This window comes from Falco punctatus (genome assembly GCF_963210335.1).
Source record: "Falco punctatus genome assembly, chromosome: 4".
NCBI classification, from domain to species: domain Eukaryota; kingdom Metazoa; phylum Chordata; class Aves; order Falconiformes; family Falconidae; genus Falco; species Falco punctatus.
In genome coordinates, this window is record NC_137583.1 from 53,384,118 (window position 1) to 53,498,580 (window position 114,463).

General features: G+C 47.6%; 1 protein-coding gene across 1 annotated transcript; it reads right to left on the reverse strand.

Moving 5' to 3' along the window:
- Positions 1–37,950: 37,950 nt before the first annotated feature.
- Positions 37,951–98,628, reverse strand: WNT9A (Wnt family member 9A). The gene is made up of 4 exons (XM_080383764.1): positions 98,354–98,628; positions 61,526–61,785; positions 57,244–57,506; positions 37,951–44,939 (listed from the first exon to the last, which is right to left on the reverse strand). Exons 1-4 carry the CDS (start codon positions 98,446–98,448, stop codon positions 44,466–44,468), a joined length of 1,092 nt encoding a protein of 363 aa, XP_080239890.1. The 5' UTR covers positions 98,449–98,628; the 3' UTR covers positions 37,951–44,465.
- Positions 98,629–114,463: the final 15,835 nt, after the last annotated feature.

Sequence of the window (114,463 nt, forward strand, 5' to 3'; positions counted from 1 at the left end):
CTCACCTCGTGATTCCTGTAGGTCTTCAGCTGAAGCCCCAAACCATGAATATTAGCTAAGCTAACTGCGTAACCAAGCACACAAGCCAGGCTTGTCAAGTTGCTCTGAAATTCCTCTCATCAGGTTTTGTATCCTTGATTTCTTGCAGCCGGGCTCTCCAGTATCAGCAGTGTTCTTGGGAAAGGCAGCAACAGGACAAACGAGACAAAACCAAACAGAATTTTTTTGACTTCTCAAGGAAGTTTTGAAATTTATTTTTTTTTTAATCTTAATTCTCTCCACCCACCCCACTCCCCAATTTCATTTATATTTCTTTCTTTTCTTTCAAACCAAGGTCAAAACTGACAAGCTGAAATTCAGAATTAAAAAAAAAAAAAAAAAAAAAAAGTAGGAAATTTGAGGATTTTCCCACCCCACCCCACTTTCAACAGTTTCCAAACCTTTTTACTACGATGGCCTGAGAGGGCTCTTTATTTTTACAGCTGCTGCATACCTAGTTCTCCTCGCTGGAAGACGCACACACAGCTCCAGTGATTCTAATCTTTTCATTCCAGGAAAGGAACCAGCTGTAAATCCACTGAAGCAAGATCAGGATACAGCACCAGGGCTGTTGTTCTGGCCTCCCGCTGGTTAAGACTTCCCTTGAACTGCTCTCACACTCGGTCCTGTCGTGAGTCCAGGAGACTGTTTTCAGAATCCCTTCCCATCTCCCAGTGCAGACCTCGATAAGCCTCTAAAGGCAGTGGTATTATGATTTTCATGATCTGGTGAGACACCCCTGCAAAGCAACAGTTGAGCCAGATTTGGAGAAGGGGGTTCCTTCCATCCTGAAAGCGCACGAGAGAGGTACTATGTTTGCATCCACTCCCGATTTCTAAACAAACGGTAGAGATAAAGTTACTCCATGCACACTTCGTGTCCCTGAGAGATGCTGTAAATGAATTTGTGTAATCATGTTGTAGCAGTTGATAGCACAGCTCTTTCCCTCTTTTACTCCAAGCAGGGCTGCCACTATCCCTGCTGATGTCACATCAGCTTTCCACTACAAGAACAACAAAAATTTTGGCACTGTTTAAAACAAGTCAGATCAATGTTTGCAAAGAGCCACAATGTCCCCGCACCCATGGAAAACTGCTCAGGGAGTCACCTCGTGGTGGTGAAAACATCACCTCCAGGGTGGGTCTTTCCCAAGTTTTCACAGTAACCTGGTGCTGAGTGTATACAAACACTCACAATGACTGCTTAGCAACACCTCCTGCCAACCCAGGCAGTGGCAGCGCGAAGAAAAATGTGCACCGTGCTCTCCAGCTATTCCTGAAATGAAAATATATCATCCAGGAACAGTAAAACCTGTGTTGGGCTGATGAGGATGAGGTGGAGCAGGACCCTCCACACCTCTTTCTACACCACTAACACAAGTTTGACATTGTCTTCTTTGACTCGGCAAGTCTCATTTGGGCTCCAGCAACCCTCACGTCCCCGGTAAAAGCTGGCACATGTGAAAGATATATATATACACACATATATATATATATACACACACACAGACATACACACAGACATATATATATATATGTTGTGGAGGGGATGGGGAGGAGGAGGAAATTCTGCAGCAGAAGCCAGCAGCAATTCCTACAGACCAAAGTTCAAGAGATGTGCAGGATTTTTTTGCAGATCTGTGTTGTCATTTTTTATCCCGTCTAGATCAAGGGTGGCCTGGCAAGGGGGAATGTGGACATTTGGTATGGAAAGAGACTGTTGCTCTCAGGGGCAGGGAATTAACAGATCCTGAGACCAAAGGCCACAATACACTCCCCACAGCAGCCCTGCAGCCTTCTGCAGGGTGTCCTTTGGTATTGTTCAGCATATAGCAGGACAGGTCCCCGCTGAAGGCTGGCCATGGCTTAGCTCAGGCTTTCCACCTTTGGGGCATTCATTATGGTTGATCTGGTGGCAGTTTTGGAGGTGGGGGTGCCTATACCAACCAGGAAAGAACATTCCAGAGAGGCCTGAGCTACCACGGGGGTGAACTAATGCATCCACGCAATACAGCCCTTCGCCATGCAAAGGTATCGACTCCAGTCTAACAGCCTGCTGGCCACTGCATGGGTAGGAGGGGTGCTACTTATCAACCACACTGAAAGGGAATAAAGTGCCTTGTTCCAAACCCTGTTGACATTGTCACATCATTGCTAGCTTGGGGACAACTCTATGCTTTGCTGAACCTTTCATCCTCACAGCATACCTCACCATAAAAAGCTGTTTCTTTGGTTTTCTGAGGCCAGGCAGAAAGCTTGCCCCACTGGAGGACTGGGACAGTGTCCATTTGCCACCAGCTTGACTGACAGCAGGCTGCAGGTCTGTTCTTCCCTAGACTCTCCTGAATATATTAAACTGGCTTAAGATCCAGGGCTCGGTATGCGAAACCCTACTGAGTGGGTGTTAATGTTTCTGAGTCAAAACTCAAAGACAAGGCACTGTGCAGTTTCTTAACAAGCATTTAATAAGCATAGGAAACCTTGTAAATCATGTTTGGAAAAAAATCTCTTAAATATTTGGGACTTGCAATAAATTTTAAATTACTACTATTGGGTAGCTCCTCCTACAGACATCCTTCTTCCTATTGCTGTTAAATATATACCGCTGGTGTTCCTTCACAGTAGCCTCTCCGAGTTCAGAGTGTGACTGTAGGACACACTCAGAGATGGAGAAGAATGGCAGGATCTCAGATGTTTACCTGTTGAAAGGCGGACACCTCTGGCAGAGCCTGTAATAGTGTCCTTTTGAAGAATAGTTTAGCTGAAGACATATAAATTTACTCCCACCCCCAGCAGCATTTCAGCCTTGGGATTAATACCTTAGATAATATGACATAAATCTATAAAAGAGCAACCTGGACCACATAACGCATATTTCCTGGTCCTGCATCCACCAAACCTTTGTCCATAATTTGTATTTCCTACTCCTCCCTGTGCTGTATGTGTTTCAGTTGCATGAATGCCAGCTGAAAGTGACACCAGCTGCTCCACAAGCTTCAGCGGTGATTTCTAAGCACAGCTCATAAATACCATTTCTTACATTTGGCTATGTCTGAGCCTTTCTAGCCATATTACGCTGCCCTGCTCTCCACGTCTGCAAGAATTAAAGCTCCCCCAAATGCCTGCCCCTCCCTGTGTCTTTGATCCTTTTGTCTGGACTAAAGAAATTCAAGCTGATACATAAAGCATGTGTGATACATCAGCCTAGTAAAAAGCTCCTTCGTGTATTAGCCCTCTTCTGGAGGAGTGAGATTTTTGTGGTATGATGCATAGAGCCAAACCTGCCAGCATTCCCTGGAAAGCAAGAATAAGGGGGAAAAAATTTGAGCTCATTATTTGAGATCTGATCATATTATTATAAATCTACATTTTCATTATTAAACAAAACATCCACCCAGTTAATTCCCCTATCGCCACCCTGGCAAAGGGGCCCTGGGAACTGAATATTGGAGTTGGAGAATATTGATCCATTTTGGAGGGTAAGGGTTGCATTTGTGCCGGGGAGCAGGAACATCTGGAGGGAAAAGAGGGTGCGTTCCCGAGCAGAGCAACAGCTGGCTGCCCTGTGTGTCCAGCCCAGCCCCAGCTGGCACAGAAGCACCGCCACAGACCTCAGCCCCCCTCCACCGGCACCACTCCCACAGGCTCTTGCCCTTGCATCAGATCCTTAGCCACTCTGTGCACTGCTTGTCACTTAGGCCGTCCCCACATGGCATGGGCACAGCACAGCCCTGGCCTCTGGCCCTGTGCAGCGTAAGGATACAGGGCGAAGGGGGAGCCAGGAGCTGTATCATTTGCATCCCGGAGACATGAGTAAGACTGTTTCCAAATACAGCAGCAGCTTGCTGTCAAGGGTTGCAGGACCATTCATACCAGAAGCAGATGATTTGTGTATACTGTCATACGGCATTACTAACGCCGTTGGGTTCCCTCCCAAGCGGAATACCTCCCCCTTTGAGGCAAAGCCCGGCTGGTATTTAACCACACAAAGGATCCCTATCAACTATCCCTTCCACTAAAGCTCTGACAAACCACTTTCCCCATGCAAGTCACAACAGGCTTGTCAACCTCCCCCTGCTGACACCATCCTAGAAACCCTTCTCCCCCCAGTCAACCGCTGGTGGTCAGAGCCAGCCCATAAAACCAGCTCCCCCGGGATGTGCCAATGACTTCTCTCTGAAAGAATCCTCATCCCACCACCATGCCACAGAGGAGGGGGTCAGGTCTCCAACCCTTGAATCAAGAGCCTCCTGTACTTTCTACAAAGCCACAAGGCTGTTTGATGATCCAAAGATTTCCTTAATTAAAACTAGAAATCAAATTCTCAAAATAGATATGATTCTATTTTGGATTGAGTCCCAGCTTTGATTTTGATCTTCCTAGTCAAACTGTCTCCTTCCCTTCCTCTGGAAGGGAAGCCTTTGGCACCCAGTGGACCAGCTTTATTATAAAAACGCTGAACAGCAGACCAGTAGTTCCTGAAATCTGAAATGCTGGGACAGAAGTCAGCTAAATTGCTGGCATTTTAGTGGTCTTGCCCAGCTTGCTCGATGTGTTTGTCATCATGAAGCGTGGAGTGCTGAGGTGCTAAAGCACTTAGTGCCCTCTGCCACACCTTGCAAGCTGCTGAGGACCATAAAGCAAAGACCTTTAAAGTCACAGACAATATTACAAAACAAGGATGACAGCACGTGCCTTTTTTTTTTTTTTTTGGGGGGGGGGCAGGTTGTGTCGGGGAAACTGAGTCAAGACAACTGACTTGTCAGAAGGATGTGGTGCCAGTTTGAGAAGCTAAAAATCTCTTGAGTGCACTAAATCCTTCATTATAAATCAAATGATAAATGGATGAGCAGAACTATTACTAACATTTACTTCTAACTTAACCAGTGGAAAAGCCCCTGGGAAAATCTGGGCCAAGAAAAAATGTTTCCAGCCTTTGCCTTTACAAAGCAGTAGGTTGAGGAGCACAAAGCCTTCCAAGGTGAATGCAGTGCAGACAAGTCATCTACATCTTGTGGTTGCCACAATAACCAACCATAATCTGGGAGTGACCTGATCATATCAGCTGTTAACTGTGTGACCCACGCAGAGGCTAAAATCTAATCTCAGCTATTTTGGGGGTAAATCTAGGGAAAATCTTGCCCATGACAAAAGACTCACACCAGGCTGGGCTAAGAACCAAAATCGGACTTGAACTGCTATGTTCCACTTCTACCCAGCCACCCCATTTTTGGGGTGGAAGGCCAGAGGAGCAGTCAAGGAAGGAATCTGCCACCTTTCAGCATGACATCCAGGCTGGTAGGTCCCCGCTCCATCCTCCCAATACCAGTGTTTCATTCAGCCCATGACTCTTACACCTGCTCCACGTCAGCCTTCAGCTCCTGGGTGACCTGAGTATTTTGGAGCATTCTTTTCCAAAGCAGATGTTGGTACCTCTTGCTCTTGTTAATGCTCAAAGGTGTAACAAAACTGCCACATCTGGGTTGATCTGTAAGTGGGAATGGGAGAAGGGGAAAGGAAAGGCACTGATGTAGGTATAAAAAAGACAGCACGACAATAAATATCTTTTTCCATTCTTTGCGTTGATTCCCAAGTCCCCTTAGAGCCTCATGGAGCACACCCCAAAGAAGCTATTCTTGCCTGGGTGTCCTAAGGCATAGATGGCTTTCTGCCTTCGTAGCCTTTAACGTATCTGGAGAACTGCTCATTGACTTCACCAAGCTTCAAACAGGAGTTGAAGTACATATCCACGGGCATCAGTGGATGTAACACACAGGTTGAGCTGAGGGCAGATGGACAAGCAGAATTCAGTTTCTGCTAGTTCTGGGTTAGTAATCACCTTACCTTGAAAAGTGTTTTCAGACTCTGATGGTAAATTCTGCTAACTTTTCTTACAGAGATTCTTTTCTTTTTTAAAGTTATGACTTTCCCCATGGTTTCCCGCAGCATTCTCCTGGAGAAACTGGCTGTTCGTGGCTCGATTGGGTATGCTCTTTGATAAAAGAATGGCTGGATAGCTGAGCCCAAAGCATGCTAGTGAATGGAGTCACATCCAGCTGGTGGCTGGTGACACATGGTGTTCCCCAGGGCTCAGTGCTGGGGCCGGTGCTGTTTAATGTCTTATATATGATCTGGATGAGGGGATCAAGGGCACCCTCAGTACGTTGCAGATGACACCACAGTAGAGGGGACTGTTGACCTGCCGGGGGGCAGGGGGCTCTGCAGGGGGTCTGGGCGGGCAGGCCTGCCGAGGGGCCGGGCCCTGCCCGGGGGTCACACCAGCCCCAGGAGCTGCGGGCTGGGAGCAGGGGGCCGGGCACTGCCCGGCGGGGAAGGGGCTGGGGGGCAGCAGCTGGGCACGAGCCCCCCCATGCCCAGGTGGCCAAGGGGGCCAGCAGCGCCCTGGCTGGTGTCAGACACGGCGTGGCCAGCAGGGCCGGGGCAGTGCCCGTCCCCCTGCGCTGGGCACTGGGGGGGCCGCCCCTCGGATGCTGGGCTCAGTTTGGGCCCCTCAGCACCAGCCAGACCCTGAGGGGCTGGAGCGTGTCCAGAGCCGGGCAGGGGGCTGGGGAAGGGGCTGGGGCACCAGCCTGGGGGGGGCTCAGGGGGGAGCTGGGGGTTCAGCCTGGAGAGAAGGGGGCTCAGGGGGGACCTTCTCGCTCCCTGCAGCTGCCTGACAGGGGGGTGCAGCGAGGGGGGGTCGGTCTCTGCTCCCAGGAACAAGTGACAGGACAAGGGGAAATGGCCTCACCTTGCCCCAGGGCAGGTTTAGATTGGGGGCTGGGGAACATCTTCCCTGAAAGGCTGGTCAGGCACTGGGACAGGCTGCCCACGGAGGTGGTGGGGTCACCGTCCCTGGGGGGATTTAAGATACATGTACACATGGCACTTAGGGACATGGTTTAGTGCTGGGCTTGGCTGCACTGGGTTAACAGTTGGACTCTATGATCTTAAGGGTCTTTTCCAAGCTTCTGCGACTGTCTTTGCCTTGTTTTATTTTGTTTTCTTTGGTTTTCCTAGAGGTTCAGAAATGGAGACTGCTTAATCCACAAATCCACACTTAATCAGGGTCAGAGCATAGTACTTCTTCCCGCTTCCTAACCACTGCATCTTGTTTTGCAAAGACCGTTAATTAACCCCCTACAAAAAGCAAGGTTTGGCTTCTCTGCTGAATACCCTGACAATTAGTGCCAACTGTTAAGGATGACACAGCCCCTGAGTGTACTGCAAAATAGACTGAGACCACAAATTCATTTCACATCCATCTCTGTTAGCACACTAGAGCCTTTGACCACTGCAGCCAAAGTACCCTACTCTCAAACTAGCCATCCAGAAGAAATAGGAGAAGAGTATTTTACATTACATTTTCCACAAGACAAGTGGATCCAACTTTTTAGGTGGTGTGGATTGGATGTCAATACTGGGAGTCTTTCTCAGAAGCTCTACAGATGGGGTAACAGCAAATGCTGACATTTATTTTCTGGCCAGTTATAATCTAGACAAATGACAGGACGTATTTAGTTGCTGGACTCCATGAGTTGCCTTCACAGCCATCTCTCTAAGTCAAATGCATTAGGTTAGAGGGAATTGACCTGGTGGACAGATCCAGCCCTCAAATCCCAGCTGATTCCCCAGCTCACCAACACCACATGTGTGATCAAGCCAATTTATCCAAGGTCTAATCCACTGGAGCTGTGCAAAAAAACTCAAAGTTCATCATTTCTGGTTGTCTAGTGGGCTGGCACAAAAATATAGCAAAGGAGAAAAACAAGAAATCCAAAAGAAAGGCTAAGACTAGATTTAAGGCTGGTTCTTGAGAGTTGGTTCTTAAATTCCACGTTTGATGTGGAACATGGGACCAGTTGGGATGAAAGCAAGGGTTTCCCCTCATTCTTTCCATTACCCACAATGGGCTTGTGGTAAGTTCCACATGAAGTGATCAGAAAGTGCCGTAAATTACTTAATTCCTTTGTGCTCTCTGTGCTGATGTACTCAGCTGTGCTTGGGAATTGCAGTAATAGTAGAGATATATGGAGCTTGAAGCTGGTCTGGGGAATGTAGAAGCAGAAGAGGCCCTTGATGGAAACTGTGCTTGATGAGCCATTTCTGCTCACATTCTTGGACACTTCATTTTGACCCTCCTTTCCATCTCCATTTGGGATCTTTCTATATCTTTTCTCTTCAAACAGAAACATTTGATCCCTAAAGTCATCAGACAAAGCCTATCCATCATCACCAGGGTGTGCTGCACAAAGTCATAATTTCCTGAGATCTCCTGGTGCAGCTAACACCCTAACACATTAACTATACCCTCTCATCTTCTTTACCCTCTTACAATTCCTACATACTGCAGTTTTCCAAGAATCAGTTCCAAATTCACAAATGTCCCCTTAAAATACATGAGCTGTGTCCAGAAAAAAAACACTGCAAAACTTGCTGCAAAGACAAAACATGGTGTATTCTGTTTTCTTCCTTCTCAGGACCATCACAGCTGAAACTATTTGATCGTGTCTTCAGTCACCCCTGTCAAATGAGCTAGTAAATTCCCAAGGAGAAAACCAGTCAATAACCCATATCAGGTCTTGCGTCAAATCCAGGACCTAGATAGACGAAGTGTATGGGGGAAACTTTTGCTCTCTGTAGGGAGGTAGTAACCTCTTAGTTATGAGTAGCCAGTTAGTAGCACTGGCAGGATTTGGCTAGTGCCCTGGCCAGGGAATCTAAGTAGACAAGCAACAGTAGAAGAAACTAAGAAAAACAACATGGCTTTTTTGCCTGCAGTTTAGGTTCCCCTGCAGCAGGACTGAACCAGCCACAGTGGGGGAGGATGGAGGAGAGCTCCTTCTGTGTTGGTATGGGCTATTAGCCCTGTGGCTAATCAGAAGGTTTAAGGTCTCCAAGCCATCAGTACAGGGCTATAATCTCACATTATGAATAGCATCAAACTCACAGATGTGCACTGTACACAACATTCATGGAAACAAGTAATTCTCCCAGACTAATAACCATTCCATCATTCCTTCGGGTCTTGACATGCCATGGCCTCAGGCTCAGGTTATTTCATGTTCATTTGGCTTCTTTGTGGCCCTGTGTGAGGTCTTCCTGGAGTTTAAGCTGGAGGACAGCCAAGGTGTCAAAGGGACACCTTTCCTCTGAGCTGTTGAGTGGAATGTCCTAAGTTTACGAATGCTGGAGTAATTCTAGGTATATGGCCCTCGTGAGCACCATCAATCATGGATTTTCATTTCAAACTCTCCCTACTTTTTACAGCACTTCCCATGGCTGGGTAGGAGAAACGCTGTCACTCCCACCAGATCACTGCAGCTTACTGAAGTTGCTGAGCTGGGTGCTAACTTATTTTTAATACCCAGAGTGGAGCCTCCAGCAGATTCTTGATGAGGATTGTGGAAATCCGAGAATGAAAAAATCCCTCTTAAATATTCCAAGTCCATCCAACTTTATTGTGAAACTAAGTGTCCCAGTGCCTGCTGGGACAGGACTCGTGTAACTAAGTGTGACTGTGGACTGTTTCTCATGGAGAAATGTATGTACCTATTCTGCCAAAAAAAAAAAAAAAAAACACAAACAAAAAAAAACAACAACAAACAGGGCAGTGACAGACAGGAGTCTGTGGGACATGGTGCTGACACCTCAGGCATTTTTAAGTATATTGGTTTATCTATCTACTGATTTATCAGTCACACAGCTCTAGAAATCAGTTCTGAAGTTACTGATAATAATCTCAAGGAATATTCTCCATGTTAAAACACTGTAACCAAGAAAAGAAGCAAAAAGCTTTGAAATATCACTTTACAGTTATTCTAAACACCTAAAATTACTCATTTTCATACTTAACTGGACATATTTGGATAGTTGTGGATCATTTAGACCTATCTTCCTGAGAATATTATAGGAATTCAAGTACCCCAACAGGCACAAGGGCTGTCTTGTCCACAGCAGGAGTAAGGACTGTTCTTATTTTATGAAATTACTCATAAAATAACCAGAGCAAACTGAACTATTATTATGCTTTGGACATATCATAATTTATTGGAGATTTTCTCCTTTAAAAATTCCTGACCTGGCAGAATCAAAACTTCTTAGTAGAGCATAACAATTCTGCTCAACTAACCTGCAAATGTTTTCTCCTGTCTGCCACTCAGATAGGGCTGTTTCGGAATTTCCTGGTGGGGCACCACTTGGTTCCAAAGGGCTGATTGATTATTTGTTTCTAATGGGAAAATGACATTTGAGGGAGACAAACCCTCTGGATTCCAGGCAGATACTACCTAAAAGCCTGTCAGGTTCAGTATAAAATTTCCCATCAGAGCCTGAAAAAGCTGCCCAAGAAGTTAGCTGTAGGTTGGTGCTTGGGAAAACAGATCAGATGAGGAAACCAGAGTCAGTGAGCAATTTCTGAGATTTATCATGAAGCAGAGGGTTTTATTCTATAGGAATCTCTCCTTCCTACCTTCTGGCCTCTGCAACTCCTCGGCTTCCTGCAAGGTTCAGCTGACCAGCTTTATTTCTCAGTTTTCTGAGTAGGAAGAAAAAGCACACCGAAAGCATCTATTTGACAGCTATGGACTTAAGGACAAAGCTGAACTCAGACCTGTATTTCCTATGGGATCAGGCCAGCATGCTGACTCCAAATTCAATCTGCTTCACTTTAGCACATGGCTCAGACAGGATACAAGGCATGCTGCTTTCCAAAGGGCACATGCAACTGTAGTCCTCTGTAGTTCTGAGAGGGCTCCTTTACAGAGGTGAGGATGAGCAAGCAGAGCAGGGCTAAAGAACCATTCCACCCTTGGCTGCCATAAACTGGAAACCACACATCCCTCCTGGGTGCTCTGGAGAGCCTCAGCCTTCCCAGGACCCCCAGGGAACTGGAAAATAAACCTCACCAGCTTAAATTCATGTCCCCATGCCAACACCTATCCCTGCTGTTCCAGAGCCTTCCAGAATCAAGTCCCTGAGTTACAGTGCAAGGTGGCTTCAACAGTGTGCCCATCTCACGCTTTCCCACCATCCTCTTTTAACACATGATCTCCTTCCTCCCCCCAGCCTTCTGCTTAAGCCTGCCTTGAACTGTGGCCAATGACAGATGAAATCACAGGGGATTAGTTTCCTGTGACAGGGAGGGGGCCAATGCAGCGCCAAGGTGCAGGCAGGCATGTTCCCCAAAAAACACCGCTGCTCCTTCAGCCTTCCCAGACATCCAGAGGCTCAGCAGCCTCCATCTCCTGAGGCTACAGCCCAAAGAGCCAGCAGCTTTGTCTAGCTACTCTGCTGCCTTGAAGGAAACAAGGAGGGTATTTTCTTTGCTTGTTCCTTAATTCAGTCAGCAAACATACCCCGCACAAAAAAAAAACTGGGCTGGGAAGAATTGATTATGCACCATCTTGCATTTGCCAAATGGATTAGCTAGTAATTGCTGGGTGTCTCAAATGCAAAAGGGCTCCTGAATCCTATGTATGGCAGGACAGGGCTTGGTCTTTATTTATCTATCATTATTATTTCCCTCCCCCTTTCTCACCCTTGACAAGACAAGACCCTGACCTAAATCCTTTTTTTGGGGGGGAGCAGGGGAGGGGTATGATGTTCTTTCATTAGCAAAGCCTATGAGCCTAAGAGTGACTTTGGAAGGCAGGATATTAACCTTTATGGCTCCTAATACTGCATTACAACATCTAATCCTGCATTCCACGGCAGGCTGAAAAATGAGGAAAGGATGGGTGGAAGAGAAAATATCACTCATTGTGCAAAATCCATTCACTCTAAAGGAAACAGAGGTCATTTCAAGGGAGACAAAGACAGGACAAAAAGGAACCATAACAGATTTGAGTGGGTTTTTCCAGGGAAATTTCCAAAGAGCAGGGGGGCTCTGGAGCGATTTATTAAAATGGTAATTCCATCTCCTCTCCTTGGCTTCACACCACTCCCTGTGCCCTCCCAAAAGTTATCTGCTCATGATTCTTATCAAGAATTTATCACTCAGGCGGTGGGGTCAGGACAGTAGCTGTCCCCATCAGAGCCAGGGAGGAGCTGAAATGAGGTGGGCAACAGTGTGGGGGTGGGATGGGAAAGTCCCACAGCATAAAGGGAGCAAGGAGGCTTCATAACGGCTCTCAACAGCCCTCCTCTGTGGATGAGCTGGGTGGTGACCAAAAATAATGTTCCCTGTGGGATGACTGATAATGCTGTAAGACAAGTAAAGCTCTCCCTCTGTCCATGTTACCAGCAGGCTCAACCCATCGGTCCATCTCCATGGGTGACAGTGCCTAGGACAAGCCAGTTCTGTCCCCATAATCTCCCTGCTGAAATAGTTCACTCTTTTTCCACTGTATGGATGTTAGTCCGATTTCATGAGACCATACGTATCTGAGTCATCAGACAACATGAAGTCTTACATCAAGGTGCTGCTGTGGATGCACACAATGAAGTGGGAACAAGAGGGATTATTGGCAGAGGAAGGAGAAACAGACAACCCAGAGTAAACAGTAAAAAAAAAAAAAAGCCACAAAAGGAAAAAGAGAAAAAAGGAGGGTCAGCACTCAAAAATACCTGGGTTTGAAAGTCAACATTGATAGCTGTGACCTGAAGAACACCTCAAGGTTCTGAGGTGTACCAAAAGGGAACCTGAGTCAGTGATGGCTTCAGCACAGCCTTTCCCCGTGGTGCAGAGTGAGGCACTACAACACTGCCTGACCACGGTCTGGCTGCTTTTAGTAGGGTTTTTCAACCAGCAGCAGTGACAAAGCAAGGAACAGCGCCAAAAATTTGTTAAGGATCCAGATAGCTGTTGAGCTTCTGGGAGGTTTTATTCTGGAATACACTTTTTCAGGAAAAGAGATGGAAATATCACATGGGAATAAATTTGATAACTTTTTTTTATTTTTATTAAGATAAAATTTCCTTCTCTGACATGTACAGGGTGGAATGATTAAAGTTATTCAAGCAATCTGGAGGAGAGAGGGTAAGGAAGGGGGACTAGCTTCTTGGTGAAGGTTACAGTGTTTTTTAAATTACAGAATGCTCTTCCAAGTCAGATTGCACACAGTCAGTCTTCCTCTCTGTAGATGAATACACTGATACTTTCCCAACTATAAACTCAGACATCTAACTAATAATTTGATTTCATTACTGTGGTATTGGGAAAGCTCCTTGCATCTTGCTTAGAGTCCTGACTCCCCACCAAGTCTGATGGCAAGGGAGAAAACAGAGGTCCGAGCTGGAGATCTGAGCACTGGGTACAAGCATGTACTGAAGAATCACCACTAGCTGCCATAAAATTACTCTCTGTTCATGTTCCTTGATCACATTCTTGCTTCTCTGCTCAGATACCCCATTTTAAGCCATTTTGTTCTTGGTTTTCATTCATGTAAATTAAACAAAATAAACTAAAGCAAATCAGCCCTGACTATCTTTGGGTTTGCTTCCTTTCTGCAAGACACACACGAGGGCTTTGCTTACAGCACAGCCAAAAACAAAGGACAATTACACTCCACGTTCCCTTCTAAGCTCAACTATTCCCATGCAGGTCATGGATCCTGCTCCACACCAGGCAGCAAATCCACAAAAGGGTAGGTAAAAGAGTTCAGCGTCATGGCACTCAGTTGCACAGCTCCTTGCAAATCGCCATCAGGGTACGGACTTCAGGGCTGCTAATCTGATACACCTCTGGTTCAGGATCTGAACATCCTATTTTTTCATTTAGGTCTGCAGACAGGGGAAGCTTGTTTGTTATTCTTGAGGACAGATCTTTTTCTTTTTTCCCCCCCTTTTTTTTTTCCTGGATTCACAACAGCTAGTGAGGAGCAAAGAGGGCTGGAGAAGCTCATTGCCTTGCTAATGTGTGGTTTGCAACAAGAGCTGCAGAAAGGCTTCTTGAAGGAAAACCAAACTGGCTTTGAGAATGAGCCAAACCCAAGTGTTTGGGAGGGATCCGGGGGAGAGGATGAAGACAGGGGAGGGGGAGAGGTAAAGGAGGGTAATAAGAGCTGTGTGTGGTACTTCTACATTAAAGAAAAAAAAGGTATTAAGAAACGGATTTGGGATTCCTCCCTTTGGAAACAGTTGAAAAAAAGAGAGCAGAAGCCTGAATTTAAGAAGAGGTTAGAAATGTTTAAAAAACAAATAGACTAAAAAAAAACCCAAACCATCTCTTTGAGGATTTGTCTCCCATCAGCACTCCCATTCCAGGAGAACACACTGGGAAAGGCTACGTGACCAATGAATGCATCCTGACCCCAAACGCACCACAAGAATAATAGACCTTATATCGCACTTTCCTTTGGTAGAGTTCAGAATGCTTTATGGGAAAAGTTGTGTTTTTTACCAAAAAAAAAGTTTTCCAACAGGAACTGGAACCGGAAAAATAAAAACCAACAACCCCCCCAACTTTTAGAAATTTTCCATCTAAAATGTCAAATCTAGAGGGAAAACAAGTTTTGCTTAAAACAAAAACATTTCACTCCTGAGAAGAAAGCCAAGGCATGGGCAGGTTAAAGTGGCTTGTCCAGAAACCCACCTGGGACTTGCACCTAGAGCTCCTAAGCCACAAACCAGTCTGTCTTCAGTTAAACTGTAATGTCAACAGAAATTTCAGGCAAGCACCAAAAAAAAAAAAAAAAAAAAAAAAGTGCAGTATTACTGGTAAGGTCGCCGGGCTATAAACCAGCCTCTTTAAGAGATCTCCATGCCCACACACGTACTATTCATCACTGGCGTAGAACAGAAAAGCAAGGCAGGCTCGTCCCAGAGAGACCATTTACCCCTCTTATCCCCCTGTAATAACCAACCCACTAAAAGTGCCTACAGCATTCCTTGCACAATCTGCTCATCTGCTGTGTATAATATCACACATGCTATGTACATAAGGTCAAGCTGAACATGCACAAGCCATTCCCAAGGCTCTGAAATTCCTGCGCACTCCACTCAGGCAACTTCTGTGAGTGAATTCCCCTGAATGACACTGAGTTTCAGCCTCTCCAAGACCTCAAGGTTTTCTCCTAAGCAAACAGCACGTTAATCCTGCATGGAGTTTTTACAGAGCACACGGATCATGTCACGTATGGAGACTCTCAAGATGTCATCTGCCACTTAAGAGGTACTAAGAGAGCCAAGAATAGCAGAAACCCAGAGCAGTGCATACCCTTGGGTGCTCTACAGCTGTGCTTGAGCCTGGAAGACATGTAATTTTCACACCATTTCTCACCAACATACATTCAGTCAACTCCATTTTCCTAGCTCTGTGGTCTAAACACACAGACCTCCAATTTTCACTTTGTCTTCTCATTCAAAAGAGCTGGCAGTGCCTGTAGGCAAAATGCTTTTGGTCCACTGCGTTTCTGTGCTCTAATTTACATTAGCTTCTGGAATTGGCTCCTTTATTTAATAACTATTTCATTAAGCAGAGAGTGGTAAAAAAAAAAAAAAAAAAAAAAAAAACCAAAACACAACCAAACCTACCTGTATGGATTGATCAACATCAGTTGGTGGCTGTACTGCACAACATCTGGGAGTAAGAATGAGGTGGGATGCAGAGAACTGGAGAAGAAAGTAACCACAGCATGGTGAAGCACAAAACGTGCTACTCTACCTCCTTCCCACCTCCTCCTTTTGTGGGTGAAGAAGTCAGCAACTTTCAGTCCTAGCCTTACCCACCTCTTCAAGCCAACCACACACACTCTTCTAGCTAATAGAGGTAGAGAGGCTCTACCAAGGAGGTCCTCCATGTCATCAATTCATTATTTGGCAGGTAAATTTGTAAATTGGCTATTGTCAGTCATTAGTCACCATATGCATGGTGACAAGTGTAACAGGCTCCTCTCTCAGCTAGAGCTACTCACACAACATCAATGCCCTCTCCACAAATGAAACAAATCTGTTCCAAACAAGTGGAGAGATTCTCATGAATTTTACACCAAAAATCAGCATTAGGTGTAACCCATCTAAACTATCATCAAATCTGACAGTAAATGATACAGAAAAACACCTTGTAAGGTGGATTGATATCCTGACTTTGTGGGAATTGGAACGGAAATGTTGGATCTGAAATAAGACCTAGACACAAACGCAAGACTGGGTCTCTGCAGAAGCATATTCTTGCATTGGGCTGAGGGCACGTTATAGAGCCATACCACCACTGGGTGATCTTGCCAGTAGGTCCAGTTTCCAAGGCTTTCAAGCCAAACTGGGCCTAGATAATTAAGTTTGACTTTCTTTCATTGAACAGTCCTAAGTGAGTTAGACACTGAGTTTTCACTAAATGCCCTTTCTATACCTCTTGTAGACCTCTGGAAGCCCTAGGTTTCTACTGCTGCTGTTCTTTCCAAATAGCTAGCATCCAGCTCCACAGACAGTGCTGAAATACAGCCTGACAACAAAAGGGTTAACACAATACCTAAGCCATGCTTTCAACATACAAAGAGATTAAAAGTTAAACTTCCAAGTGATTTACTGGCAGATGCAGTACTCAGAGAAATATCCTTTACCAGTCCCAATGGCCAATAACTCATTACACTCAAATCCTCTCAGGTTCAAGAATTTCATAGATCAGATTCCTGGTGTATTTATCTGTTTTTTTTAAAGGACGGGCCTACCATACAAGCCTTAAAACAAATTCCACATGAGGAAGAAAGCTGTGAGCAACTGATAGCAAAGAGATAAACTGAAGATTAGTCCCTACCAGTCACTACATCTGTCAGACATGCCTTCTCCAAACACCAGGTCAAGAGAATCTGTCTCCCATGATAAACCTGACTCACAACAGAGGGGCCCATCCAAATCCATCCTCCAGCTAATAGCCCCTGTGAGGCATGAGGGATGAAGGGCAAGTCCAAGGACCCCTGCATCAGAGGAGGAACATGCTGTTGATGCCACTCTGGCAGCCCAAATTCTTGCTGCTGCTGTAGCTCTCTGTGCAGACATGGGGCAGGGATCTGCTGTGGAACCTTTGTCTCCTGCTTTTGGAGTAGAAGAGCGGGCCAAGGGGGACTGCACATCCAGCCTTGTCTGTCTCAGCAAGGCGCTTCACAAAAAGGCTCTTGCTTGCCAGCTTAAAGATGCGCGCTGAAGTCAGTGCAAGAGCACCTGTTGAGCCAATAAGTATTGGGTCAAGATCTAAAACAAATGAACTTCCCTCCTCAGGATTCTGTATCTATCCATAAAGCACTGTGATATGTGCCAGCTACCAACCGAATACATGGGGGAGATGTGAAGAATAATGTCTCATCAGAGAGGGTCCCAGTGATTGGAATAAAAAAAAAATAAATTGCACTAACTTGAATTAGGATTAGACTTTCTCAGAAAAATTAAAGAAACAACAAAATCACTCTGTCCACATATGTATTTTTCTCTAAACCTTAACCCAGTTTGGCTTGGATTGAACCAAGTTGACTATGAAGACCAAAACCAGTCAGTAATTAATGGTGTCTGGTTTTTCTGGTATTTACGCACCATAAAAATTAATAAGGGACTTCTCTGGGAAAATAAATGGTTAGCGGGAAAGCCAGCTTTGGCCTTTGTTTTTTTCTGTTAGTCATAGCCCCTCTGTGAGATTCCTTGAAACTTTGAGCTGGTTACTTCCCAGGAACTTTTAGTGATTTCCCAAAGCCAACATTTCAAACAAGGACTTGATGCAGCCCCCCTGATATCAGCATACAGAAACCGTGTGTAAAATTGAACTTTTCAGGCTGATTTCCAGACCTCATATTCTGATACATGATATATTCTCATACAGTCATATGCAGAAAGACATGCACAAAAATTTAAAAAGCTGCAAGTATTTTTAGATGCATCTATATACATCATTTCCTTTATATCAAGATTTATGCACCAAAGCCATTATTTGTAACAGTGGTAATCACCTGTAGTGGTTATATAGAGGTAAGCAGGTATTTTCCTTTCTACATAAGAAGTTCCAAAACTAGGGAACATTTTGCCCAAGCAGTGGAGTGTGGTGCAGAATCTTGCACTGATTCTTAGTTCCAGCCAGTTTTCTCATATATTCCAGTCTGACACCACGCAGAGATACCAGTTTAGTCCTTTAAACAACATAGTGCATGACTATGGTATCACATATTGTACATGAGCTGAGGATTTCTGCTTTCCAGTAGGTTTAGCTGGTGCAGAGCCATCGAAGCGATAGGAGAAAGCTACTCAGACAGCAAACAGCAGATTTATAGCACAAGCACAGATATCTTGGATATCTGATATTACCCACCTTCCTGGTGGAGTTCCCATAGTCCTTATCAGCCTCTCAAGAGGCAAACTCATTGCACCACCACCATCACCCACAACATACAGCAGCCTGGGTGGGCTGGCAGAGGAGAGAGCAAGCACATTGCTTTCTACTGAGCAGACCCTGGTGCTAACCAGCAGAGCTCAGTAGCCATGGAGAAAATGAACCCAGGAACCCATATTTAAGTCCTCATGAGAAACAGCAGCATTGATACCACGCCCTTGCATAGCAAGCAGGAGCCTCAGATTGAAGGTCCCAGGTCAAACCCTCAGCTGGAATAAATCAGAATGGCTTTTGACACAGACATAGCCCTCCCAACTGACATCAGCTGAGGATCTGGCCCTCCTCTTGATTTTTATTGTGGGCTTTCTTTTCCTCTCTGCAGTTCTCCTGGAATCTGTGACTTGAGCTTTTCCCCTTAATGAATCCACTTCTTGCAACAGCACAGCATTGGAGAAGGAGTTCTGCCTGGGCATTTCTAGATGGCGAGGTCTTCTCCGAGGCCTGTGGAGAGCTGCAGGTGTTTGGCTTTGGATGAGAGGGGGAATGAACAACCCTGGTTTATTCCTGACATTAGTCCCAATATTTTGCTGAAGTATTTCAGTGATGTCCGAGCCAAACTTTAGGAAAAAAATATATATGTAGTACACAGGGTTGGGACCAGTGGATGCATTAAAAGAACATGATTACCTTGATTTAAACTGCCGGCAGTGCTGAATCATGTTCAGCCAAAGAAATATCACAGAGACAAAATTTACTTCTCTGCAGAAAAGCAGAAGAGGAAGAAGGCAGGGAGGAAAGAAAAATTACTCCGAATCAAAAGATGAAAATATACAACAGTTCAACATTTTCTTCTTGTAATGACTTTCTCTCTTAAGAAGGTGACCACAAAACAGAGTTGTTTAATCCATTAAAAGTGTAGTTTTCTGGACAGAATTATTTGAGTTTAGTCAACCCACCAGCCTGCTGCTCGCTGGGTGGGCTCTGGCTGGGGAGGGGATAGGCTTTCATTTGATTCCCTCAGAGCAGGTCAATGTGCCACAGGCTTTGTGGATGGCGTCTAATAACCTTTGTTGGCAGATTGTCAGCATGAGCACTATGGGAAAATGGATTTTCATCAGAGTAACACAGATCTGAATGTCATCTGGTACCATAGTGGCAAGGGGGAGGATGACTTTTGGTGAGAACATGTACCTTGGGGAAGAAAGAAATTCTGGTTCTCTTTTGATGGTTTCCTTCACTCATCATTCAGCTCTTCCCATTTTCCTCAAAGGTTGGAAAGGCAGAAATAACCCCTGCTTTTTGTAATGCATGGATGCTTGGAGGGAGGTCTGAAAGCCTGGCTTGAGCCAGAGCAATGTAAAGCATCTCTGGAGAAAGAGTGATGTTTCTTGAGTATTAGCACAGGCAAGGGCAATGGAGCAATGTAGATCTCTCCTGTCCCTTGCTCCTCTCCTCTGGACAGGGAGGACAACACCAGGACCATTATGTTTCAGCATTTACATACAAAGACTGAGTGCCTGTTTGGAAGATAACTTGGGAAGATGAAGCAAAAGCTTAGCTGTTATGGTATAACCACCATCAAACTGTCACCCTCCCTCCAGCAGCAATCACATGTGGGCTGCACCTTGTCTTGGACATGGGAGGTCTAAATTCAAATTTCAATATATCCTTGGTCACTCTTAAATGTACCTGGTCTTCGGCTGGTCTGCCATGGGCCTATATATCGCTGTCATTTCATGACAAGTGCTCAGGAAGCTCAGCTTTGTCTTGGTGTAAGAAAAATACATGAAGCTCATAAAAAAGTAGCACATCTATGGTATTTGGAGGGGGGGAGGTTTCCTGCTCATATTATTTGTACTCACTCCCTGCTTTCATTTGCACACAGGCTCACACAAACATGCAGGCCAGGTCTTGGTGGCACAGAGCTCAAACAAAGGTTGTCTGTGCTCTTGTTTCTGCTGAGTTTTCCATGCACCAAGCAGAGTTCAGTCCATACAGGTTATTTTTACATCAGAAAACTGAGCTACTGTAGTTTCATTGACAAAGCATAAGCAATCTAGCTGTGAGAAAATGACAAATCTAAGTACCTTCTTTCTTAAACTGTTATTTGCTTGCTTGTCTGAAAGAAAAGAATGGGCTATAGTCACAGGACAAATACACACATACCCTTTTTTTAATTTGTTAAGTTAAAGAAACGTCGGGACTAGGTCTTTACAATAGCAAAGAGGTTTTGCCCCTCCCTCCAGCAAAAAGCAGGAAATGCACTTTTTATCTTTTCAGTTGAAGATGATTTCCCCATTAAAAATGATTTTGTTCTCATCATAAAGATCATTTGTATTCAAACAAACAGCAAAAGCAACCCTTATATCCAACAAGCCCTAGACACAGCAGATGGGTGAGGAACGTGGGCTAATATAGAAATGGTACATCTATAGGTGCCAAGAGGTCTCCACGCTGAATCCAGTTCTGACACCCCCACATCTCTGAGGTGAGCAGACATGCAGCAAAGCCCCTGCGCTGCTGCATCCCACTCTGGCAAGGGGAATGCGTTATGGGGGAAAGTAGAAAGGATCAGCTTTCAGAGGCTGAAGGCTGGGATTCCCTGGAGGGAAACTCAAGGAAAATCCCTTGCAAGAAGCTTACCCTTGTCCCAGGCAACTGTTTGCAGGTCCTTCCTCACCAAAGTCACCCTAACACTCTGCCCTGCATTTCTACCTGGCATGGAAGGGACAAGGCTCATCCCACCCTGGAGCAAGCACAGAGAAGCAGCCAGTTCCTCCTTCTTTTAAGGGTTTGAGGTTCAACACTGCCCCTCATCTTATCTGCAACAATGCTCTGCATCAACAGCCACCTTACTGGACTTAATAAGCCATTACCGATGGGTAAAATACACGGAGGCTTAGGACCACCATGTACAGGCACAAACTTTGTGAGGTGGTCCCAAAACCACACCTGAACATGGGGCTTTTCAGAGATGGAGCGTATCTTGCAATGTCCATTTGGTACCATGGGAAGGAGGACTTCTTCATTGAGGATTTTTCCAGAAAGGCTACAACGGCCCCACAAGCCCAGTGCATTACCCAGGCACTAAACCACACACAAATTGAGCCCCAGAGGACATGGAGTTAACTGCACATTTCCCAGAACCCTCAGGCACTTTGTCACAGGCTAATAAAAAGAATAATGGATCATGGGGGAAAATCATAATTAGGCTTACAAAATGTACCCTAGGCTTCTGGTTTTGTTTCAAATATCAGTCCCACCAAAGAAGGAGTATTTTGTGTTTCTATGATTTCCTGAATAAAACTGGGAGGAAATCATAAAATGCAAAAAAACACCCACAAATGAGAAGTCCTTATCTTGACATAAAAATATTATTCAGAATCTCTATGGATTGTTTTGCTAATTTCCAAAATGGATGATCAAATACTGAGTGATCCTTCTTTGACTGCCAATATTTTTAATAGGCATCTTAGTCAATGTTAGTACAGCTGTCCTTTCAAATCAACTCTTCTGATGACTCACACTTGGATTCAGAGATTTCCCGAGGTTTATCTGCTCTCCTAATGCTCTTGGTGGACCCGTCCTTGAATCTCATCACATGAGAGAGCAGAAGTTGTCTCCTTATCCAAAACACACAAACCACTGGGCAGTGAAAAGGACACACACAATTAAAAAAGGCAGAAAAGGAAAGGAAGGGGAAAACAGGAGGGGGGAAAAAAAAGACAGACCAGCATGGTCATTTCATGCTCCAGCAGATCGGCATTTATACATAAAGCTCTTGGAACGCCATACTTCTGCAGTCACCCTCCAGCCTTACTCATGGCAAGTTCACATCACCTGTTTCCCCTTTGAGTCGACATTTCCAAGGACTTTGGCTTCCTGATGTGCAGTTGGAAAACTGAAAGGCAAGAAAGTCTTCACATTCTGAAGAAAACACAGCTCCTTGCAAAGCCCCAGGGAAATGTCAACAGCCAATGGAAACGAAGAAAAGGAAGCCATGAGACACTATCCCTACTGTAGAAAACAACTGATGATTTAATATTCATTTGAGGAATTTTATTTCTCTCTGATTGAACTTTTCCCATGTCAATTTGACTGAAGGTTGAAGGAGATTCAATAGTGCGGTCGTGGAGGGGAGAAAACGTTCCCCTCTAAAAGTTCATTCTTCAGGTGGAAAAGTGCTTTGTGGCCCAAAGGGTAACATGAGAATGGTTTTGTGTAGATAACTGGAGCTTTGTTACTGCTCAGATTGCTCTATTGCTCTTGGTCCTCCTGGAAAAAAAAAAAAAAAAAATATGGAGAAGTCATCTGGGCTGAATACTTTAATTTTGAAGCCTCCAGTAGCTTGAAATATCTCCAAACCTATTAAACCCTGAAACCAAAATAAACATTTTGTCCTCCCTTCATGGAAGCATAAAGAATGTCTTAAGTCAACCCATCCACTTGCCTGCCAATATAAAATTGCCCTCAAGAACATATTCTCCAGGGCTTTGTCAAATCAGCTTTAGCATTCCTTAAGCAACAGGGGGTTCTACCATGTTCCTGGAAAGTCTATTCCACAATCTGTTCCCGTATCCTTTTTAAAAAGCACCATAAAGCGCCTGTTACCTACAAGCACCGTAGCTGGAGACGAATCGAATTTTCCATTCTGTGGTAAATCCCATGCTTTCAAATATCTTTCCAGTCTGGATCCAAAGGAAAGCAAAATATTTTCAAAATTTCCTACTGAATTCTGAGAGAAAAGGCCACTTGCAGTTGATAAAAATTTTCATGTCAATAAAGACAAATTTTTGGACTCAGTTCAAGGTTTATTGCTTCTATATAACCAGTACACTACAGCCTCTAAAATAAAAAATAGAAATGAAAACACATTCTGAAACTGAAAACCAAAGCTTTCCTTTTTTTTAATGAAAGTTTTTCAGAATTGACATTTGCAAACCATTTCAGTTTTATCAAATTGGCTTTTTCCAACAGGAAAACATTCCTTCAGAAGATTTCCCATTGGCTCTCAGACAGATCTTTGCAATATCACGGTCAGAAAGAGCGCTTTTTGTTTCTGTTCTCCAAGAATTTAAACTGCCCAACTATTCCTTTCCCAGAAGATGCATTTCACAGAAAATTATTATAGTGCAGTTGAAGGATTCCTTTCAAATTGAAGGAATTTTTTGATCAGTGCATTCAGGAGCAGTACAGGACCTATAGCTAAAGTCAAAGCACTTAAATAGAGCCAAATCTTTCTATTTTTTTCAGAATTTTAGGTTTTGTACCCTTTGTTTTCTAAATATGTTTATCCAGTTAAGGACCTAAATCTTCCTTAAAAGAAAGTGTTAATACACAACTTGAGCTACTCCAGAACTTAACATTAAGTCTGGGCTTGATGTGGGTTGTTACGTATTGGTAAAGGGGGGTGGGGAGTGGGAAGGTGGGGAAGAAGAAAACAACTAAAAGAAAAAAAAAACTAAATCAAACCAACAGGCAAAAAACCACACCAAAAAAATCTCCCCAGAACAGGAGGAATCTTTCCTACTCAGCACTGGCACAAGCAGTATCAGGTCCCGGGTACCAACATGGGGCGTCAGCATTCATCCCTCTGCTCTCCACATCGCGTGAGCATATACCTGCCATAAACACACACCTCTGCCAAAAGCTAATTCCTGCAGCCCCCCATTCACTCCCATCTTAGAGGCTTATTGCATACCCTCCACAACCAAAGCCCCCCAACATTGATTAATCACTGTTTGTAGAGGGAAGCCGCTTGCACTGTCAGCCGTTTAGTATTGATTAAGAAGCACTCTGCGAGGCAAGACTGGGTGGCTCCAGCTCTGGGAAGTGCCAACAAAAATAAAGCTGGTATTAGTGATCCTCAGCTTCTTTGCTAGGGCTGAGAAAAAGGCAGTATTGTGGGCTGGGAGGCTGCTCCCCAAGATGTCGATCTTTGCCAGTTACCTAACAACAATAATCATTGGATAAATAGGTGGGATATTCACAAGGGGAACCAACAGAGGGAATTAAAAATGAGTAAAAGAAGAAAAAGGAGAGGGGAAAAAAAAAGGAAGGCGTTAGACTTTCCAGCATTCTGAGAGAGCAAGGTTTTACCCTCAGCTGGGGGAAAAACAGATTTACTAAACATGGTGACCTCACTTGTTTGCACAGCATTCGGTAACGTACATTTTATTACCTATGATACCTCCATGCTAGCTTGCAAAGCCTTTCCAACGGCCCTGTGAAGGATGTCAAGCATATGGAAAAGAAATAAACCAGCTTGAGGAAGGAATGGCACAGCTGGGTGAAACAAAAAAAGAAAAAAAAATACAGGCTAGAAACACATTGGTTGGGTGTAAATATAACTGAACACCTTGGGAGAAAATGTTTCTCTCCTCTGCCCCATGTCAGCTAACCAGTGAGGGTCATTTGAACTGGTGATGTGGAGGTGCAGACAGTGGTCTCACTTCTCCCCTACAATGCTGCACCACGTACTTGGGCATTGGCAGATGGAGGAGATGTGATAATGGGCAAGGGCTGGGGACCAGGCTGCAGGGAGAGAAGGTCCCATCTAGAGAGGATCCTCTGAGGGGTCAGCCTCTGCCTGTGGCAGGAGCAACCATGGCAGGCACTGCCAGCACTCAGGGTACGGGTGGAGATGATCAGCCCTGCTTGATGTGTGAGCACCAAAAAATTGTGGGTCAGGCCATTGCACTGCACTGCAAACATGAAGCAGAGCCTGTCTGCCAGCTCCCGTGGAATTCACTGGTCATCGTTGGTGAAGGAGGTGCCACCCTCACACACAGTCAGAGGAGAGAGTCCCCCAAATGTGATTCAGCTGAAATGAAGGTTGAGAGTGTTTTTTACTGCAAGATTTGGATCCTTGGCTGTGGCCATAAGATATGCCCACATGTGTGACACAGGAAAACTGGTGGTCTGCAGCCCAGAAACAAAGCCCAGGGAAGCTCCAACAACTGTCCCCTAGAGCCCAGCTCCACCTTAGACATCTCCTTTTCCATCTCTTTGCACTAAGAGCGTCTGTGAGCTGGAAGGAAGCAAAGGAGAGCCTGTGAACTGAGTGCTGAAATTCAACAGCACTAAAAAATATAACAAAAGGAAAGCAAATCCCACTGGAATAAAAATAATAATAATAAAAAACAGGGAGGGGAACGGACTAGTATGAGGTGAAGTCAAGAGATCTTAGGGTCAGTCCAGTTTAAAAAAATAAAAACAAGCCACCAAATTACTTGTCTCATTCCATGCTTTGCAACAGCAGAGGCTCTGCCTGCTCCTGGAGCCAAGATCACACAGGAATCGGTTCAGGCAAGAAACCACCTACACCGTTAATTCATAGTGAGCCCAAAGTAAAACCAGAAGGTACAGATGAGAAGCATTTGGTCAAGGTGGGGTCTCCCCTGACTGAGAACAGGGCACCAAATTATCTAGGACCTGTGCAGACCAGACCCATGCACCTGTCTGTGCCTCACCTCTCCATCAGCTGATGAACCTGCCACTGCTTCACCCAGCCAGGAATGGAAGTTTGCCTGGGCACAACATGGGTAAGAGAAAAAAGGCTCTTTGAATGACCTCCCATACCCGACCTTGTCTCAGCCACGCTTGCTCCATTTCCTGGTCCTGACCTTCTATAAGGTATTTTCTGACCTTTATTCTGTCCCAGGACTAGCGCTTTTTCTTTACCTTCTCCTTTATTATCTCCTTCCCTTATTTCCTGGTGCATAATTTAACATGAAAGCCTGCTTGAGGAGGCTTCAGGAGGACCCTGTCCTGAACCTTAGTTTGATTTCACCAGCTCCTGACCATGTAGTACCACAGTACCACAATCCTGGCTCCAGACAGTAATCCAACTGGCTGAGCTGCTTGCCCTCATCCATCCAACAAAACCCTAACAGCACATACAAGCAATGGACCCATGCTCTGACCTTCTGCAGGTGAATTGGGTCCTTTCTGGGCCCCCAAATACTCATGTTACAGCAGATGTGACTCTCATGGGATAAGCCCTGTTCAGAGGCAGTAGATATTAGCACAGGTACAGCATTATGTTCACCTGCTCAAATGGCTTTCAGCTTATAGCCCATCACCATCTGACCTAAAGTTGCTCAGGGGGGACCTTATTGTGCTCTACCACTACCTGAAAGGAGGTTGTAGGCAGGTGGGGGTCAGCTCTTTTCCCAGATACCTAGCAACAGGACAAGAGGAAACACTCTTAAGTCACACCAGGAAAGGTTTAGATTGGATATTAGGAAAAAAAATCTTCACTGAAGGGGTGGTCAAGCATTGTAACAGGCTGCCCAGGGAGGTGGTGGGGTCACCATCCCTGGAAGAGTTAAAAAACCACACAGATGTGGTCTTAAGGACGTGGTGGACCTGGCAGTTCTGGGTTAACAGTTGGACTTGATGATCTTAAAACTATTTTCCAACCTAAACTATTCCATGACCTCCCCAGCATGTTTCTGGGGCAGACAGAAATGAGCTGACTTCATCTGTGGAGACCTGGCAAACCTCATGCAATATCTCTCCACTGCTGATAATGGAGTATCTTTATGATAATATTAAGTATCTTTAAGGTTCCTCAGCACCAGGGCAAATGTAACAAAGCAGCAGCTCACGAGGCCAACAAAGAATGGCCGCATCTGATTTTATTCATGCAAGTTGGGCCTGTGTTAACTACTGGACTGGACACAAGCACTGTGGTATAGGTGGTGGTGGAGGGCAAAAAATACATCCTAGAGAGAGGCATGGCAGGCACTGTAAGTGGCTCCTCCAAGCTGTTAAGCAGGAGAAGCTGCCTCAGAGTCTACTGTGGTTAAGAGCCTCTTACAGATGGGAGAAATGTGTCAGCAAAGCATTTTCACGCACCTTGGCTCAGGGCTGAAATAACAGAAGTGGTCGGCAACGCTGCAGCTGACACCCAAGGAGCTACCAAGGGATGATGGCAGAAGCTCCATGAGACTAGCTCGAGCCCAGCCTTGCTCCCAGCAAGCCTGGCAAGGTAGTGCCAAGCTGCAAGGTGACCGTAGGCAGGAGCGAGGAGCCGACGGAGCAGTCGTGCATGAGATGCACAGCAACAGCAGCGTTGCATTAGCTGTTCCTCCTGGACAACAATCAGCCAGGCCAAGGAATGGTTGCAATGGCCAGATTTACACCTTGGTGGAAGTTCATTTTTGAAATTGAAACCACACGTAATTCCCCCTCCTTTGATTTTGGGGAGTGAATTTCTCAGTAAGATAGACATGAAGTAAGTTCCTGGGCTGGGAGGGAGGGAAGGAAACAACTAAACAACCAAACAAAAATTCCTCTCTGGGTTAGCCACAGGGGTTGTGCAATCATCCCAGGGTGCTGTCAGCTGGCCCATTCCAAGGAGCTCTCTCCCAGCTCCACCTGGTGGCAAAAGGGACATTCGGGCTATGGCTGTGGCCATGGGATGGGACTCCAGGGGAATAGGGATTCAGTTTCTGCTGCTGCCATCTTGCATGGGTGCCCCTCACTCTGAGTAGCACTGGCTTACCTGCTCTCCTGAGGTAGGAACAGCCCTTCACCACGTAGGTTAGAAACTCTGGCTCCTGCACGCGTGCGTGGTGGGGGCAGCCTGGTGGGGACATGGCAGCTGGGAGGGGGCACTCGGCAAGAAAGCAAAGGGAGCCTTGGGCTGGCAGCCAGGCAGGGCTGACAGCTGCCCACAGAATCACAGTCATTTAGGTTGGGAAAGACCTTTAAGATCATCAGGTCCAACCGTTAAGCCAGCACTGCCAAGTCCATCACTAGACCACATCCCTAAGCACTGCATCTACGTGCCTTTCTAAACACTTCCAGGGATGGTGACTCCACCACCTCCCTGGGCAGCCTGTTCCAGTGCTTGACCACCCTTTCAGGGAAGAAATGCTTCCTAATACCCGATCTACACCTCCCCTAGCACAACTGATGGCCATATTTGCCTTGAGGCTGAATCCCCCGGCTGTCAAAGATCACAAAAGACTATCAAGAGTCTTCTCTGAGTGTGGTTAAAGCAGTGATATCTTCTATCTGGGTATTTAGGAGGTCGAAGGTGGAACTTGGTTGCCCAGACGCAGGCATCTCATGTCCTTTGAGATGACCTGAAGCATCTCCCCTGTCCTGCTCTCCTTCTCACACGAAGGAGTGGAAGTTGTACCACTGCCTCACGCTGCTGAAGGTACCTTCAGCTCCATCAGTATGTTTGACATGACCGTAATGCCAAGGAGTTTTAAAAAGATGACCTACAGAGAGCCATCCCCAGACAGCACCCTTCAAAGCCTTGACCCTTTGAATGAATCAGATAACAAACCATGGTCAAGATAGCTCCAGGACTTGTTCACCTCCCAGTCCAAAATAGAGCTCAGGCCAAGCCTTACCACAAATTTCTCCAGCTACAACAATTAGAACAGCAACAGCATCATCATTGTCTGGCTTGGTTTTCTCTATGTTACCTTCTGAGAGAAGGAAAGAAAAAGAGAACAAAAAAAGAGAAATAAAGAAAACAAGAATAAAGAAAAAAGCAAAGAAAATCCCAGTAGTTCTAGACCAAATGCAGAGCATCCTTCCCCTAAAAGCAGGAATTGCAGCTTTTTCAAATGCTAGAAATTTGATATTTTAAAACATATTAGAGAATATATTTGCTGAGTAAACAGAGAGAAAAAAGAATCATCAAAAATCCTCCATTATCCCCCTAAATACTAAATATCTGATTTCTAAACATCAAAAATTATAAATAATCACGGACTGGCAAAAGTTCCTGGGACTAGCTTATAGCTAATTAAGATATAACAGACCCAAACATGTAATACTATGACTTCTAACATAAGGCTGATTACAAATACTGTTATTTACGATTGCTGAAAATACTCTCAGGAAGGCTGTGTGTATCCTTTGGGATCTTCCCCTCGCTTACAAGGAACAGGCCTGGTGAATACATGCCAGGATCTGAGGTCACTGGTATGAGAAAAATCAGGGCATGAGAAGTGAAGCCTTTGTAAGAAGTTATAGGAGCTGTAGAGGGCTAACGCCAGGTTCAGGAACGGTGATGAAGCTGCATAGAGACAATATAGCATAAGAAAGGGGGAGGTGGGAAAAGGGGAGGGAAAGCCATGCTGCCAATGCTTCCAAAAAGGCTGCATCCCACTGAAATCCTGTAAGCACCCAAGTATACATTATGCTAAAGCCATACAGAGACCAGCAAAGCAGATGTCCCAGTCTAACCTCCGCCCATCAGGATCTACGGGACAGCTCACTGCAGCTCCGTGTCCTCCACCCACTTGGGCAGATCCCTTTGGGAAGGGAGAGGTGCCGATGTGTGCAGCAGGGAGGCACCAAGGATGTAACACAAAATTTGCACTTGGCGCTTTCCTGGGGCAGAAGGCATTTCCAGCTCCCAAAAAAGTATGAGAGCTACACTGTCTCCCCTAACTGCAGGATCAGACAAGATGCTTGGAAATAACCGAGATGAAGTCAGTAATTGCTCATTAATGATGCCAAAGCATCTTTGGCAGTTGTCTTAATAATTCCCATAAGCTGTAGCTAAACTGCAGCTCAGGTGGGAGGCAGCCTTGAGAGCACATTGGGCGGGGGTGGGCATTTTGCAAAAAACCCTCTTTTTGTTACTTACTCAGATTTTATGCTTTTCACAAGGGCAGATCTTTTTTCCCTCAAAGTGATTAGGACTAACTGTATATCACAGCTTCTGTTTCCTTCCGTTAGTGATTCCTACAAATGTACCAGACAGATACTTTTAAAGAGCAAACTGAGAGACCTCTGTAAATCAAGAATGTTCCAACACACTTATTTGGGGAGGTAAAAACAGGAGGGGGGAAACTATATCTGATTTAAAAATATGTAATTCCTAAAATATGGAACATATCTTCAGCTCTGTAACTCGTGAATAATTAAATTATAAGTCCTTCCACACAGCTGTTGGTTTTGCATTTTAAGTGAGTATAACCTGATAGAACAGGCTCTGGATTTCCACCAGGATTCAACAATAACTCCAAAAACAAACTGAAATATGGGTTCACATGTAAACTAAGTTCACCCTCTGAGAGTGCTCTGGCACATCCCATGTGTCAAGCAATATCATGTGAGTGAGATATAAAACCGAGGTGGTGTGGGTAAGGCTGGCCTTGGGTTGATCTCGGCCACAGGAGCCAAGAGATGGAATCAGAAGACTTCAGTCTCATACTGATGATCTTCTCTGAGGATCCTCTTATCTGCAGATAACCATGGGTGAAATACTCTTGTAAATACTTCCTTTCAGTGGAGAACTTTGATTTCAATTCAGTTAACTTTTTCACAAAATATGCTCTGATTTCCACGGAAAATATGGCTTTTTTCATCGAATTTCCTCCCTGACATCCCTTCCTTTGTACTTCCACGCATTGAAAATACTTTCCCCCCCGACACACATTAGTTATAGCTCAAACGCCTCCTGTCCCTGCTCTGAGATGCAGCCCAAGCTCCCTGGCCAACCCACCTCCCACAGCGCCTGCAGAGGGTCCCGGTGTGACCAGGAGGACAGTCTGTAGAGAGTGGGAATAAAAGCAATTGAACTTTGCTTTTCACAAGGCATTGCAGCTGCATTTTCTGATTTGAAAAAATGATCCTTTTTTCAGTTTTCCAACAAAAAATTGCTTTTTGCACAGAAAAAAATAAACAAAACAAAATACTATTGAATCAGCTGTAGCCACAAGCACCAGTGGCCTGTTTACGCTGTTGAAATAACCCATTCCAGCCCATTTTCTGTCACCAAACCTTGCTGAAGCTTCAGAAAAATTTGTGTGTGCCTTTTTCACCCCACCTTTGTAGCTTCAAGTCATGACTGAAAGTGGAAAACTTCCCTCCATCAGGAAAGGCAAAGCTTGCTTGGCACCACCAGCTTCTGCACAGCAAAGCCCTCACACTGCACATCACCCCAGTGCAGCACTTTCACTGCCACAATAAAACAACACACTCCAATGCAGCACTTTCACTGCCACAATAAAACAACAGCCAACTTCCCCGCGTGGAACCAACCAGATCCACTCAAAGCAGACATTTTCCATCTTTCCTTTCACTTATCCAGTATTTACAATCATTTCCATTTCGCCCAGAGGCACCACTAAATATCCCTGAGGGAATCAACAGCATGAGACACCCACTGGAGTACACAGGATTGCTTGATTGAAGATTTCCACCACCACTAATGTGGTGGCCCATGAAGGAAAAGCAATTTAGGACAAGCACTTCCATGCCAGGTCCATCACGTGCTCTGTTACGTGTTGCATGCAGCCTCCATTCACACTTTGCTGTGATCTGGGAAATTAGGAAACAAATGAGTTGACTGTAGAGTAATTTCTCTAGCTGGTAAATGACTAATGACATTTCAGTGCCGTTACAGCTGTGATAACTGAGGAGAGCCAGCCCATCAGGGAGAGGGAATCATGGAAGACTCAACCAAGCATGGTTTGGACAAGATCACAGTCTGATGGCTTTGAGATGAGCTGCCCAGAGCATCCAAAAAAAGCTAAGAATCGCTTCTTCATGGTTGGTTGGTTGTTTCTTTTCCCCCAAGTGTCAGCTGTTTTTCTTTTTTTTCCAAATGTGCAAATTCAAAGTTAATAGCCGATGCAATCCAGAAGTAAAACTCCGTTATAAATATAACCCCTCCTCCCTATGCCCTCGTACAGCCACCCTGTGCTTTTGAGCTGGGTACATGTCCCAGTGACCTGTCACAAGGAATGAAGAAAGGCTAACAGGCACCAGTGAGGTCATTCACACCTGGGGAAGGAAAAACTTTGGTTTTGTTGAGGTTTCCTTGCCTCAGAAGACAATAAACAGAAAAACAAGAGAGAGGTAGCTCACACAATAGCGGACCAACCTTGATGCTTGGGACATTTTGCCAGTCTATAACAAAGACACAAGGTCAGGTAAAGAACACCAAGTAGTGCCTCAAATGCCTTCTTTATGCTTTGGTTTGTTTACTTTTTAGGCTGTGTCCAATACTTCAGTTTAAGTACTACCTTGTTAGAAGTAACTAATGCCATTTGTTTCATTTTTCATCCTTAAAAAAGCAGTGAAGTCTCAGACATGCAAAGTCTTCTGCCCTGATCACCAAGCAAGGTTAGCTGGTAGTTTCCCAGCAGATGTTGGGGGATTCCCTAGGCCTGGAGGGAATCCAGTTTACACCTCAGTGCCCAGCCACGTTTGTTTTCTTTTTATTCCCTCAGCCCTCCCAGCAGGCTGCCCAGTTCCCCTGGGACACTGCTCACCCAGAGCATAGACCTGCTGTAACAAGCATAATCCCTTGAGGGATTCTTCTGTACAAGTGAGAGGGAGAAACGAGTGATAATTTATGATAAGTGCCCTTGCAATTAGCACCTTGGAAAATAACGCTGCCTGGGGAAGCTGAGAAGGCCATAAATGAAAGCTTAGCCAGGACAGGAGCATTATTCTGATGCTAAGTCTACATTCTTATTAAGGTCAGCGGGAGCTGGAGGTGGTGGGAGACAGGGATAGCATACCTTAGAGATGGGAGCACAGCCCCAGCAATCAGAGCCTTGAAATTCTTCCCCCTTTGTCTTACCTGATACAATATCATGCTCTTTAAGGCAGCAGCTATCGGCCAGAGAGCACTTAGCAAACCAGGGCGGAGTCTCAGTAGTTCCATCATCAAAGGAGAGGAGGAAAATGCGCTGAAACACAGGCTCTGGACTTGAGTTCTAATATATATAACTGATATTCTAATATTAGTTACGTGGATGTGGGACTTCACACTCCAATCAGAGCCTTTAGGGTCTTTCTATTGACTCCTGAAGGATTTTTATCAATCCCTGAGTTTGACATTCTTGCAGCGAATACTACCAGCCATTAAATTTATGGGATACGTGAATGTAAATATATGAGCATGAGCACAGACACATATATGCAATCATACAGAAAACCCAAGGCACGAACAATCGATGGATAAAGAGGGATATGAGAGGCACCACTTAACCTCTCTGTCGTTCTCTAGGTTTGATTACCTCTCATTAGCTCCAGGTGGAGGTTACACTGCCTGCAGTCCTTATAGAGGTGCCTCAGTTAAGTAATTAAAGGAAGCTGTGGCTATTCAGTCCTTGAGCGTGCTGCATGAAGCAGTGGAAGGCTATGCAGGGCCTACAAACAGTGATAAGCACACAAATGGATTACCCTTGCTTTGGTTGTCCTGCTGTGAGGTCTTTCTCAAGGTCTGGCCATGTCTCTTCCAGAAAGTGATGAGTATTGTGAGGTCTCTTTATAGTTACTCATCATTACAGAAATCACTTCAGGGGTACCTGGAGCATCTGGATGTGATGGACTTGTTTCTTGCTTTAGTCCTGGCCAGGCAGAAAGGCCAGCCTCCCCTGAGATGTGGTTTCCCCACCAGCAGAATGAAAGAACTGGCCAACAACTTAGTGTGTGAGGATTCTTTGTAGAGCACTTGAATTTCTGCATCTATTTTAGCAGATTTAAAGAGTGGCAAGGAACATTCCTGGGTTCTAGAACTTGGTCGAATATATTGTTAAAATATTAGAAAATCCCCTGCATGCTTTTGGCTCAGGTAAAAGCATGCTCCTAAGCAATTCCTGGGCATGGTTCAAACATTAGCAGGGGCCGAGGGACCTTCCCAGGAGACAGTTTGCATAGAGCCACCTTGTTCTGGAAGGCAAAACTATACAACAGGCTGGATGTGGCCTGTTTTATGCAAGGTCACGTCAGGATGAGACCTATATTTAATTAACTAGTGAAGATGTAGCCAGAAATTCTAATCCACTCCCTACACTGACACTGTGACTCTTGGACGTAGGAGCAGAGATGACCTGGGAGAGGATGTAGAAAGTGAAATTACTCCTCCTCTTTTCCAAGCAACTGGTAGCATCTCCTGTCACTATCTCTATATCCCAGGTCCCAAGGGAAATGACAGCAGCTATAGACCCTTTATTAGCCTGGCTACAGCCCACCAGTACTGTAGCCAACAGTGCACGAGCGAGTCATACATTGTGTCACCTCCAGCCAGCTTTGATTCCCACTGCAAGACTGATCAGTGGCAGAAGTGGAGGAGACAGCTTCTAGCATAAGCCTGCAGAGCCAGGCTTGAAGCAAATCCATAGGGAAACACACAAGTCATGGTGCTAACCCATCTGCTTCCCATGGCAGAAAGGCAGGATGTGAACTCTGGAGTGCAGCACGATTTGTGTCTCTCTCCTCACCACATGTGGTACTCCCTGCATCTCAGAGGGTGCTGAGGGCACTTACCCCCTGCCTGGTTCTAGGCCCAGTTCTCAAAGTGACCAAGGTATGAGTTTGGGCAAGTCACATCTTTCTACCCCTCTTTCATTTATCTGTCTCTCTGTCCGTAATTCTATTTAGACTGAAGGAGAATAAGCATCGCATCTGCCTCGTCAGTAACTCAGGACCTCTACAAGGAGATGTTCAAAAGCACCTACGCACTTGACCTATGTTAATGATGATGATGAATTAATATCTGGGACCTGACTCTCCCATCTCATCTCTTGGTGATTAATCTTACTTTTAATCAAGTAACAGTCAAATTTTCATCTTTCATGCCTATTTAAGAGGAAGCTCTGTATAAAGTTTGTCCCCTCATTATTTTTCTCTCTCTTTCTCCTTACTCTGTTTTTTGGCTCACAAATGCACATGCTCTTCTAAATCTGTCTGTGCTCAGTCATTAGTTTCCTAGCTGGATTACACACACAGTTCCACACAAAACACCTTCCTTGAATGTGTAGCTAAAAGCTTGTAAGAGGTTCAGGTGAGTCCTTGCTTCTTTCTAAGCTATGGGCACCTGTTATTGGGTTTCACTTCATTCTCATGCTTCCCTGCTGCTCAGCACATCCACAGATGCAGGCTGAAACCACCTTCTTGCAAAGACATAGCAGTGGCCCTAAGGAAAGCAATGGGAGAAAAGGGGGAAGGAAACCTATTTTATTTTCCTGGAGGTGAAGTCTCTCATTTGATACCTTTTTAAAAAAAAAATAAATAAATCCCAAATTCTTACAATACGCATTCTAGCTTCACCCACTTCCTCTGTGGGAACAGCTGTCAAAACGCTGCTACATCCTAGGCTGCTGCGGCTTTACGACTCACATTAGCAGCTCTTTAAGGGTCTGGCGGAGGCTGGCTGTGAGGTTTCAAGCCTGCGATTTCTCTATTACCCAACTGCCAGGAAGTCTAATGCAAGGTCCGTTGGGAAGCTGAAGAAGGCAGGGAGGTACGCTGCAGGGTTTGACGGGTCATAGACCAGAGGTAGCTCCATAGATCCCCATCTCCAGTCCCATCATCTCCAATCACCCACTCTTCCTGCACAAAACTACCCAGACCAGACATCAGCCAAAGTACCTGCCTGGCTCCTCAGAGCTCGGAGTTGATCTTTCTTATCACAAGAAGGGGCAAAGCAAAACCAAAGCAGAGGTGCACTGGTTTTGCAGGGTTCTTGCTGATTTAGTAAACATTTCCTTGGGTGGGTGCTGCAGACAATACGCTGTGAGGAGTGCAACTGTGTGATACGATACCAACATCAGTATGACACTGGATGAAGATACTATCACCTCTGACTGAGGATGGACAGTGCTAATGCTGTGTGAGGTACTGAGGAGCTATCTCTTAAGGGGTTGGTTAAAGGCCTGGATGCGATTGCTGTACCACGGTGGAAAATGAGATTGGAAGGTAAAACAAATGCAAGAATTTTGCATGCATGGGAAGAAGAGACTTGGAGAACAAACTCTGACTTTGGAGACACAAGCCAGAGTTGTCAAAGTCCTGCAGCATGCAATCAAGGACACAGTAGCCCTTGTTTAACAGCCTAACCTGGGATGTACAGCAGTCTATCAAGGGTAAACTGAAAGGACAGCTGCAGCTCAAGCTCTTTCCGAGCTGTTTTTCTCTTATGTGCCCAGCCAGTCTGCCAAGCACCTTGGCTTGGCACTCTGCTTGTTTGAATCATCTGGACCACACTTAGCTGCCTCCACGGGGTGCCAGACTGTTGAGAAGCCGCACCTGGGCACTGTGAGAACCGGGAAGTTACTGCAGGGTGGGAAGTTATGCCCCGCCAGCTGAACTACCAGTGCTGGTTACATGCTTTTTCTTACCCCACCCCATAAAGATGCTTTATGTTAACTTGAGTACTTGACCATTGAGGGAGATGACAAGGGTGCCTGTTCCTGGTTGCCTGTCTCAACAGACAGTAGCCCAGGAATCTAAATAGCCTCTTACTTAATAGTTCACCACTTGCTATCTCAAGGTCTTTTCTGCCACAAGTTTTGTCTAATCTAGGGCCGGGTTTTGGGGTGGCATGTTTCTTCATTTCTTTTAAACACGTTGACCAGTTGGACCTCAGGCAGCTGCTGGTTGATGTCTAAGCTTTCTCCTCATCCACATGAAAAAGAGGTATCCGTGAACCAGCCCACAGCTGTGGTCCAGAGAAGCAGCATCTCATTGCATGTGCTCACGTATGGGGGCACCGTGTCATTTCTCAGAGGCTTTGCAAACCCAGATCACCCATGTTTGAGTCATTAGTAGGTTGTAAGATGAACAGCAACAGGCTCTGGTTATTTAAAGCTCAGCTGAAATGCATTTTAGGTACCAAATAGCTCCAGGGGCCATTGTGGAGAAAAAGACATTTGATCAGGCAAGACAGTATGTAGCCTGGGATAATGACAATTTTTTAAACTGTTGTCATTCAGCCAGACTAAATTTGGCCATGTCCTACCTATTCTGAGCTCCAGCCAGTTACTTGATCAAAGTAACTTTGCAATCACATCATGACAGTGACATTCTGCCAAGGTATCATGACTTCTCCAGCAAAGTATGATGACTAATGCAACCCCACAGAAAGCTGATGATGTCCATCAACCTCCTGAGTTTGTTTAACACTGTATTGCTCAAAACACCTGCACAGTGACCAGCCCAAACACGAGCACTCTAACAGTCCCAAATCTGATTGTACTTTGTGAGCTATTTGACTGGGAGAGCAGAAGATATGAGGGGGTGGGGGGGAAGAGCAGGAATCTGGGCGTTCTGGCCTTGCAAAATCAGTGTAGAGGCATTTCTCCGGCTCACGGTACTGCTACAAGGGCAACTACATTTTAAATTCTGAGGCACTACCTGGGCTGCGATCGGAGGGCCAGCTCAAGGGCCTGAGATGGACAGATCTCAGAGTTCACTGGGCAAGAGTTAATTGTTGCCAGGGCTGGGCTTGTTGAGGACCTGTTTCCTGAGCTATCGACCCTGCTTTCTGCAGGCATAACTACTGCAGAGAGAAAAGAACACTTTCCCCTATGAAGGCTGCGAGCATCCCTTCCCCTGAAAGCCTGGGGGCTTTCAAAGCAGGGGGGAGACTGCAATGAGATCAAAGAGCTGAGGATCTCCACCACTCAACCAATTACTAGGGATCGTTTCACCTCTCCCAAAGCATACTGTGACCGCATGTTGGAAATACACCATCCCGCTCATCTAGGCAACACACTTGCCGCTCTGCTAGGCTTTATGGTCTTTTGAGGCTTACATTAGCCACAAGGGCAGGCTGGCTCCAGGACCAGAGGGCAGAGCTCATGCTGAGGGAGGCACAGGGGCTACCACAACCACTGGACACAGACCTTTTCCAACAGATGCAAAGAAAGAGGAACATGCTTCAAGTATAATTTAAAATACATTTATTGTTTCATTTGTTCTGGCTTTTTTTGTTATACAAAGATGTTAAATAACTTAAATACATTCTCAACAGTCACTCAGAATCAGATTTATACCTACAAGCTGTACATATGAGGTAGAGAAAAATAACTTAGGCTCCCATAAGACATTGGAAAAAAAAACAAAAACAAACAAACAAAAAAAAAAACGAAAAAACAAAACGAAAAACAAAAGAAAAATACTAATCCTTCATGTTAGTATTCCCACCTCCCTTTAAAAGGAAATGCCATCCCAGGTGTGCAAAACAAATCCTAGACTTTACATTCAGGCCTCAAAGGGCATCGTTAAGAGACTGCGGCAGGGTGGAACAAGGGAAAATTCCTGCGCTGGTTTGGTAATGCTGTTTCGAATGGGTCCATACCCAACAGGAGCTGGCAGGGTTATCCACACATAACTTGATTAGTCTTAAACTCATCCCCACTTCTATTAACTTCTACTAACCTAGGTTTCTGTGTCTTTATCCCCTTCTATTCTCAACAGGGGAAAAGTGGCACCTCCCATGGGCCACAACGCTTGCAGGAGGTGGCCACACTGACTACAGACCATGGGCTCAGCATCCAGCGAGGGATGATTCCAGGCTCACTGCAAATGCCCCGCTACCCCAAGCATGTCAGCATCTCCCCCCACTTTCCTGAGCAACCCTGTGACAAAAAGGAGGACTGGGTGAGGGAGGAATCTCCTGCCCCTTTGGGTCACCTTGCCCAATGCTGTTGAGAAGGGGTTTGCCCATTTCTGCAAACATGCAGCAACAACTGTGGCAAATGAGTTATTCAGATGTGTCCCCTGATAAGCCTGCTGAACTTTCTGTGTCTGAATCGCTTATGGCCTCAACCCTACTGACTCCCTGCACCTGAATAAATGCAGTTACAGGAAGCCCACCACGATACCAGAGCTAAACTGTGCTTGCAAAATCCATCTGCTCTTCCTCCCCACCCACAGGTACTACAGAGTCCTATGTTGTTCAGAAAGACTCTGTTTCCTGGAACGCGTAAATTGCTCAGTCCAATCCAATGTTCATCACCAAAAAACAGATCTAAAAGCTATTCAACGGCAATATCCCTGGCCCTAAGTTTGACTGCTTTAGCAATGACCACTTTTCTACAGGCCTGATCCTGTGCGGTACTGAGCCCCCTTTGAGTTACACGAGCAGCAATGGTCCTAAAAGGCACCATTTCTCCTGCAGGAAAATGTTGCTCTCCAAAATTCATCACCTAGTTAGCATCCCGAAAACTGAAAGGCAGGACGAGCTGCTCATGGAAGCCAAATTCAACCCAACAGATGTGCAGGCAGAGCCCAGCAAACCAGGAACGAAGAGCTTTGCTGCACCTGTTTGAGTACAGAACAGACCTAATTTTACTGCAACATCAACTGAGGAATTTTTCACAGGCACCATAATCCACCAGAAAATTACCTTAAGCAGCATCTACTCCATGAAAGTACTCTCAAGAAATCTGTCCCTTCATCTGGGTTCTTGTCCAACCCTACCACAGCCAAACCAACCTAATGCATGTTCACTAACACAGGGCAGCTGAAAAACAATTAACAAAGAAATTCAAGACCTGGGCTGACGGAAGGCAGATGTGTACGAGCTGGCTGGCCGCAAAAAAAAAAAAAAAGAAAAAAAACCCCAAACAAACACCAACTTCAGAAATTATTTTGCCCCTGCTCAGGTCTCCAAACCAGCAATCCCAAAAGCTCTTTTGGAAACAGATGGTCCATAACTCATCCTTGCTTCCAAAGGTGAACGACAGGCTTCCTGAACCACAGCCGACCAAGGTCCCAACTCCCCAGTTCTACACTGCCTCATTCAAATAGATAAAAACTGCTTGTGTTAGATCAAGTCTGGAATTTGGTCCTCTTCATTTAACCTTCCCATGTACTCAGATTATTTTTTTTTTCCCCAACAGTTTTAAGAGTCATTCTTCCCAGGCCAGTGGAGATCAATGGCAAACATCTAGTTATTGATCCAGTTACTGTAAATCGGTTTCAACTTTCCTCCATCCAGAGCCATCTCAAGACCAGGACGCACAACTAAAAAAGGGTAAGCTTCAAGTTTCGGGTTAGGTTTTTGTATTTTAATTACAAGCTACTTATTCTTCATAACTAATTTTTAGTGTCAAGAATCCAAAAAACAAACAAACAAAAAAAAGCAAGCCCCTTTGACTAAACACTGTTTGTTTCACCAACTGGAGTCTTTTCAGAGCTGGAGGACAGTGAGAACGTAATGTTTAGGACTTGTTTTGCATGTCTCCACATCCGGCATATATGTCAGTCACACAGAATAGAAGCTTGTTAAAATCAGATGATGGGTGCAACAATTTTTTGTGGGGGGGTTTATTTCTTTTAATAGAAAATTCTAATATAAAACAGCAAACATTTTCAGTTTGCCTTGTTTACAAAAATATTATATATTTTTTTTTATATTTCTGACATAACTAAATGCACTATTCAATAAAAATATTCTTCCATCAGCTAACTTCTCTTTTAAAAAAATTAATTAAAAAGTTATATAAATAATGGTTGCACCCCCCCACCCCAAAACTGATCTCGCAAGTCTTGCTGGATCAGCTTGGGAGAACCAACACATTGACGCTTTTGGGGGGACAGGGAGTTAAAGGGGATCAGAAACCTCCCCTACACCCGTCCAGTTACATCTGCTGCAAAAGCCTGTTTTTCTGGGGGTAAGAAAAAGGGGGAAAGTTGCTTTGCACTTTTTTTTTTTTATATATATATATATATGAAACGACACCATGAAAAAGTCAGGGACCCAAACCCACTCTTGTAGTAGTTTTACAAAACCGAGCAATTTCATTGAATTGCACTGGAGATCCAATGGTGTGGTGGCAGAATTAGCCTTTCTGGAAAAATCCAGTTTCCTAGAGCTGGAACACAAATGGGTTTTACTGGAGACTACGCAATGTTTTATAGAGGGCTTTGGAGTCTCTCATCTAGGGCTCTCTGAGCTCGTGTACGGAGCGGCGCAAGCAGAAGCTCTTGCTCCCTGGGTTAATGCAATCCCAACACACATCTATCACCAGCAGAAAACCCAAGTCAATTCTGCCAGCCGCTACTTGTTCCATCCTACTCAAGCTCCACTGGATTTTTCCAAAACAAGGTTTCCGCTCCCTGCCCCCCACCCCCCCACCCCCCAAGTCTTTCTTCAAAGATAAGGCAAACATTGGAAAACGCTGGGACTAAACACTCCCCCACCCAAAGCACACACAACGCGGTGGGGGGGGAAAGAAAAATAACCCACGTATGTTTTACCACCCTAGGTCAAAAGGCCAAGAAGACAAGTTCTCCTGATTTCAGAGTGTTAGTATATTTTATACACTGCCTATACATTTAACACATGTGCCTCGCTACTATTTAGTTATTTATATTTTTTTTTTAACCACAGGAGAATAAACCTTGCTATTTACAATATATAACAGGCAAGTAATATATCCACATTAACATAAATACAATTCGTTTTTTGTGGTGGTTTTTTTTTGATTTTTTTTTTTTGATTTTTTTAAAATACTTACAGAAAGCATCCAGGCTTCAGTGCGTGAATTATAATACACAGAAGAGCTCTTTCACTCAGTAGTTCATTCACTCTTTGCCGCTTTCTTCTAGTCAAGCTTTGACAGCCTGCCTTATTGCCCACCCACCTCTCTCTCCCCCCGCTGCCAAACACACCAAGCGCCCCTATCCCCAGCCGACCCAGGCATTTCTCTGCAATGATATCTATGCCAACACCGCCCTCTCTTCTGCATCTAGGGACTCATTCTCCTCTCACACCAGTGCAATGCAGAGTTACTCCAGCGAGGTCAACGGAGACAGAGACACCAGTGAAAAGAAGGAAAATGAGGCCCATGGTTTAAATATAACAATAATAAAAATAATAATTAATAATAATAAAAATAATAATGCACATATATTGCAGCCCATTCTTTAATTAAGAACAAGTATTTTTTAAAAAAAAGAATGGAGCCAGAAATAGTAACTCAGACCCAAAAATCCTCCTGTTCTGAGCAGGTTTGGATCTGGCCTTACTTTGGAGGGGAAGAGCTATTCTAGCACACACACAGAAATGTAACAGTGAGTTTGCACATACGTGTGAGAGAGAGAGACGGAGACAGAGGGAGAAAGAAAATTTAACATAATACCACATTGAAACCATAAGAAGGTCCTTCTGAAGGGCTTTACAATAAATAAATGTTCGTTCAATATTTATATATATGTGTGTCAGCGTGTGTGTATATATACACACACATGGACACACTGAACAATAGGTTTCTAGTCCGTTTATTTTTCAAACCATTAGATAAACTGCTCGTGGGTGACTTTCAAAGCGGTGCATCTCCCAGGAGCTCCGAGACCTTCCTGCAAACTTTCTGCGTCAAATGCACCAACGTGCATTTGCTGTGGTGGAAGGGACAAACGCCGCGTGTGGATTCCTCCTGCTCCAGCACTACCCCAACCTCCCGAATTGTACAGCAAATAAGCAAACATCAAAAAAGAAACAGTATGCTTCACTTTGCAAGACCATAGTGCTACTAACAGTAACATCCCATCCTGCCCCATGCCTCCACCTCAAGACTTGATGCCAACGAGCCAGGTTGTACTGCAAGTATTTGTTACTAAGAAAAAAAAAAAATTTCTCCTCCCAGTAGATGCACATGAACAGCTTAAACATTAGTGGCTACTATTTGGGGGGGGGGGGGGGTGGGGTGGGGTGGGGAGCGGAAATTAAAAAGAAAGAAAGAAAAGAAAAAAAACCTGAAAAATAATGGTCCATCTTGGGAAACTGCTCTCTTTTTGCTTGGCTAACATCTACTACTGCTTGAAAAACTCCAGGCAGATTTCTTCTTTTGAGTACCAGATTAATGGCTTCTATCAAATTGGTGGAAATTGCTACTACTGGACAATAAAAAATTGCTACCAAAAGTAAAATAAAATGCCCTCCGCTCTCCAGTGTTTCCTTAGAAAGCTTCGTTGAGGCATTCACCAGCTGCTTCCAATCCACTTCTATATGACTGAAGAATATCGCCGCATCAAATCCTGGATTGTAAGTATCCTCTTCAAAGGAAAAAAGAAATGCTAAAGGTTGTCATCTATTTCACAGTGTCAGAGTGATCTACCACTGCAGTCCATTTCTGGCTTCTCTGGCCACTTGATAGTTTGTCTCTGCATCAATTGGTTGTTCCGAATCCAAGAGTTGGTTAAAATTTAGCAGTTGTATTTTTAAAATACAGTTCATAATCTAGTGGTTAAAAAAAAATATTTTAAGGTCATAGGGTTTACATACAGCTTGTGTCATGTACCACTGCCATAGTTTAGAGTAAATGGAATGATGACCTAATAAAATCAGTCAACTCCTCCAGAAGTCTTCTCCACTCCAAAACGGCTGCTATACAATGCGAGACAGCACCACATTCCAAGATGCACTCCAGTTTCTCTTGTCCTACTCAGAAATGCACGTCCAAATTCAGCTGGCATAAGACTAAAAAGTTCCAGTTCAGATTTCTGAAGCAGTTACCACAGGGTGAATCCGATCAACAAGAGGTGGGAAGAGGAGAGAAAAACAAATCATGCACAAAACGAAAATAAAACAAAAGTATCTAGTGGTTTAAAAAAAAAATAATAATTAAGACGGTGATAGTGCTAAAGAAACCGCATTTGATGAAATTTTTTTAAAAAAAACCATGTGATCGGACTGAAGGGGACAGGCACATCTGGTTTTCTACTGGCTTCCCAACCTCTTTCTTGGATATATTTCTGTCTGCAATGCGGTAGACCCAATGTTTTTTGAGCTGTATTTGGTGATCAATGGATGTGGATACGGAGCGGTGGTTAAAGAGCTCGCCCTGCCAGGGGGCTCTGTCAGAGCCTGGTGGGCTCGACGTGCAGAAGCCCCAGCAGAGGAACGAACCATCAGGGCTGTTCCTGCTTTCCCTGCATGCCTCTCTCCAGTTGTAGAAAGGGACATAAATGACTGCTTCCCACACCGTCACATTGAAAGCAGAAAGATCTTCCTTTTGCATCTGCTTATCTCTCTAAGCAGCTGGGTAAGCTTCAGGAACAAAGGAGCACAGGTTATTTATGCCAAAGAGAATATATCAGGCCAGGAGTTCATGGAGGATTGGCGAAACGATCAAGGTGTTCCAAGGAAACGATCCGTCAAACTGCGTAGACGACTAAGGTGAAGGTCAACTGGTGTCTAACCCCAGTGTGACAGGCACTTATTTCCACATGGTTGGACCTCATTAAAATCCAGTCTACAGGAAAAAAAAAAAAAAAAAAAAAACAAAAACAAAACAGCAACACAGCTGGGTCACCTGTACCCTACAAAGTGCTTATGTCTCAACATAGCTTTCAGATCCCAGAAGGTCAATCAAACCCTGTTTGTCTCCATATGCAGTTCTCATAGATCGCCACTGCCCGTCACCGAGGGTTGCCATCAAGCAGAAGACGCGTCAGTCTTTGCAGGTGTAAACCTCTTCTCTCTGGGTGCACTGCTTGCATTCCACATAGCAGCACCAGCGGACCTGGCACTGGCACGGACGGGTGACCACCCGGCTCTGCGTGTTGTGCCCTCGCCCGCAGCAGATGCTGTCACAGTTCTTGTCTTTGTAACATTTCCTTCCCGAAGTCCCAGGTGAGTATCTACTCATCATACAGAAGCTTGGGGAATCGTCAATGTAGACAAGATCCGTAGTCCTTGGGATTTGATCACTGTGACCAGGGTTGGACTTCTTGGGTGGGGAGATGTCTCCTTCCCCCGTGGCCTCATTGGTAGTGCTGCCCACCTTGAGCGATGTCTCATACTTCTGCTTCAGCTGCTTCCCTATTTCATGGAATGGAGAGAGCTGCCTCCAGCACGTTCGGACAGTACAGGATCCAGATACGCCGTGGCATTTACAGGTTGTCTCCACTCCAGCTTTGATGACCTGCAGACACACACAGCCCCAAAAGAAAATCAGTTACGGGGAAAAAAATCAAGACACAGAGGAAAAAAAAAAAAACCAACAACCACCAACATTTGCTGTAAGACACTTCTGGAACACAAAGTTGATGACAATAGAACAACCCTCTGTTGGAAGAGGACAGAAAACCTGTACTACAGGAAATGCTTGTTTTAGAAAAGTCCCATTTCGCAGGAATATGACATTTACCTGCCAGAATATTGCTTTATTGGCTAGTTAATGATACTAGTAAGGTATACAACAGCTGTCCAGTACTGGCACTTATCTACGTAGATAGAGGTATGATGCAACTAAAAGATTAATACGTATTTTAAGACCTATTTATCTATTTTAACAAGGAGATACGTAACAAAAGTGGAAGAAGTTGGTTTAGGGGAGAGAAGAGGGAAAATGCTGCTGTGGCACACACAGGTGGGGTGTCCACGAGTGTGGACAGTAGGAACCTTCCCCATACCACAACTCACGCTGCTCCCCATTAGCAGTGCAGGCTCAGTGGAAACACAGTTAAGCTGTGCTGTTCCACCAGTAGTGACCAGGCATAGCATCCCACCCGGTCCACTTTGTGACTGAGGAAAAACCTTCATGGAGCTGAAATAAATATCTAAGCCCTCAAGAACAGCAGCCTGAATCACCATCACCAAAACCAGCAGCTCAAAACAACCTCCAGGTAGCTTCCATCTCTCCAACCTCTGTTCAAGATCCTACTCCAGAGTGTGGCAGCATGTTCAGAAAGACCTGCCAATTTTTTCTGCTAGCAGTGAAGAAGCCAGCATGTGCTTTTAAAAACAGAGTGCCATTGCTTGCTGGCCAAACATACATTTAACGAACCATGTTTTCATGCAGGGTGAAGCCCAAGGCTCCCTCCACCTCCTCTGCCCTCCCTTTCTCTGAAAAATTAAGATGTGAAGAAACAGGAAACAGACCCTTGTGTGAAGGGCTCAGTCATTCCAGGTGCTTTCATGCAGCCTCCAGGATTTACTCTGCCCATGGCACCAGCTGTAGGCAGCCTGGAAGGCTGGTTTCTCACACAGAAGGTGTCGGGGGAAAAAAACATGAAATGTGGGTCAATGCTGCAGTGAGAAGAGTCCATCCCAGTGGGTTCGGCACCCAGCCCATCAGGCAGTGACCCCTGGGGACTGCAGCAGGGCTGGTGGCTGCAGGGAGGACTAGGGGAGCAGTCTCCCATTTTTAACCAGAGAGATGATGTGGGGCAGTCGCTCTGCAGGGAGATAGAGCGACCTGAAATTATCAGTTCTGGCCATAGGAACAGACACCCTGCACTAAAGGCTGAACTATCTGCCCCATCTGGAACAAAGAGGAGCTACACCATGTCAGGCTGAGGAACCTCAACTGCTGCCTTGATGCTTCAGCAGCACCTCAGGGTGAGGAGGGTCTGAGATTTGACCAGGCAAGAGTGTGGAGCAACGCCACAATCACACAGGCATTCAGGGGCTGCGGTGCCCAAACATTGCCTACACAAGCCACCGTCCAGGGAAGAACAGGCTGCAAGGTTCAAGTCCCAGGCTTGCATAACTTCCATAATGTACTGGTAGAACCTTCTATAATGTGTTTTCAACTGGGATGGAAATGTGTATTTTGTTCTATGTATAAAAAAAAAGCAGAGCACTTATGACCAAGGTCTTCAAACTCCATGTGGAAAACAAAGGGAAGGCATTTAAACCCTTGGAAACTAAAGTGGATTCTGTTCCCTCCACATCAGGACTCTTATGTTAAACTTCTTGCCTGCTTATGCCTCTGGACTACAATTATTGAGGGCAAGGCTTGGTTTCAAATCCTTTCTGAATTACTTAATATTGGTTTTTATTTTAATATTCAAACACTTGCAGTGGGTGCTGTAATGAGAAATACGATTCATCACACATGTCTGTAAAGGAGGGAAATAACTTCCTTCCAGATATCAGAAAGTAAATGTGCATGTTTAATTTATTCCCAAAGCAAAAGAAAGTCAGTCTCCATATAGCAAAATGTCCAGGTTTTGCCTGGGAATAGTGTGCATGGGAATAGCTCTCTTCAGACCACCACAAAGTGTAAATACAGGAGGAAAATCAGAGCCGGTGGAATGAGAGTGTTCCCATACGAGACGGAGGGAATGGAAAGGCAAGGTTATTTTCAACAGAAAAAGCAGGATGGGAAGGAGCAGCAGGATCAGAAAGGGAAGAGAAGAAAGCAAAGAGAGAGCCAAGGGTTATTCATCCTGGGGAGAGACAAAGGTGGTAACAGCCACCCTGGGTGCTGTAAAGGACCCCATACACATAAACTGGCTGATGCTAAACAAAGGATCCCATCCTTTTCAATCAGGCTGCAATAAAGATGCTTCATGGCACAAAAGCGTATCCATCATCTCCTTATAAATGTCATCTGAATGTTCTCTCCCACCTTCTCCAGAGACAGATTTACACCTGGGACTCCTCCAGGGGCAACATGAGAGCAGATATGTTATTTGGACAGTCACAGATAACCTACATTTTGTCCACGGATTATAAACATATTTTTATATTTCTAATTCTCTCTCCCCACCCCTTTCCCAAAAATAGGTTACATTTTGATTTCACATGGGTAAAGTATAACCACTCCCTAAAATAGCAAGTTAGAACAGAGTTTGGTTTATAGAGCTGCCTCCTGTCAAGGTACTACTGAAAGCGCCCTTCCTTTGGGCATCTATGGGATCTAAAAAAGAAAAAAAAATATCTCCCCCCTCCGCCCATTATGGCATCTGCCTACACTATGGCCTCCTGACAGCAGCAGACTGGCTCCAGTCCATGTCCTGACCATCCGGTTCTTAATTATTTGGCTGCATGAGTCCTGCTGAGCACCATGTGCAAATGTGCAATAGGTCATGGACTCAGAATTGGGGTCTGGCCCAATCCTGATATTACAGAGACATTTTTAGAAAGACCCTATGCATAATACGGCCTTCAGCAAAGCCTGGCCAATGGTCACACTTCATTCCTGCGACAGCCAAGACCTTTTCAAATGCAATCCAATAATACACAGTAGCATTCAAACAAGTGACGGGTTACAGAGAGAGATGTGTTACTGCTTATAGTACTCAGCTGGGCTGGCTTGGTTAGGGGCTGTCACGCTTTGCATGCCAAAGTGTCTAGCCAACTCTGCAAGAAATCCCACAATGTTAGACAAGAGCATACAGAACACGTTTCAACACCAAGAAAAAAAAAAAAGGAAGGAAAAAACCAACCCTCACCCATACTGTCCCTTACGTAAATTCACATTTCACTGGCTGTCCAGAAGTGAGAGATGAGTTCATGTGAAACAAAGCTCCTACACCTGATTTCACGCCCAGACCATCAGCAAACTGGATGAAATTGCTGAGATACTTGCAGAAGGGCTGCACACTGCAGTCATTCATCGGTTCAGGCTTTTCTCAAGCCTTCCACCTCCCCCAGCCCATTTGCGTCTGCTCCACCTGGAAAAAGGAGACAACCACCATTGTACAAGAGATGGGAAAGCAAGTAACCAACAGGAACTGGCTCAGCTGGTGGGCACACTGCGGGAAAGGAACCTGGAGATGGAGCTGCTGCTGTTAGGAGCCACCTCTACCGAGCTCAGCGGCAGAGCAGACGTTGCAAGTGCAATATATCCAAGGCATCCACATGGGGCTGGTAGATATGGCACAAAACGCGTTGGAAATCCAGATCCTGACAGAGCAGCAGCTAGCAGATGGCAGCAGATCTTCAGTCAGGAATAGGCATGAGGGTTTAGGCACTTGAATCACACCAGCCGGCCAGCGCTGCCCTCACCGAAGCAGGCATTTGAGTTTGAATGCCTGTGTTTGAGAAACAACTCCAAATTCCCATCTGAGTGGAACCAAAGTAGGCAGAGGATCCTGCAGTGAAGCAGACACCTGCATGTGCCCCACTGAACAGCTGTCCAGGCTCCACCAGCTGTGCTGACCACATCTCTACCAACAGGAGCCTGGGGACCGAGCTCAGATGGAGGCACCACAGTTTAGGTATCCGAACCTGTGAGCAGAATCCCACACCCTGGGATGAATTTAGGTGTCTAAATATCAGCATCCAGCATTATCTGAGCTACGATGAAACCTTGCTCTTCATCACCAGCTGCTCCTCCAGGAGCATAAAGGTCTCTTAAAGGGTACTAATGCATATATTTAGGCCAATTAACCCTGTTCTCCTTGTCTGAGCTTTAATGGTAATGAACAAAGCCCCTAATGAATGCCAGTCTGTTGCTTTTTTTTTCCTCACCCACTTCTAGCTACTCGTTAAGCAGTAGGTAGGACAGCTTAGATGTCGTGTGCTGGTGAACCAAAGCATAAAAGGTTTCCATTGTATCCATTCTCATGAATGCACCAGTTCTTGAAATCCAGCACACGGATTTTCATACGGCCACCGTGCAAGCGTGGTGCATCCCAACCGCCTCATAAACCTTCTCCTTGAAGGACCGAGAAGGGCTTGAGAATGTTATGAGGCAGTTATAGTGAAAATCCTAGGAAACTTTCTTCGCCAGCCAGCCTCCCCTGCTGCTGTCAGTCACGATGCAGCTACTCAAGGCGATGCATGATGGAGAACTGCTGCCTACAGGCCCCCTAACCACCCACGGGCTAAAATGAATCTTGGCAAAGCCCTTCTGTTTCCCCTCTTGTTCCCCTGCTTCCACAAAGACCTTCCTCCTCTTGTTGCAGGCTCCTGTCAGAGACACTTAAATCCACCCATTCCTGCAGGAAGCACTGCAAGCCTTCGCCAAGTCAGCAGGTTGCTCAGAGCAGTGTTGGCAAAACCGTTCCTGGCTGGGATCTAGGACAAAGGGGTAAATGTCTAGATCATGCTTCCAAATCTGGAGGGATTTCCAGGGTAGAGTAACTTCACTGTTATTACCAAAAAGTCTAGGGTACACAAGGCAGAATAAGATTTTTAATACAAGTTTATCATTTCCAGAGCCACAGGTAGCACCTGCTTTCTTTCCAAGGCACATCAGTTCAAAGCCTGATCCACCTCCATCCTGCAGAGACATGCACCTCTTTTGAGCACATGTGGCATCACCACTTACTCATCTACACCAAGGTAAGTGGCCACATGCATGCTTCTATACATCACAGGTGGGAAACAAACTGTACCAGCTTAAATCCAAAGCACGAAACATGTCATGCTCCCTATGGCCTAAGTGCTGTAGATACCACACCTTGGCAGAGTTGTAGTAACTCAGGAGAAGACACCACAAGTGTGCATTTCAGTCCTTACTATATGCTGTGGAGAGCATCTACCGTGAAAGCAAAGTTGAGCAAAGACAGCTAGTGCTTCAGGGACAGCATCACACATCGAAATTGCATCCTCCCACTCTCCTTTGGACAAGCCCCGGGTCTGGCAGTCTCAAAAAGGAGAGCAGTCTGGGAGGAAAACAAAGCTCTTTGAGCAAATTAGTTTAACTTAGGAACACTAACTCCCATCGTTCTCGTCGTGAGAATACCAAATACTGACAAAGGCACAACGGGGAAAACAATTATGATAGAGCAAGACTGAATAGTCTTTATTGGTGTTTGCTGTTAAGAAGAAATTAGATAGCACTGCAAGACCGCCTGCCCAAATGGCTTTACAAGAGCCATAGGGAAAAGGGATCACAGCAGAGCATTGCTATGCAACATGTAATCCTCCCTCACAACAATGGTTTGCTACGAAGCTCAGACTAAGTGCCCCCGTAATGATCAGTCTCAGACATGCTGCAACACACAATTTCTCAGTGTTTTAGCTGAAACACTGAGGACAGATTCCCATTCATTCCCAGCTGGGTCACGGGGCTCCGGCGGTGGTTTTCAGACAACTCTTGTCTGGGCAGCAGCAGTGCGAAGCGGACACGCAGCCGTGGGAATTCCTCGGTTATAGCTCTGCTGTCGTCATGGCTGGTCTGCGGCTCCCAGGCTTCAAACCATTCCCTATGGTTTGCGGGAGAGGAGGGAGCAAACGACCCTCCTTAGGCTCAGCTCATCCAGGAAAAAGCCTGCCTGCATTCTGCCTTACTTCAGAAGGGGCTTTGGGATGCTGCTTTACAAATTGCATCTCCTCCATCCTCAAGATATGCTTCCTCCTTCAATTTAAATAGGCTTAGTTATTCTCTCAGCTCAAATATTAATGTTAGTTTGGACAGCAGCCACAGTGTCCATTCCTTCAGAGTACCCAAACAACTAGAAGACCAGACTTGTCCCTTAACACTGGCCATTGGTCAAATTATAAGTTTCACAGGTTATTAGAAGTTTTCTTTTCCTTTTCTTCCCTTTTTCCTTCATCTTGTTAAAAAAAAAAATCCTTTCTTTTGAGCCTGTTCTGAAACTTTTTTCAGAGCAGTTTTAGCCTTTCCACTAGTCTTCCTTCTTTAAAAATATGAACACTCACATTTTAATGAAATGTTAAAATGTTAAAATACAAATGCTTAAACATAGAATAACACAACCCAACGTTAGACTGAGAACTTTAAAAGTATTTTTCCCTTTCAGTATTCCTAGTATGCTTCACGTGCTAAGAAAGCTCCACATAAACAATGAACTGCAGTTACTTATGGGACACAGCAAGCAGGTTTTTTCCGAGGGCATTGATTTCCAGCCCTTAGAAAGACTTTGGCTGAGCCCACCTCAGCCTGAAAGGAGCAGAAAATCCAGAGAGCATGCCTGTGCATTCCTACCTGTCACAACCTGGAGCAATCATTACTAGTGGTGGTCCTGCAAACTGATCTGTACGTACAAAGTCAAGAGCTAGTCTCGGAGAGGCTGCTCTTTTCTAGGTTTCAGTTGTACCTCAGTAGAAGTGTGATGCTAGTTTTCTTGCTGCCAACACCCCCCTAAAGGATGCATTATGTCTCCTTTTGGGTTTTCCACGCACCAGCTCATATGGATTTGTCTCATAGAAAAGAACAATTACTACACTTTGAGGGTGCAGAAAAACAGAGGGATTAGCATTTAAACTCGCCTGTTTGACTATAGAGTTTGACCGGAATCATGTTTGCTAGTAGGAACCATATGAGACTGGATGGGCAGTGCTTGTAAACACTGTCTCTGCAACAGGAGACCAGGGTGCAAGTCTCTGCTTCGCTACGCCTGTGTGTGACCTTTAGTAAGTCACTTAATCTTTCTGGGTCTCAATTTCCCCTCTATAAAATGGAGATACAGAAATGAGGAGGGTGGTATGCTCTGATAACATGTTATGTGATAGCTCATGAAGTTCCTCAGACAGATGATAGCTGGGCAAACATCTACCTGATATGGAGAGTCTGTCTCCAGCGCAGGAGGCACGCTCAGCCCTCGAGACAGATCCCTGCCAGCACTGCCTAAGGGAAAAAGCCATTCCTTGCATGGACTTCCAAAACAAGCAAGTCATCAGCAAGGAAAAGTCCATGCACCTCCCACTATCCTCTCCAGAGCATCCCACACGGTTTCAGAGATGCAGGCATAACATTTCTCAGGATGGGTCTGGACTTGAACCAGACAGCAACAAGGGTGACAAGGCTCCTTCAGAAACAAGCACGTAGTCTGTGCAGACCAAAACGTATGGATTGGTAACGTGCAAAAACAATTTAGGAAGCTTCACAAAGGGAACCAGTTTCCAAGGGGGTATTGTCTAAAGACAGACCTTTGGGGTCGGGGGGAGAAATTTTCTTCTTCTCCATTTCTGCTTTCCCATAGTTTTGCATGAAGCACTCTTGGCTCTCAAGGGCCCTGACTTCAGGGTCCTGAAGGCAAAGGCTTGCTTGTGTCCCTCCTTCTGGAAGGATAAAGGGAAAAAGAAATGGGAATGTGACAGATTTTTTTTTTTTTCCTTGGGTAACAGCAGCCCCCTTTAATAGTGCCTCTTGGATCTGTAAGACATGCTTGACCAGACATACCTCTGGAAGAGGTCAGCACTCCTGGGATTAAGAAACTTAGCAACGCTCCAGAGAGGGAGTTGGAAAGTCATGTTTAATGATACTTTGCTGAGAAACTGGGCAAATTTAATTAAAACATCACTTACTCAAGCCCAGTGGAACTAATTGAGTGCTCTAATATTCCGACTTTTCATTAATGGGTTACAAAAGAGGGCTGCACTTGTGTGTACAAGGGGGGGAAAAAGGGGGGAGGATATAGAGAAGAGAGCTTTAGCAGGGCTGTCTGTGCTTCATTTAATATAACCAGGAAACTTCATTGCTGGCAACAGAGCTTTAATACAGTTGACTTCTATCACCACCACCGCCCCCCATCCCCTTGACGCATACACACATCTCCCCACCACCACACACCCTCTCCACCCAAGACCCCTCTGAAAGAATAGCCGAATGAGCTGGAGTAGATTTGGCAAAGGAAGGGAAATTACTTTTTTAATAAGTGGTCTATTCAGAGCTCCTACTTTTCAATAAAGAGAAGGCTAGAGAAGTCCTGGTCTAATTACCTCATCCTCACACTAGACAAGCTCGCCCTTTCATTAGCGATTGAGGTCATATCATATAACTTTGCGAGCCATCACAGGCACAACATGTTCAGTGATTATTTCATTGGTGGCAGCAAAATTACAGTCGGCCCATCAAGGTTGTAAAAACCAGAAGTAAAATAATAATTAAATGAGAACGTCTACCAAGAGACACTAAAACTAGGTGGGATAGGATAATGTCACCCTCACAGAAATACACAGATTGTTTGCTAGTGTGACACCATGGAGAAACTGCCGTGTTGACCAGAAGGGTGTAGGGTTGGTTGCCAAATTGGTCAATTAAGCACAGGTCCTTTTTTTTTTTTGCTGGGTCTCAGGGGGCTATTAATACATTTTGTCATGGTTGGTAGTAATTAGACGGGAAGGATTCTATCTTAAGAATCACAAGGAGACCACCAAGCTTGTGCTCTATCTTTAACAGGTATTCCTCCACTCCCTCAGCGAACACACACGTACATCCATACGCACGCTGTAAGTACACCCACACTGCAGCAAGCTCCCGTAGCAAAACAAAGTCTTTGTCCATCCTCAGCCCAGTCCAGAGCAGTCTGGAGTGCAGCAAAGGTTTCAGTTTGTATGGCTTCACAAAGACATAAAATCTGCGGTTTGTTGGAGGAAAAAAGCAGTGGGTGCTGAGCAGGAATTTAGGCTTCAGCCTCCTGCTCCATCGCTGGTTTGCTGCACAGCCTTGGGAAAGGCATTCAAATTTGCATCTCAGCTCCTGCTTGAAATGGCCATAATCATCTTTTTGGAAACTCACAATGACATTTAATACATTAGAGGCTATAAGAGCATCCTAGTTATATAATGAGCACTCCAGCTCAAAATTGTTCAGTTCCAAAATGGCATAGATCAATGCCATCCGCACTCCTATGCTGCCTGTGAGTCACACCACATATATAGAGAGTTATTGTTCAAATAACCAAACTAGGTTAGTTCAAAGTGGTTTCAGACTGTCATAGCCACTAGGTTAGCATCTCCTGCTACTCAATGGTTGGAAATTCTATATGGCAGCAGTTAGCTGACGGGCAGCTTCTTTGGAGCAACTGAGTAGAGGAAATGTGCCGAGTATTGTATTCAACTCACTGTCTTCATGAAGGAAGATACCAGTAAATTCAGCGAGGGAACCTACCACTGCCTGCTGAGCAGCTCTCATCCTCCACCAATGCTGCACTTGCAGTGGGGTCAGGAGGAAGCAAGCATGAACCTGGTATTAATCTACACCCAAGTGTAAGCAATGCCAGGGACAATCCATCAACCACACCAAGAAGGTCAGTGCTCAGGCTCCCCCCAATCAGCTTCAAGATACTGAAATCTGAAGCAAGCACTGCAAGTTTTGACCTTGCAACTACGAAGCCAGCCTGGGTCCTCATCTCTGACTTGAACACCTCTGATCATCACCTTAACACCACCATATTGCACCAGTGGTTTAGGTCCACATATCCTGTCTATAAAGACATATATCCTCGTGATCTTGAGCCATCATCCTCCAAAAACGCTTCCTTCCGAATGCGTAGTTTGCTTGTTCTCTGCCCAACTTTATGGTGGTGGTGTGAACCTGGCGGACTGCTTGGCTTGCCTTTCAACCACACTATGATACAATATTCTAGGAGCATGAACAGAAATAATTCCAACCACTGCTGCAAATAGGCAAGGAAAACCATCAGACAGCATTATCAACTCGACAGACACAGCGTGGGTGGACAAAAATAGGAACACCAGATCACTGACCTGCAGCAGAGGTCTCCGACTTGGATGGCCATGAGGGCTCTGTGTCTGGACAACTGTCACAACTGTTACTCAGCTGTTCAGCTGCAGATACTACAATAGTGCTTAGAAACCACTGCCAATGACTAGAGCCTGATGGTGCCAAGTGAAGTGGAGGCAGAGGACTCAAGAGAGTCCCCGACATCTCCCCTTCCCCTAGGAACTAACTCACAGTGGCATCAGGACAAGAAAGGACTGGAAGAAAGGTGAGATTCACTTTCTCCAGCTCATCCTTGGAGTTAGTTTAGCTCAAAGTCACATAGTATAGAGCAGAGATGACAAATAAGGACACCTAACCTAAATCCAAGACTGGGTCTCAGCCATATGGGCATCCTGACCGCAGCTATTGGGGTAGAGAGCACTGGGAGTTAAGTCAAATCCCTTGGGCAAGGTTTTTTTCAGCCCCACCACTGTTGGAAGGGAGATATTCATGGAGTTACAAGAACACATCAACATCACCTAAAGCCACAACCTTGTAGGTTTTGATGAGACAGTATTATCTGGGTCTGGAAAGGGAGGAGAACTGTGACATCTCACAGAAATCTCCAGCATGAAATCACAGCCTCCATGGACCACCTTCTCCATTCTAAGTCCCATCTGCTACACAGCCAACTCCAAAGAGTCGGGACAGGCCCTTGGGAACAACAAACCACAAGGATTAAAACAAATTTCATCACCCTGCAAAGCCCGTTTCACACGTCAAAGAGCTGCCACAGGAGTTCAGAGGTACTGAGCCTTTTAATCCAGAGGCAGAAAAGCTGTCAGCCAAAGCCAGACACCAGCTAAATCCAGGATATTTCTAATCCTGATCTCAGCGCTGTCTAGGAGCATCTGGTGGTGGTGAGTGGGGGGAGACTTTTTGCTGGCCAGCACTCACTGGTGGCATTCTCCGATGCCCCAACTCCATCGTGAGGAATGACATTTTATGCATACACACAGGAACAACTGAGCTGGGGTGGCGATTCCTAGAATGCACAACTGGCTGGGCTGCATTTGCCTGGGAAACTGGAGACCCAGGTCTCCCATCCCAGCCCCAACCCTCCCATCCAATCACATGGACAATAACAAGGCTCAAAGGCTATTTATAGCTTTACAGTATGTCCCCCTTCGAGGTTGGTGCAATGGAACACTGATCCTAGGCACCTGTGCTGGCCAATCTGAGGGATTTTCATATTTGAGCAACTCTAGGCTAGGTACAGCCAAGCAGGTTACAAGAGAAGGTGGCAAGCCTCTTTCTTCCCCCTCTCTCGCTGGGATGACCTGGCAATCGCAGACGCTTTGTCCTTCACATCAGTCCTGCAGGGAGGCTCCCAGGAACGCAGGTAAAGGCTGGTGGGAAGAACATGGTGTAGGCGCAGAAAGACACCCAGCAGAGAGGATAAGAATGGATAAAGAAAGAAAAAAAGAAAAATAAAAAGGGACTCTACACCCAAGCACTGTCAGCTGCCAACCCAGCAGCTCAAGGTGACATGGAAAGCTTCTGCCAGAAAACAAGGCTGAAGGGACTTTTAGGACTGAGGTCAGTCAGAGTAGTATCTCCATCCTGGTTCCCTGCCAGGTGTTTGTCCAGCCAGTTTTAAAGAAACCTGGCTATGGAAAAGCTAGACCGTCCATGCTCCACAAGCTACTGCAAGAAAAGGATCCCTCAATCTCTGCTAAGGGAGCGTAAATCCTTCCTCCTTTTCCTTGTCCTACCTACCTCACGGAAGCCTGAAGAACCTGTCTTTCCATCCCTTTGTAGTGTAAGGCACTCTCCTCCCTGCAGAAGCAATCTTTGTCCCCACCTCATGTCTTCTAGACCTGGACCTTTCCTCCCTTCCATGTTTTCTAGACCTTGTCCTGTTTCTTTCCCATGGATCTCCCTCCAACAGTTTTGCACAACTCTTGAAGCACAGTGACAAAACCAGGGCACAAACCCATAACTGAGACTTCACCCCCCCAGCAGAAGGATCACTTCAGGCATTTTGCATCCAACACACTTGTTTCCACACCCAAGCGCAGCACCTTACTGCCCCCACAGCAGCGTGAACCCCCACCCCGAGCAGTCTGCAACGCACCTTCATGCCCACGAGGTTGTTGTGGAAGTCCACCCTGGCTCGCAGGTCCTTGTTGGGCTTCCTCCCCAGGAACTCTTTGACAAACTTGTTGCTGTATTTCAGGTTGTCACCGCAGCCGCCCCACTGCCAAGCCTCCCGGTTCTCCAGGTCAGGGGCCTCGTCGCAGGTGCAACGCTCCATCCGCCCCGCGCTGCATGCCTTGGCCATGGCATGTGTCAGCCCCGCGGAGGAGATGGCGTACAAGAAGGCTGTCTCCTTAAAACCTGCCAGAGAGAGGAGGAGGTGGCTTTAACTGCAGATAAAGCAAGGGTTAAAGAAAGGAAAAAAACTGAGGAAATTGAGGTAAACCCCAATCTGAGAAAAGTTTGAGTGATGTCAAGCATGCCGAGCTCTACACACATCACTGGTAGTGGAGAGGACACAATGGAGGGCAAGGAATGATGGAAGAAGGTGGCACAAAGCAGGATTAAAGAAAGGAAATCAAATCTGGCCAGCTTGGTGGCCATCACTCTGCAAGCAGACTCTGCCTGAAAATAGAAAGAGAGCAGGAGTTGGACAGGCCACGGAGGTACCATCACCATGGTACAGCAGTACTGCTACCAAGGGGACACCAAACAGCAGGAACCCACCACAGACTCCCAGTCCGATGGTTGAGGTAGAAACCATGAGCACGCCTTGTTCTTCCTTCTCTTCCTGAAAAGGAAACCACTGGGTCCTACTCCAGTCCAACAACACTGTGAACGGAAGGCACCCAAGGGCCATGAGCGCAGTAGCCACCCTGTCACCCCACTCAAACGCCCCAAAAAGTGGTTTGTGCCTCAAACCTGTCACCCACAACCCTTTCTTACACCTCTGCGCTCACCTGCACGGATGCAACAGCATCTGCTCCCCCCACAGTAGGTAAACTAAGGCCCAGAAAGAGCCAAGATTTTGATCCAAATGATAAAAGGTAGAAATAAAAACCAAACATGCCAGTATTTATAGCTCCTCATTCTCCAGCTATGGAAGCCATAAACGACTGCATATTTGAGATGCAATTCCAGAACAGCTTTGGATCTGACTCAAGAAATCCCCCGCTCAAAAATAACACAAGTGGACGGTGACAGTAGTGGATATATCTGTAAGCTGGTGTGTCAACCAAGGACATGCAGAGACACTGCCAGGTCATTTTTGGAACTGTTCCTTGGGAGGTTCATGGTAGTCCAAGCAAGCTCATGGGGCACTATCCTGGCCCATCCCCAGAGCCTGCCTTCCCAAAGCACTCCCAGGTCCATGATGCTGAATTTCAGAAGTTGACTGACGAAAATCCAGTCCAAGAGACTGAGGTTTAGTCCTCCCCAAGGGAGCTGGCTCAAGCCAGATTGTGGTAGGAATTGCCCGACCATTCTGCTGCTCACCTGGAAAACAGTAGGAACCTCTCCCCTCACTAGAAGGAAAGTTAAAATAAAAGAAGGCTCAACTCTACGCTCGCTGAGGACACTATAAAGAGTGGTCTGGGCTGAGAAACCAAATTTGGTGGGTTTCCCCTCTTTGTTTTCGCCCTGAAGTTAGACCATGTCCTCTAGCACCCCTGAAACATCTTCAGCTTTGCAAACTCTCATTGGGAGCGGTGGGAGAATTCTTAATTCACACAACAAACCCTCATGAGCATGCAGACCACCAAACTCCTCTAGGCAGAGGGTGCCTTCTGAGCAGCTTTCATCTTTTGTAGGCTAGCTCAGCTTTTCCTAGGTTACACCCTAGGTCAGACTGCTCCCACGCCTGCCCGAGGGATGCCACTGCTGGAGACAGATGCTCCCAAGCCTCTGTGCTCCCAGGCTGTAGAACTGGCCTGTTTCCACCGCTACTACTCATGCTACGAAATGGAGAGGTACCAGCATGCTAACAAAGTCTTTGATGGAACAGGGCGTGTAAACCCTCCTCAGAGTCTGAGGCACCACGATTAGTGGCAAACAGCCTAGATGTGGTCAGGTGTAGTAGATAGCCCAGATCTCCCACCTCCTTGAAGGCCTCCTGGTTTAAAGCACTGAATCCAGAGTGGTTGTGAAATCCCAGCAGAAAGTCAGTGCCGTGCAACCACAATGCACACCAGGTTTGACAGAACGCCAGGAGGAATTGTTCACTTGCCAGGTTCTCCCTCTCCATCAATCTCCCCATCAGCTTCAGTTCTACTCCTCCCGTTTTCCACCACTGTAAGCTTCACAAATTCCTGGTGCCCAGCAGCACGGGTATCATCTCGCCCACAGGCAGCTTCCAAGCAAGTCCATGTGACATTTGGCTCTGGCCAGAGTTAAAGCCATCTCCGCCATGTACTATTTGATTGCACCAAGATATTTTGTAACAAGATAATGAGCTTTAAATCAATGCAGGCATTCTAACCCCCAGTGCATTGACAGCCTGCCGTCCGCAGCTATCCAGTTTCAGCCATTTCCAAAATTGTTCGCGAGTATCCAAAGAGGATAACAAGTCCCTCAAACAATCCCCCGTTATTTTAGGAAACGGGCTGTATCAGCCCAAGTTGCAAACCAGCAGCCAGGCTGTTCTGGTGACCAAGTGTAAAAACCGAGAGAGAAATTTTTTCTGAAGTGAAATGTGGAGGGTTTTGCCACCCACCCCCCTTTTTTTCTTTCCTTTCTCCATAACTGCAGTGGTCCTGGAGGAGAGGAAGAAAGCCCACACTGACATATGTGAATAGCTGTGTCTTGGTGGGTGATACATGTGTCCCCCTGCCCTGGGGTATCACTTGCCGCAATGCTGAACCAGGAACCAGCAGCTCTCAGAGAGGAGGAGAAAGATTTACAGGGCAGTGTGTTATGCTGCAGGAACAACCTCTGAAGGATTTACAGCATTGGTGGAGGGTAGAGATGTTGCAGGGGCATAAAACATGGAAGAATGAGACAGCAGGCAGAGCCTTGCAACCCTCAGAGCTGCCATTTATTACACGGGGTCCTGACAAGGCGGAGGCGGGGGCTGGGAGAGGGGATGTTCTCAATGGTGTTTTAAGGCAGCTCAGCTTCGAGCTGCTTCAAAATACCCCTTGCTAAGGGGGCAAGGAACATCTGAAGGAACAAGCTGTGGCCTCCAGGTGTCAGCATGAGAAAGTGCTTGGCTCTCCCAAGGCACCACTAACCCAGGGACTCCTCTGGCATGCGGGGATATTTTTAAATGTCTTGCAGCTCTGGCTGGGACCTCTTGGGTTTCATAAGGACTTTCCTTGTTTCCACCGCAGTCAGTGACAGTGCATTAGTTAAGCCCTAGCGCTTCTGAATTACACCTCTGCTAATTAGCGAGGGAGAGTGCCTTGCAAACCTCTGCTCTTGTCTTTGAGCACATCAGACCCTGGGTTTCTAGGTCCAGCTCCATCGCTGAGTGTGGGACTTTCTGGAAGTCAGTAAAGCCCTCAGGACCCATGCAAGCGATCTGTAAAATAGTCCTGGCTGCACTGTTAGCTGCAGTGCAGAAATCAGAACTGGATTTTACTGGAAGGGTGCAGGAAACTGGATTATATGAGGTAACACAAAGGAAGGAGAAAAAAATACCACCTGCTCCTCCAACACTTTCTCAGCTTCTGGTCATCTCCACTTGAGCTGCTGGGAAGGGGTGTGGGAATTGCCCACCACTGGCAGCCAGGGAGCTTTGCCCTGACTACAGCAGTAATGACACACACGTTCACATTTTGCCCTGCACGACAACAGGGGTCCGCTTGCCCCCACTGACAGGGCAGCACAGAACAGTCCATTTTGCCTTAGTTCCCTAAACAAGGAGTTTTCTCAACCTCCTTCCTTAATAATTTTCTGGTCCAATTTATTATTCTATAATAAATAAGACCAGAAAAAAAAAAAAAAAAAAGAAAAAAAAAAGAGGGGAGAGCTTTGGGAACTAACAGCTTTGGGAACTTCAGCACCTTCCCCTCCAGCTAGAGCTCATCTTCCAGCAGAAGTGAGGCACAAATGTAGCTGCTGGCTGCAGACACGCACAAACACCTCCAGCCTCCACAGAGATGAGCCGCGGCCAGCAGTGGGAAGCAGACAGGGGTTGCTTCGCTAGTTACAAGCACCGAAGCTGCCACCATATAGCACGCCCTTTGCCTGCTGCGCACCATCACGGGTGAGCCGAGCCTAGCTTCGCGTTTAACTTCTGCAAGCTCTTTGTGGACCTCTGGGGAGGAGGTGACCCACTGCTGACAAGGGTTGTGCCAGGATGACCACCCTGCAAGATGCCAGGGAAGCCGATGGCTGACGGGGATGCCAGCACCCCCAACCAGGACCCCCACCCTGCTCACCTCTCTTTAGCAAGCTGGCCCGGTAGCGACCCTCCAGGGTGCAGTTCCAGCGCTCGAAGCGAAACTGGTACTGGCATTCCAGCGCGCTCATGCTGATCGCCTCCATCAGGGTCTCGGCCACGCCGGGGTCCCGCCGGCACATCCTGCGCTGCTTCTTCTCCAGCTTCAGGCGGTCACAGACTTTGTAGTGGGCTTTGACGGCAGCTTCCTCCATTTCTGAGGTCAGAGGGAGGATGGTCAGGGGTTCGTTCCCTGTCAGCCTGCAGAGGAACAGAGGGGCACAGCATGAGGAGAGAGTGACACAGCAGTAGACGTGGGGCCGTGGTGGGACCAGGCTCTCCCCGGCTGAGCACCCACGGGGACTTGCTGATGTCTGGGCAAGGAGCGGTTTTGTAGTGCAGCTCTCTGCAGCGTGTGTGCAAGAGAAGAAGGGTAAGAAGCAATATTTGGATAGTTCTTCATAGTTCCCATAGAGCTTGTTTGTACCTAAGATCTTGGCAATTTCCACCACAGGACTCCGCTGAAAATTGAAATTGGAAAGGAATAATGGAAGGTACCTAACGGCGTGAGCTTGGGAAACTAGTAAAAATAGAAAAGCCCTACAGTCACTCTCCTGTGCACAAACCAAAAAAAGTCCTTTTAGCATATCAAGCAGAGCCAGAACTGGCTTGGGAAGGGATGGAGAATTATCTGTCCCACCAGACCCCAAGAGACGCACCAAGACAGCACACACACAGCCACCCTGCCCTCAGCAGAAGAGATCCTGACATAAAACCTAGCAAGCCGCTGCCTGAGGCTCAAGAGCAGGATACACTTTCCAGGAGACATGCCAACAGCTTTTACAAGGCAGAATGAGCTCAAAACCTAAAAAAAATGACCTGAAGACATTTGTGTCCCACTCACTGCCTTCTCCCCTCCCTGCCTTCTCCAGGCACAAGTCCTTGACTTGTACAATGCAACAAAGAAGCCAGCGTACTGTTCCTGGTGTCAAGTGACGAACTGCTGGAAGAGGACCAGGCTGGCATCAGCCCCAGGGAGCAGAGAGGCTGCAGGAACATCTGCAGGGCTCATGAGCGGTTTGTTGGCCAGGCTGCCCGCACCCCACTGTCCTGGCTCTGCCCTTTTCCGGCTAGGTGCCAGTCCACGCAGTCAATGGGAATCACTATGCAGGGCTTCGAAGGACCTGAAGACGAGTTTCCCCAGCCAAAAAGGAAGAATTGCATAAAGCCAGAATTGAAAAACACGCTGGAATGCTGCAGTCCTGCAGAGGCGAGCGCAGGGATGGGTCACAGGCTCAGGCGTCTTCATTGCTGAAGGACCAGTGGGGGGAACAAGGTGACAGGCATAGGAGGGGAGCACACACCTTTGCTGAATGCAGATTCACCCTGGAAACCCTTTAAACCCCTACCTGTCCTGCAGAGACAGTGATTTGTTTTTTTTTAATGAAGATTTCTCTCTAATGAGCGGGGTGCATCCTGCCAGGAGCCCAGTCCCCAAGGTCAAGCAGCTGGGATGCTTTAACTCCCAAACCTCCCTGCACAATGGGTATAGAAGCCTGACCTGAGCCACAGCCAATGACAACCAGCACAGATCCAATCATTACTGATAACTTGGCAAGGTGATTTCACGTTTAGATGTCTAAAGAAGGGAGGAAAAAAAACCCACCCAGCTGGGTTTGGAGCCTGGATTTTTTAGAAGAGATGGGCAAAGAAATGTTCTCCTTCAGTTACCTTCAAAAGTATTAGCATTTCCAGGAAAAAAAAAAAAAAAAAAAAACAACACTCAATGGTAAGCATGAAGAGACAGTGATTTGTGGGAAACATGGAAAACTGGTGTAAACCAGTGTAAATTTCCAAACATTTTGGGTTTTCCTCAAATTCTGCTCCCCAAAAGTGATAAAAACACCCAAAAGGCCAAACAGCAAGCTCCATCTGAAGCACTGACAAATGTTAACCCTTATGGGTTTGCTCTGTCTCGCCCGGGACAGGGTATGGACTTGGTTTTGACTGTTCCCCAAGGAGACAGGACATCCTCCAGCCCTGGTGCCTCATTAACTGAAGCTCTGAGAAGGCTTGTTCATCAGAAAGGTGGCTTGGTCTAAGCCTTGCCGTAGTAGAGACCTGTAACAGTCTCCAGGACATTCACTCCTGCCCTTCCTCAATATTTCTGCTCCAAAAGTTCACTCCTGCAAGCTTTCACAGCTGGTGTAAGAAGTCCTCAGCTGGCAAAGGTGACTGACTCATAAAAGCATTTTCTACAGCTCCCCCTCCCCAGTTTACCTTCCCAGCTGAGCAGGTACTGTTCAGCTAAACGTCCTGGAAAACAAACTCCGAGTATCATGTAGCAGATGACCATCACAGCAAGGAGGGACACCAGAACTGATCCTACAGACAAGATTTCTGCAGAGCAATTGGTGACTTTGAACCCCTTCCCCACCCTCCCCCTTAGCTGCTTGGCTTTGAGATATGTTGAAGTATGGCTTCCCATGGGACAGCCTTGCAGAACTTGCTGATAGCACAGCCCAATGGCATCTCTCTCCAATAAAGTCACCTAAATAAAAATAAAAACAAAACAGAGCTGGGGATAGGAAGAAGGTAGAAAATAGGGTCTGTGGTGCTGCACAGTGCCAGAGGAGAAGCCTCCAGCAGCCACTTACAACTAGTGGATGGAGAGTCCTGGGAAACAATAGAAAACTGAAGCATTAAACGAACTATGTCCGCAATGTCCATTTTCACTGCTCCGTGCAAAAGCCTTAGGTAGGAGCTCACCAGCTCTGGTATGTGGGACACATGGGTAACAGCCACAGTGAGCCGAGAAAGCTGGGCAGCATGCAGCCACCCACTTCACCCCTTCCCGAGAAAACAACCCAGAGACAAGACACCAACAAGATGTCCCACAGAGACAGTAGAACACCACTTTTTTCCACCTCCCACTTCCTGACCCAGCTCTGACCAGTCCTCCTTCATTAAAGAAAAGGGGCCATGAACATCCAAACTGGTGAAAAACAAGCAACGCAACACGCACGCTGAACAGAGACCCATCCATCACCACCTGGCTTGTTGCTCGGACTGATTTCACGGGTGTTCAAGCTGGTCTGAATCAGAGCAAAGCAAATGGATTGGGGAAAGCATCTCCAGAAAAAAACAAGGAGTAATTTTAGGGGAAAGGGGCTTTTCCTAGCCAACAAGTAATGCAGCTCTTCCAGGTGAAGACTTCCACGAGCAAAACCAGCACACGTTCACACACACACATTTCCAACCCCCCCAGCGCTGGACGTGTGCCCATTTCAGCAGGGGAGCAGACCAAAGCAGCAGCCCCAGCTCTGCACACGTGTTCCAGCAGCCCTGGGAAGACGGGCGAGATGGCACTTCTCAGAGCGTGGCATCAATAATAAACAAGTGCAGGCAGAGCCGGGGGGAGCCAGTGCCCCACCTGACACACTGCCTGGGAGCTGCCGCTGCATGGAACCTTTATAATCCTATAAAGCTCTTTTATGCAACCTAGGCTGAGTGAGGTCCCGTAAGGCAACGGTGTCAGTCGGATGCTTTCTCAGCTCCTCACAAAGGCCAAGCTGTTCCTTCCAAGGAAATTTTTCAGGAAGGGGGGGGTGGGGGGGTGTTGTGTTGGTTGTTTTTTTTTATTATTTTTATACACACCCAATCCACAACTGTTACAATTAAACTGCCAGCCAGCCCTCTGCAATTGTGTTCTAGTGGATCAAGGGGGCCAAGTGTGAGATGAAGGTGTGTTTGTCAACTAGGAACCTGGAGAGAGACCAAACAGCTCATTGCACACAACCCAGGAAGCTTTAACTCTGGCTCCTACGACAGCAGTATGTATCTACAAAGTCAAAAGACCGTTTCTGTTTCAGACTGTGACCTAATCTTCTGTGCACCTTGCCTGACTTGTGCTCCGAGTGGCACACTTGCACTGTCCAGACCTCAGGAAGGACCTGCTTGTCCAGTGCCATACCCACTTAGCTGAGAGGAACCTTTGCAACATCGCTTGCACTATTCTCCTTCCAGTTTTGCCACTAGTTTGATGCCAGGAAAGGTTTATTATCACCAGATATAAGACCTGTCCAATTTGCGCATGCACCACTGGTGCCATTCGGCTGCCTCGGTTGTGAACTTCATGTCAAACATGGCTTATTGCTTTGCTGTCCTGGAGCTCAGGCTCCAATCACCAAGGCTTGGGAGAGGTCCCAGGCACAGCCCCTGCCACTGCACAACCCACAGACAGCCGCACAGCCAGGTTTTATCTGTAGCACCACGGAATCACTGACCTTCCAGAGAGGCAATCCAAGGTGGGTCCTGCTTCCAGCTCAGCTCTAAAGTCAAGAGCTTTTATTGTCTCGTCAGCTCACACTTGCATCAGTGTCCCTGTGTTTTCCCTTGTTTAACCGGGGATTTTCCTGATGAGAATTTGAAGGGGTCAAGACAGAAGTAAGGTGCCTGCATAGACCTGTCAGTGCACTCTCGCTTGACATGCTGAAGAGTTTTCTTTGCAAGTGCCACCAGAGATGTCAGCCAAGGTGAGCTGCTTCCCTGCAAGGAAACGCCTCTGCATACCCGTCTGGAATGACAGGCCTGCTGAAATATTGCATTCCTACCCTAGTGCTTCCTTCTCTGTTGGGAGATTTCTTTGGTACATCTGTACAATGGCCCAATTGATTTTATTTTCACTTTTTACATAACCGTTTTTTCCTGCAGTATTCTACTCTTCCAATCTTTCTTCTTCTCTTTCCTTTCTTTAATAATAATAATTTTTGTGAAAAGCTGACAACTTGAACACTAATCTCTACTGCAACATCTAAATGAATGACTTCACAACTCAAAGAGACTGAGTTATGCTGGACACCAGCCCTGTACTATTATTTTTTACACCCAACAACCTTCAGTTGCCCTCTCTCCCACACCACCACACTCCCACACCGTGAAGAAGCTCTCCTAAATTGATTTACCGTGGTCCCCCCCATCCCACAAAGGCTAATTGCTATTCGAAGTATAAAGAAGCCAAAAGTCCAAGAAAACACTGAATTCCATGGTGAGTGATTAAAAGTTGATATTTGGAGCAAAAGATGGCCATCAAAGAATCAACTCTCCCCTTCTGCACTGTGCTGTTTAGTTTTTTTTAAGTGTTCACAAGCACAAGTGTCACCATTGTGCTCACACTAAGCGCCCTTTGGAGGGAATCATCTGAAGAGTGCTCATCAACCTCAATTCTGCTCTTCCCAAGGCTGTCAGAAGAACTGGTGGATGCCCACATCATTTGGGATCAGAGAAGGCTTTCTCCTCTTTGCTACTAAATAGTTGGCTCTCTGTTTTATTTCTACCCCTCAAAGTCAGGATGAAATATTTTTGCCTCAAGATGCATTGCTCACCCCAGCGTTCAGGCATTCATTCTATTGCTGCCTTGCTTAGACCACAAAATCAAAAGCCTATGCTAGTTTCAAAGTTCTCTGCCATTCTGCGAGCTAAAAAGCCAAAGGTTTCTTCTTTTGGCTAATATATAGCCATGCAAAAAAAAAAAAAAAAAAAAAAAATCCCATATTCCTTTAAGCCCTTGCAAAAAAGTAATGTATTCTCCAAACCTCAGCAAGGATTTTTTGGCTTCCACAGTAACACTTGCTGAGATTGCAGGATAAGTCCGTTCATGGAGATTGCTCTGTTAGGGTTATCCACTTCTGGCTCAACCCTTCCTCAGTGTAATTTTTCCACCGATCTCTGGCACAGTACTGTGACATTGTGAAGGTCAGAGAAGGTGACAGGAGGAAAAGTGTTTCTCCCAGCCCGAGAAAATGTAGACTCATCTAGGGCTTTACAGGACAGAGCCAAACAGCTTAAACTCCACCTAGAAATCAGAAACAGCTTTGCTAAGATTCCATCTATCCTGGCACTTTACAAGGGTTCCTCTATTTGCCACCCACAGACCACTGCCCCTTACAGACAGGCTAGGGTTCGTTTCCTTCATTCCTAACCAACTCTCCACTTTGTACTCACCCCTCCTTTTTGCCCTCCATGTCATTCTCCATAAATAAAGGTGTCTTGCTGCTGAAGAACATTAAACAAAGCAAAAAAAAAATATCTGGAAGCATAAGTAACGAATACAGCTATTTTCATCACAGTTATGCCCCAACTGCTACTTTGATCCTTATCTTCTCAATAGCATGGTACAAACGTACACAGAGCTTTTCTTCAGGTGGCAACCCCCTAAACATGGGCTTCCTCATTAGTCAATAGTGCCCAGATCTCAACTGTAGCTTCTAGTTGCAAAGAAACAAGTAACAGCCCCCACCACAGAGACCACTACAACATTACACTTCCACCAAGACACGGTAGGAGCCCTGCAACCTCACTGCATGCAGGTGGACAGCAGCCATACCCTACACATGCTCCAGAGAGCATGTGTTTGACAGAGGAAAATGCCTACAAGTCCTTGGATCTGCTTCTGAGCAGCAGGAATTAGAGAGAGGAAAGCTACACCATGGGGGCATTTTCAACCCAGTAGATCCCACTTACCAGGGACGGGAGCATCAGGCTCCTGATGAAGTATGCTCAAACGGGTATTATTTTTTGAAGGAGACAAAGGTGCAGATTCTTGTAGGCTTCAGTCATTCAAACTTCAATCACTCCTTTTTTCCCAGATAGATCTATGCAGTAGGTTTCCCCTGGTCCTCTTCTCTGAGCATCTTAGGCAAAGGGATGGAGTGATGGGCATGTAAGGATCCTGCTACACATACCTGCCAGGCTCTTGGGTCTTATCAAGAGTTATTTCTGACATCCAGCAAAAAGCGAAGTGACAGCTGCCTCTGGAAGAAAGAATTTTCTGGTGCAAACCTCCAGCTCTTCCCTTTCCAAGACCTCTTTCCTGACTGCTTCTACCACTCATAGCAGCCACTCTGATCCTGAGTAGTTAAGCTCTTTTCAGGCCCAGGTGTTACCACAGAGATCATTTATGCCTGAGTTTCCCATTTTAGCCTTAGCTGAAGTTCACACAGAAGTCAGAGGACTTCTCCCAGGCTGCTGCATGCAGCTGCCCAAGCAAGTGAAATCCCCCCCAGGCCAGCCACCCTGCATGGAGAAGAGACCTGGATCTCACACCCTTACAAAGGGGTCAGCACATCAGTTCAGAAGGGATTTTTCTGTGAATGGGATAAGATGCAGATGGTTGCCTCCCAGATACAGGATGGCTGCTGCGTGTGTAAATAAGCTTCCATGCAATCCCCAGCCAAAACACGCCCTCAGCTTCTCCTGTACAAGTTACCAAAAAAAGTTTGGCACACGGTATATGAGGGCAAAATTTAGCAACCGAAGGAGAAATCCTTCAGTGAACGAGCAGGGAATATGTAACTCCGTTCAGATGTGGCAGGCTGGAGATGTTCTCATTATGGTGCATTCCTGAGTGGGACCTACAGACCAAGGTGCCATGAGGAACAGCTATTTTTGCGCTGCGGCAATCAGAAGCACCACAAGTAAATACTTGGAGCTGCTGCAGCAATTCCCACTCGTGCAAGGCACAGGACCCGCGCGGGTTATGAGTGACAGCTAATAGCACTCTGCTGAAGTAAGGAAGCATTGTCTTCCCTCCTGCCTCCCTTCCCCTGCACAGAGGGCACCAGCAATCAGCGAAACCCCACAGCAGAGGAAGGGATCCAACTTGGGTCTTGCAGCCCTTGGTGATGTGCCTGAACCACAACGCTGAACTACCTCTCCTCCTTTCCCCTGCTCTCCTTACAACAAACCTTATTCAGGATGTTTCCAGTCCATCAGAGCAAAAGACATTTTTATTTTAGGTAAATCTCAGTTGCAGCATTAAGATTCACCAGCATGGAAATGACACAAGAGGGTAAGTGCTAAGAGCAGCTCTACCCACATTTGCAATACTCCCTTGCAATTCCCAAGGTTTCTGCTAAACAGTTTCCCAGTTTTCAAAAAAAAAAAAAAAAAAATACTGCTGGGTTTTTGAGGAGGGGGTGTCCAGTTTTCCCAACTCAATGCTTAGCCACCCTTGGCTGGGAGGTCCCAGGTAGCTTGGCCCCCAGAGCTGCCCGCAACCCAATTCCCCTGGAACAACCCATTTTGTCCGTAAGAGAGCTGAGGCAGAGAACGGAGGTGGGGAGGGGAAGGTTGTTTCCTCTCCCCTTCATCCTCTCAAGAATGAAACAGCAATCAGCGAGATTTATGAAGGATTTTCAACCCAACTTAAAACCAGCCGGTGAGCCGTGGTGCCAGTGGAATGCACGGGCCAGGCAGCAACAGGGGCTTTCACTCCTGATTTAAGACGGCATTAGCTTTACCCTTGGCAGCCTGTGCCAGGAAGCACCCCCCTGCCAGAGCCCCCTCCGCAGCTGGACAGCTCACGGACCCCCTCCAGACCTCTGCCCCACAACCCACTGCTGCTCCTTATCCCAGCCACTGCTTATATTTTTTTTTTTTTTCAGCTTAACATTTCTTTTGGCATGAGTCCCACTAGACTGTAGGCAACATGAAGCTGTGAGTTCTGGTGCAGGGAAGCAGTTAAGTGGGGAGCAATGCAACAGAAGATGAAGAAATAAGCCCAGAGAAGAAAACAAAAGGCTTGGTTTAACCCATTTAGCTCCACACAGTGTTGAGGGAGGAAAGAGGTTTGCAGAGTATTTCTCATGATAGGATGGATTGGCAAAGAGACACACACATACACAACATGAGGTAACATCTCCCTGCAGCAGCAACACAAAGCTGCTATAAGGTAGAGGGATTTGCTCGGTTGCTGTGGAGTTTTTATGGGGTAGGTTTTTATTTTGGGGTTTTTTAGTGTTGTTTGTTGTTGTGGTGGTGGTGGTTTTGGTTGGTTTGCACTTTTGTTCGTTTGTTTGTTTTGGATTTGGGGCTCTTTTTTTGTTAGGCTTTGTTTGGTTTAGGGTTTTTTTGTTTTTTTGGGGGGTTGGGTTTTTTTTGGTTTGTTTTTTTTTTGTTTTGGTTTGGGGTTTTTGTTTATTTTGGTTTTGTTTTACACACACTGCTGAAAATCCAGGCTCTCAGATCACCAATGCAATAAAAACAGCTCAGCTCCATCCCTGACGTGGCGTTACAGTAATCCATTTAATCTAGAATTGGACCTAACAGCTCTCCATGACGTAAAAAACAAGGGACATTTCTCGATCACACTTACAGAAAATACAGAGGCATCCCTCACCCTGCCTTGCTTTGGAATAGTTTTTTTAGTGGGATCGAGGACCAGGAGAAGACCACAGATGTAATGAATCACACAAAGGAACACAACAAAAGAATTTTTATCAGATTTTAAAGACAGCAAACCAGTGTAAACAGGTCAGGTGCTCAACGGCACGATTTTTGTGCAACAAAGTGTTGAGCCACATGCAAACTCTGTTACATCTGCTCCTACCACGAAACCCGAATTCCCAAAAGCCAGAAAGTCATCTGTGGTATAAACCTGCAACGAGTTTTGTTTTGTTGTTCCAAGGAAAGAAAATTCAAGTTCATGGTCTTTCTCAGTAGCTTCCTTTGTCTGGGGAGAGTTGCACAAAGGATATTTAGCATCTGAAATCTAAGTGACAAGAACCAGAAACCCCTTAGATGCACTTGTGCTTTGTGCTTTTTGTACTGCTGCTGGTTTTATATTTATTTCAGCAGGTTTACAAAAGCAGCATCAGACAGCATCACTCATGGGGTAAGGGTTCTCCTTCACAAAGGCAGTTCCAGTTCCCAAAACACCTCCCATCCATCCTTCAGGCTCTCTACAGCTCAGGCTACTGACCAGGAGCCTAACCAAGTCCTGCAGATCTGCCCAAGGGTGGGGGCTCCACAGGGAGCACTGTGCTCAGGGCAATGCAGGGATCAGACTTTTTGACTCAGGCCAGCCATAGCACTTAAAAATATAATAAATGCTGGACACTCTGAGAATGGAGCCTTTTTTCCAAACAGCACATCATTAAACTGCAAGGCTGGTTGTCACTGGATGTTGTGAAGCCTGAAACTATGAATAGATTCCAAAAGAGACTGGAGAAATTCAGGCAAGGGAGATTCACCCAGGTGCGTGACGAAACACAAGGGACTGAAGGCAGCTGCTGGCTCAGGAAGCCTCTAAACCACCAACTGCCAGGAGCGAGCAGGACACCCCAGGAGACACGTCACCTGTCCCGCTTCTCCTTGGCTCTCCCCGATGTCCATGCCCAGCTGAAGAAACCTTTGGTTCGACCCCCATAGGGCAGTTGCTACATCCTCAGCACCGAGCCAGGTACCTATAAGATGCCCTGCAGCACCTTGCTTTGGCTGCAGCATTTAACCCACCTACACACTCCAACCTTTTGGGTGACTGCAAGAAACCACCCAGCGGTGCCAGCCACACGCTAACACTTTGCAACACCCGGCTGATGGATCCATAGAGCCAGAGCACCCTGCTCTTTCCTCGGAGGGGCTATTGCTGCTGCACTCCCTTTCGGCAACCCCACCTCCGTGGTCCCAGCAGCAAGCCTCCCATGTCCCCAGCAAGCCTCCCACCCACAACAGCCCTCAGCATGCCAGGACATGGGCATGCCTCGCACTGCTCCAGCAACAGCGCAGCCAGCCATGTGTTAGTGTCACTCTCTCCCACCCACCCCTGCCAGGGAACGCATCTGACTTTGCAATGAATCGCCTGTTTGTCTCCCTAACACCTCAGCCAGCCCTTTTGTTAAATTTGGGAGATAAAGGCTTAACAGCCCCACAGCACGCATCGTACAGCGGGACTTGGCCTGCTCCTTTCCCCCTCCCTGTCCCGTCTGTCGGATAAATCGTGCTGTCCCTCCCAAACAGTGCCCGGTCTGTTCTCAGCAGATGCTGCAGTTACATAGCTGCCCTTGCCCAGACCACAGAGATTGGCAGCCAGGGAAGAAACTCCTTGTAGCCAATGCAGCAGCTTCCCTCGCTGCCTGGAGATATCCCTGTGCACACACACACACAAGTAGCACAGCAGCTCAAGGGAAAATAAAATAAAAGGTTACCCTCCAGACAACAAATCTTAGAAGCTGCGGGTTTGAAACTGAACCTTTAAGGGAAGCACCGTGAATGCGAAGAGCTCCCCGAGTTGGTTGGGACAGAAAAACAACAGGAGAATGAGCTGCTGCTTCCTTCCCCAGCCCCAGCTCATACATTCAGGACCTGGACGTCCCAGCTGGAAGCAGAGGCTGGCTCCTAATCAACTTCTGGACAAATGACAACTTCTAGAAACAAGCATGCAGATTCAGGCAGAAGGGGGTTTTCACCTCCCCCTCCCCTCAAAACATTTTACCCAGCCCCGATTATATATCGCACGGAGGTCAGCGCGTGGAGTATTTAGATGGCTGGGCAGTTTGACACATCATCTGATCTATTTTGGGAGCAGTTTACAGCTCTGCAATTCCTCCCCTGCACAGCAGCGATAGCTTTTCCACTCTAATGTCATATTATCCTCATGGCAGGTTTAAGAACTAAACAGGTGAAAAAACAAACTTTCTGGGCACTGGAGAGAGCAGGATGCACTAGAGGCACTATGGTGATGGGATGGGCGAAGTTTATCCTCGTTCTGAGCCCCAACAGAGACCATAGGAAAGGGCTGTGAACATAGAGGGCTGGCTCCTTACAAAACTCAACAGAAGCATAGTCAAAGGCTCTTGCATAAAGGTCATCCCATGACAAAAGGGGTCTCTCCAGTGTCTTTTTGAAGGAGCTTTGCGGTCCTGAGGTTTTACAAGCCTCAAATGAAACTTCAATGGTCAGGTCTCCAGCTAAGCAAACTACCTCTGACCAAGGTTTCAGACTCCTCAGATAAGGGTAAAACATCAGTGCAGGAGACTACCTTCTTGCTGATGTGCCATAGAAGATGTTCCCACAAAGCCAGACAACATCACAAGACTTAATGTCTTCTGCTCCAGACACAAGGGCACTGCATGCTCCTTCCCTCGCTGCCACCTGCCAAACAGCACTACTCTCCTCCCCTTGAGCCCCCCAGCACCCCAACAGACCACTCCTCCACACCACAATTTCTCTCAGCAAAAAGAAGAAGGAAGGAACAAACAGTGTGAACACCTGGCATCAACCTCCCCACATCCATTCACCACCACAAAGGCAGGGCCAGGTCCCACACCGTTACAGGAATGGTGCGGCCCTTCCTCAGAGGGTTTAATCCTTGCACAGCTGCGTGGAAGGGAAGGAGATGCTGTAACAGTGGCTAATCACTGGTGATGGACACATTTCTATTGATAGCCAAGATGTCTCTTACAGACCTGTGCTGCTGGCAGGACCCTCAGGCACCATCTGAAGGTGACTGGACTACAGAATATCAACAAGGAGCTCAGCCAGACCTACCTTTGCCAACCCTTCAGGTGAATACCCTCAGCATACTTGGCAATTTCAGTTTATACATGTTTTTTATGACACTATGTAGAGTCTATACGACAAAAAACTATAGCCTAGGGAGAGCCAAAGCTTTAATCTACGAGTGCTAAGTAGACGCATATCATCCATCTTCAAAGCAATGCATTTGTGCTCAGTAACTAAAAGGAAAATCCTTTATGTGCTGTACTGAAGAGGCACGTGGGCACACTCAACCAACCAGTACTAGGGAAAGCATTTCCTTCCTGTATTGATCATCTATCCATCCAACTAAGTTGCATTAAAAAGGCAGGGGGGAGGACAACAAGCCAAGTGTTATACATAGCAACTTCTGATTAGATTATGAAACTTTAAGAAGATCTTAACAAGTGGACAGCGTGCATTTTACATAATTAGCTTGTTACTTATAAATGCCTTCCATAGTGCCAATGGCAGATTTTCACCACCTAAAATAGCCTAAAGCTGTTGGATTCAAGAACTCCTGCCATCCCAATTTAGATCAACTCAAATACAGAAACCACGAGGTGGTTTCGTTACACCAAGATTAAGAATTGAATCTGCTCGTGTTGGATGTTGGAAGGGGTAAAAGATTCGAGGGCAAAGACATATTATGTCACAGCATACCTCGCCAGCCCAATCCTCACTGAATGTGCGAGCTGTTCTTCACAGCATTTTGACAGATTTTGAGTTACTTATGCAGGGGATAAAGCCTTGCTTTAAGACTGGACATAAAGATGCAGCATTGTAGGATGCCACAGCTGTATCTGTATTCATTCAGCAGAGAACTAGCTCCATGAGACATATGCTTCATGAAGCTGGGACTGTTTCACCTCAGTTCCAGGAAGCAGCTCAGAGCAAGCCTTGAGTTACAACCACTGCCTATAAAACATGACCTCAGAAGCAGCAAACTAGGTAAGGAAGCCGTTTGATTTGCAAGTTGGCTCATGCTCGACAAGGAATTCCCAACAAGTGCAGAGCTACACAATATCATTCGTATGCCAATCCCTACACCACTCTTTCCCAGTGCCTGCTGACATCTAAAAGGAGGAACAGTTTAAATTCTAAGTAAAAGGTGCAAGAAGACATGCTAGAAAGCATCTCAAGGAAAAATTGTCTCATGGGAAGAGGATCCACAAGCTTAAAGTTATCCCAGCATGCAAACGTCATCGAAGACACCATCAACCAATTTGTGCAAGTTGCCATTTTCCAAACCACCCACCAACAGCCAGCAAAACATGCAGAGAAGACAGATAGCACGTGAATCCCTAGTTACCCAAACCCACCACGGAGCTAAACTCTACAGATGCATACTACGTGATGCCCTATCTTCACCTACTGAATAGCATTAAGACTTATATAAAACTGCCTTGGTGTAACATTGAGTATGTCCTTTCAACGCACCATATAACAGCCATTGCCAAGGACTGAAGGGGAAAACAGTGGCCACGTATCTAGGGCAACAGAGCCCCAAAGAACTTGAAGAAAAAGGAAAATACTTCCCAGTTTTATCCTAAATTTTGCTCCTCAGACCCCAGAAATGTCATCGTTCCACTCTGACAAATCTACAGTGCAGCACTTTAATATTTTCCTTTAAAAAGATTATCAAGTTACAGCTGAAAGAATAGCATAAAGTTTCAGCTGACTGTGAGAAACCATAGTGAGGTTGGAAGTTCTGAGTGTCCCTTTCATCTGCACATTTGGGAAAAAAACAACTGGGAAGAACAAAACCAGCCAGTGCACCTTCTGCATTCAACTCTACAAGAACAACCCAGGTTGGGAGATTCTGTCTTGCAACATAAATCGTTTGTTTTGTCTGAAAATACATGATCCACCTCCTAGTCCAGTGCTGGATGATCAGTTTTTCTCAGATTAACAAAGACATTTACCTGGCATCTCATTTGAAATAACTATGACTTATATCCTTAAACTCCTCTTGAATTCAGAATGCTTTAGAATCCACATGTGAAAGAAACGAAGGGACCTGAGAGTTTTGTATCATTCTTTGTTAATTCCTTTAAGAGCTAGAAGTGGAAGAAGTGAAAAGAACAAAATTGTTGTAAACGAAATTACTTGCAATTCAGCCACTCGAGGGCCAGGAAGCACCAGCATAATTACGTCTGCATTAGAAAATAAGTTCTACCTAAAAAGGTTATGTGCTCATATTTTGCAAAGGAGCACTGCATGAGATAATTCTTTTCCAGATTCCCATCTTGTCTTCATTTCTTCAAGACAACTAGATGGAAAGGATGTAGTGGACCATGGGGGGAACAAACTGATCTTACAAGTATCGTTTTTGAGAATTAAAATTTCATTCTAGGAGGGCCACAATAGAAGGCAAATTCACTGAAAGAGCTTTTACAGTTGTTCACAAGTCATTAGCGTGTCTTGTTTTCCAGTTACTGAGTCTCTGGGCTTCCCTAGTGTGACAACTAACCATGGGATGACCTAGAATTCCGAGTACTCAGGAGTAATGAAAAGAAAGTAGGGATGCTGTAGGTAAGTGGACTCTTAACAGCTTTCTCTGAGCTCTGTGTCTCAGACAGCATGTTAAAAACACCCATGAGGAACCAAATGCATTTTTCCATTGAGTATAGAACCTGGATAATGCATTCTAAATAAGCCTTGGGGCCAGGTGGTTAATGAGAATGGTAAAATATTTAATTTAATTTATTTAGCAACTGCCCATTCAGATCTTGCAGAACAAAACCTGCATGCAATCATGAATCAAAATTCCATTGCAGCGTACATACACGAAAGGAGATGTTTTAGGTTACTTGTACAGCTCATCTCTGAAGTTTTCCCCGAATTAAACTACGAAGCCTTACATTAGCAGTAATCATGTATTAAAAGGTATCTCCAGATACTTAGGTACTGGCATTAAATCACACTATTTCTGAATCACTGGTAGATGCACTTCGGTAGTTAGCTCAGTTTTCACATGCGTTTGCCAGAAACTGTGTTCAGCACTACAAGAGACAAGCAAATTCCAGGGACTCCAGCCTGTACCTGGGTGGCTATACACACATCAGGGAAATCCTGTGGCACGTATAAACAATCAGATGATAAATCTATTTGCGATGATGCTTTAGCACAGGTGGGATTTGTCTGACATGGAAATACAATGAAAATGAAGAGAAAATTAAAAAACACATTGGGCAGATTCTGTAAGCAAGAGAGCTTTGCTCTAAGTCTTCACAAGTAACCCTTACCTTCCTTTGCAGCTTAGCCCTTCACATCCTAACATGATCAGTAATAACACTGAGAAACCCCCTCCCTGTACTACTCCATCAACAGATGCTCATTAGAGTTAATCACAACCAGAGCAGCTCCAGCCTGAAATGCAGTTTCCATCTGTCTTCAAAATGCATGTGGGCTTGCTTTACAATTCCCACATCCCACCTCTTTTAGTGGGTCTGGAGACTGAGTCATCACCCCCAGGATCATATGGGGCACAACTACATGGAACCTATCAGCATTAGAGCCAACAGGCTAAAAAAAATGAAATAATAAAATCAGAAGGATCTAACTCAATTTCCAAGTGTCACAAAGTGGCTCAGCTATACAGCAAAATCTCAAAGAAACTATCAATAATGATACTGGAGCAAGAGTACAGACTGTTTCCAAGACCAGAAACAACCTTGAATAGGTCTCCCCGGCTGGTTTTCTCACCATCGGGAGTAAACGTGACCAGACATGCAGAAGACAAAAGCCAGGGCAGAAGTTAAAAGCTGGCTGAACCACCAGCTGAACCCTGCTCGCCCTCCAATTTAGCATGAGTTACCTTTTCCCCTTGAATCCTGTGGCAAAGCATATTTGAAAGGAAGGGTATGAATGCAAGTTGAAGGGAAATTAGATTCAAGGAGGTTTAAGATGAGCCATCTCTTTGGTGTCTTGTGCAAACTGCACTAGAATTCCCAGTGCTTTAAGCAAATCACTGCATGACACTTGCTGAAGCAGCAGCTGAAACCCTATAGCACTGCGACAAAACTTGGCTGCGTCCTTCTCTTAGGTTTTACGTCCTCCCTTGGTAGACTGTATCACATTCCCCATCTCCTTTCTTCATCTACACTTGAAACTTTCCAGTTGGCCCCATGTCAAGAAAGCTGTCCCACCCCCAGCCTTGGTGTCTCATCCCTGCGAGGATATGCCTTCTGCCAAGCCTTCCACCCAGCTCCCCGCTCCCTCCAGCCCTCCCTGAGGTTACAGAGGCAGCCAGCATCCCCTGACCTGCATCCCCCAGGGATGCTAACCCACAAGTCTCACACCTTGCTTCCTTGAAACCCTGCAAGCGCAGGATACACTTGCAGTTCTGCAGGCTGAACCACAGGAACAGGAGTGGTGGGATCGCACTGGCTTTGCCAGCTTTCTCTGCACCACAGTCCCCAAAGTGACATTTGTTTACTCAGTGGTGGAGAAAGGAATCCCTCTAGTTTACCCCTCTCCAGCCCCAAAACAGCAGTGGTTGAAAGTGCCCCAACAGCATCTAACTCACACATGCAGCTGGAGCAATAAGCAATAGTGACACTAAAATCAGGGGGAAACACTTTAGAGCCAAGAAACAACAGGGAGACATTCACTTCTGTTGCTGTTGTTCCAGGCTGACCAACAGGTCTCAGGACAGAAGGGTGCAAGAACATCCCATCCTAGCAAACAACTATTGCTACTACTTATCCTTACCACCAAAACCACTATTAGTATTCATTTCTCCCAGCCTGTGTCTAAGAGTTTTAGCAGGGACTCCCACCTAGCTTCCCAGGCCCACAATTCCCCCCCCCCCCCCCCAGCTTTCTGCTGAAGATATCCATGTTGACAGTCTTGACACTTCAATAACTAACCCTGATCTATTCTAGAGTTGTCGAGAAGCAAAGGGAACTTTATCAAAGCAAATGGCAGCTTTGGGAAAAAAGTAAGGCCCATATAACACGAAGCTGAGAAGAAACCTTTCTACCGGAGCTCCGTAACATAATTTCTTTGTGAATCAAAAGCATTCTTCACACTGGAATTTTCCTCCAAGTTAAAGAGGGCTTGCAACTAATTAAAGAAGCCCTCCAAGTTTCCAAAGTATTTCAAGTGATAAAACCAAAGTTACAGCCTGAAAATAAATCATAACAGTAATATGCACACACTTGAGAGAAAAAAAAACAGATATAAACCTACACTGGAAAAATCTTACACTTAGTGCAGCCAAAATGCCAGTTGATACATGTCACATTTGGGCGCTCTAGGCAACGCTATCACAATGGCTAATACAGGCAGGCAGGACTCCAAGACGAACGTCCAAAGCCCAGGAGGACACACAGATGCTCCCTGGAGCCTTGGAGACCAGTGATGGCATCTCAAGCCTTTTGCTGAAGCTTTCACACACGTTTAGCATCTTGAGCAGCAGCTCAAGTCAAAGCAAGGCTACGACCTTTCAGATGCTGTTACCAGCTAATCCTTCTTGAAGGAAGGCCTCAGAAAACATTTAGATTGAAGTATCCGTGAGATTAAGATGTTTATCCATCCTGTATTCTGCACATTTGTGATTTCAGTGTCTCCTGGCTGCAAGAGCTCAGGAGGACCAAGGGCCAAGAACGAAGAGAACAAGTCAGGCAAGGGAAAGGGTAGCAACGCTAGCAGATGCTTTGTATGTTTGCTAGAAACCTGTCATCAATCTGCAAATAAAAGAGTAAAACAAGTTTAGGGGACATTTTTCCCCAGATGGAAATACCTTGTGCGGCTGAGTTGACCAATCTATAGGGCATCGCAAGAACTAAGAGCATACCACGAGAGGTGCTCCCTGACAAGGCTTCCCAAGTGTTGCATCTACCTTCAGCCAGAAGTGCCATGAACCCCTTCAGACCACCCCAGCCGATCAGCAGCCCAAAGCTGCCCCAGCACGAGTGCTAGGAAGGAGGGCTGTTACCTCCCACTGTGGCTGGAGATCCTGGGCTAGCAACCACATGCCAAGATGAGGGTCTTCCCTCTGCCCACCCCAAACTGGATGGGGGTTTGGTACCAGGGCCCCCATGGCAAAGCCTCATTGAGACACTCAAATACCTGGAGGACGACGCAGACCTTTTCCAAGCACAGCTTGCAGCATGGGAATAGAGGCCTCCAAAGCAGCTTTGGCCATGCACCACAGAAAATGTGCGTATGTGACTGCAGAGCAGAGTTTAGGTAACATAACAGGAGGGAGGATGAAGACACAGCAGCAAGAAAAGAGCATTCCTCACAATGCAACGGAGTGAGGACAGGTCTTTATGGCAAGATAAGTCAAAGCCTTTCTAACTCAGATCACCACCTTCACCGTAGAATAACTATAATTTGTAGAGTGCAGGTAGCACAGCTTGCATACTCCAGGGTTAGGAAGCTCACAGGCTTTGGTCACAGGTGAGACATCACTCCACCACGAAGTCCCACCAGCTGCACAGGAGTCATGCCTTTGCATAGGATGCTGCATGGCAGGAGTTGCATGAGGGCAGGGGACAAGTTACCCAGTGCTTCGGTGAAGTTTCAGGGCTCACTACCTGTTGTGGCTCATTTAGGATGATGGGGAGCTGGTCCTGGGCAAGGATGGTCCCTGGCAATTTTATGTTCCTATACATTTAGTCACAACAAACGGGCAAGTGGATTTCAGGACGTCACTGGGCATCTCCCAGGCAAGGCTTTACAGCCTCCCCAAAATAATCTTCACTGGTTTCACACTGAAGGCCCCAGAGCTTGTAAGGCAGGTTTAATTTTAGAGCACACTCATCGGATTTGCTTACATAATTTTCTTGATTTGGAAGGCTTTTTATTTTCCTTATGGAGAAAAGCTGTCCAAATTTATCACGTTAAGTAGGGGGCTGCTTGCCCATAAGGATCTTAAAATACATTGGCTGCGATTTTCCTTTTAAAATTTGCATATCACAATTAGGGCAATATGGAATTAGAGCAGCTTTAAAGGGTGAGGTGGGAAAGAAACCATTAAAAAGGCCAAATCCTTACCAAATTATACTGGCAACTAAATGCAGTGGCCCACAGGGTGTCCAGAGGCTGCTGAAAACAGGGCAGCAAGAGATCAAGAACTGTTCCAGCCTGAACCCCTTAAGCAGGATATATAAAAATCCCACAACAGAGAATTTTATTGATTTTAAGAGTTTTCAGTGATTTTAAGGGAACACCATCCTTGTGTTAAAGGTATGTTTATAAGTACCAGAGATGATGTTGGCCTCATCTAACTGGGCAAGAGCCTGGTGTGCAAAGAAATCTCTCCTTTGGGTACCCTGTAAACCAGTCCTTCTAGCTAGCATCAGGACTTGGTAGCAGCCTAGACACTGCTCCAGATTTAGTTCTGCTCTGCTCCTCCACCCAGCCCTCCTCCTCCTCATCCCTTGATTACAGCCAGAAATCAACTTCTGAGGTTTGTACTTACCAACCCAAAATCACAGCCATAAAACTCACATCAATATCTCACTTGATCCATTACTCCCAATTTTGATATTGCTTAGTTCATTTTTGTAGGTGGAAGTCAGGCATCTTTTATAGCAGGTACTTTCCAACCCTATGGATAAGTTGCAGGAGTAGAAAGAAGCTGTCAATTTATGCAGCCTGATGACACAAGGAAGCCCCACATGAGTGCCACAGGCCAGCATCCCTCAGACTGAAGGCTCACAGGAGGAAGAATTCACTTTAGATGTTGCCAGATGTCTTCCGCCTACAGAAAATCCATTGTAAGGGTCACTCCAGCAGGTCTTTTACCACTCTGCCCAACCGTCATAGCAATGCACAAAGGAAAAAGTCACACCTCAAGCAGAATCATTTCATTTGGGTCAAAACACAGCTCATGGGTCTTGCATTTAGGTTTCCAGCACTCCTGACAAGAGGAGTCCTGGAGCTCCCTGCCACCACTCTAGGAAGCTGCGAGGGATGGAAAGCCATGCTCTGGGCTGCTCTTTGATGTGAGTAATTCCCACTTCAAAGGCAGCTCATTAGCCTCCCTCTTTCAGATGATTGTTACAAACTCCATCAAGTGCCAGCTGCCTTCACTCACTGAAGTTGAGGTCTCTTGGCCACAAGCTTTGAGTAAAGGTGACACCCCCAAGACAGAGGCAGGAGAATAGCTAAAGCAGATCCTCACCTCCAACTTGCTGCACAGAGGGATGGCAATTCCTCCAGGGAGCTGGCACATCTTTTCTATTGAGGTACCTTGTCTCCCAGCACCTGCAGCCCTATTTTTTGTCTTCTACTGAAGAGCCTACTTCATACAAGCATGGCCTTCAAAAAGCTATCCTGGAAAGGTCCCCCAAGCTTGCCCAGGCATCCCTAGGGGAGGAGGAGGTTTTGCAGATGGCACAGTTTGCAGTGATGTATCAACACACCTCTTCACAGATCATGAGGCTGAACGACAGCATCATCCCCAAGTGAAAATTTGCATGTAGGTGAAACATCTCCTTTCAGCCAGATCTTGGTGTTTTCTCAGAAGTGCAGTTACAAGCTGGCTGCTCACACAAGTAGTGATACATTCTCAGCAGTACCCAGAGCAACAGCTCCCAGAAAAATCTTAAGCTTAGCTTTAGCATCTCTTAATGGCCTCATGTCTTAAAGGAGGAAACATTGACCCCTCATGGTGCCAAACCCATTAGGGCTTGCCACCAAAATCTAGCAAGACAGAGGTCTTGGTTCAGGCAGGTAAAAACCTAAGGATATGAAGTACATTCATAAGACTTCCCCCCCCCCCCCCCCCCCCCCATACTGGTAAACAATACTCTGGGTATTCTTTGAGCAAGAATAAGAAAAAGCCTCCCCAAACCTGGCTACTGATTTTCATTACTGCTCCAGGAAATTTAGCTAGAGAAACCAGATTTAATGCATAACTACACCAGTGAACATCCACATTGTCACTGTTTGTGCCCAACTCATGACCAAGCCTGAAGGTGGCCAGGGACTGAAGAGCAGCATGGTGATATTCTTCACCCATGCATAAACTGCTATAAAGAGGGAAGGAGAAGTTCCCTGGTGGTAAGAAAATAAGATTAAATCAGTTTATGATTCAGCCAGAGCCATAAGTGAGATGCACTTTGCACCGCAGCACAGTGGGTCCTTGGAAGGATTTCAGAGCTGCAGCATTGCAGACTCAGCCCCAGCACAGCAAAGCAGCAGCATCCACAACCCACTCGTGTGTGATGCCTACTCTCTGCAGCCTGCAGGGCACCAGGGGACTCTTCACAAGCACCATGAAAAACCCAAGCTAAAGAAACTGAAGGTTTGTTCCCCACTAAAAAAAACCACCAAACTCATACAGCTGCCAGCTGCTCCTGTGACAACCCAAACTGCTCACCTATCTCTAAAGTGGTGCTAGACTAAGTAGAAGAGCTGAAATATCATAGCCAGGGGGAGATGCAAAGAGGGGAGGGTGAAGTTACACAGGGCTACTGGCAAAATAAACCTCGGTACTGCTCTTCAGCCTGCCAGAGCTAAGAGCCGCATCAGCACTCATTTCAGGCATTGGATTTAACGCTTCCTTTCCTCAACCACCATCCATCCCTGTCAAAGGTGGCAACGCTCTGCCAAATAGCCATTCCCTCCGCAGTCTGCTGGCAGCCGCCCAGCTAGCATTAAATTTGGACCTAGAGCAGAAGAATAGGGGTCTCAAGTGAAGCCCACAGGGTCAGGATGCTGTTAAATCAGTTAATTGGACTGCAGGGATGTAGGCAAGGGGATGGAGAGCCTCATATGCAGAGGGGGCAAGCACTATCTCCTCGCCCCTTTGGAAAGTGGGGCCAATATGAAACAAAACAAAACAAAAAGGTTGTGATAATTCCCGCCCCCCCCCCCCCCCCCCGCTCAGGGATCTTCCCCTCTCCCCCCCAAACACATCATCTGACACTTTGAACACAGAAAATCCCTGTCCCACCCAACTTCTCTCCCAAGCAAAAATTATCCTTCCCACTTGCCCAGGGCATCGCATGCAATGACTGTTTTTCACTCAAGCTTCAGGGAAACAGAGGCCAACCTCTTTCACAACCACAGCTCATCTTCAACCGGAGAGTTAAAGTTACTGAGCTAAGAGGATGAATGCACTGTTGAAGCACTCCCATTTCACCCAGTGAGTTAAGGACAGCAGAGAAAAACTGGTATATGACTCACTGTCCTGCATTTTTAAGTGAAAAGCAAGAGCTTGGTTTGAGGAATAAAAAAAGCAAGATCTGGAAAAGAAAAAAGAGAATGAAAACAACAAAAGGAGAGCAAACACCTCTAAAACACCCTAGCTGGGCAATTTTAGGCCCTGAATCTGCAGATGCAGGCGCTCTCTGCAGGAGCTGGTTCACACATTAGCCTAGGTGATGTGTTTGCAGCTTTATATCTGAGAGGCTGCCTATATTAGTCATCTGTAAGGGGACACTTCAGCAATGCTAACTGGAACAAACCAAGCACAGGAATGCAAACTGGGGTGGTTAACCCACATCACTTTTGAAGGAGTGCCTTTGCACAAGGCTCTAAAGTGCCCTTAATTCAGTTTAGCCTGATTTGCATTGAAATCAAGGATGTTAAAGTGAATTAAGGCTGTTTAATCACCAGGGAGAGTGTTTCCACCAGGGCTAGTTAAGAGTAATTGAACTAATCCACTTTAAAAGTCAGTTCAGATTAGTTGCACTAAGTGGCTGTGCAGATGAGGCTGGGGAGCACAGGGACTGTCTCTAGCATGCAATAATCACATCAATCTGCCTCTGGGGCTGCTCTGGGGGACAGCTACAGCAGGGCTATTTTGCTATGCGTAAGGCTGGGAGTGGTCCAAGACACTCCAAAAAGAACACTAATAGAAATGTCTACTTGTGCTTGACAGGTGCCATCTGGTTGCAACTGAAGGCATTTTCCACATGTATTTTCTGTATACCATATATGCTGGGTATGGCCAAGGGGAAGCTGTTTTTATGTGCAGCTCAGGGACCAAGTTACTGGTCCAAAAAGTGCTGGCAGCCTCTCTCATTCAAGCCATGCTTGAAGCTGACGTCACCTCACTGGAATATGTGTTACAAGCATGCAGGTCTCCATACCCCTGTCCCAGAGATGTCAGGAGGTGGGCTGTGGGCTCACTGGAGGACTGAGGGACCATCCCCACCATACACCAATGCCTGAGGGTGGGTGGCTTCCCCATTTAGTGCTAGCACACCCATCCCGCTCTTCTGTGAGCTCCCATGTGTTACCCACTGCCCACTGGTTTCCACCCTAGCTTTGCAACTGGACTCAACTGGTTAGAGGCAAAAGCAGTTTGGCCCCACACAGTTCCCACAGAAACAAAGGGAAGCTAAGAAGGGGCAACAGATCAAAGAGGGCTAACAGCCACCCCAAAACCCATCCTGCCCTAGTTTCTACTGCAGGTCCCCCCCAGCCCAGGCAGCAGCACAGAGAGGGCTCAGCACAGGTTTTGCCTTTCTAGGAAAGCACTGAGCCCCTCTGATCCAAGCCAGTTCTTCCCCAGCTAAGAATAATCCCCCCAGCTGCTGTTTGATTTACACATTACCATGGATGCAGAGTGTTTTTTATCTGGTAGATATACACGGGGAGAGGGAGCAAGCCTGCGTGTGTTCATTCTGGTTAATGTTTCCTGTGCGGTTCAGCCCGTTATGCCTACAGGTATGTTTATTCCACTACTTTAGCAAACCAGCAGACTTTTTAATGGAACTGTTGATATTTTTCCTGGCTGATCCTCCTGGAGAGGCGAGGCAGTGTACAAATGAAGTTCATTCCTCACTCCAGCCTGAAGCTACTCTTCTCCTGGGACCGCAGGGAACTGAAGGTTTCCATTGCACTGGTCAGATTTCTTTCTTCTCCAGCCTTCAAGCTTTAGATACATAAACAGAGGCGCTCAGGCAGCTGACAGTAGCAAGAGCAATGCGTGGCTGGTGCTTTAGGCAAGGGCAGCAGCTGCAGTGAAAATCCAGCCGTGCATCTCCCAGCAAGGCTCTGGAAAAGGCTAGCGGGTGCAACACTGCACCCCTAAAATGAAGCCTCACCTACACAGCTCATTTTGCAGGCAGATCCCGCAGGCTGAAGCTAGGTGTTTCCTGCTTATTAGCATTTCAGAGCTCACCAAGTCATCAGCAGATTACCCATACATTGGTCTCAGTCTCCTTCATTGCTGCACCAGGAGCAGCAACTCCCACCCAGAGGGCTCTGCTTCATTAGGCACCTATAGAAGACACTTTCAGATACGGTCCATGGTCCAACAGCCCTTTGGAGTCCTAAAGATAAGCCAAAGGATGTGCACCAAGTTCCTGACAGCTCACAGACTGCTCCCCCGAGAACAACCCTGTTTCACAAGCAGAAGTACCCCGAGATTAACAGATGTGTCCAAAGCCACGCAGATGCCTGGCAATCTCTCCGCTCCCTTTACTCCCACAGAGCAATCAGGTAAAAAGCTACTCGGGCCTCTGAACACATCCAGACAGACCAGACGCCAGCTCTAGAGCCACTTCAGTTGCAAGTACTTGAAAGGAGTGCTGCAAAGAGCTCTGGTAACAGAGTGAACAGCCCCACGCAAGCAGGAGCACCTGCTTGGGCATGGCTGAGCTAAACACCCCTGCCTCTGAGCCTGTGCTGCTGACCTGCCCAACAGCAAGTGAAGCACAGCATCCCCCAGAGCTGCTCACCAGCCTCTGGCCACACTCAGTGCTGGAGCAGCCAGCCTCTGGGAGCAGGTGGGGTCACCATCCCCCTCCACACCATGAGGTGCTCCCCCTGCCTAAACAGCAGGGTCTGCAAGGAAGAGCATCCAACCCCAGCCAGCTGCTAGGGGACAGGGTAAAAATACAGCCAGCGTCACCACCTAAGAGGGTCATCAAGCTTCCTGCAGTCCCAAACTCCAATGAGTCAGAAAAGATGAAGCCTTCAGGCTCACCTCCCTGTTCCCAGTGCCAGCTCCAGCTCTCAGATTTTCCATGAGCCTTGCGGCAGCCCAAGCAGCAAGTGCCTCAAGGGATGCAGTGCTGAGGGAGGATGCCCTTCTCTTACCCCAGTACCTCCCACAAGGCAGTGGCTGGGACAGCCCACAGGGAACCCAGTCCACACGCTGAGGAAGACTGGGACCACCAGCTTCCCAGAGACAAACTGCATTTAGTTTTAAGGCATCTCCACTACATCAAGTGATGTTTGTTTCTGCGTGGCTGTTGATCCCTCTGCAAGCTGAAGAGACAAATGCAGGATTGTACCCAGTCCTGCTCCCCTCCAAATGCATCTCCTTAGGCAGAGACCTGCTCTGCAAGGTGCAGGGCAGCTGCTGGGCTACAAACATTTTCCTCAGCTACAGAAACCAACATGGAGACGGTGGCTTTTAACACTGACCGCAGGGACTGCTCAAAGCCCTGTTCAGTCCACTTCACACTCTCCCCAAGAGCTTCAGTCCTCTCTTCAGGCTCATGCTAAGCCTCTGGATTTCCAGAATCAACATGGGACAAGCCAGAAGATAGAAACTGTCACCAGGGATGCAACACAGCTGTGCTAATGAGCCAAAGTAAGTGTTGGATCTTTGGTTAGACCCTGTAATTCAGCTCAAGTGGCTGTTTCACCTCTGGCCTGTCAGATCAACTTGCTAACCACAGACTGGGAAATAGTTCCCTGCTAGCTCCCAGCAGGAGATTTATCTTTGGCAGGGGCTGAAAGCATCCCTGGCCCCCCTTCACCCTTGATTACAGAGAGGCCCAGAGATGCGGAAAGAGAGCTACGCTCTAAGTTTGCCAGGTATTTCAAGATCTCGCCTTACACTGGAAGAGGATTAGGGCTAGAAAAGAATTTTGTCAAGATTAAGCAAAACAAGTCAGTTCTTTTAAATAAAGTATCAGTTCTGGTGAACTGTCCCCAGAGGGGCTTGGGCTCCAGGATAAGGTTTCTCATCAGAGGAGGTGGGCAGCCCTGGAGAGCTGTAGCACTGCAGGGCTTGCAGCAGCACAGTAAGCTGAACCCTGTGTACCCAAGCCGGGCAAGCTCCACTGGTGTCACTGATTGCACTGGGATTGGTCCCTGTAGCCCACACCAATGGAGCCAGCCCAAAAGGATTTGCCTGTGTTGGATCCTCACCCTGAATGTGGTCGAAATGCACTGTCTTCCAGGTACCCAGTCCCACCAGTTGCCCTGGCTCCCAGGTAAATAAGCCGCCCTGAGCTGAACTTGGCTTCCCAACACTGGTGTCATACCACATGTCACAGCTCGTTCACTCACACCATAACTCACACCTGAGCAAGACCAAAGCTGGTTCTACACAATAGGTAAGCTCAGCTCTCCAGTGCCACTGCAAGAGGCAGGGTCATGTAGCACTGTGACATGCCCCAGGTCAGCGGGGTACCGATGCTCCCACACTTGAGGGACACTAGAAGTCTCCTTTGAGACTACTAGAGGCCTGGATACCTTTTTCTCAAGACCTGGCTGGGTTGGGGTACATGTGCTTGAAGCTAGGGAACAGTAGGATGTAAAGAAGCTGAGAAACACCGAAGTGCCCAATGGCCTTCCTATGCTAAACTCAGGGGGATGCACATTTTCTTTGCTTGCCCAAGTATTTTGCAATGCTTTGCGTGATGTGCCCTCACCCACACTCCCCAGTGCTGAAAGGCACTGCCTCAGAAGAGGCTTTGCACCCATAGCAGGCAGGACCAAGTGGTTTTCATGAGAACCAGGAGACACTGAAGTCAAAGCAAGATTTGGGGGAAGCAAGCCATCTGGGAAACAATCTGGCAGACCTCCTGCAGGCAGTGACAAGCTTCGAGCTTCAGTGCTAAGGCCAAGCAGGGTAGATCCCCACCAAAAACATCCACACCCTACCAGCAGTCAGCTACCAGAGACTTTAGCACTGAAGCAAAGTGGGGTATTGTGTTAACAGGTCCCCAGGGTAAAACAAAGCCCCTACAAGCTCAATTTAAGGCATAGCCTAGGAGCTATCTCTAAAGATTGAACACTTCACCTGGGCAACTTCAGAGAGCAAGGTGTTCACTAACTGTAATCCTAAAAGATGCACAAATCTTCACAAAGGATCCACAATCTTCAGCTGCAGCCTCCAAGAGGAGGACAGATATGCCCCACCAGGGCTGCCTGGCTTGCTTTGTTGGAATACAGAGCACAAGATCACCAATTTAAAAAAAGTTCTCAACCCATAGAGAAGACATTACAATGAGAATATTTAAAGGTCTGAGCTCACCATAGTAGTAAAAGCCAGTCAAGGCACCAGAGACAGCAGGGGCTCACACAGCAAGAGCTAGACTGGGAACCAGCTGCAGGCAGCCCATGAGGACCAGGGCACAGTGATGCCTCTGTGCAGTTTCTTTTAAGCAATTAGGTGGGGAAGTCCACTAGGATGACAGCAAGGCATGAGAGCAACCTGCCAGGCGGTGCATGCCAGAGCTCAGCAGATGGGCACTAACACAAGCACTCTGCTATCCTACAGCCCCCCACCATCAGCCCCTCCAGCCAAGCCCACAGAGGGGCAGCCAGCACCAGTGCACGCTGCAGCAACATGCAGCACACTCCCATGTGCAGAGCTGGGGAAGCTGTCACATCCAGGTGATAGATGACAGCAGGGAACATAAATAAGGCACTTTGTGGAGGTGGAATTTAAAGGGTAATAACTTGCTCTGACTCGAAGTTAGTACAATTATTCCTGAAGACATGGGCAAGTCCATCCTATTAGATGCTCACCTGGCAGCACTGATGCTTTTGGAGTCACAACCAGTTCCTTTTGGGAAGTTAAAAGGTGCTTACGATACAGAAGCAGGAAGCCCACTGTCAAACTATGGGCTCTGTGCAAAGCAATTTATCCTGGCAACCTGCCTCACCTACCTGCATGGAACACATGAAGGCATCGCCCAAGGGTCAGACTCAAGACACACCCTTGGGTACCTCAAAGTAAACTTAATTTTGCTGGACTAACAACAGAGGAAAAAAATTAAGTAGACCGAGATGGAAGCCAGTTCTCCTGTTCATCAGCTGACCTCTTCCAAAAGGACTTGGTCTTTGAAAGCAAAGGTTGCTTGACCCTACTTGCTTTGGGAGGCTGCTCTGCAATTTGGTGTCAGAGAAGTTCAACAGCAGACCAAGGTTTGGCTAAACTTCTGTCTATTCCTCCCAGGATTACCTTAGCCAGGTAGGGCCACTGGACAGGTTTTTAGGCTAAGCTCAGCTATTCCTATGGGCATCTCAGTACTTCATTCACATCTAGGGGAAATCCCATGTTGCTCTCCAGCACACAAAGCTAATATGCACAATAGCCAATTATGCTCCTTCCGTCTCTGGAAGACTCAGAGCAGGTTTTCCAAGAAAGGAAACTTTTGCTTTCAAACAACAAGTTGTGAAACTTGTCCACCCAGTGCACAGCAAATGCAGAAGTCAGAGCAAGTTAGTTTCTCCCCAAACTCCATAAGCACCTGGCTATCCAATTAATGTTATTTTAATGAGCTAGGCCAAATGAATCCGCTCACAAAACTCATGCCAAGTCCCATACAGCCTGACATCCCATCAACATGAACCGCACGCTCCATGCTACCTTCCAAGCCAGCACAGACTCAGCATTAATGTCAGATACTGTTGAGTTTGCATGTTCTGCAGCGGGTGTACAGCAGAGCTGTTTTGCTCTGTGTTCTTTCCAAAGGACGAGTTTTTCCAACCTGTCATTTCCCCTTCCCCCAAAAGAAATCCTGCAGCAACAGAATTAAAAAATTCTCCCCACCCCTTATAGAAGAATGATTTAAGGTCACAAGCAGACTGGAAGACCACATAGCACCCGCTGGATCCATCTGAAATAGAGTTCTCTGCGACGGCTGAGGGAAAAGAGTCAGAAGAGATTTTTCTATCGGCTAAAGCAAATGCTGTAACTGCTATGTTTATCCATGTAGTCAAAATACTCCCTGTTCTACTTAGCACAGTGCAAACACACATTACAATAAAATGTAAAGCTTACTGAGCTGATAAACTTCATAAGTGTATTTTATGACAGTATCTCAAGAGATAAGACTCATTAGCACTTACAGCCATGATCCAAGGGAACATTAAAAGCACAGCTGAAATCAGAAGAGGAAAACTTTGCAGCTAGATGTCAAAAAAACAGCTTTTAAAGGGTTAACCCCTTCCACCCAGCATCATAATAAATTTCTAGCTCCTACTGAATTTGAGCTGAACTAACTCCCCAGCTCTTGGTCCAGGAAGTCAGGAAGGTATCTCCTACCTGCCCAGCCTGCAGTCAGACCATGTGCTGGTCCAGGACCTGCAGCACCAGTATCACTGCAGCCACATTCTGCAGGAGGAGGATTAGCCCCCTGCCCCCCAACAGCTTTTAACAATGCAAGCAACAGGCCCTCTGCTTGAGGGCTGCTCAGGCTGAGAAACCCATTGCATTAACACACTACAAGCCACTGGAGAGCTCTTTTGGCTGCAGAGAGAAAGACTGCTTCATTACGGAAGGAAGCTAGGGGCTCAGCGTGTTTGCAGTCTGGAAAGCCAGGTATATGAGATTTCTTGGATTGCTTCAACATACATCCTCGGGGAAGCTGGCAGGTCACTACCTGGGCAGTCAGGGAACTTGGGATGATGTTTGTGTCGAACATAGGCTTTTAGCATGAACTAGGCAAGTGCCATCCCACCCAAGGGTGCTCTCTCCAGGAGGTAGCTATAGCCACATGGTCAGGCACAGAGAGCACCTCACAGACAGCAGCAGATCAGGACAGTTTTAATGCATTGAGCCCTTGCCCCAAATGCCTCAGACAGCAAACACTAGGATAAGAGTTGACCCATTTCTATTCTACAGAACTCAAGTGACCAGAGAATCCAAGCCATGAAGGTGCCACATTACTCCATATAACTGGAGCAGAGGATCCATATGGAGCTCCTGGCAGCAGAAGTCCTTGTACCTCTGGTGACCTGAGACCATGTTCAAGACAGTCTCCACCGTGGGGATATTCCAACATATCACCTCCAAAAAAGCATCAAAACCCCCTCCCCACCTAAGTCCCTCTCCTCAGAGGGCAGCTATGCACAGGGTTGTAATAGGGAGACAGGGCAGGCAAGTCTGGCCTTCAGCAACCCTGAGCTGAGCTTTTTATGTGGCACCACCCCAGTGCAGCTCTGTCTGCTCTGCACCAGAAGCTGCCACATGCAGTGGAAACTAGTGATGCTCACTGCTTCAAGCACCTCCTCTGGCTACTAGAGCACTGCAATGATGGCTTAGTTCAGTGTCTTCTGGCTTGGCTTTTCCACTAAAAAGTCTTAAGGAGCCTTTACATGCCAACATTTCACCAAGGAAAACCTTAGGAATAAAAACACTGTCAGTATCTCCTCAAGTGAAGGGAATGGAGCATCCCTGGGACAGAAACATCTTCTCCAGGAGGCAATTACACCAACTCTGCCAGCACAGTGAATTAAACTGACAGAAAAATGAAGAAAGCAGCAAAGACTGACAAAACCTAGTCTGGTCAGAAAGATTCAAACTAAGAAGCATCACACTGGCTTCTCCATGCAGTCTTCCAGACCTTCCACTTAACCCTTCCCCTTCCCAACATCACAGCCTAATTCAATTACCTACCACTGAATAAGCCTTAAGGCAATTCTCATTACCCTGCGATAAAGCACAAGGCCTTTAATTATTAAACACTCATGGGCTTTTTGTGTTGGGGTTGTGAGGCTGGACTCCCTTTTATTGTTGTTAGCAGCTTCCAGAAAGCAAGTTAATCATTGACCAGGCGTTTCACCAGGAGAGCAGAGTCCTATAGATTCCTGGTCTCTGGTTCTGCATCACCAGTCACACTAAAGAAAGTCACTGGCCTCCTGCTTTGCCAAGTACACACTCAATATTCTCCTAACAAGCCATCTTCTCTCCCTAGGGAGTCATCTGCAGCACTGGTGATCCCTGGAAAAAAAAACTAAAACCACAAAAAAACAACCATGCAATATTTGGACACAGAGGTTATACATGAAGCTCACTGTTGAGTTTAGGAATAGCCTCAGAATCTTTCCAAGTATGGGAAACTGAGGCACAAGGTAGGGATTTGCAAGTCTCAAGCAACATGGTCATTCTGGTACATAAGTGTAAGACATACTAACTTACCCTGTCTGAATAATGTTTTGCTCCATCCTCTAGGTACACTGCAAGTGGAAGGAGCTTTCACGTACTTCCCAGCCTAATTTGGGACAGATCCTGGTCCCCTGGACTGAAGATACACATCTTGGTAGACCTTAGCTGCACACAGTTATTTTTTCCAAATGCTCCTGGGTTTGTCACCACCCTTATGGCACTATCAAATCCAGTGCCACCTTCAAGCATCTACAAAGCAAATGCTGCTGCTGGACATGGGGCTCCCCTTCACAAAGGAGGTTAAACACTGCTTTGAACTGACCCAGAGAGGCCACCTTTGGGAGAGAAGCCAGTCAGGGACTCAGATCAGTCTCTACGTGACAATTCACTCAACTGAAAAGCAGCAGGGGGGAGGAAAAAAAAAAAAAAACAAGCCAGGCACACCCTTCCTATTCCAAGGAAAACCAGAAATCCAGCACCTTAAAACCCAGCATCTCCACCTAGAAAAGAGCCAGCACCACAGGGTGGGATGGCAAAGCTGCCTCGCCAGCCTCAGGAGCTGCCTGCTTATGCTCCAGCTGTGTTTGCCTGCATGCCACATTCCTCCCTCGCCACCCGAGTCCAGGTTTTGTTTTTTTGGGTTGTGCCGAGAACCAGCTGCTCCATCTCACACACGCCAGAGACGACCGGCGCGTCTGGAAAGCCAACACGCTGTGGCCTGGCTACGCAACAGCTTCCTGAGTTCACACGCCTTCGGCCGAAGCTGCAGGCGCCAGCGTGTGGCCCCACACCACCATCAAGTGACAGGTACAGAAATTCTTGATATGCAACAGCCATGTTAGCACCTATAGTGTATCCCACCGGCTGGAAAAAACAGGCAAAGCCTGCCAGCGCCACTGGGCTTGCTTTTATTGGAGGTGACATTCAAGCTGATGCCACACATTTGTAGCAACAGAGCTAGAAACTCAGGCTAACTCCCAGCCCTCTTAAGAGCCCTCCCCATCAGGGTGGTCACAAGCCCCGAATGCCCCTTCAACTCCGGAACTCAGATCTCTTCCTACAGAATTTTAGCAAAATCACACCCTGAATCGCACGGTTTCTACCCCAGCAGCACCTAAAACATAACCAGGGTACCTACTCTGCACCAGCCAACGGGAACAAAACTATATTGCATTTCCCACACCAAAAAAAAAAAAACACCACTGTGCAGCAAGGAACCTGCTCTGGCCAGCGATGTGTTGGTAAATTAGGGCAAGCTATGCTTCCCCTCCCTCCCTCTCCCCCACGCGAGCATTTAAGGGTTCCTGTTGCCTGCGTGCAGTGTACAGATCAGTTACATTTATGAAGAACATTGCAATCTGTCAATATAAACACTATGTAAGCATGAGCCACTTGTAACACTACTGTCTTGACAAGTGTTTGCAAGGGGAGCAGAGCTGCCCCGCTGCTGCTGCTGGAGGAAAGCAGAGCAAATCCCAAACCGCAGAAGTAAACACTTCTTCCAGCAAGAAAGTAAGCAAAGGGGTGCCTCACAACTGAATCAGACTACAAAACCCAACACCCAGAAAGAAACAGAGGGGTTTTAGTACATGGCCTGGGCAGGTTGCAGCCTCAGTTCCACATACCAGGCAGCTCAGGCAAGCAGCAAGCTCCTGCAGGCTGGTTTGCCTTCCCCCTAGCACCGGGGCACAGCAGGGCTGGAGTTATCCAGCCTGCCCATTGTCACCTGCCGCTTCCAAAGGCCAGTAGTGCAAGACCCAACAAGTCCCAGGTGCCACTATGGCACTTCCACCACCCCCAGCCACATCTGAGCTGGAGGGGAGGTCTGGGCACCCAAAGCTTGTAAGGTACAAGAGGAGCAGAGCCGGGAGGCAGTGAAAGGCAACGCTTTCTCAGGGCTCCCGGCAGTCTGGGGCTGCTCCAAACTACCCCCACCAGCCAGCTGTAACAGTGTAAATTCGTTCTCAGACAGCCCAGCTGCAGAGGAGATGGCTGAACATGAAAGCAGGCTCACTTTGAGAGCCGCCAGCGCATCTCCACAAGCCAGTCTCAGCTGACACATATCCCAAGGCAATGCTTCCCCCTCTGGTACAGGCTCAGCCAGGAACAGACTCCCATACATACTCCTACCCTAAACACACCCAACAGCAGCAGGCACCCTGATGGGCAACTAAACCTAGCACAAGCCATCAGGCCCTGCTCAGCTTCGCTTTCTCCTCTCTAACATCATGAAGTTTCATCGTCAGACACGGCTTAGGAGCTGTAGCATCACCACGTCCCTGAAGCCAACCTCTTCCAGCTGCTTCCCAGCAGCCTGGGCTGGCAAAGCCCTTCTAAGCAGGTGCCTGCAGGGGCTCAGCTCTGCTCGCCACTGCACACCAGCACTGCCCCAGGTCCTGCCTTTGCTGGGTACTACCTCCAGTCAGGCTGGCACCTGCCTCTCCCCTGCACCAGAGAGGTGGTCAGCAGCACTAAGACTGCCAGCAAAGTCCCAGGCGAGGGAGAAGCCTGTCCATCCCTTCCCCACACACAGTGAGCTGTTACCGCCAGCACAGCTCCAAACCAGGCAGCCCGAGGATGGAACAAGTCAGCAGCAAGGACCGCATCCACACCAACGCTTTCTCACCTACCTCAAGCTCTACTTCCAGAGGGCATTTATCAACTCTGGCTGCTTGTTCATCCCTTGAGGAACAGAGCCAGACACACAGAGAAGCACCAGCCACCAGCCTTCCCACCCCAGCATCCCCTCCCGCTCACTGGCTGCCCCTGTGGGACAGACAGACATAACTACATGCTGACACAATCTCGTTATCATGTAACCATGCCCGATTTCTGTCCCCATGCACTAATTCCCCACCAGGCCACACATTTGGAGAGACTGAATTCTTTCCCTGAAATAAGACATTGGGGATGGGGGGGAAGGGATCAGCCACAGCTGTCCCTATCCCCCACCAAACTGCAGAACAGAGCAGCCACACTGCAGCTACAGCATGACATCTGTTTAACACAGCCGCCTGCTGCTCTCTGCACCCCACTGCCTCTGCTGGGGATGCCAGCACCCAGAGCACAGGGTCTAGCAGGCCACCAAAAGGCATCACTGTGGCTTTGATGCTGCCTTTGACTGGGAAGGAGCATCTCTTCCCCCGCCTCCAAAGGTGGTTGCATTAACTGAGCCCACTTCAGTATTTCAGCTCAGCCCCTGAGCAAAGGGTAATGCATCCAGGTTTTCAGGAAAGATTTGTATTAAACAGCTGTGCTTCCTCACCTGGAGCAGTTCCCCCACACATGTGGCCAGCTTTCTACACACAGCAAAAAGGGCTAATACCAGCTTTTACAGGGCACTTGGCAGAGGCACTAAGAGCTGAGGGAACATACAGGTTTTACCAGGTACAATTTTCTTTCTCAATGTACAGAAGCCCACAGCAAGGAGGGCTCAGCTCTTCCACACATACTTGTTAGATTGCACATTGCTAGGGATTAGCAGGGACCCCAGACCTCAACACGACTGTTTCCCCATATCCCCAGCAGCTCAGCAAGTACAATCTCTGCTTCAGGCCCCTTGGAAGAACAAAGAGGAGATTAGCAGCAGATGCTGTTCCTTCACTGTGGCTCTAACCAGAGAGCAGGATGCTTTGCATAAGCAAACTTCACTGCACACCACAGCAGCCCTGGAGCACTTGGAGCGCACATCTGGCTGGGTGCACATCTGGCAGCATATCCTCTCCCCTCCTTATTGCCAGAGAGGGAGTCTCAAATCAGAAACGGCAGCCAGGCTGAGGCAGAGAATAACCCAAAGTGGTCAGGACAGAGCTAGCAGCACACTTCCTTGGCTCAACACGTTCACTCTGAAGTTAAAATCTACACCAGCTACACAAGGCCAAAAGAGAAATCCCAGGAGCAAGCAACTGGAATGAGTTACCTGCTGCACTACAGCAGATACTAGCACCACATGGATTAACAGGAGAGCTACAGCCAAGCTCCTTACAAACCCTGGCAGTCCCAGAAGCACCGTGCAACTGCACAGTGCCGGTGGTCTTCAGCAGACACAGGAGCTAACGGGCTCGGCACGGCCCTCTGCCTGTTGCTGGGGGAGGAGAGGGCTTTTCCTGAAAACCTGCACACGCAGGACAGGCTGTTTCCTCAGAAAACCAGCCCCAGCAGAAGTAAGTTAAATGGTTCTGGAGTTGGAAGCAGAAGATGTAAGTAGCACTGTTTGGAAAACTTTGCCAGACCACAAGCAATGGACAAGCCTCAACACCAGGATTTGTTTTACTGGAAAGAAGGGGGTGGAGGGGGGAACCTCAAGTCTGCTAAAACATTCTCCAGGGCTGGGCCGGTGGCTCCTACCAGCGGTCACACCACAACATCCCAGAAAGCAGCATGAAGCATCACTCTCCATTGAACTTGCACCGAAAACTCTCCACCAGGCGCTCGCATCCCACTCCCCTCGTAAAACGACCCCATTTTGGGACAAGTCTTTAAAAAAAAAATTAAATTAAAAAAACAGGGCAGCTACACTGACACCCCAAGAAAGCAAAAGGGGGGGCTGCGCAGGTGGGAGGCCAGCAGACCCTTTGCTGCGGGCTGAAGCCACAGAGCTGCGGTTGGGGAGCGGGGGAGGTTAAAGAGAAAGGGGTGAGCGGGTTTTATCTGGCTCCTCCAGCTCGGCCCCCCGCCCCGGGTAAGGGGGATCCAGGATGGGAGAGCGCGGGATCCACCTGCGCGGCGCGGAGCCGGCGCGGACCGGGCTGCTGGTGCCCCCTGCCGGCCGCGCCCCTGCACCGCGAACAGGTGAGCGCGGCGGGATGCGGCGGTTCCGCGCCTCTCCGCGCTCCGCCCGGGGCTGGGGACCCTCAGTTCTTTCGGGAATAAGCTTTGAAGCATGCCGGGGGGGGAAGCAGCATGCATGTCCCCTGCCCAACAACAAAAATAGCCACAGCGCCGGGCGATGGCGGGACCCGCAAGCAGGCACCTGGTGCTGAAGCATGTGCTTAAGTCGGCGGGGGTAGGGGGGGGAAGGGGGTTTGTTCAGCGCTGCCCCACGCTGGTGCAGGGTACGGCACGCACCCGGCGCCCAGCCCCCCGGCCAGCCCGCTACGGGACCCTCCGTGCGAAGCACCGCCGCCCGCCCCATCGGGGAAGCGCGGAAGGCAACGCGCCCGCGGTCCCTGGCGGGCTGCAACCTGCGGCGGCCGGCGAGCCCAGCAGCCCGCCCGAGGGGTAGGGTTGCTCGGGGGGCAGCGGGGAGAGCCAGGGGCACGGGGCCGACCCTCCCTGTACCCCCGACGCGGGGCAGCTGGCAGCGTCGGCGGGAGGGGATGCGCGCACCCACCGCGGGAGAAGGCTGGCGACGGGCATGCAGCAGCATCCCCACCGCGGGCGGGTGCAAAACCCCTTTTGTAAAAACAACAAAAAAAAAGTTAAAAGTTAACAAGGAGGCGGGGGGTGCGGGCGCTGGGCACCTACCCGAAGTAGGCGGCGGAGGGCCGCGGGGCGCAGGCGAGCAACCCTAGGAGCGCGCAGGAGGAGAGCCATCCCAGCAGGACGTGTCCATCCAGCATCTTGCAGCGGCGCCGGCGCTGCTCATCTCGTTCCCCCGCCGCGCCCGCTGCGGCCCCGCCGCCCGCGCCGCTTCTTATAGCGCGGCCGGCAGCGAGCGCCCGGCCGGCGGCGGGGCGGGTCCGGGGCGGGGCGGGGCGCCGGGGTGGGGCGGGGACCGCGCGGAGCCACGCCCCCGGAGGCGGGAGCGGCGAGAGGGAGGCGGGGCGGCGGCGCTGAGCGGAGCGGCGGGGGGGGAGGGGGGAGCCGGGCGGGAGGGGCGGCGGTGGCACGGTCGGGCCGGCACGGGCTGCGCGTGCGAAGGCTGCGCGTGCAAAGGCTGCGGGTGCAAGGGCCGCTGTGACATGGCCGGGAGGGCACGGGCTGTGCGTGCAAGGGCTGTGCGAGCAAGGGCTGTGCGTGCAAGGGCTGTGTGTGCAAGGGCTGTGTGTGCCAGGGCTGCGTGTGCCAGGGCTGCATGTGCAAGGGGTGCATATGCAAAGGCTGCATGTGCAAGGGGTGCATGTGCAAGGGCTGCGTGTGACACCACTGAGAGTTCAAGGGCTGCTGTACAAGGGCTGTATGTGAACACAGCTGGGAGGGCAAGGGTTGCTTGTGCAAGGGCTACGTTTGCATGGGCTGCATGTGCCCCGGCTGTATGTGCCAGGGCTGCATGTGCAGGGGCAGTGTATGCAAAGGCTGTGTATGCACAGGCTGAATGTGCAAGGGGTGAATGTGCAAGGGCTGTGTATGCAAAGGCTGTGTATGCACAGGCTGCATGTGCAAGGGGTGCATGTGCAAGGGCTGCTGTGCAAGGGCTGCTGTGACACAGCTGGGAGGGCAAGGGCTGCGTGTGCACGTGCTGCATGTGCAAGGGCTGCATGTGACACCGCTGGGAGGTCAAGGGCTGTGTCTGCAAGGGCTGTGTGTGTCAGGGCTGTGTGTGCAATGACTCTGTGTGTGCAATGACTGTGTACAAGGGCTGCATGTGCAAGGGTGGGGCAGTCACACAACCAGCTGCACAGGCATCAGGTGTGCAAGGGGTGGCCATGCCAGCACTGGGCATGCAAAAACTGGACAAGGCAAGACAGTCATGCAAAGGCTGAACATGCAGCGATGGGCAGCTATGCAAAGGTCAGGTGGTTGTGCAAGGGGTAGAGGTGCCACAGCTGGACAGCTGTGCAGTCATGCAAGGACTGGATGTGCCAGGGATGAGCAGTGGTGCAAGGGTGGAGCAGCCATGCAAAGACCAGGCATGCAACAGCTGGACCGCTGTGCCAGCACTGTGCGTGCAAGGGTTGGATGTGCAAGGGGCTCATCAGCCATGCACGGACTATGCAAGGGGCAATCAGTCATGCACATGCTGAGCGTGCAACAGCTGGGTGGTCACGTGAGGGCTGCAGTTGCAAGTACAGCAATGACACAAGAACACAGCCGTTTTGCAAGGGCCGAGCACCTGCTCAAGGGTTAAACATGCCACTTGAATCAAACGCTAGAGGGCCGTGCAAAGGAGAGGTGGGCCAGGGCTGATCCAGCGTGCCAGAGCTAATTGGTGGTGCAAAAGGCGTGGAAAGGCACAAGCATTGCACACCTGCGTGCACGCACTCCCAGCCCTGTGCAAAAGCCATGCACGGCAAAGGCAGGACGCCCAGCACCCTGTCTGGGAACCAGTTAACACCCTGAATGTCAGCGCTTCGGCTGGTGCTGTGTGGCAGCAGCGTCGTTGCAGGTCAGTTGGTGACGTCACTCCCGTCGTCATCCTCGAGGTGATTTCTGCACCCGCAACCACGCAAGAGCAAAAAGGTTCCCCTGGGTGAGCGTGTCTGTGTCACGCTGCTGAACCTCCCCCGCAGGGATGGGCACGGGGGGGACACGCACTTGGCACCGTGTCACCTCAAAGGCCATCATGTCACCTCAAAGGCCACCGTCCCCAGGGGTGACAACCGGGAGCGTGACGAGGCAACGGGACCCTCGGAGGATGTGGTGGTGCTGCCTGTGTTTCTGACCTACTCCCCCTCCCAGTCTGAGGACAAACTGGTTCAGGAGCCGCGCAGGGGGTGGGTTAATGGGGATGAACCAATGTCCTGGAAGAGCCGTGCAGCAGCACTGGGAGCTCGGAGCTTCATTCTCACCCTGCACTGGGTGTTTCCAGCCTTCCCAGTGCTGCACAAACTGGTTTCCGCTTATCTTCAGCATAAAAGCAGAGGTGGGGGACAGAGGAGTCGGGGGTCGCGGTGGGGGGGTGCTTTAATTTTTGATGCTGTATAAAACGTCTCAGCCCAGCCCCTGGGCGAACCTCTGGAAGCCAGCTTGGTGGGAAAGCACGGTGCACAGCTTGGCACGGGCGCCTGCGCCCCCTGGGCACGAGGGCTGGGGGCTCCCATCACGGCTCTGCACCTCGAGCCTCAGCATCCCGTGGGGTGGGGGCTGAAATGTGCGGGGAGGGGGGGTGTAAATCCAATGTAGCCAACGGCTTCCTCATGTTCGTGTGATTTGCCGGGGTCTGGGAATATCGCCGCTCCCTTCTCCCAGTGGCGTGCCACCATCCCCAGCACCCATGGGTGCTGGAAGGCAGGCAGCCCTCCCTCCCCGGCTCTACAGGATGGCAGCCCGGCAGAGGCCAGCAGCAATATTGCATTAAAGCCCCATCTAGAGGCCTTTCACTGAAGAGAGTTCGGGGGATGAGGACCAGCTGCGGGGTCACCAGGTCCGGGGTCACCCTGGTGTCCTTACCCTCCTGCCTGAGCTCCCCCACCGTAAGAAAACGCAATAAAGGACTGCGGGCGGAGGGGAGGGCGAGCAGCGTTACGTATATCGTCACCGGGAGGCTTCGCTTGAGTGTTTCTCTGCTGGAAAAGACAGTTTTAGAGTCATCCTTCATGCGTGTCCCCCAAGTGTGTGCCCAGCACGCAGAAGGAACCCCATTACGGTTTCCCCCAGGCAGGGATGTGGGGCACGCAGCCAGGGCTGGCTCATGGGAGGGCGGCGCGACACCCCCCACCCCCACCCCCCCCCGTTACTCATTTCCTCCGCCCAGAGCAGGGTGCCGTAGCCGGGGGGATGCTCTGAGGAGTGCGTGACTCTTTCCCAAGTGAGGCAGCACCAAAAATAGTCGCCGCTTCTGCTTTCGGCCAGGGGAAAGGGGAAGCCGAAGCGGGCGCTGACTCTGCTGGGGGCTTTAGCTGCCTGCGGGTGCTGCTTGTCATTCCTGGGGACCATGCGCCGGTGTTGGGTGCAGCATCCTCCCAGGGCAGCTTCGTGGCTTTCCAGGTCCTTCAGCAGTCCCTAGGGTGACATAAAAGCTGGGTGTTTCTGCTCGGCAGCTGTGGCCTTGGCCGGTGTCCTCGTAGCCACCGACAGCAGAGGGCAGTGCCACACAGGCGCAGCGCCGCTTGTCCAGGGCAGTGTGTACATACCGGTGTGTGCTTGGCTTTGGAAATGGGCATTTTTCAGGAAGGTCTTTTATATCCGGGGTGGAGGGGACACACCACAGCCAGAGCAAAGCAGCCAAACGGTTGGGGCGTTTGGTGTTTCAAGTGACAATTTCAAAGGGTCATAACCGCACGAGGGAACGGTGCCGCTGCCAGCACCTTACCGTGTTCTTCAGCATCAAAAGAAGGTGCCAGGGTGTAATGGTAATGCAGGGCAAGGACCCAGAGCATTTGTCACCGGACCTGCCTCTACTTTGACATCAGCAGAAAACCTGCATCTGTCCCCAAGCCCGCTGCTGTGCTTCTGTGCTGTGCTCCTGCACGCAGAGCAGCTGGGGGAGTGACCTGCGAGGATCCCAGCAAAGGGTTCGGCATCCCGCAAAGGGTCCTGAGCATCCTGTGCCCACTGCCAGGGTGAGCCCTGCCTCCCAGCCCAGTGGGTGACACTGACCCATGACATCCTCAGACAGCACAGGCTGCCACGGCTGCCCTGTCAGGCTCTTGCCCAGCACGTTAGACCACAGGAGGATCTGGAGGGTGACTTCAAGTTTTCCTTCTCCGTGACTCAGCTCTTGAGCGAGGCTCAGCCCGCCTGTATCGCTCCAGAGGCTTCCCCACCCCAGAGGAGCCCTCACCACCATCCTCCTTATGTTGTTTTGCAGGAAACCCAGCACCTCTTTTGCTTGGGGTTCCCCTTCCCTCCCTATGGCTTTGCTCCAGGTGCTCTTCCCTGCAGGGCAGAGCTGGGCTCCATCTGCCCTCCAGGCAGCTCCCATTAGAGAGGCGAGAGCTTTGAGTGGCTCACCGAGGTCTCACTGCATGACCCAAACCTCTCCAGGGCAGCAACTCCAGCTCAGCGGGGTGATTGAGTCATAGAATTGTGAGAGGGAAGGAAAATACCCATGAGGTCATCTTGTTCATCCCTCGTTGCCAGTTCTGCATGGGTTCCCCACCAGATACTTGGCACTTGCTCCCAGATCCAAGTAACTCAAGCAAGGCAGCAAGAGGTGGGGACCTCACCAGGCTGGGGCTGGGTATCCAAGGCTGTGCCTGGGATAGCTGAGAAGCCTTCAGCTGCGTTTCCTCCCAACAGATCGCCTCCTAGACGAGCCACTCACATTTCTCTTCCTCAGTTTCCTTAATTAGAAGTGGGCCTGGCATTTATCTGCCCTCCGGATACAGTCTGAAATAACAGACAAGACCCGGGAACGCCGCCTGCCCACGGGATGTCGTTTATTCCACCATCTCAGGGATCACGCAATGCGAGTCCCCCCTGCTGCCACCACCTTCATTTCCAGTTACTCTTTTTCCACTATCACGTGGACTTCCAGGGTGTTCCCCCCCTTCGAGTAATCACACATGGGCTGGAAGCCAGATTCTCGCTTCTTTTCCATCAGGCTTAAATGCAGTTAAGAGTCACCACGGGGACAGCTCTGAGCTTGAGGCAAAGTGGTGGTGTGTTCTGCCTCCATCCCTTCCCTCCATCCTGCCAGCACCCCTGGCTGGGGTCAGTGAGTTTGAGGGGTAGAGATGTGGTCAGAATATAACTGTTGCTTTTAGCTGGGCTGCTGAGAGCCAGGCTGAGAGCATCCCTGCTTCCCCAGAGCTCTGGATGGTGCGAGTCACTGCAAACAAGGAGCAGCATGGCCCTGATCCCCACTCCTGCCCTGTGTTTCCCCACCTTTCCAAATGAAGAAGAGGCACCAAAGCCAGTTGCAGTGCATTACTTTGGTGTTACTGAAGGCAAAAAACAAATGACAGCCTGTCGTGCTATGACGGTCTGCAAGCGGCTTTCCATCACGGAGCCCCTCTTTCCATCCAGGGCAGAGCTAGATGCAGGAACATGGGGGTATGGTAAGGCTGTGTGTGTGTCCCCAGCTGCAGAAGGTGGGGTGCCACCAGCTTTGTCCACTGAGATCCACTTGCCTTGGGGACCATGCTGGACTCAGAGCCATAGTTGACTGGGCTACCCATGTTGAATTTTTGTTTGTTCCTCTGTAACCCCAAAATGAGGCAAATCTGATGGAAACAGAGTCAGGCCATGGGACGGACCCCTAGCAGGACCTCTTGCACCAAATCTCAACAAACCATAGGTTTCCCTAAACCTCACTGCCATCAGAGATCCCCTAACTGATTACAGAACCCACAGTAAAACACTTTGAAAGTATCTCATGCAAGAAGAGCAAAGGGGTGACCTTTAGGAGCACTCACCTCTCCCTTTCTAAGAGGCTATTACTCGCAAGTTAAGCTGAGGAAAGGACCAAGTTCATCACTTGTTTGTATCAAGCAAGCTTGAGGTGGCTGCACACTTTCCCCAAGAGGCATAGGAGCATTGCACCCAAGTGGAGATGCTTGCATCTGGTCTTCCTTCCTGCATCCTTTGCAAGGATCCCTACATCCCAGGGCACACTGCACAAAACTTGACCCACAGGAGCTGCTGATGCCCTGTTGCATTTGCTCTTGGTCTTTGAGATGATGTGCAATGAGCAGTGATAACCCAGCATCTGCACAGGCTTGCCTAAATCCAGATCAGGGCAGCCCAACCACAAAAAGCTCAATAAGCCCCAGCAGCAGACGTGTCTCCCATTTAGGGGGGCTTTCTGGACTCCTGGGCTGGGCTACAAAGCCCCCAGAGTGGTGAAGGAGGATGCGTTTGCAGAGCTCTGCACCCATTGATGAGGTGAACCCGTGAGCAAACCATGCCCAGAGGCAGGCAGGGCTGCTGCCCACAGGCAGTGGTGCCTTGCAGCGAGGCGGAGAGGGTAGGGTGATGCCGTGGGGTTTCCCCAAATGGCTTTGATGGGCCTGAATCACAGGAAAGCACCATCGGGGTCCCCCAGGCCTCAGGGCTTGCTGATACGATACGTATGTATGCATGTGCAATAAAATGTTTTCAAACTTTTTACTTTTTAGTCGGTCTCCAGCATTTCAGAACTGAAATTGTAAAATATCTCCTACTCATGGAAAGCCCGGTAAATGCTTCTCTTAAGGTCCAGTCATTTCTCTCTGGCAGCAAAGGACATCTCTTTTCACTGATGTTTCCAAGAGCTGGCAAATTTTAAAATTACCTGAAAATGGAGATTTCTGCTCCTGCTTCCATGCATACCTTTCCTGAGTTGTGCTCTGCTCTTGCCAAGGTTTTTCTCCTTAAGCACACAAACACTGTCAAAATAGCCCCTCTGAGTAAACCCAGACAGATTGTTCTCTATGTGGAAATCACCTTTCTCCTGGTAATTTCATGGAGAATCAGGGACTTTATAGTCTGGACCAGAATGATTTTTAATGCAATTAGCTCCATTGCAAAATAAGGTCCTTATTGTCTTTATGACAATCAGGCATGCTAGGAATGAGCGTGTTTTTGTTAGACGGAGCTGCAGGAGGTATTTTTTAGGTCTGAAGGAATAGTGCCAAGGAAGCAGGGATTCCTTTCACATTCTGCCTCAGCCCCTGCTGTAAAACACAGTGATTTACCAGCCATTATTTGAAGGCTTTTGGTGACAATTTGCTTCCTTAGGAAAATCATATAGAAGCAAGAGACCTGAATTCATGCACGGAGGAGGGAGAGGCCCCTGCGTGGGCTCGGCAGCTCCTCTGAGCCGATGAAGGTGGTGCCAGCCCTGACGCAGCCCCCGGCTGTGCTGCTGGTGGGCTTGCTGTGGGGATACTGGAGGTGGTAGGGGAGCGACTGGAAGGGGAAAATAGGGAAACTGAGGCTGTGCATGTGTGAGGGATAGGCATTAGGTGAGCTGAAGGTGATGCAAGGGTTACCGTGAGGGTAGATGTCGGGCTGCTGTCTGCAGATCTATAGGAGACCTCATTAGCTCTGCTCCTGTAGGACCTCTTGTTTACCTCATCCTTAGGGTGACAGGTGCCCTGGGGTGACCTATGCCTCTATCTTTAAAGGTCACCCACCTTGCCTCTGTATCTTAGGGACTGATGGCAACGACCAGGGGTATGCCCAAGTCAAGGGCCTTTGACCTTGAACATAAATTAAACCAGTTAACTGAAGGACATGCATGGTCCCTGAGAGGGAAAAGGAGAGATGTGATAATGTGTGGAAAAAAGGAAAGGAGAAAAAAGAAATAAAATAGAGAGTGGTGAGTAGACACTGCATTGCTGGAGTCCAGCTGGCACCTGTTTCTGTGTCCCTGGCTGTGGTCACTGCTGTCCCCTTGGAGAGAGGTACATAGAGACCTCTTTAGATCCCTGCAAATTAATTGTTGGTTGATGCTTTGTAACAGTTTGTAGTCATCCGAGTTGTCTGTGGATTTTACCATCCACCATGGGGGGTTTTGTAGATTGCCTAATTAATTACTGCTCAGATAAAATGAAAAAAATCCTTTTATTGATTCCTACTTTCTTGCCACCATTTAATTTTGTGTCTCTCCTTGGTGGTAAATGACAGGTCATAGCATCTGCTTTTCCTGGACTGCATTTATGCACGTGGGTTGCAACAACACAGGGCCAGACATGGCTGAGATGGGCTGGCATGTGTTGAATGTCAGTGTGTGGTCATGGGAAGCAAGGGAAGGAGCAGGGCGTGTGTTGGAGGATGGGGCTTGGGATGCTCGTCCTGGATCCAGTTCCCTCCATTGGCTCCACTGAGAAGGGATGCAGCATGTTGGATCAGTTTTTAACACGGCAAAGAAAAAGGAATTGTAATAACAACGGATGAGGAGCAGATCTGGGCAGTGTCTTTTCTCTCTCTTTTTTATTTATTTATTAGTGAATTTTCTGGAAATGGAGATTGGGGTGGAACAGCATATATTCATAAATTCATGTTGAAAATCTGTGGGCTGGAGAAAAGGTGGGAGAAAATTTCTGGGGAAAAAATGAAACATTTCCCTGCAACATTCTCAAGGCAGGTCCAAAATGCCAACAGATTTCCTTGGATATTTCAAAATATGACCTTTCTGTTTGAAAATTACATGCTTTCTTGAAAAAAAAAAAAAAAAAAAGAAAAAATCCTTATGTGCAAAGGAAAGGCGGTAAAGGGAGGAGTGAAATGCTCTCACAAGGAAACAGAAGCAGCAACTGAGCTCAAATGGACTGTTATGAGCTCAGCCAAAAGGAGTTTGCTGTTCTCCAATTTCCTTTTTTGCTGAAAAGCCTGAAAAAAAACCAAAACAAACACCTTTGGTCTTTCCAATCTACCTGAATTTACTTTGCTCACCACTTTCCAGCCCCCTATTTGGGGGATTCAGCTTCCCTTTGGATCCCTCAGCAGAGCCACCTCTCTTCCCCCACGCTGGGGCTGTGCTGGGTGGCAGAGAGGAGCCAAGAGCATTGTCCAAACCCATCACCGCCAGCTCTTGGATGGCAGCCGTCTCCCCAGGGAACTGCCTTCCCATGCTCCTCCATCCTGCAAGCAGCCACACTTCTTTAAAGAAAAGGAGAAAAGTGCTGCTCCTTGGTCCCGCTACGCCCTGTTGGAAACGCCGAGGCGAGGAGAAGCTGCTGGCTGTTTTTTAAGCAGCTCTGGGCAGTTTCTCTGAAGCTGTTGACAGTTGCAGTAGCTCATAATGGTGGGATATTTCTAGGAAATTTACTGGGGGTGGCGGGGGGAGGGGGGCATTTCCCGAGTCCGGTGGCACCACCGCCTCTTCAAGCCAGCCGGGTAAGCTAGCAAACCCATCTTATTGAATGTTGAAGCAGAAGGGATCCAGCCAAGAGATCTGGCAACCCGTCAGCTGCAAAACAGCCAGAAACAAACTGAGCGAAAATACTTTTGTAGTCACAATATCAGGCCCACCCATTGAACGTGTGTCAGGTATTTTCCAGCGCCGCTGAAAACTCTCTCTTTGCTTTTATTTTTAGATGAAGGGTGATTTTGGTCATGTTATTTCACTTTTTGGACTTTCCATGCTAATAAAAGGGGTTTAGTTCACAGTGTTTAGCCTTCTTTTAAAGTTGGGCTTATGATTTACTGCTGTAACTGAAATGTCATTGTCTTGGAGGTTGTCATCTGTCTGGTGGTCAGCCAGAGCGTCTAGGAGCTGGGTGGGTTCACCCATATTGGTGCATGAGGAGACTGCCAGATATTGGCTCAGGAGCCCCACGCTGGAAGAAGCTTCCCATGAGTGAGTCCCGACTCCCGTGAGCAAAATGAGCCTTTTGAAAGAAAACTCAAGCTCAGAAGTCAGGATTGCGGTCACTGGGCTAGCCAGCCGTGATGCTGCTGGGTGGCTATATGGCAAAACACTGAAACCCTCAGTGGGACCCAGCCCTTTCCATTCAGAGGTCTCCAGCGAAGTTGTCCCCTGGCTGCTGAGCACCTGAGCTCCCCGTACAGGTGGAAGGCAGGTGTCTGTTATCAGCAAGCTGGCCTTGGCCACCTTGGATGTCCACACAGGGCTGGCAGGTATGATGCAGGAGGCTTGTGTCTTCTGAGTATCTGAGTGAAGAGGATCATTCTTACTATGCTACCTGTCTGCTGCCAGTCCTGCTCTCTGCTGGCTCACTCCATGCCTCCCTGCACAGCCAGAGTGATGAAATAAACCTTTTGCAATGTGCCAGTTGCTGCACAGGCTCTTGCAGACCTTATCCCAGCCTACTACACCCCTGAAATCCTTTACCACTTCTTTCCATCTAAGAAGCAGACAGAATAAAAATGCCAGATCTCAATAGGTAACTCACTGCTGGGGAAAATCTGTCTGTCAGTAGTGAGCTAGCTGGTGCAGATGATGGGTCTCCAAACAGAGCCCTTGCAGTGCCTCAGGGCTGGGCTGTGTGCTGCCTGCATGGTTAGGCATTCAGATACAGCTGATGGTGGGACACCATCATGATGACAAAGGATGATGATGATGATAGCATATACTGCTTGATCCACTGTAAGCCCTTAGGAGCACACCATCATGCTGAGCAAAGCCATCTCCCTGTTTCCTTCTGTTTTCTTCCATCTCTGTAACCTTTTGCCTTCTGTCTTAGACTGCAAGCTCAACACCTAATACAATCTGAGAGGCAACCTGAAGCCTTGTTACCTCACAGCATCCAGCTTTGTGTGTCCACAAGGCTCTTGCGGAGGGGCTGAATGTGCCCAGTCCAAATCTTAGTAAGAGTCCCACACTGTATTGGTGTTTGTGATGTGATGTTACTATGTGGGCAGTGTGGGCAGGTGGTAAGCAAAGCACTGAAAAGCAGGGTCCGTCCATGCTGGCAAGCTGCTATCTGCATGCAGTCTATAGGGCAGGATACTCATCCTAGTTGCACCAACTAGATCACTCCAGATCTGGTCCAAAATCCATCATCTGGCCTATACTTGGTTAATCTGCCTTCCATCCCATCCTTAAGTGAGAATCACTGGGTTGGATGTAGATGTCTGCAATCTAGATACCTCCATCTGACCTAGACACTCATGTCTTATAGCTGTTGGAGATCTATCCAATATATGCAGTGGGACCTAAAGGGTATTTCTTCTCCCCTTAATATCTAAACTGTACCTAATCAGTACAATTCCCATATAAGAATATCAGTTGTTCTAACACAAACATCTTGGGCCATTTGAGAGGACCTAGGTTATCCAAGACACCAACATGTGGCTGGCAGATATGACCCAGGTCCTTCCAGGTCAGCATCTGTAGGCCACATGAGGCTGACTGAGACATCTCCTGCTCTCCTGAAGGGCAGAACCTGAGACCCAAAATATGCTTAATCTCAGCTTTGGTAGAATATCTGACACCTGAGCTGAGCTGGAGGTGCACTTACCTCTTGCTGTCCCTGTCTTTGAAGGACACGCACACATCAAGTTGAAAGAGAACTGGGCAAAATCTCGCACCTAAAAGAAGGGGGAGTTGTTGGAAATTAAATTTTTCCTTTATTTTTCAAGGAATTTGTGGGGGGAAGTGGAGACAAAGCTGAATATGTAAAGTTTGTCCTTATTTGTTTCAAATAGATGTTTTGTTTTGAAGATTCAATTCAGATGCTAGGCTTTCATTGTTATTTCACTCTCCTTCTTCCTAGTCCCAAAATAGATCTTTTCTAGTCTGTTTTCGTCTTTGTTATACTAAATACCTTTGGGAATTTGACTCTCAGGTAACTTTGAGGATCCCACGCTTAGTTCTGCCCTTGGGGAACTTCCTATTTCAGTATTCCTGGGAGCCCTAAGGTACAGCAAGGAATATCCCCTATACCAAACGTGCAGCTTGCAGAACATCTACCCAGTCTATATCCATGTGCTAGCCTGGGGAGTAAAAAAAAAAAAAATAAAGTATCTTCCCATCAGTGTCTGGTCTTTGTGACACATCGTGATTTTGATGACATTCAGTTGGAAGAGGTTCCCCCTTCATATCATCACATCACCACTTTTTCTTCTCTTTTGAAATTAGAGAGATGGGAAATTCAGTTTCCTGAATTTCCAGTAGCACCCACCAAGGAGAATGACCGGCAATAAGTATTGGACAGCTGAGCATGCACAGAGCAAAAACTGGAGTCATGGTTGGATTGGGAATGCATCTGACAGACAAGGCAAGAACGGTATGCCACGCAAGGATTAATTAGTAATGATAAGCTGGAAAGGAATGATTAATTCTGCCTCATGCAAGGAGTGATGGGTGTTTGGCCAATGCCTCCAGATGCATAAATCTGTGTCCTGCAGTGGCTCCTGAATTCAGTCATAGGGTTTCTGCAACGCGTAGACATGTTGCATGCAAAAGTGAGGGTGAAAAAAGAGTAGTGGCTAATAAGTCTCCTGGGATTTGATACAAAGCGTGGATTCGGGCAAGAATCAAGGTCAACACAGTGCAGATGAAAATGTGGGGAGCAGCGGCCTCCGGCACATGATCGGTTGCATTTAGAGCCCAAACCGAGCCATTGCATCGCAGCATCCTCACAGGCCTGTCAGGGCGGTGCTGGTGGGATGGACAAGTTGGGGTGCTTTCTGTATGTCACCCATTGTTCAGCAAACCAGAGGGCCTTTCTAGTTGGTTAATGGGTCAGCAAACTCTGTTGCTTTAATGGTTAATCATCTACTTACATTGTTCAACAAGTAAACCCACGCAGATAATGCTCCTTGCCTACAGTTCATGTGACAGGACGACTTCCCAGCTGTGAGCAGGGAAAGTATTTAACACTGGGAGAATAAGAAAAAGGAGAAATGCCAGGCTGTGAGGCTCTGGCTTCAAATTGGTGGAAACAACGGGAGCAATGACATACGTAAATGCATAATGTGTTATACACACAACTATATATGCATGCAAAAATGTCTGTATGAACAGGCACGCACACACAGATCCACGTAAAATTAATATTTCAACCCCCAAACAATTTTCCAACAATTAAATTAGACTATCACATAACACACAAATGGCTACAAGCTGATATGCACACCTCACTCCAAACTCTTTTAAGCAGCAAGTCAGACTGAGAGCCGTCACCATTCAGGATTGCAGAGCCTCAGTAGTATCTCTTATTCTGACTGCTTGAACATCACGCAGCTCTAGCCTTCTGGATTCCAAACTTGCACATCCCACCCTGTGCTGTCTGAGTAGAAATGTTGTAGCCCTCAGTCAAGTGGCCAAATTCTACTCACTGGTGTCATTTTGGAGATGTCTCTTGCTTGGACATGTCTAACACAGGGAGTGCACCATTACTTTGAGTCTTGGAAGCACCTGGTGTCATCCAGATGAGAAGTCAGAGCCTGTCAGGGTCAAAGCAGGAGTCACTGGGTGCAATTTTCTGATTTACTGTATTCAGCTATCCAACTGCATAATTATGTCTTGACCTAAAAATCTCTGTCTCTTTGTGACAGTGACAAATATGCACTTTAGTTGCTTGAGGGTAACAGTAATTTCACTCCAAGCCCCCCTGATTTGACAGGACTTTAATTCTATATGTAGTCTAAACTAAGCATCCAACCCCACTCTCCTGAGATGTTCTCTTCCAGAGCATGATCTGTCCCTTCCCAAGCCAGGTGTCTATGAGTTCATGGGAGGAAACATCAATATGCTGGGGACATGTCCTTTATAACTACCCTTAACACATTCCCATCACCTGAGTAGGATGCAATGACTTTCCTATGTGCTAAAACACACAGCCAGACAACCCGACACCGGGAAAGCTACTGTAGGAAAAAAGAAACATCACAGACAATAAGAGCTAACAGACCAGACACAGGACTCCCCACAGCAGTCTTGAAATGCTTCTGACTCATTATGGTCAATACACTTCGAGTCTACTTAGGAACAATGGCCTTGACTTTATGTCATCATTTGGGATGGTAAGAGGCAATAGAGACACAGTCTACAAACACCTGGAGTGTTTGTTCCTCCCTGGCGGATGCTTGTCACTTGGGAAGTACTTCCAGCCTTCCAGGGCACGAGTGGGTAACCTTTGAAGTAAAGGTCCCCTTCCGATCTGGAGAGGCACACCAACACCGCAGTTTCACGGGATTTTTTTGTTGTTAAGTTGTGAACACTGCGCTGGATGGTGGGGAGAGGTCACAGCTGCTGGGTGAGAGAAGCGAACCAGCAGTAGAAGCTAGTCCCTGTCTGCAGGGGCAAAGCGTGCTTAGCTCGCCTCCTGGCAGCAGGGGGAATGGTCCAGGCTGTGTTTCTCTACAAGGAGGTAGGATGAGATAAACACAGATGGTCTGAGCTGGCATGGAACTTTCTGCCTTGGTTTCAGGCATGAGCTCCTCCATTTGCCCTCATGCCAGAGGTTTCTGCACTCCTGGAGGAGCTTGTGGGATAGTGCCCACCACCCAGCTATTCCAGATGATCCCACTGCCTTGGCTGGAATAACCGACCCTGCTGCGGGCAAAGGGTAACAAAGGGACAGAGCTTCTTTTGCTCACAGACAATGAGGTGGAGCCCCCTCACCCTGTAACCTGTATTTGACCTGTTTCAGGACCTTATCCTCATCCCAGCACAGGAATCCACACCTCCTTCCTAGCAAAACTAAGCTTTGGCCTGTCTCAGGCTTCTTTCTGCTGCTCCAAGGACAGACATGTCCCCTCTGGAGAGGCTCAGAGGACAGCAGCCGAGGTGGAAGGAGGTCTCCGAAAAGGGTCTGGGAAGAGCAGGGGGGGAATGGACTTGCTTGGTGCAGGGGAGAGCGAGAGGTGATGGTGGGGTCAGCGCGTCTGCTTGCAGTGCCGGGGAAGGCAGGGAATGAGCCGCTCATCCAGGCGGGAGGCAACAAGGGCTCTGAATGCAGTGACACAGGCTGGAGTTAAACATTAGTGCGACCCGTCTGCAGGCCTGGCGGGCAGCCACGTGGGCCAGGCTCAGGTGTGAAGAGGTCACTCCAAACCCACCAGCCTGGGCCTCCAACCCCAGGAACCTGAGGACATCCAGCAAAATGCGCTGGTACCACCCGGTGAGCCCAAATTCCCCCGCTCACCAAGGCAAAAAGTTCAAGAAACAGTATTTTACTCAAAAGGCAAAGCTAACAAGCTAGAAAAACAAAGTAGCATGCAAAATACCTCCCCAGCACAAAAAATTAACCTATGTAAAGCAAACATGTTTACACCTGCCTGTTTGCCCCCCCATTTTAGCTCTGCTTCTCTCCATCCGATGCCAACACACCCTCCAGCCTTTGGGATCTTGTCTCCCTGGAGGACACCTATGATCAGTGGGTTGCTTTGTCTTTCAAGCCTTGGCTACCAGCCTCATGTTTTTAACTGGGAATCCAGTAAAAGCCTGGAACCAACCTGCCTGTGGAGGTCCTTCAGGGCACATTCCTGCCCAGGGTGGTCTGGGCAGATGTGGTGCTGTCTTGGGGCAGGACAACTGAGGAAATGAAATGCCCAGGACCTATTTTCAGTCTGGCCAATTACAGCTTTGTGAAAGCTGCCCCTCCTTTTTCCAAGCACCCTAACTCATGAAATGCAATGCAGGTTCCAAACCCACCTCATTTTCTGCTGATGACATCTGCAAGGTACAGAAAAAATACGCAGTTGAGCCATGCACCGGTCATTTCTACTAGCATTCCTGCCTGCAGACCGCTCTGGTGCTCCTTGTAGCCAGCCTCCAGTTTCTCCATCTCACCCTTTCAAAGTTTTTTCTCTCCTTTGCACTGTCTGAAAGCCTGGAAACTGAAACACACGGCTATGCCAGGGAAGAGCGAGGCTGCTAGTCCCCCAAAAAATGCCCAGTGCAGATCTTTGCAATGCAATGCAACCAACCAGTGGGTCTCTCCCCACCCAATTTTCTCTTTCCAACAGATCCAAGGTGTTTGCCACACTAATTGTCAGCTAAATAAAAAGCTTCGGAGTTTAAACTTCCATGCCTTTACAACGTGAGTGCTCTTTACAGTGTGATCGCTGTAAAAATAGCTTGGGTAAAGCTATTGACATTGATTCCCGGTGGTTCCCCTCTGAAAGTTCCTGTAGCAAATGGTTTTATTTTATCACTTTTTAAGTGCTATACACGAGCTCTGGGGCTGTCAGGTCTGTGGCCAAAGGCAAGACTGGCAGCAGCCCAGGGCAGCTCACTCATAGCTGGGTAGGAGACTGCTGGTGACAGAGTTCATGGCCAAGAAAATGATGCAGAGGGTGGAGACCCACCTCCAGGTCTCAGTTGCCAGATATTCATCAGTTTGGCTGTTTTCTTCTCATTTGCCACTGCCTTTAGAGCTCTGCTGACCATAGGAAGCCTTTGATTATCCTCCA

Excerpts from the sequence above, each read along its gene's own strand:
- WNT9A (XM_080383764.1), bottom strand. The coding sequence starts at position 98,448 with ATGCTGGATGGACACGTCCTGCTGGGATGGCTCTCCTCCTGCGCGCTC. Across the intron at positions 61,786-98,353 it reads CCCTCCGCCGCCTACTTCGG|GCTGACAGGGAACGAACCCC; the intron begins GTAGGTGCCCAG and ends GTTCCTCTGCAG. Across the intron at positions 44,940-57,243 it reads ACAACCTCGTGGGCATGAAG|GTCATCAAAGCTGGAGTGGA; the intron begins GTGCGTTGCAGA and ends GTGTGTCTGCAG.